The 135,032-nt window shown below is 41.3% G+C and overlaps 1 protein-coding gene across 1 annotated transcript; it reads right to left on the reverse strand.

Annotated features, from left to right (window-relative positions):
• Nucleotides 1-56,294: 56,294 nt before the first annotated feature.
• On the reverse strand, nucleotides 56,295-115,730 carry syt8 (synaptotagmin VIII). The gene is made up of 9 exons (XM_048545592.2): nucleotides 115,532-115,730; nucleotides 79,394-79,538; nucleotides 70,562-70,722; nucleotides 68,183-68,272; nucleotides 67,384-67,551; nucleotides 64,454-64,621; nucleotides 62,540-62,657; nucleotides 61,065-61,198; nucleotides 56,295-60,045 (listed from the first exon to the last, which is right to left on the reverse strand). The coding sequence occupies exons 2-9, from the start codon at nucleotides 79,503-79,505 to the stop codon at nucleotides 59,815-59,817; spliced, it is 1,182 nt and encodes a 393-aa protein (XP_048401549.1). The 5' UTR covers nucleotides 79,506-79,538; nucleotides 115,532-115,730; the 3' UTR covers nucleotides 56,295-59,814.
• Between the last annotated feature and the right edge of the window lie 19,302 nt (nucleotides 115,731-135,032).

The following is a 135,032-nucleotide window of genomic DNA, read 5'->3' on the forward strand; positions in this document are numbered from 1 at the left end:
GTTGGTATTTTGGATGCGTCAAACCACTTAATAAGAAAAGAAACCGAAATCATTAAGAATTGCAATTATATTTCACATGTTTGTACCATGAGATGAGAGCTTCTGTTTCATAAGATGATGCTTTGCACTGTGGTGATCACCTCTGTGTTCAGAGTGGCCTCAGGAGCTCCAATCTGGCATGGCAATCTCGACTGTACTTGCTGCAGAAAAAAATCAGTGGACTGAAAAGGTGCACAATTACTGACCTGTTTTCTCTGGGCCCTCTTGAAGGCCAGCTAACTTTTTTTGTTGTTTCTGCTCATCTCTCCCAGAGTTGTAGCTCCCAGAGGCCACAGTCGTCAGAGGTTGTCCCCCAGTTGTCAGTGTCACTGTCTATTATCTTCATATCACAATTGCAGGTATCCTTGTAGCAAAGGAATGGACAGTCAGGCAATTGTGACCTATGGTGTCTTCATTGTGCAGGGGTCTTTAGTATTTGGCCATCATTGATCCGATGAACTACCTATGTGCTAGCTTTATATGGATACTTTTAATTACTGAGAACAATCATAAAGAATTGATTTCATAACTGTAGGTTTCCTTTAAGTTGTTTAACTTAGGCCTTAAAATTATTCAATGTTAATGTTAATTATTTAATGTTAATGAAAATGCATTCATGTCTGCAACATTAATAAAGTTCGAAATAAGTGGTTCATCATCTCTGTTAAAAACATAAACCAAAGAGAATATATGAACATCTCAAATGGTTTTATCCTTATCTCACAAGACTGTATTGTTTTGAGATTTATGACACATACCTATGTCAGAAAATAAATAATTATGCTTGCTTTAGAGTATTGTCTATTTATCGTTTCCATTGCATAATTTAATCATTTTGATGTTTGTACTTTGTCCAGTTTTACATATATTCTGTATATTATGTATATTCTGTTCCAATAGTATTGTTGCATTATTTTAAAAAAGGCGTTTACTATGACTTGCAAGATATTAAAATGTGAGGCTGGATGAACACAGCAGGCCAAGCAGCATCTCAGGAGCATGGCCTGCTGTGTTCATCCAGCCTCACATTTTATTATCTTGGAATTCTCCAGCATCTGCAGTTCCCATTATCTCTGTTTACTATGACTTGTTGGACATTCATTTTTAAGCCAAAGTATTATAAATATAAACCTTCACTGTAAGAACCGAAGTTGGCCCAGTCTAGACTGATTGTCAGTGCTGTACTGATGGTATACCGTCAGGGGCACTGTCCTTCAGCTCAGGCATTGATGCAAAAGTTCCGACTGGTGTTTGAAAGCCAATTGATCCAATTGGAAATGCTAATGGCTTACGTGACTGTGCAATTTACAGCCAGTCTTTCAATGGTGACTGCTCATTGAAACTTCCAATAGAAAACTAGATAGGCCTTGACAAAGTACAAATGCAATGAAGTCGCATTACCTATTAAACTGAAGGAGCTGGAATGTCTTCAATGGCAGTAGCAGACAGCATATGAATTTAAACTGCAAGGTAAGAAGAACGAAGCGCCTGCAACATTTCTTAGGTATTGTATCAATTTTTAATTTTTTTCCTCATTATTTTATACATTAAATGCTTTTGCATTGATCCTGGATGGCAGTGGAGTAGGACTCCTGAGCCAGAGCTTGTCCTCTCTGTCCATCTCATGTCTTTTTCTCTCTTCTCGTGTTTCTTTTTCTTCTTTCTTCTTTCCTCTCATCCTTTGGCATTGGTGATTTCCGAGCCGGAGCCAGCACGGGCTCTCGGCCTCAGTGCGGACTCCCAGCCTCAAGGGCCTTAAGGTGAAGCCAGCGCAGATATCTAGCCTCAAAGTGAATCCATTGTGGACGTCCGGCCCTGAGGTGAAGCCCAGCAATAGACTGATGGCCAGCGTGGACACGTCTGCTCCATCTTCTCTGTTTGGAAGGACTGGTTCTGAACATTTAGATTCTTATTTTTCTAATTTATTCCTAAGAATCTGTACCTTGGTACCTTTGTACTGCAGTTGGTGCCATAAGCAGTGACTTTCTGAACTTTTCAATTTACTCATGTGAATTCATGTGACAATAAATCTAATTCTAATTCTATTGATTATCTGTAAATGTATTTTTGTTTTGTTTCTTTTAAACTTGTAATGACATTGTTGTTTAATAATCCAAGCGTAATCAGATTTCCTTATGTAATATTCAGTAATATTCATTGATTCTCAGTGAATGAGGTATGGGTCAGTGGGTCAGGTGGTGGGGTGTAATGTAAATGTCTAAGCAGGTATCTGGTGATACAGAGGTAGCTGGGCAGGTTGGCAGACAGTAGATGGGCAGACAGGCAGGCTGATAGCATGGTAGCTGTGTAGAACGATGGCTGAAGAAGAGTAGTAGATAGTAAAGTGGTAGCTGCACAAGGTGACAGCTTGGTTGAAGAACAGGGTCACAGAAGAGCAGAATAGTTATTGAGTGTGGTAGCAGGTAGGTAAAAATGTGTAGGGTGGTACAAGGCAGAAGGTATAGCAGTACATTAGGTGACAGCTGGGTAAGGGATGACATGGCTGTTAAGTGAGTGTCTGTGGTGGTTTGGGAGGGAGTCTGGGTGTTCGGAGGGGATACAGATATTTGGGTAAGATTATTTTGTTGGAGGGTATTTGTGGGAGAGGTGTACTCCAAGATACCACTGTTATTATCACATTCCTCAATTCATTACATAAATTTTACAATCGAAGAAATATCCTTTCAACAACATTACCCTAGATGACAAAATCAAACATTTTAGCAGTGACAATTCTTAAAAAAAATTGCTTAATTAGCTTGGGACATCGTGGATGTTATGAATGGTGCTGTGTAGGATCAAAATATAATTTTCCTTCTCTATGGCTCCTCTTGCGATTTTTCTTGAGAATTACTTTTTGATGTTGAAGGGTTACTTTTCATTCTGATTAACTCATTTGTTAAGTGATGATATCATGTTGTAACAACACCTTCAGTATCTGTGTTGGCATGTGGAGTACTTGAGCAGACTTGAGCACACAGAAGCAGACTTAACATCAATATCCTCAATAATGATCAACCCTTCATTAAACTGAAAACAAAAATGTTCAAGGAAAATATTAATTTCTTGGACACCATTGTATGTAAATAGGTACAACCAAACAGGCATATATTAGCAAAAGTTATTTTTAAAAATAACTTTCATACTTCTATACATGAGAAGCTATAGCCCTAAACACACCTTCCACAGACCGATCAAGTCAAAGTAATGTGTTCTGTCACACATGCACAAAGCTGACATGTTTTAACCAGGTTTAAAACATTTTAACTTATTTACTGCATCTGAAGTCCTAACCTCAGAATTAAATTTAACAATAAACAGTATTCATTCCATTTGGATTTACTACCTTTTTTACTCCCAAGTATAGTAGCTCTGGAACCTTTTCAGCCCTAACTAAACATTTTACATTCATTTTCAAGGAATTCATTGCCTCAGTTATTTGAAGTTTTCTTGATCTTGTTAGTTGAGTATTCCTCTGTTAATGGACTATAAACCATTCTCTCTGGTTTGCAGCCACAGTCTCCTACTCTTCCAACACCCCTCACTCCTCGCAGCGCTCTTTCTACTTCTTCATATGTCTGTTCTCCCACCCTAACTCTCATATACCAGGAAAAGGCTAATTTCCTGTCACTAAGTCATCCAACCTTTTACTGGAGGTGTAACTCCTTACCCTTCTCCCTCCACTCTATCTATAGAGGACAACCTATCTTTGATCACCCAGAGAATGAATCTTTCCAGGAAATGGGCAGTTTGGGATGAATCTGCTAGCCGCCCCTATGTATTTTTGAGCATTGGCATTATAAAATATAAGTTTTATAACTTTATCCATAATACAATAGCTGTTTCATTGTTGATACTGAAGTAAACATTTCTTCAGTGTTAGTATTGAGGTACAAAAACAGCCAGTGTTTTCCAAATCTCTTCTGAGATGCCTCAATTGTTATGGACATGAACAGAGCTAACTATAATCTATCTGCTGTTCCCCCAAATTCTATTATTGATTTTAAATAGTGCTTCTTTGCACAGAGTGGTCAACACTTGGATGAGGGGGAGATCAAAGTTTGAATTAACTTAAGCTGCAGACTCTTTGATGGAAAAACAATAAATTGTTCATGAATTAAAATGTCAGACTTGGCTAAAATAGGTTTTCCTAATCTATATTTAACTTGCATGTGATCTCAATATTGTTCTGGGTAGCATAGTGTTAGTCGCTAATTAAAGAGAACAAACCTGATGCTTCTATGAATTCAGGAAGCCTGTGCGTGTGAAAGGGGGAGTGGAAATGGCTTTATGTGAGCTGCATTACTTGTGTTCCAAGAACCACGAACAAAATTATATTAAAACAGTAACCAAGCAGAAATTGCTGGAAAAGCTCAGCAGGTCTGGAAGTATTATGAGTACATCTGTGTTAAAACAGTAACCAGTTAACTGACAAAGCTCTATCGTTTAGTGCTTCTATTTTTCTTACAAATTGCTTGCTAAAGCAATTATCAAACACCAGCAAAATAAACTTTTTTTGACATATATTATGTTTGCAATTTTTGTTCAGCTGCAATCTTAGATACTTAAACATATGTGAAGCAAAGATTTCTGGTAGTGCAGCGAGTGGAATATGCCCTCACCACATGAAGACAAGGTTGAATGTGTATCAAGTATGTTTATTAACACAACCAGGGAAACTGTCAGAATTCAGCACAGTCTGTTATCAGCTATAACACTAATCTTTTATGCCATAAGAAATTAAAAATACAGAAATTACAATGCAGGTTTCAGTGAAGAAATATTGCTGTAAAATGATGCAAAATGTAGTAGTATAATAACTTTGTGTTTACCATGATGTGTCACTGCAGTCTTCCCATGTGCTCCACACTCCAGCACTTGTTCTTTCTACAGTACTATTCTTAAATAATGTACGGCAGGAAAGAATGGATTTCAAACCATTTGAGATGTCTCCTATGGAGCTGCTTGTTATTCAGCTGATTGTCTCTTACAGCATATCACTGACCCAGATGGCCCCATGTGCATGTCAGGAACATTCTCTCATGCTGCTCCAACATTAAGCATCTGCTTGTCTTGGAGATCATGTACTGTCACTTATCCTGGGGCATGTATTGGGAATAAGTTGAAAGCTTGCTACCTGTTCTTGCATTTCTGCCTGAATGCCTCCTACTGGAGATTGAATCCTTTCATTTGACACCATCCTGCTCAAGTACAAGCTTTTGCTCTGCTAAAAGTCTTCACTCAAGATTCTGTGAAGTATTTTTTCCCTTGAATAATGTTGCACAATTTCCACAGTCTCCACATCGTTCCTAAAGAACTGCATACAATACTCAAAATGTAGCGTTACTAAAGTTTAATACAGCTGCAACATGACTTGCTAACTTTATACTGAATGGCCCAGACAATGAAGGCAAGTATGTCATGTACCTTCTTTACTACCTTATCGACTTTCAAAGATCTGTGGACTTGCATCCCCAAATCCCTCTGTACAGCAGTGGTCCTAAGAATTCTGCCATTTACTGTTTACTTTTCTCTTGCACTTGACTTCTCAAAATGCATCACCTCACACTTGTCCAAATTAAACTTCATCTGCTATTTCTTCACCCAGCTTTCCAGCTGATCTATATCCTGCTGTATTCTTTGACAACCTTCCTCACTATCCACAACTCCATCAATTTTCACATCATCTGTGAACTAATCAGAAAATTTTACTAATCAGACCACCTACGTCTTCAACCAAACCATATCTTACAAACAACAGAGTTCTCAGCACGGATCCTTGTGGAACACCACTGGTCACAGATATCCAGTCAGAGAAACACCCCTCCACAACTAACCTCTGTCATCAATGTCTCAGCCAATTTTGTATCTAACTTACCAGTTCACCATGGACCCTGTGACTTAATCTTCTGGACCAGCCTATCATGAGGGATCTTAACAAATACTTTAGTAATGTCCATATGGACAACATCTACTACTTTACCCTCATCAAACACCTTTGATCCTTCAAAAAAGTCACAGATTTGTGCGACAAGACCTTACCTAAACAAAGCCATGCTGACTATTCCCAATAGGTCCATTCTTTTCCAAATGTGTGTAAATACTGTCCCTAAGAATCTTCTCTACTATTTCCTCACCACTGGTGTAAGTGTCACCAGACTATCATTTCCTGGATTATCGGTGTTGCCCTTCTTAAACAAAAGAGCACTATTTGTAATTCTCTAGTCTTCTGGGACCTCACGTGTGGCTAAAGTGGAAACAAAGGTCTCTGTCAAGTCCCCAGCAATCTCCTTCATTGCCTCTCTAATTTTCTGGGACCAATCCCATCAGACCCTGGAGATTTATCTACTTTAATGTTTTTCAACACACCCAACTCCACACTTTCTTAATAATGACATACTCTAGAATATCAACAAACCCCTCCCTAACCTTAGTATCATCCATGTCCTTCTCCCTGGTCAGATGGCTGTGAAGGTCTCATTAATAACCTCACCCTTTCCTCTGGCTCCATACATAAATTCCTTCCTTTGTCTTGACTGGACTTACCGTTTCCCTAGTTAGTCTCTTGTTCCTAATATTTGTATGAAATACCTTCAGATAAAATACCTTAATCCTACTTGCCAAAGACACTCTGGGCCCCTTTTGATCCTCCTAATACCTAGTTTAAGTTCTTTCCTGGCTGCTTTATATTCTGCAAGGTCCTTGTTTACTTTCAGTTGCCTAAACCTTTACATTTGTTTCATTTTTATTTTTGAGTAAACTGTTGTGATCTGTTGTCATCCAGTTGTCCTGAATCTTGTCATCCTTATTTTTCATCCTCACAGGAACACGTTAGCCTTGAACTCAGATCAACTGGCTTTTAAAAGGCTGCCACATGTCAGATGTGGATTTTCCTCCAGTTTAATTTCTCAAGTTACTTACTAATACTGTTGCAATTAGTCTAACCCAAATTTGACATTTTCACCTGAGGATCAGTCTTATCCTGGTGCATAACTATGTTAAAACTTGGGAATTATGTTCACTGTTGCTGAAATGCTCCTCACTGAAACTTCAGATCACCTGGCCAGACTCATTCCCTAACACAGGGTCTGGTATAGCCCCTTCTCTAATTGAATTATCTTCATGTTGTTTCAAGAAATGTTCCTGGAGGCAACTAACAAATTCTGTCCTATCCAAGCACCTGGCAGTAAGGGAGTCCCAGTCAATGTTGAAGAAGTTAAAATCACCCACTGCAACAGCCCTGTTGTTTTTACATCTTTCTATGAGCTGCCTACATATTTGTTCCTCTATCTACTGCTGGCTATTGGGAGGCCTGTGGTATAACCCCATCATAGTGATTGCACCTTACTTATTCCCGAGTTCCACCCATACTGCCTTGCTGGATGCGCCTTCCAAGATGTTATGTCTTATTGCAACTATGTCAGTCTCCTTAATCAGTAATGCAACTTCCCCACTCCTTTTATGTCACTCTATCATGCCAGAAACATCTAAACCTGGAAAGCTGAGCTGCCAGTCCTACCCTTCTGTCATCCACTTTTCTGTAATAGCTACAACATCATTGTTCCATGTACTAACAACACAGTCTAAGCTCATCTGCCATATTTATTATACTCCTTGCATTAAAAGAAGTATGATTCAGACCACCAGTCCTGCGGGTTCAATAACTTGGCCCTGCGTGTTCTTTCTATCAGACTTACTTCAGTTACTCTCTACTTTCTCCTCAATTCTCCACACGCTGATTTTCTGTAATTTTCACCCACCCTGCCACATTTGTTTAAAGCATCCCAAGCGGCTTGAGCAAATCTGCCTGTCACCAAATATTAAACTGTTAATTAATTTAATTAGAAAAGCCACAGCTGGGTTTCCAGTAGTTAGAATTCAGCAGGGGCTGGAGTGCATTATTTTCCCCTTTACACACATTTTAATGTAATCCCCTCCTTCTCATCCTACCCTGCCCTATTTTTAGTTGTTTTTTTTTAAATAACCCTGGTGGATAGTGGTTGGTAATTGTTTAAATTGTCAAATGGGTGATTTGATGATGGGTTATCAGAAAAAACGTGATTAGAATTCATTGTATACCCCTTGACTCAAGATTTTTCTTTTATTAAATAATGAATGATTTAAATTCAGAACTGTTGAAGCTTAGTAAAGATTTATTCAAGCGTTGGTTGAGATAATTCCTTTGACCACCTAGAACATAGTCTGAAAGGCAATCCAAACCAATTGTTTTAAGCATCTGAACAGGGGTAAGTTCAGCCAGTCTCAACCCTTTTTGGTGTATACCTAACTGCCCATAATTAGCCAAACAGGCATGGGCTAGAAATTGTATTGAGCTTGAAGCGAAGTGGATGATGGGGAGATGGTTTTGGCTTGCATCTAGTCCTAGTAATACTGGATTTAAAGTCTTTAATGCTGACACACTGTACTAAGTGGTGAAAGGTTTCACAATGCTGTAAACCTGCAAAATGACAAACATAAATTTATCCAAATGGATAAAAAGATGATTCTTTTGAGAATGATTTAAGATGATTCATTGGAACAAATATTCTGACAGCAATGATTACTGAAATATTTGTCACTTTTTGTAAAAGAATCCAATTTTTATTTGCACTTGTTCTTTTCCTGAAGTGTTGACAAAAATGAACAAAATCTCTATCTTGCTTATGCCATGTCAACTCAGTAGCCCAGTTTATAGGTAACTATGTACCCCTCATTAAGATAAGTAACAATACCTTGCATTTACATCTTCAAAGTATCGAAATTTCTCAAGGTGCGCTGCTGTAAGGGCCACAAAATAAATATTTGACATTGAATCACATCAAAGGATGTTAGAATAAAAAGAGGTAGGTTTTGAAGGAAGACCGAGACCTTAGAGTATCAACAGCTCTTGGCACAGTCACCGCTGATGTAGAGATTAAGATTCATGAAAATAAGAGTTTTTCAATCTTACCCACTTGGTGTAAGGGGTGGATGAACAATTAATAGTTCTTGTTGGTCTCAGTTGCTGATATCCTTAGCTATGATCTTGGCCTGCTGAGATGATCAGGTGCCACAATCTGCTGGAAGCTAGCAGATGCCTTCTCTAATATGCAGGTTAGAATCTGACAACATATTTAGGATTTGTGTACTACATTAACCAAGGCTGTTGAATTGGGAAATATTTAATTGTCAGTTGCTACATCCTCAAAGAAAGAACAGGAGCCATATCTAGCCATATCTGAAGATGAGTCCCGACCTGAAACATCAGCTTTCCTGCTCCTCTGATGCTGTCTGGCCTGCTGTGTTCCTCCAGTTCCACATGGTGTTATCTCAGTCTCCAGCATCGGCAGTTCTTACTGTCTCGAGGAAAGTAATATTCTTTTTAAATTTTGACTTCTGGCATCAGCAGCAAATTGGTGCCATTCCCCCAATCATTGGTAGAGGCACAACCACATGGAAAGAACCTTACTGCTAGGTAGCTAGTTACTGCTTCCCACCTTTGGCCTTTTCTTTTGTTAGTTCATGGGAAATTGGCCAAGCCAGATTCATTGCTCAAACCTAATTTCCTTTGAAAAGGTGGTGGTGAGCAGGTTTCTTGAACTATTTTAGTCCTTGGGGTGTAGGTACACTAATGGTGCTGTTAAAGAGGGGATTCCAGTATTTTGACACAGTGACAGTAAAAGGACAGCACTATAGTTGTAAGTCAGGATGATGCATGGCTTAGAGGAAAATTTGCAGCTGATGGTGTGCCTGCTGCCCTTGTCTTTCAAGATGGCGGATGTTGTACATTTGATGTCATCATAGGAGCTTCAGTGAGTTACTGCAGTGCAGCTTATCGATGGTGCACACTGCTGCACATTGGTGGAGGAAGAGATAGTTGAAAGTAGTAAATGGACAGGCACACAGGCTGCTTTGTCCTAAATGGTGTTGAGCTTCTTGAGTGTGGATGGCGCTGCATCCAACCAGCCAAGTGGAATTTATTCCATCACATTCCTGACTTGATCCTTGGAGATAGACAGGCTCTGGGGAATCAGGAGGTCAACTACATGCTGTGAGATTCCTAGCATCTGACCTATTGTGGTAGCCACTGTCATTATAGCCTGGCCAGTTTAGTTTCTGGTCAATGAGAAACTCAAAGATGTTCAAAGTTGGAGGGCTCAGTGGTGGTGATGTCCTTGACATCCCAACGGGTGATGGTTAGATTCCCTGTAGAGTTTGAGATGGGTATTGCATGCCACCGGTGTGGTGAGAATTTTACTTGCCACGCAGACAAAACTTGAATGTTGTCAGGTCTTGCCGTATATGTGCATGAGATACATAGTATTTGAGGAGTCACAAACAATCATCAGCAAACATTCCCTATTTCAGACCTTTATAACGGAGGGAAAGGCATTAGTGAAGCAGGGCACTACTCTGAGGAGCTCCTAAAGTAATGGCCTGAGACTAAGACGATTGAACTACAACAAACACAATCATCATCCTTTGTGCCAGATATGATTGCAACCAGCAAAAAGTTTACCCACTCATTCCCATAGACTTCAGTTTTACTAGGTTTCCTGATTCCAGCCTCCAATTAAATGCTGCCTTAATATTAATCACTCCCCACCACCGACCCCCATCTTCAGAATTCAACTCTTGTTAATATGTTTGAACCAAGACTAAAATGAAGTCAGGAGCTGAATGGCCCTGGTGGAACCTAAACTGGGCAATGGTGAGCAGATTGTGGCTGCGCAAGTGCCCCTTGATAACACTGATGATGAAATATGCCATCACTTTGCTGATGATTGAGAGAGGGCTAATGAAATAGTAAGCAGCCAAGTTGGATATGTCCTGCTTTTAGTGTACAGAATATATTTGGATAACTTGTCCACGTTGCTAGGTAAATCGCAAAAAAAAATACTTTAGGTAAGGTGTGCTGCTAGCTCTGGAGAATGGGTCTTCAAGTGCTATTGCTGGAATCTTGACAGGGTCCATAGCCAGACTTGAGGCAATGTGAATCAAATCAACTGAAGCCTGGCATCTGTGTTGCTGGGAACTCCAGAAGGGGCAGCAATGGATAATCTACCTGCTACCATTGGCTGATGTTTAATTTATGATTCAGCTTTATGTTTTGTAGCGATGTGCTGGGCTCCTTAATTGGCGGGGTGGGAACTCTTGTGAAGCCTCTTCTTACTGTTTGGAGTTTAATTGCCCACACATTCACAGGTCAATTGTGCTAGGATTTCAGAGCTGGGATTTAATCCATTGGTCATGGGATTGTGTTGGTTGTCTGTCTAGCATATCTATCCTGTCGTTTGGCCTAGCAAAGTAAGAAGAGTTTTTGTCTGCTTCAGGACCTGCCTATCCAATCACCGCCAATAGAGTTCAAATCAGGGATTAACGTGCTGAAGAAAGAAAAGGGGAAGAGCATTCATTAAAGAAAATCCATGGAAATATCTGAAAAAGTTGATATCAGAAATTCCACAGCAATAATTTCAGTCCTAAAATTCTTTGGTCGAAATCTTCTGTTGCTGCTTTGTGTTTTTTGCCCCAACTCTCCTTCTAGTAAGTTAAGATCTCATAAGATTTTAAAAGTAATTGATAATTATGTGTTTAATATCTAAAATCTCTTCTATCTGAGGTTTGTCATTGGCTATTCCAAAATTTTCCATGGCAACTACCAATTGCAGTAAGCCCAGCAGTGGTTGCTATGGAAACTGTGAGCAGCCAATCAGAATGCCTTCTAATAAACACTCAATGACTTTATCTGATTGTTAATAAGCCCCTTGTTATAAGCGCACAGTAATTTTTTTAAAGCACACTAACCTTTGTCTTCATTTATGTCAACACAAACAATTATAAACATGGTTAAAAAGGCAAATTATTCATATGTATGTGTCTACTGCCTTTGAACATTTTATTTATTCATGACTATTATTCAGAACCTGCTTGAATTTGGTGCTTAAAGTGAAAATATTTGGGGATTCATTTGACTATATGTTGCCTAAATATTTATGAATCTCATTTAAAACTCAAATGGGTCGGTTATGAAACAGGTCTTTCCTGAATGCTATTGGCAAATCCACGTAGCTTACTGTATTAAATTTTTAAAAAAGCAATTTATCTGTCATGTGTCAGCTTAAGTAGCTACAGCAAAAGAAGTTTGAAAAAGCTCCTATGTTGCCATCAGGCGTTATTTAATGGCTAGTAATCAGTTGTGATTGGGTGACTTTCGCTTGTACTCTCTGATTTTATCTTTTTTTTTATTTGTTTAGTAAAACATAAGCATCGCTGGCTGGGCCAGCATTTGTTGCTCACCCCTAATTGCCCCTGCGGCGGTGATGAGCCACCCTCATGAAACACTGCAGTCAGTGTTTTGTAAGTATACCAATCAAGTAATAAGGGAGTTCCAGGATTTTGACACAAATATTATGCTGAAGGGACTCTAAAACATTACCACACTGCATTGTTGGACCTTGTTTTAATTCTGTCGTTAAGTTTTTCGAATAGGCTAAAATCAGGTTCCAATGCCTTGATTGTCATTGTTCTGAAATCTACATAAGATTTTTTGTTTGATTTTTGCATTAATACATGCTACAATAGAAGAACATTTGCATTTGACGTGCTTTCCTAGCAGATCAGGATAAGTTAATTTTGAGATTTTAAAAGTTTGTTTTTTGTTACTTGATTTTGTTTTGAGGCACTTGGGTTTTGAATTTTGCCCAAAAGCCAGGAAACCTGCACCATTGGAATGGTGGGGCAATGAAAGAGATTAAAATTAGACCAATGAAAGCTAGAATTTTAAGAAATAAATAAGGAAAAACAGAACAGAGAGAGGAAAGGAAAAAATCGACGGGAAAAGGCTAAAGGAAGAGAGAGGAGAACTGGAAAGGGAAGGAAGACTGAAAAAGAGGACTGGTACAGCTTGGGTTGAAGAGGAGGAACCTGACTGTATCTCATAAAGACATCACTGGCTCAGACTTGAGAGTAGAGGCAGCACAGTTTGCTTACTGAATTTCTAAATTAAAGCAGCCAATTCAATGTTGAGACAACAAGGTGTAGAGCTGGATGAACACAGCAGGCAAAGCAGCATCAGAGGAGCAGGAAAGCTGACGTTTCGGGCCGAGACCATTCTTCAGAAATGGGGGGGAGGGGGCTCTGAAATAAATAGGGAGAGAGGGAAAGGCGGATAGAGGAGAAGATAGGTGGACAGGAGACAGACATGTCAAAGAGGTGGGGGTGGCGCCAGTAAAGGTGAGTGTAGGTGGGGAGGTAGGGAGTTATATCAGGTTCTCCAGCATCTGCAGTTCCTACTATCTCAGTCTCCTGTTGATCCTTCTTACTTCAGTGTAATATTTCAGGGAAAGCACACAAGGTGACACTGGGAATTATCACCAATTTGGCTGTGGATGGAATTGACCTGGAGTGACATGAATAATCAAAGAGAGGCACTTTGTACCTCCTTATCTAGGAACTTAATTATTTAGGGTATCCCAGTTGAAACCAAAACAAAAAATGAAGCTCATACAGGGACTGTTGATAACAGTACTCATATAGTTCCCAAGGTATTGGAATAGATTTGTAGCTCGGGTCGTGGGTGTTGAGGTTTGTTGGCTCGCCCAGCTGGTTTGTTGTTCTGCAGATGTTTCATTACCGTGCTGGGTAACATCCCCAGTGCAGCCTCTGATCAAGCGTTGGTGTGTTTTCCCAGCTGGTTTTTAAACTCTGGGGTCCGTTGAGATGGATTGCCTCACTTCTGGGTTTCCTCTGTAGTGAAATGTAAATGGGGTCGAGCTCAATGTGTGTATTAATAGCATGCTTCATGGAGTGCCATGCTTCCAGGAATTCTCGTGCTTGTCTCTGCCTAGACTGTCCCAGGATCCTGGTGTTTTCCCAGTTGAAGTCATGGTTCTCCTTGTCCATGTGGATTGAGATGAGTGAGTATTGGTCATGTCTTTTTGTAGCCAGTGGTGTTCATGTACTCCTGTTGTTAGTTTCCTTTCCGTTTGTCTGATGTAGTGTTTCTCTATATCTGCAGGGCATCTTGTAGATGACATTGGTCCTGACCATGGTGGGGAGTGGGTCATTAGTTCGGGTGAGCACTTGTTGTAGGGTTGATGTAGGTTTGTGTGCCACTTTGATGCCCAGTGGTCATAGAAGTCTTGTGGTGAGTTCTGACGTGTTCCTGATGTAGGGTAGTGTGATGACTGTGTTGGGGCATGTAGAATCTTTCTGACGCTGTTCCTGTAAGCATCTCCTGACCCTGTTCTTTGGATATCCATTATCCTTGAACAATTATTAGAGGTATTCCTCTTCTTCTTGGCATAGTTCTGTGTTGCTGCAGTGTGTTGTTGCTGTTTCAAATACTGTTCACACGCAGCTTCGGTTGTGTGTGCTGGGATGGTTACTACTGAAGTTCAGTACCTAGTCTGTGTGGGTGCCTTTACGGTGCACTTTCATTTGCAGTTCCACATTTGAATTGCTCTCTACTATGATGTCCAGGAATGGGAGCAGTTTGTTCTTCTCCTCCTCTCTGGTGAACTTTATTCCAGTGAGGGTGTTTATGAGTTTGTGTGTCTCTTCCAATTTGGTCCCTTTAATGATGATGAAGGTGTCATCGATGTAGCATATCCATAGTTTAGGTTGGATTTGTAAAAGAGCAGTCCTTTCCAGTCTTAGCATCTCTGCTTCTGCCATGAGTCCGGAGTTAGGCGATCCCATGGGTGTCCCATGGATTTACTCGGATGTTCGGCTGTTGAAGGTGAAGTGAGTGGTCAGGCATAGGTCTAGTGGCACTCCAAAAAGCATGCTATTAACAAACACATTGAACTCAACCCCTTATACATTCCACTATGGAGGGAACCCAGAAGTGAGGCAATCCATCGCAACAGACCCCAGAGTTTAAAAGCCGGTCTGGAAAATACACTGACCCTTTATCAAAGGCTGCACTGAGGGTGTTATCCAGCACGGTAACAAAATGTCTGCAGAACAACAAACCAGCTCGGCGAGCCAACCAACCTCAACATATGTAGTCTTATCATTCCAGGATTGACCAATAGAGTTCAGTCAACTAAACTACTGTATTTTGAGATTCTAAGAACTGCCAATGCTGGAGTCAGAGATAACAGTGTGGAACCGAAGGAACACAGCAGGCCAGGGAACATCAAAGGATCAAGAAAGCTGATGTTTTGGGTTGGGATCCTTCTTCAGAAATTTCTGAGAAGTGGATTCAGTCTATGAACATTCAGTTAGTTGAACATTGTATTCCTCTCCCGCATTTTCTGAAGAAGGGTCCTGACCTGAAACATTAACTTTCCTCCTCCTCTGATGCTGACTGGTCTGCTGTGTTCCTCCAGCTCTACACTGTGTGCGGAAGTACTTTGTCTGCTTTTGGTAGCTTGTGCTAAACTGATTTACAACGTCATTCGGCTTTTTGTTCTTAAACCACAAATGCTCTGCAATATTTGCATGTGCATTAGTGATTGTAGATATTGATGCCAGTGACAAAGCCCATCTTAGGTGACCTTGAGCATTTTGAACATTGTTGCAATGGTACCGAGGCTTACTTCACACGCTTTTCCTGAGCCTTGTAAGCAGTAAGTGGTTGGCCTGAGAAAATCCTCCTTAGAAACTGCTGCAAAGGTATTGTTCAGCTGTTGATTGGCATCTAGAATTATAATATTGGAACAGTTACAATATCAATCACTCGAAGCTTTTTTCTTTGACTCTTATGAAAAGTTTTATGCGTGTTACTTCAGTTGATTAATACCTGATGTTAAAGGCAAGCTATTCTTAATTCTTATTATGACCAGCTCTTAGATCAGTGATCTGGTTATTATTCAAAGTCAGAAGTCACACAACACCAGGTTATAGTCCAACATGTCTATTTGGAATCACAAGCTTTAAGAGCGCTGCTGTTTTGTCGGCTGACTTCACCAGCAGCTCCACGCCATGGTCATAATTCAGTAGGTGTAATTGAAGGCATTGTTGAAGAATTCATCTCTCATTTTATAGAAAATAATGGAAGATTGATAACATTAGTAAAGGACCTTTAGTTTTTGTGAATGTATCAGACTTGACTTGTATCTTGTAGATGGTGAGCATGCTTCGATAAGTAAGGAAATGAGTTATTTTCTGCAGGTTTTCTGGCCTCTAACCCCATTCTCGTAGCAATAGTATTTATATGATGAGTCCGGTTTTGTTTCTGGTCATTGCCTGACGCTTGTGTAGCAGGAATGTTGCTGGCTACTTTTCAGCCCAAGCCTAAATATTGTCCAGGTCTTGCTGTATTTGGACATGGACTGCATCAGTACGTGAGGAGATTCAAATGATTCTGAACATTGTGCAATCATCTGCAAACATCCCCAGATTGATCTTATGATGGAGAGAAGGTGATTGATGAAGCATTTGAAAATAGTTGGCCCAAGGACATTACCTTAAGGTGCTCCTACAGTGATGTGCCAGCTGATGGCAAGATTTAGGATGACATCTTGGATGAACTTAAACAAGGAATTAGAAGGGCTAAAAGGGGCCATGAAATGTTCTGGTAAGTAGGATTAAGGAGAACACAAAAGTATTTTGTATGTATGCTAGGATCAAGAGGGTAACTAGGGAAAGGCTGGGTCCACTCAAGGACAAAGGAGGGAACTTATGCCAGAAGAAGTGAGTGAGGTCCTTTTTGAACATTTCACATCTGAGTTCAACAAAGAGTAGGGCACAGATAATGGTAAGATTAGGGACGGTATGTTGTTATTAAGAAGGGGAAGGTGTTGGGTGTCTTGAGAAACATTAAAGTATGTAAGTCCCAGGGTCTGATGGGATGTATCCTAGTATACTGAGAGAGGCAGTGGAGGAGATTGCTGGAGCCTTGAGAGATTTTGTTGTCTTCTTTAGCCACAGATGAGGTCCCAGAAGATTGGAAAATTACTAAAATTGTTTCTTTGTTTAAGAAGGGATAATACAGGAAATTATAGAAGGGTGCTTTTACATTAGTGCTTAGGAAATTACTGGAAAAGATTCTTAAGGATAGGATTGAATTGCATTTGGAAAAGAACGGATTATTAGGGATAGTCAGCATGGATTTGTGTAGAGGAGATCTTGGCTCACAAACTTGATAGAGTTTTTTTGAGGAAGTGACAAAGATGTTTGAGGATAAAGTAGTGGATGTTGTCTACATGGATGGAACTAAAGTATTTGTCAAGGTCCATCATGGTAGGTTGGTCCAGAAGATTAATTTATAGGATCCATGGTGATTTGGTAAGTTGAATTCAAAATTGGCTAAGTCATTGATGACAGAGGGTAGTTGTGGAGGGGTGTTTCTCTGACTGGATGCTCGTGACGAGTGCTATTTTACAAGGCTTTGTACTATGGCCTCTTTTGTTGGTAATATATATAATTTGGACAAAGACATTGGTGGTTTGATCAGTAAGTTTGTAGATGACACGTAAATTCTCGGAAATGATTAATAAAAGTTTTTTGTTTAGAGAGGAATGTTGTCAAAGGATACAACCGGATACAGATCTATTAGAAAGTTGGGCAGAGAAATAGTAGATGACATTTATTCTGGACAAGTGTGTGGTAGTGGGAGGCCAACTACAAGAGGAAAGTGTTCCGTAAATAGCAGGACCGTTAGGAGTGTTTAGGTACAGAGGAACTTGGAGTGCAAGCCTACCTCTTTGTCTTTGAAACTTGGGAAAATACTTGCCCATCTTCTCCAATCATCCTTCACAGGACAATCCTGCCCTCGCAGGAATAAGCCTGTTCAGCCTTCATTGTACTTGCTCAAAAGTAATAAGGTAACGGGAAGAAAACAGTACACAGTACTTCAGTGATAATGGGAACTGCAGATGCTGGAGAATCCAAGATAATAAAATGTGAGGCTGGATGAACACAGCAGGCCCAGCAGCATCTCAGGAGCACAAAAGCTGACGTTTCGGGCCTAGACCCTTCATCTTCATCTTCATCTTCATCTGTTGAAGGGTCTAGGCCCGAAATGTCAGCTTTTGTGCTCCTGAGATGCTGCTGGGCCTGCTGTGTTCATCCAGCTTCACATTTTATTATCACAGTACTTCAGGTTTAATCTAATTAAGGTTCAATACAATTGAAGCAAGACTTTGCTACTCTTGTCCTCAAATCTTACAATGAAGATTAACATACCATTAGCATTCCTGATAGTTTGATGCATCTGTGTGTTGGCCTTCAGCAATGTAATTGTAAGGACATCTATGTTCATTTGTGCATCTACTCTTTCTAGCCTTATACCATATAAGAAATAATGTGCACATCTGTTTCTCCTACCAATATAGATAACCTCACATCTACATTGTACATCAAAATCTTCCATGCCCACTCAATTAGTCTGCCCTAATCCTCTTGTTGCTGCTTTGTATCTCTCCCACAGCTACATTCCCACCTTGTTTAGCATAACTGCAAACTTACATTAAGGACAAAAGAGTAACAATGGAGAGAGATCAGCCAATCCACCTATGTGTGGAGCTGCAGGAGATGGGGTACATACTAAATGAGTTTTTTGCATCAGTGTTTATTGTGGAGAAAGATAATGTAAGATATAGAATGTGGGGGAAATAAATAGTGATATCCTGAAAAATGTCCATATTGCAGAGGAGGTGGTGCTGGACAGCTTAAAACTCATAAAGGTGGCTAAGTCCCCGGGACCTGATCAGGTGTACATTAGAACTCTGTAGGAATCCAGGGAAGTGATTGCTGGCCCCTTGCTGAGATATTTGTGCCATTGTTAGCCACAGGTGAGGTGCCGGACTGGAGGTTAGCTAATTTGGTGCCACTATTTAAGTAAGATGGTAAAGCAAAGTCAGGGAGCTGTAACCCCAGTGAGCCTGACGTTGATGGTGGTGAGGTTATTGGACGGAATCCTGAGGGACAGGAATTACATGTATTTGGAAAGACAAAGGCTGAATAGGGAAAGTCAACATGGCTTTGTGCGCAGGAAATCATGTCTTACTAACTTGATTGAGTTTTTTGAAGAAGTAACAACAAGGATTGATTGGGGCAGAGCAGTGGATGTGATCTATATGAACTTCAGTAAAGCATTTGAAAAGGTTCCTCATGGTAGACTGGTTAGTAAGGATAGATCACATGGAATACAGGAAGAACTAGCCATATGGATACAGAACTGACTGAAATTGTAGAAGATAAAGGATGATGGTGGAAGGTTGCTTCTCAGGCAGGAGGCCTGTGATCAGTGGTATGCCACAAGGATCAGTGCTGGGTCCACTGTTTTTTGTCACTTATATAAATGATTTGGATGTGAACATAGGAGGTATAGTTTGTAACTTTAATGTCTTCTGCCTGATGGAAGAGGGTGGAGGGCAGTATAACTGGGATAGGGGAGGTCTTTCATTATGTTGGTTGCTTCCCCGATGCCGGGCGAAGTTTAGATTAAGTCAATGGATGGGAGGATGGTTTGCTTGATGGACTGGGCAGTCTTCACAACTTGCCGTAGTTTTTTTTGATCTTGGGAAGATCACTTGCCATACCACGCTATGATGCATCCAGATAGGATTCTTTCTTTGGTGCACCTATATAAATTTGTAACAGTCTTTATGGACATGCCAAATTCTCTTAGCCTCCTGTGCAAGTAGAGGCGTTACTGTGCTTTTTTTGACCATAGTGTCAACAACGGTGGACCAGAACAGGTTGTTGGTGATTATCACTTTCAAGAATTTGATGCTGTTGACCATTTCCACCTCAACACCATTGCAGACAGGGGCATGCCCTCCACTCCATTTCCTGTAATTGATTGCAACGAGATTTGAGCATTGAATATTTGTTCTGCCTTTGTCCATAAACTTGTCATCTAACAACTGAATAAATCATATACATTTTAATTACAAACAACTCACAACAACAAATTCCAGAAAAGCCTTTGAACTCTTTGATTTATTTGGTCACAAACTCCTTTTCTGCTTTTGGTTCTATTCCTTATTTCCAGCACAAGGCAAACAGTTCTCTCACCTGCTGCAAGATGCCGAAAGTTATCAGTGCGTAGAATATTTGGTATGAAGATGACTCACATCTTTAAGCAAATTAGATTGAACAGCACTCAGTGACTCAAACAGTCCGCCTACAACAGAATGTCAGACTTCACTAAAAAAAGAAAAGAAGCAAAGCTGCAGATCCGACGCCTGTTTTTTTGCCAAGTATGCCTGATACAGTGTGATCCTGAAAAAAAACTGATGTGTTCATCTGATTGTCAACTTCTCTGGTGTGCAACTTTAAAGCACAGAGCAGAGTTTTATTGTGTCTGTTGCTTGTCATTTTCCCTTATTGCTAAAAATTTTCCTCACAGCTTGCCTCATAACGAATGCTCACTGCTTCTTCTGATGCGGCCAAGACCTTTTTAAAGACAAACTGGGAAGATTTCAGATTTCAAAATTATTCTCAGATTTAGCTGGCTGGGGTTATAAAATTGTCCTTTCCTCACAGAGGTCAGAGTTAGGACAGAATATTCTTTCATGATCCCATCAGCAATCAGCAGAAAATGTCAGAATATTTGGGTGGTGAGGGTTGTATGATTGTATAGATTCCAGACCACATAGTCACTGTACTTTTAAAAGATCATACCATGTGATGTTCCAGTATAAAGGTACCAACCTCACCTTTGGCTGTTCTTTCTGTGTCATCGATTCAATGTGTGGTATTCGGTCAGCTATGTTTTTGTAATGTACAGTAATATAACTAAGCACAGAAACCAGGCAATGTGTGTAAGTCTATGATATTGTAGCCATGTAAGAATTTAGTGTTTTTAATAAGCTTCATGCTATCTGCCTCAAAAAGAACTTGAGTTTCCATGGTACGTTACGCAGACTAACATAGAAAATCACAAAATGCATCAAGGTAGCAGTTAGTAGTTACTAAAAGCAGTCATGAAAGCTACTTAGTGCCAGTAAATTGACATTAAAGGCTGCAAAGTTGACAACAGTGTAGCAATCGTAGAGAGTCTTTATCTAACATTTATCCTTCAATCAGGCCAAGTTCAGAGCTAAAATTATAGCTACAACCAAACAAAAATGCTGTAACTAAACCTAAACGCAACAAATCTGTATTGAACACAGTGAAACAGAAATGAGAGGCTTTTGATGATTCAATTTCTGAAAAAGGAAGCTGTTAAGGGAGGCTGAAATACAGCACTTAGCTAATATTAAGTGCTATTTGAACAAAAGGAAGGCAGAAAAGGACACTGAAAATATAAATTTTCTGCAGTAAAATAGCTTACATGTTCAGTTATCAGTTGGCTGTGCATCCTGACCTTCAGAAAAGGTATGGCCAAAGAAGAAAGGCGCATGTCATAACTCACATTTTTAGGCACATATAACAAATATAGGCACAAACCTGCCATTTTTTAAAGGTGCAGCAGCTTTTAAAGTAACAGCATTGGATAATAACAGACAAAAGAGATAAGTCAGGTAAAAAATGGGAAGCACTGCAATGCGTTATAAATCTGGCATTTTCAGAAAGCATAAAACTGCAAAATAGAAAGATGGAAAGCATACCATGGGTTGGAAATCCCACTGACTTTCTGTTCGACCTTCAGTTGCTAAAAAAAATCTTTAGCTACTTCATCAATGATCTTCCCTCCATCATAAAGCCAGAATAGGTATGTTCACCGATTGCACAATGTTCAGGATCAAACGTGACTTCTCACTTACTAAGCCAGCCTGTGTCTGTATACAGGAAGACCTGAATGAATACACAGTGGGGTTGGTAAGTCGCAAATGACACTAGTGCCACATAAACACCAGACAATGACCTTCACCAACAAGAGAGAACCTGACTGTTGCCTGTCTTGATTTTCAAAAGCATTACCACTGATTCCTCCGCTATCAGCATCTCGGAGATTACCATTGCCCAGAAGTTGAACTAGACAATCCATATGAATATTATGGTCACAAGAGGAGGTTGAGGATTAGGAATACTGTGATAACTAACTCAAGCTCTGTTTCCCTAATTCCTGTTCACTATCTATAAGGCACATGTCAAGACTGTGGTGTGTTCCTCTCCACTTGCTGGGATGAAAGCAACTCCATCCGTAAGTAAGTAGCTTTATACAATCCTAGGCAAAGCAGCCCACGTGATTGTCACCGCTTCTACCACCTTCAACATTAATTCCTTCCACTGTATCATCTAAAGATGTGCAGCAGTAACAACTCAAGGCTCTTTTGAAAAATTTCAAAATTGAATTTCAAAGTTTGAATACCCTTCAAACATCGCATCCATATAGCTGATGATGTGTTCACATGGTACTTATGACATCAATATCATTCAATGTGTCAGCTTTGGCTTAATAGTAGCAACTTTGTCTTTAAGTCAGGTGCTTGTACATTAAGCACAATCCCAGAGAATGTAATTTAGACTGACAGTTTGCCATTGTACAACTGGAGCATCAAACTTTGGCATCAGAGATTAAACCTGTTCTTTCAGATACATGTAAAAGATGTTTAGCATTCAAATAGCACACATGTACATTTGCAAATATTTTAGAGATTGGTTTTAAAGGAAATCACACATTATGCACTGGAGAGAGTTGTTTCAAATGATCACCTTTTAAGTTAGTCAAAAAAAACCAATTTTGGTAAACCTTGAAATTTTGGAAGAATCAAAACAAAATAGATGTTCTTAAGCTTTTTATAAGGCGCCTGTGTCACAGTTACAGGGCATAAGAGATGTTAGGCTTGAATAAATGAATTAGAAGTCTAATCCCACTGAGGGACACTTACACAAATTTGTCATCTCATGAGTGAGTCAAGTGTGGGTTAGCTTTGCATTGTATTGTTCAGCAGTCTGGGCCAACCAAAAGTAAAACACCTCCCATTAGAGACTGGATCACAATTCTTCTTGTACTTTCAAAAAACATTGAGGTAGAGAGAAACACCAAAGTTTAAGAGGAATCATAACATCACTTCCTGCTTTTATGGCCTCTTCGCAAATGAAATCTTCAAGTAATTTCAAAAGCACCTGTACAATTCCCCGGGGAAATCTCCTTTTTAATGAGGCTGAAAATGATTCAAGACGTTGCAGATCAGCCAATGTGAAGCTAAACCAAACTTGTGCTGTGATTTATATCCTGAAATACGCTCAGGAGAATGACTGATCTTTCAACTTACTTTTCCTTCAGTATATTACTCGTTACTTCAGCAGAACTTTTAAATGAGTAAGTATTGTACCTGTACATATTAAAGTATCTTCAATGAAACATTTGTTTAATTGAATGCATAATGGGATTATTTACGAAAAGGAAGGTCTTGGGTGGTCCCATGGTTGAGTGATGACTCACTGTGTTTTCCTCAAGGTCATTCCAGCAAGCCGGGATTAGAGTAGAAGACCAGCCCTCCAGGCCAAGCAAACCTGGACAGAAATCACAGGGGTCATCACTGAGTTGCCATGCCCATACGATCATCCCTCAAACCTGACAGCAGCGCCACAAGCAGGGTAATAACCAAATAAAATCTACCCAGCTGTGTTCGCAACACATTGCTTTCCTTAGGAGCTGATACATAGCTATGGGCAAGGGTAAATTTGGTAAAAAGGACTGCCAGCTCTGTCAGTGGCAAAGGGGCTGGGCAGCATTACCTCTTATTGGCTTGGCCACCTCTCAAAACAACCCAGCCTGTCAGTGGTGACTCCAACACTGTCTCTTCTGAGCAGAGACAAGTAGGAAGCACTCCTATAGCATCTCAACAGATAATGAGGTCAAAACTGGGAGTTACATATTCAGAGGAATGTGACTTTTTCATTGGACAAGCAGGAAGGAAAAGATTGTAGGATAGCTTTGTTATTAGGTGATGGAATAAGCACAATAGTAAGAAATGATCTTGGATCAGAAACATAGAATTGATATTGGTGGATAAGAAATAATTAAATGAAAAAGACGTTATTTCAGAGATAGTAGGAACTGCAGATGCTGAAGAATCTGAGATAACAAGGTGTAGAGCTGGATGAACACAGCAGGCCAAGCAGCATCAGAAGAGCAGGAAAGCTGATGTTTCAGAAGAAGGGTCAAGGCCTGAAACATCGGCTTTCCTGCTCCTCTGATGCTGCTTGGCCTGCTGTGTTCATCCAGCTCTACATCTTGTTATCTATTGAAAAATACACTATTAGGATTAATCTTTAGACCTCTTAATTGTGGCAATACTATAAAACCGAAATTAAATCAGGACATAATTAAGGCATCTCCTTTCTAAAAAAAAAAGTAGATTACTTCTGAGTGACTTCTGGGTAGATTTAGAAATTCAAACTGGCAGTGGTAGACATGAGAAGGAATTCATAGTACATTCAGGACAGTTTCCTACCTCACAGTTAGGTCTGGTAAAGTATAATGAGACAGGTTTAATAATGATATTGGAGGAAAAGATCTTTTAGGAAACAGTAACCACTACATGGTAGAATATAGCATTTAGTTTGTGAATGAGAAATCTGGGTTAGAAATGATTGTGTTATTCTTCTACACTCCAATGGATAGCAATCCAATTTGTTCACTTTTTCCACAAGCTTAAACACCCCGATTTCAAGAATCTCTTTGAATATTCTCTGAACTGCTACAAATACAATTATATTTGTTCTGAAATAAAGAAAAGAAACTATACACAATAGTCCAAATGTAGTCTTGCCAATGCATTGTGCAACTATAACCAACTATCCTTGCTTCTATCATCTATTCCCCTTGAAATAAACATCAACCTTCCCTTTGTAACAGAAGGGGTAGCTAAATTTCATCATCTGAGTGTGTTGATGGAATGGCAGCAACTCAAGCAGAGATACAACAAAATGCAAGACATCTAAAGTTGATATGTTAGTTCTCATACTTCAAGAATACTGTGGGATTATTAGGTAAAGTCTACCAATCATCTATGTGAACAGGATCAAACCAATTAGAGAAGTAATAGCAGGACAAAAGAAGATCCAACCTTCATGTTTTGCAGATTCTATGACATTCCTGTATTGATATGCCCTTACAAAAGACGTACAAACAGAAATATTACCATCATTTACAGCTGGTCCCCCAGCTCTTGTCAATTAGTTCACTGTTTATATATTGTGTTTACTATCAGCTGCATATCCACAGGAAGTGATGTGCATGCAGGTATTTGAAAATGAGTTTTATTGTGATGACTTTCCCACATGCAGGAAGGAACAGGATTCTTGTAATGGATTCAATATTCCAAATGGAACCAAGAGGCCTGGCTTGGCATGATTTTTTTTAGTTTAAATTAACGACATAATAAACTATTAACCATTTTCAAATTATATTATAGTAAAACCACTGTAATTACACAATGCTTCCAAAGAATAGTCATGTTGGTATCTCAACACATTAATTCTGTTTATCTCTCCATAAATACAACCATACCTGCTGAGTTTTTCCAGCATTTTCTGTTTTATTTCAGATTTCCAGCATTGTGGTATTTTGCTTTTATTTTAATATGATGCTACAATTTGTTCTGACAAGAATTTAATGGCTTTATTTGAGTTGCATGTGGGACTTGACAGGTGAATGGATGGTCACTATTGGTGGTGCAATTAAAGTTGGAAACATAAGAAGAGATAAATCAGGCAGTTGTGTGACTGGAGAAGATTGGCAATGGTGGGGTCATGTAGGGATTTTAAAAGAAGGATGGGCATCTTACAATTAAAACATTGCATAATCAGGTGTCAATGTGGATCGACAAACAGAGGGGTCCTGATGAAAAGGACTTGGCATGAGCTCGGGCAGAGGCACAAAAGTTTTGGATGATCTCCAGCGTACAGAGAGTTGAATGTGGGAATCTGGAGGTAACAACGGCATGGATGAAGGTTTGAGTGGCAGTTGCACTACAGTAGGGGCAAAGTTAAATGACGTTAAGGGGATTACAATAAGCAACATAACAATATGGTTGATGCATATCTCAGGTCACCTCTATTTTAATTATCAAAGGAATGGAGACAATGGCTGGAGCAGAGTTTGTGGCATGAGCTATTGGCTTTGACCGGGATTTTGTCAATAGCATGCAATTTCCAACAGCAGAACCAGAATTATGCATCACTCCTTTTTCTGTTTCCCATGCAATTGTAGTTAAAATTTAATGTGCCTGCAGTGTGCACACAAAACTTTTTAATTTAGTGCTTGTAATTGATCAATGTGAAACCTCAAAGAAATCATGTTAATATCTATTGGTATACAATGGAATATATACATTTCTGATTTGGTCTCATGTGGGTTTGTATGGAGGTGACCACCACCTTCAATTGGTAAGAAATCTGGCACCAGATGTTTTCATGACTTGGTGCGCACTCATCTCCACACTGAACTTTCACATCACAGTGCCTGTTCCTAAATAAATTCATTTGAATATTTTGTCTATTGTCTCATTTATATTTTCTTTTAATGATCCCTCCTGCCCTCTCCAGCTTCCCACCCTTACAGTCCCTGTCCTCACCATCACAATTCCTGCAACACCTCCCACCTTCACAGTGCCTGCCCCCAGATTACAACCATTTACACCCTCACACCACCCCCAGCTCCCCTCCCTCACTGATTTGCCCACTTTTTCCCTGCATCCACAGCTCCTGCACCACCTTGTCCTCCACTCTCTCTTTCTTTAGATCTCATGGCATTAAATTCTAAATGAAAACACACCAGAGCTATATGTGCATTGTTATGTTTTTCATTTTGTTACAGAGTGAGGACTTGCAGAATTATGTACAAGTAACAAATCACGTTTCCGTGCGTGAAAATGTCAATGACCATTCACTGTGATTTCCTGAGTTGGGCTTCTTTAAAAGGTAACTGACCTGTGTTTATTAAGCATGGACATTTTAAAATAAACTGCTGTTTTAATGTGACCGCTGTTATGGCAGTCATGCCTTTTAGCTTCTTGTACTGGGCCTTATAACTGTCTGTGGACCTTCTTCGTGCCCTCAACGGACCTTGTGAAATAGCAAATGGTGCCTTTTCTATGCACTTCTCCTGTTGCTGCTGTAGAGCACTTTTGATCCTGCACACTTAAAATTGCTGACATTCTCTTGACCCTTTCCCAGCCTGTATAGGATCTTCCTCATTCCAGAAAGTTTTTGAGCGGGATAGAGCAGAATTCATCACTCACCCCACTGGGAGCGTGCGCTGACTATCCTAATTGCTGGACTGCTCTGGTAGTTTTCCCTACTGTGATTCAGTTGTTAGGTTGGCGTGGAAGTTGTTCATCCACTGTTTCCTGCTGCTGCTGGGTATTTCAGGCCATTTCTTATTGCTTACCGCTGTATTTGTGGGTCCAGTTGCTGCTTGCCATCCTGTAAGAATATTGACAGGAGTATGAGACAGACAAAGGCTGAACACAAGGCTAGTATAAACCATTAACATTTATTGCCTTTGAAGGAGTCTCCTACATATTGTACAGTAGGACTTCACCAGTGTCTTCTTCTGTCAGTTCTCAGTCCCATATGAGTTGATATATCTCCCTCTGCAGATGCTCGAAAGCTACAAGCAGTAGTTTCCTCCTAAGGACAGCAGTTCACCTCCAAGAGGAGCAGACAGTCTTTCAAAGCTGGAGGCTATGTGCAATGTGTGTTAAGCTTCTGGCCATTCTGTTGAGTATTTAGCTGCAGAGCCCCAGTTCGCTCTCAGTGAATGCTACAGTGTCGTGAAAGAGGAGAAGCACAAAGTTTGTTTATTACCTGCCTCAAGACGCTTGGGCTTGGGATAATTTTAAACTGAGCTCTGTGCCCAAAATTTGGAACTGATGCATTTTTAGCCCTAATTATTTATTTTCCACAAGTTAATCAAACAGCCTCTTCCTCTTCCTTGTTTGCTTAATTACGTGGAAGAGAAACAGTCTATCTTAAGCTCCCAGAACCTTTATGCTGACACTGTAGGTGGAGACGGGAGACAACCTCAGATACACCCCCAGCAGTGAAGTAAGCCACTGGAAATAAACCATCACCAAATGTCTGCTGCCTACAGAGTTTTAAAAGAGACCAGAAGGAAGGATTTGATTTAATAAATTGTATTAACATGTTGTTTTCTCATCAGCGAACAGGCTGTTCCTCTGCTCATAGCCCACAGAGCACAAGCTAAATGTTAAATTTTGAAAAACATATGGGAAATAATGAAATGAATACATCATATAAATGAGTTAAGGCATATCAGGTTGTTTCACATTACCAGTGCTAAATATAGCCTTCAGAATAATTCCACTCTTCAGTATTTGTGAGCTCTGTCATCCAATAACATATTTTACTAAAACACAAAATATTTTCAATTTTCAAGTAAAGTTGTTTTTGCAGTCCAGATCCTAGATTACAACAGTCCAAACGCTTCAAACTGAGTTGTGCTGAGCTGAACTTGGATCACAGTGCTGCTGCAGTAATTTGGCCTAACATTGTTAAAGGGAAAATGCCCAGGATCTGTAATTTTACAAGTAAATAATTCAAAATGTATGATTAGACTATGTACAAACAGGACAGATTTGTTGAAGGTGAATTGTGTTTTCAGCCATTATTGACCTCCTGGCATAGATCATCTAGTTTATGTTTCCCAAATAGACTATCCTGCCTTGCTTTGTGTTTCCTCTGTTGGTTGAGCACAGGCAGATTAGAAGGTGGTGTAAAAACAACTCAGCATTCACATAGCTGTCTTTTCCTCCTCCTCTTCTTCCAGTGTGCCCGCTGCTTTTCTATATCAGTACACAAGCTATTATTGGAATTTGACTCCTAATGGTGTCAGTCTGAACAAATGGGAATAGGATATTTATAGAACTGCTGAATCTCCCCTTGATATATATCCTAGATCTGTTTCTAGCCATCACAAAATCAGTTTGATCAAATCTTGACTTGTGCATCTGCCTGCCTTAGGTCTGCCTCAGGTTTCTCCTGTAGATCATGTTAAGGTTACTAAAATGGTTGTCTTGAAAAATGACAATTCTTGCTGTGTGGCATTGCCCAGCTGCATGGCAAATTCAGCCATCCATTTCAACTTGCAGTGTATTGCAAACAAGCAAAGATCTTCTCCAGTTTATGGTCATGTATATCACTTGTTTAGCGACCAAGATCTTCAATGCATGAAGCAACTTAGTTGCTCAGTGAGTCTCCATTCAGCAGCAAGAAAATCAAATTTAAATGCCATTCCTGGCTTTTACTACCCATCACTAAGCTTCCAATAATGTTGCCTCATCCACCTGCTCCCCTCTCCCTCGCACCCTTCTTTCATCGATTTTTCCCTTGTGCCTCGCCAAGATAGTCCTATGCACAAGAATTATCTCCTGCTGCCTCAACCGTAAACATATAAACCGCTGACCATCCAACATCAACTCCTGGTCTTCATGTTAGCGAATATTATTAACAATTCTGTCCCTTCAACTATTGTACTTCTTTCCTTTATATGAGCCATCATGACTCCTATCCTCAAAAAAAGACAACCTTTGAGCCTACAAACTATATCATAACCTTTCCAATCTTGCTTTTCTTAAATGTGTTGTCAACTCCCAAAGTATTTGTCCATTTTTCCTTGGTGTAGTAATAATCTGATTCTTATCAAGGCCACACCTGGTATCTTATATGACTGTAAGAAAACAAAACCACTAATCATCAGCATTCTCAATCTATTGTCAGCCTTTGATCTGATTGATCAGACCATTTTCCTCTGATGTCACTTGTCAAACTGGGTGGGATTATTCTCATCTGGTTCCAGTCTGATCTATTTAATTTTCCCAGGACATCATTTGCACTGGCTCCCTAACCTACCCCTGCTCCATTTTCTCTAATGTTCCTCAACTGTCTATATTTGGGTCCCCTCCTATTTCTCGTTTGTGTACTGCCCTCTGGAGACATCAGCAAAAAGCATTGCATTGGCTTTCACATGTATGCTGATGAACTTCAATTCTACACCACCAGTACCTTTGGAAACCTTTCATCGCAGCTAGCTTATCAGAGCAATTATCTGACATTCAATGCTGGTTGAAGTTCTGTCCAATTAAATACTAGGAAGGCAGAAGTCATTGTTTTTATTCTTTGCTCCAAAGTCTGTTCCCTAGCTACCTCTCAATCTCTCTGCCTAGCGACAGTTTGAGACAAAACCAGATTGCGTACAGCCTTAGTGTCATATTTGACACCAAGTTTCCAACCACATATCCACAACATTACTAAGGTATTCCATTTCTATCACCATGGCATCCTGACTCAGCTCATCAGCTGCTGAAACCCTCATTCATGCCTTTGATACTATAGAGTGTCCTGGCTGGTCTCCCACATCTCAGCTTCTGTCACCCTGAAGTCATCAAACTTTTGCTATGCATGCCTGTGCTTGCTGACCTACATCAGCACCCAGTCAAGTAACAGTTTAACCTTTAATATTCTCAAACCTGCTTTTAACTCCCTCCATTATCTCAACCTTCTTATCTCTAATTTCCTCCAGCCCCCTCAACCTACAAATATATCAGGTCTCATTTAATTCTGGGCATCCTCAGCTTTAATTTCCCCATCAAAGCTGGCAGTGCATTGGGTGCAATAGATGTGAACTTTACATTCCCTCTGTAGATGTCTCCCCTTCTGCACCTCACTTTCCTCCTTTAAGCCACTCTTTCTAATATACCTTTTACCCCAAGATTTGGCCATCCAACCTACTATTCCTTTGTTCTTTTTAAATACTCTTGTGAAACAACTTAAATTAAAGTATTGGAGGTGCTAAATAGATAATTTATTGATCATTGTCTTAACCTGCACTCCCTTCTCGATTGTCAGTGAGATTCATTAAAGTTTCTATTTGTGGTTTTTAACATGTTTTAGAGGCTGTGGACGATTGCCCATCCCTAATTAGATTAGATTCCCTACAGTGTGGAAACAGGCCCTTTGGCCTAACAAGCCCACACCACCCCTTGGAGCATCCCACCCAGACCCAGCCCCCTATACCCCTCACACCCCTGAACACTACGGGCAATTTAGCATGGCCAATCCACCTAGCCTGCACATCTTTGGACTGTGGGAGGAAACCCACACAGACATGGGGAGAATGTGCAAATTCCCCACAGACAGTTACCCAAGGCTGGAATCAAACCCGGGTCCCTGGCGCTGTGAGGCTGCAGTGCTAACCACTGTGACACTGTGCTGCCCCAGGGTACCACAGGGTATTCAAAAGCAACCACATTGCTATGGTTTCAGAATCACATTTAGGCCAGACTAGGTAAGAATGGCAAGGAGTTGCCCTTTTGATAAGGGAGGACATAACAACAGTGCTGAGAAAGGGTATTTTTACGGGGTCATCAAATAAGGACCTATAGTTAGAGCTTAGAAACACGGAGGGGATGGTAACCCTGTTTGGACTATATAATTGACCTCCAGATAGCCAGTTGGTACTAGAGAAGCAGGTGTGTCAAGAGATTGTGGATACCTGTAGGAGATTTTAATTTCCCTTGTATTGACTGGGCCACGCAGAGTGCAAACAAACCCAGGCAGTTTGGAATTTGTCAAAAGTGTCGAAGAAAGTTTCCTAAATCAATATGTAGAGGGTCATACATGGGAGGCTGCAACACTGGACCTCCCGTTAGGCAACGAGGCCAGGCAAGTGACTGAAATGACCATCGGAAAGCGATTTGGGTCCAGTGACCACAAATCTCTTAATTTTAACATAGTTATGGAAAAAGATAGGACAGGTCCACAGGTTAAGATGCTAAACTGGAGCAGGGTCAATTTTGGGACCATTAGGCAGGATCTAGCAGACGTCGATTGGGTGATTCTGTTTGAAGGAAAAGGGATGACTGGCAAATGAGAGGCTTTTAAAAGTGTGATATCAAGAGACCAGGGACAGTATGACCCTGTTAGGGTGAAGGGAAATGCTGGCTAGCTATATTAGGAGTAAAAGGCGCCTAGGGAGAAAATAGGTCCCCTTAAAGATCAGCATGGCTGTCTGTGTGGAACCACAGGAGATGGGTTAGATTTTTAATGAATATTTCTCTTCAGTGTTTAATGAGGAGAAAATTATGCATAAGGGAAACAAGTGGGGATGTTTTGGACCATATACGTATTACCAGAGAGGAGTGTTTGCAGATTTAAAGCGCATTGAGGTGGATAAATCCCCTGGGCCTGATCAAGTCCATCCTTGGATGTTGTGGACAGTAGGGAAGAAATTGCAGAGGCTCTTTCAGAGATTTTTGTTTCATTTTTAGTCACTGGTGTAGTTCCAGCAGACTGGATTGTAGCTAATGTTGTTCCATTGTTTAAGAAAGATTGCAAAGACAAGCCAGGGAACTACAGGCCTCATGGGTTGGTGTTTGGACCTTTGTTAGTTGCTTTTTACAGAATTGATCTGATGTGAATGCACAAGGCATGATTAGTAAGTTTGCAGATGATATAAAATTAGGAGGTATTGCTGACAATGAAGGAGGTTATCAAAAATTACACAGGGATCTTGATCAGATGTGGAAGTGGGCTGAGGATTGGCAAATACAATTTGATACAGATAAGTGTGAGGTGTTGCACTTTGGAAAGTCAAACTAAGGTATGACATATACAGTAAATGGTAAGGTCCTGAGGAGTGTTATGGAATGGAGGGACCTAGTAGCACACGTATATATTTCATTGAAAACGGTGTCACAGATAGACAGGGTGGCGAAGAAGGCATTTGGCATGCTGGTCTTCATCATTAAGGCATTGAGAACAGGAGATAGGACGTTATGTTATGGTTGCATAAGCCATTGGTCAGGCCACACTTGCAGTAATGCGTACAGTTTTGGTCACCCTGTTATAAGAAAACCATAAATAAACCGGAAAGAGAGCAAAGAAGATTTGTGAGGATTTTGCCAGGTCTAGTAGGCCGGAATTATAGGGATAGGTTGGCCAGGATACGGCTTTATTCCTTGGCATGTAGGAAAATGAGGGGTGACCTTATTGGAGAGTATAAAATCATGAGGGGCATAGATAGGATGATAGGGGCATATAGTCTGTTTGCCAGGGGTGGGGAATTGAAAACTAGAGGGCATAGGTTTAAGGTGACAGAGCATAGATTTAAGAAAGACCCGAGGGGCAACTTCTTCACACAGAGAGTGGCGCATATATGGAATGGGCTGCCAGAGAAATGAGGCAGGTACAATAGCAACATTTGAAAAACATTTAGAGGGCAAGGGTTTAGAGGGATATGGACCAAATGCAGGCAATTGGAACTCACTGAGTGGGCACCATGGTCAGCATGGACCAGTTTGGGGATCGTAGGGCCTGTTTCCATGCTGTATTGCTCTGTGACACTCTATTTCCTTCCTTAAAAGATGTTTTAGTGAAATGTAGTTTTTTGAACAGTAAATGACAATGGTGACTTGCTTAGTTATTAGATGAATTCAAATTTCACCATCCACCACACTAGGATTTGAACTCTTGTGGCCTGAACATTAGCCTGGAGTTCTGGATTATGAACACATTGAAATTACCACTGTATTGCCACCAGTGCCCCGCCACCCCCTCCCATGTTTGATGCTTGCTCACTGTGATTAGAAAGAGGTAGAATGCTACAATTACTACGTCAACTTCAGTTTATCTCATTTAATCTTATCGTATTCTTATCCTAAAAATAGCACAAGATGAGCAAATGAGCATTGCCCAGATTATGGCTGATACAGTTGTGGAAGAGGCTGTGTGTAATGATGGAGCAAAAATTATGATGCTTTAGAGAGTGGACAAGGTGGCGTTTCTTTTAGGAAATCTGGAAATCAGCAATTTCTTGCAGGCTGTGGAGTTTTAAATTGCTTTGACAGGTTTTACAGAAGTCAGTCTGATGCACAATTGGATGGAGGAGTCTTGGAGTAGGCCACAACTACAGGTAAGTCAACAGGAAAGACTCAGGAAAGACAGAAATATCATAGTCTTACCTGCGGATAAAGGATGCATGACAGTAATCCTTAATAGAACCCAATCGAGAAAGGTAGTGCACTACGAGCAGATATCGACACGTACCAACAGATGGTGATAATCCCGACACCACAATTAGAGAACTGGATTACAACAACCCTGAAGTAATTACATAACTCAGGAGATATCAGCAAGACAGACTACCAAAAAATGAAGCTAGAAGGATCCAATCCATCCTGCTTCAATACACTCCCTCAAGTACATCGGCCAGGGGTCTCGCCCAGGCCCATTGTCTCACTATCAGGCACACCAAAATATAGACTAGCCAAATAACTACAACAGAAACTGAAATGCTTTGTTTACAACACTGCCTACTCCATAAACTCTTCCCAAGAATTCCTCAACACCTTCAAGAAGAGGACAAGATAATGAAATCTTTTGACATAACTGCACTATTTATATTCATAAACATCGACCTAGCGAAAAGAGACAATTGCCACACTGCTGGATGAATCAGGTAGGCAGGCACCCCACAACACAAACAGCATCAACAAGAACAGCTCCCTGAACTGCTGGAACTGTTCCTCACATCTCACTTCACCTTCAACATCTTCATTCAAACAGATCAATGGAACACCAGTGGGATCCCCATTATCAGGATTGATTGCAGCAGCTGTAATGTAAAGGTTAGAATGAATAGCACTTCTCACTATCCAAACCAAACTCTGGGTCCGATATGTAGATGACACATTAATGGTTATCAAACACAAAAAACTAGAAGAAACCCAACATAATCAATACCCTCACCGGGATAAAATTCACAAAAGAAGAGAACAATAACTGACTACCGTTCCTAGACATAATGGTAGAATGTAAAAATAACAGGGAACTCCAGACTCGCATGTACAAAAAGACCACCCATAAGGACCAGATACTTAGTTACACCAGCAACCACCCCAACATCCAGCAACAAACACTTTGAACTCAACCCAATATATTAACTACTGATAAACAGAGCCAGAAGTGATGCCAACCATCCCAGCAAACTGAAGCATGTAAATAATAAATGGGACAGAACACAATGCTTCACTGGAAGCGCACTGATGATGTTACATAGCAGGGTAATGAAATGTCTGTAATCAAACACACCGGCTCAGCAAGCAAGTCTACAACCTCATCCCCAGCTAATGGGAATATGGGGGGAGGAACAATGTCTACCTCTGGGGAGGAGGGGTTGGGTATGACTCCGAGGGGCAAGGTTGGCATCCAAATTCAAACAGATCTCCATCATGAGTGGAAAGAGTGAAAAGAGCTGATCCTTGACTTGGGGTTGGGTGTATGTGGGGAAAGTCTGATTGGGAGAATCCTAGGGGAAGGAAAGCAGTTGCCTTAGAACATAGAACATAGAAAAATACAGCACAGTACAGGCCCTTCAGCCCACGATGTTGTGCCGTGGATTAATCCTAATCCAAAAATAAAATAACCTAACCTGCATTCCCCTCAATGCACTGCTGTCCATGTGCATGTCCAGCAGTCGCTTAAATGTCACTAATGACTCTGTTTCCACGCCTTCTTCCTGAAGTTTCTCACTCACCTCAGCTCACCCAAGGAAAGAACGTTAAATCAAATTCTGACAACCTTCTCAATAAATCTGAGTGACCAACCCATCTCCCCTAGGAAAGTGTTAGCTTTTTGCTCCTCATTTACCTTCCATTGACCTGAAGGTAGGCAGGTTGGCGGCTGGGATCAGGTTTGACATATTTTAAGCTTTGGAGTTTAAGATTGAGTCTATTGCTTTTAAGTTTGTGAGGCTCAAAAGATCATGGTTACAAGGCTATGGCTATTATTGCATAACCCAAGGGCATTACCATCCCTGCACTCTGTACTCTCCAGTGCCACAATGTATCAACTTGTAAATGGGAATTTCTTCAACAAAATTGAAAAACAGATCATCTGGGTATTATCTCATTGCTGTTTTATCAGACCTTGAAATACATTAATGAGCTGTTTTCCTACATTAAAACAGTGATTTAATTTCAAAAGCACACCACTGGCTGCACTGTACTTTGGGACATTCTAAGGTTTTGAAATACGTCATCTAAATATTAGTTCATCCTTTTCTACTCCAGCAAAAACAATGCCAATGATAAACTTTTGTTGTGTAAGGTAATGATTTTCAAAGGATTTTTATTGGAGACTGCATTATGCTCCACCTAATCTAGCAATGATGTACAGTCCTGGGTGGGGAAATCGGGACAATACCTCTGGGTCTCAAAGTGCACAGACGTGCCTCCCAATAAACTTACCATAGAACATAGAACATTACAGCACAGTACAGGCCCTTCGGCCCTCGATGTTGTGCCGACCTGTCATCTCAAGCCCATCTAAACCACACTATTCCATGTACGTCCATATGCTTATCCAATGATGACTTAAATGTACCTAAAATTGGCGATTTGGTTAAACATTGTTACTATCATGCAATAAACTACAGCTTGTTAAGACAAGAATTTATTTTGGTTAAGGCTGGCTAATGGTTGTACATCTGCCACTGTAAACCAAATACGTCCTTAGATCCAGTCAAGGAAAGAGGAGTGGTGGCAGTATCCTTCTACCCACAAATACCGTGAACTTGATGTTATTAATACGTAGGCACATCCATGCAAAAGGAATCATTAGCATGGTAGCTATAGTCCCACTTCCTCATCAGATAGAAATGTCCAGAGGTGAGTTTAACCTGAAGATCACCATGCCACAAGCAAAGAGGGTCATGGGGAAGCTGAAAAGGCAGGATCTTCATGACAAGATCAGTTGGTGTGGGAGTTGAACCCACAATATGAGCATAACTCTCCATTACTGAGTAGTCCTTCAGCCAGCTGAGCTAAATGATTCAGTAACTGTAGACTGGAACTATAAAATACCGCTTACAAAGCGACCACTTGACCTGCCATGCCTGTGTTCACCCTCTGAAGCAGCAAGTCACCTAATATCATTCCTTTGCGAGCTCCCTGTAGCCATACAATCTTTTCCTTTTCAGGGAATGCTTCAATTATTGATTGGAAGTTTAAGTTAAACCTTCCTTCACCACATGATGATGCAAGACCCTTCAGATTCGAACCATTCACTGCAGTAAAAATCGTTCCCCAATTTGCAATTGATTCTATTGTCAGTTGCTTCTGATTAGTGACTGCTGGTCTTCAACCTTTCCAACAATGGGAGCACAGTAGCCTCTCTGTAGAGTTAGGTCTAGCAGATGGGCTCTCATATACAAGAGATCAATAGGAGCTTTTCCACCTTGAGAACAACAGCAGGGCATCAAGTCAGGTGAGTGAAAGAGACAGGCCACTTCAGAATGGACGAATCCTCTATCTCACATTTTTGAAATCTAATGTATAGATTCAGCAGTCTGGCTGCCACAATGGTTATGTGTGGGGAGTGGATTGGGTGCAGTGGGGTGGGCAAGAAGGGGTTTCTAACTCTAGAGCTGTATGAGCACTGCCAAACAGCTAAACAGTAGCTAACAGGGAGCTGAAAGCCAACTGGAAAAAAAAAGTCTGCCTTAAGTAACCATTAACTATTGCCATTTGTGGGTCAGTGCCGTGTTGCTTTCCCCCATCACCCTCTGTCACCTCCCACGCCTGGCAATATGCCTGAGGGTGGGATGGAGTTGAACAGCAGTGGTTAGTGGCATAAGACTGTCTATTCACTTACTCCATTCCCGCACCTGGCACACTCTCAAATTCCTATCTGCATTTTTCTATGTCCTTGAGAAACCTAACCCAGATTAGGTCTAACTTAAACAAAGGGTGTTGTTGGCAATAATTACTTTGTAGTCCTTATGGCTGGTCTCTTTAACCCCTTCTCCCATATCCTTTTGAATTTTTCAGTCTTGATTTTTCACAGTGCTCCAGAAAAGTGTAATGTTTCTGTTCGGACCAGTCCTGAGGACTCTAGGCAGAATATTGAGTTTATTCACTTTTTGCATGAACCACATTCTCTATAATGCTTGTGACTGAAAATTCGTTTATATATCAGCAGAAATCATACAATTTAGCAATCGTTAGAAACCAGCAGCACGTCGAAGGAAGTTTTCTTTTGTTGGGGCTGTACATTGTTATAAAACAGATTTACTTTGTTACCAGGCAAAGGCCAAGAACTCCAAACCCCAGTGGGGTGGTTGTAACAAAGTCACCCAGGTTTTCCACCCCAGTCAGGGAACCCTAGGTGACAGATAAGAACAGGGGTGTCAGACATCCTAGATAACATAGTGTGGAGCTGGATGAACACAGCAGGCCAAGCAGCATCTCAGGAGCACAAAAGCTGACGTTTCAGGCCTACACCCTTCATCAGAGAGCAGGCATCCTGTGTCAGACATCCAGTTCACTTTGAAAGCTGGCTCTGAGGAAGCTAGACTTGTATCAAGGACTGTCCTCATGTAAATAAAAGGTAACTTGGTGACGGCATAGCAGCCTCACTGGAGTTATTTCACTTAGATATTTCCTCCTGGCACGCGTATACCTTGAAAGGGAAATTGTGTGTTGCAGGCATCCCAAGTCACCTACTTGGACTACAGAGTCCACAAGACCAGGTTACACCCATTGGAAGATAAAGTGAGAATGATCCAAGGTGCCCCAGCTCCCGTGCCTGTACCGGAGCTTAGGTCTTTCCTTGTGCTGATGAATTATTATGGGACATTTATACATACACTGGCACTTTTGGGTCGACTTCCAAAAAAGGGTCAGCCTTGGAGATGGTCGTGTAGCCAGGCCATAGCTTTCAGGGAAGTGAACAAACAGCTATCATCTTCTAAGATGTTGCCACATAACAATCCCTCGCAGGATCTAAATTTGACATGTGATACCTCCCTGTCCAGCATCAGGATAATATCAGCACATAGGTGGCCCAATGAAGGTGAATGGCCAATAGCATATGCAGCCAGGACTTTGGCTAATGCAGGGCATTAATGTGACCATATAGAGCAGGAAGGTTTGGTGGCCATGTTTGGAGTCAGGAACTTCCACCAATACCTGTACGAACATACATTTATAATAATAATGGATCACAAACCCCTGCGAGGCCTTCTCAGAGAGGACAAGGCAGTGTTGCCCATAGCTTCAGGCCAAATTCAGTGGTGGGCTCGAATTCTAAGTGCATACAATTACAAGTTGGAACACCATCCTGGAAGCCAAGTAACAAATGCAGATGCATTGAGCGGCCCACCACTGGCAGACACACCACTGGTAGTACCGCTGCTGGAAGATTCCGTAATGGTTTTAAATTTCCTGGATACACTTCCAGTCACAGCTGACAATTTCAGACTTTAGGTGCTGAGAGATCCAGTCCTGGCAAAACTGAAACAGATGGTGGTGATGGGGGAAACAAAAGAGCCATCACAGACAACGAGCCATTGTTTACCAGCAGGGAATTAGGGTATTTTCTAAACTTGAATGGCATTTAACATATAAGGACAGCTCTATACTTTCTATCATCCAATGGTCTGGCAGAAAGAGCAGTCCAAACATTTAAGGCAGGCTTAAAGAAATAGCCTGTAGCTTCACTCAATACCAAACTGTCCTGGTTCCAGTTTGATTTTGGACCATCCCACATGCAACAACAGGGAAAGTTCCAGCAGAGTTATTAATGGAGAGAAGACTCCGCACCAGGTTAAATCTGATTTTCCAGGACCTGGGAGGGAGGGGTGAGATGGCATCAGAATGCTAATGCCAGACACCAGACTTGGCTAAGCAAAAGAGACAGTTTATTTCAGGGAACAAAGTTTGATGTAGGAACCACAGGAATGGCCCTGCATGGGTAAGAGACATGGTCAATGTGAGGTGAGGTTCAGTGATATATAAAGTTCGGGTGGGTGGAATGGCCCTGAACAAGCACATGGACCGTATGAAACCTGCAAACTCACAAATGGTGGGGGAACAAAACATATCTGGCTCCACGCAAGCCTTTCTAACTGTTCTGGAACACATGAGCTCTCTCTTTTGAAACATTGAAGACACCTCAGAATCTGAGGTAAATGAGGCAGATCCTGCCCCATCGATGCCATTGCCAACTGAAGAAGAGAAGGAATTCCTTCTGAGATGCAAGAGGTAAGTTCCTGTGCACTATTCATAGCCAGTATCAAAGGCAGAACCAGAGGAACCTGACCTGGATCTAATCCACCCCAGCAGGGCTACAAAGGAGAAAGAACTGGTGTATCTCCTCAGACTCAGAGACAAGACGATGAAGATTGTAATGAGGTCAGCCTGGTGGACCTTTTAGAAGATGAGTTCCCTGATTGGGGCTGCAAGTCTTGTCAAATCAGGGACCCCCAGCTGACAGACATAAACAGGAGTATCAGACAACTTGTCACTCTGAGCGTTGGCTGTGACAGAGCTAGACCAGTGTTGGCGACTTTCCAAGTGTAGATAAAAGGTGGCTTGGTGATGGGATAACGACCTCTGTGGAGTTATGACATCTAGCATGACCTGATGTGTGCAACAAGACAGATCACATGTGCTCATCCAATAAACACATAAAAATGCCCAACCTTCCGGGGTAATTGGGAGTGCATTGATCTGAAGCGAAAGCCCTGAGTCAAGGGACCCAACAAGAGCCCTTTAAAAGGGGAAGTCACAGGACCCAGAAAGATGGGTCAAGATTCCAGAGCAATCATAGACTACTTCAAAAAGTGACTCATATGTAGTTGTTGAAGAGGGATCAGGTGTTTGAGAAAAGCAACTGGGTGACCAGGAGAAAGGAACAACCAAAACAACTCACAGTGCCTGTCAGTATAGAATACTTAGTATGAAAGTCCATAAAACTGTTCAGTTGATCTCACAGAAATGCTTCCTGAAGTCTTCCTTCATCTAAATCCATAAATTTGCTTTCTCTAAATAAATCCACCATTTCATATAGCTTTTTGATAAAAGTACAATACGGTGTATCTAATGTGGCATTCATAATGATAATTTGTATGCCATCCTATTTAAATCTGATACTTATCCAAGTCTGTTTATATCATAAGTTGGCAGAGAAATGAAGGATAGATGCCATACAGAGTGGATTGCTAGAATATTCTAGAATGATATATGATTAAGGGAGGAAAGAAAGGAAGGTAGGAAGCATAGCTTTAACTGTGAGTTCGTGTTAGTCTTTCCCTCATAAGCTTTTACATTCTTACTTCCTCCGAGTCACTAAAGCATACACAGAAGCTCAATGCTTTCTCACCCATTCCGCTGAAAGTTTTATTTGCAAAATTCGCTCAAAAGCACTGTTGTAATTTTCCATCTTCTTTCTCCCAGTACACAAGAGGAAGTAGGCCAGTAACTCGCAATACATAGTGCTGTCATTCCATCAAACCCCACTGAAAAATTGAACTTGAGGAGGAATCAATGGATAGTGCATCAGCACAAGTGAACAGGTGCAGACAACAAACAAGCTTGAACCTTTATTTCTGGACTCCCCTTCCCCTCTCCAATCCTGGCAAAGGGTTTTGGCCCTAAACATTGAGTTCCCTGCTCTTCAGATGCTGTCTGACCTGTTGTGCTTTTCCAGCTCCACATTTATTGACTCTAGCTTCCAACATCTGCAATCCTTACCGTTTCCTAGCTTGAACTTTCTGTCCAGTAGACTAATTCATGTCCAATTTCTACTTTGGGATCTTAGATCAAGGTTTGCCTTTCAAAGAAGCATAACATTTAGTTATTGCATTCATTGAAGACAGCTTTCAACTTACAAACAATTTTCAATGGATCACGGCCGATGTGAAAGATTCTACTATCTCCATCTATAGATAGATCAAATACAACATTGCTGTACTTTATGCAACGTGGACCCTTTTCAGAGACATTTGCAGCAATGTCTTCTGATGAAGACATCCAAGTTGAGGTTACCACCTCCAATTTGAACATTGACACGAGAAGCTTTAGGCCGGGTTTAAATACTTGATTTGCTGTGACATAGGTCACGGTGCATAATGAAGTGTAATTTAGTAACTGCTACGATTTGATAAGGATGGTGTTCTCAGCATGCGAATATATTGCACCCTCCAAGCACCTCCCTCTTAGAACGGCACAAAAGCCAGAAAGTAGTCAGGCCAGTTCATGTCTCCAACATTGCTTGCAGATTGACACCAGTTTTTATGGATAGGCTGATGATGTCTGCTTTCTGGCATTTGTACAGCCAGGCGGGAAGTGGTGAGACTGTCCCCATTGTAAAATCATTCAGAGAAATGAGATGTGAACAAATGGAAAATCATCCCCTGAATATAAAGTGTGAAGGGTAGATTCATTCTTTAAACTCTGAGATTCCTTTTTAACACAACCAGTAAAGATGTAAAATGAGAGAATAAAATACTATCTCATATTGACTAATTTCAACCCCTAGAATCTTTAGTCTAAGTGAAAGCCTGGTTGTATTTAAAAAACACACAAAAGTGGAGATATAGTCCTATTAAATATTGATTTATTAAAGGTAATAAGCAACAAGTTGAACAATCTAAACCACTGTACATTTGGTGAAGAGACACTGTGTCCATGCATTCTTAGAAGATTGCATTTCCTAGAATTTACCTTCTCAAAATTGTTATTTATGTCATAATGAGTCTGTTCAGTACATTGTGCTTTTCCTTTCTGTTGGCATAGTGCTGTTAGATTTACAGCATAAAACTCCATTATAACACATGCAGTAATCAATACTTGGGTGTGAAGGCAATTGCAGCCGTTCTAATGACTGTATCTTGTGTTGATATCCTGACGCAAAGTACCAAAATTTGTTTTTAATTTAATCAATTGGCAACAGCCTTCTTCCAATCAGATTCTATTGATCTGTTAACCTCTAAGCAACAGCTGACACCAAGGAAAGACTTCTTGAAGCATTTCACTTCAAGTGTGACTCTCCAGAGATTTACCATTTGCCTTTCTTAACAGCTCCCTAACAAAGTAGATATAACAAGGTGTGGAGCTGGATGAACACAGCAGGCCACGCAGCATCAGAGGAACAGGAAAGTCGATGTTTTGGGTCAGGAAGATGGTGGTTTTCTTTCTTGCTGCATTTCAAATGCAATTTATTCATGAGTTGTGTTACAGCCAATTCATGTTAACAAAACATGTGTTACAGCAGAAATATCTGTAAACTGTACATTTTTCTGAAGAAGGGTCCAGACTTGAAATGTCAGCTTTCCTGCACCTCTGATGCTGCTTGGCCTGTTGTCTTCGTCCAGCCCTACATTTTGTTACCTCAGATTCTCCAGCATCAGCAGTTTGTGATATCTCTGTACATCTTTTATTGTTTTCTATATTCATTCTCTGAAATTTTCCCCTTCTCGAGAAACTTTGTGATGGTGTACTTTAATATCTACAAAACTCCTCAAAATGCCCAACTGCTCCCCGTGCTGGTTGTTCATGGTGTCTGTGTTATTGCTTTGCAGTACAATGTAAACATCACTTTCCCGCAACTCATCCCTCACACCCCGTCCCCGCAGTAGCAACCAAAAGGAAATGCCCCTCGTCCTCACGTACCACCCCACCAATCTCTGGATCCAACGCATCATCTTCCGACACTCCCGCCATCTGCAATCCGACCCCACCACCAAAGACATTTTTCCCTCCTCATCCTTGTCTACTTTCCGGAGGGACCACTCGATCCATGACTCCATTGTCTGCTCCACACACCCTTCCAACCCCACCACACCCGGCACTTTCCCCTGCAACTGCAGGAAGTGGTACACCTGCCCCTACACCTCCGCCCTCACCCACATCCCAGGCCCCAAGAAGACTTCCACGTCAAGCAGATGTTCACCTGATCTGCTAATGCGGTATACTGCATCCGCTGTACCCATTGTGGCTTCCTCTACATCAGGGAAACCAAGAGGAGCCTTGGGGACTTGACGCTTTGCAGAACACCTCCGCTCGGTTTGCACTAAACAACTGTATCTCCCAGTCGCAAACCATTTTAACTCCCCCTCCCATTCATCAGACGATATGTCCATCCTGGGCCTCCTGCAATGCCATAATGATGCCACCCGAAGGTTGCAGGAACAGCAACTCATATTCCGCTTGGGAACCCTGCAGCCCAATTGTGTCAATGTAGACTTCACAAGCTTCAAAATCTCCCCTCCCCCCACTGCATCCCAAAACCAGGCAAACTTATCCCCGCCTCCTTAACCTGTCCTTCCTCTCACCTATCACCTCCTCCCACCTCAAGCCCCACACCCATTTCCTATCTATTAACCTCATCCCACCCCCTTGACCTGTCTGTCCTCCCTGGACTGACCTTTCCCCTCCCTACCTCCCCACCTACACTCACCTCTACAGGCTCCATCCCTGCCTTTTTAACTTGTCTGTCTCCTCTCCACCTATCTTCTCTTCTAACCATCTTCTATCCACCTCCCCCTCTCTCCCTATTTATTTCAGAACCCCCTTCCCCTCCCCCATTTCTGATGACGGGTCAAGGCCCGAAATGTCAAGCTTTCCTGCTCCTCTGATGCTGCTTGGCCTGCTGTGTTCATCCAACTCTACACCTTGTTATCTCAGATTCTCCAGTATCTGCAGTTTCTATGATCTCATCACAATATGCCTGTTTCACCAGTTTCTTCAGATAACCTGAAGTTTGCAGGCTTTTGGGAGCGTGATGCTGCCATCTTGTGGCCTACTCAACTGACCAACTCAGCCTTGGTATTTCCTTCCGTAATGGTCCAATGCTGAGCTCTGACCTCAACCTGTGTCATGTACATTCTGAATGGCTTTTTCAAAGTGGATTTCATAAGAGATTTACCAGGATGTTGCTGGGCTTAGAAGGCTTAATTTGTAAAGGAACGCTGGAAAGGCTGGGACGTTTTTCTCTGACGCGTAGGAGGTTGAGAGGCGACCTTTCAGAAGCTTACAAAATAATGAGAGGTATAGATAGAGTTAATGGTAGCTGCCTTTTCCCTAGAATGGGGGTTTTCAAGACTAGGGTGCACTCTTTTAAGGTGAGAGGAGAGACCTTAAAAAAAACATGAGAAACAGATTTTTTACACAGAGGGTGGTTTGCATGTGGATGAACTTCCTGAGGAAGTGATGGATGCGGCTGCAATTACAACGTTTAAAATACATTTGGATAGATACATGAGTAAGGAACGTTTGGAGGAAAATGGGCCAGGAGCAGGCAGATGGGATGAGTTTAGTTTGGGATCATGTTCGGTATGGACTGGGTTGGACTGAAGGGCCTGTTTCCATGCTGTATGACTCTGTGACTTGATATCTCATATCCCAATGGTGGATGTGTTATGATTACACTACAGCCAAAGTGCCAGGAAAAGAAACCCAATTACCTGGAGTTACAATGGATAAAAGTTGAGAAGAATACTTTAGTTCTTACATCATGAGACGTAAGACATAGGAATAGAATTAGGCCATTCAGCCCCTCAAATTTGCTCTGTCATTTAATCATGGCTAATCTGTTTCTAAACTCTATCCTCCTGCCTTCTCCCTGTAACCCTTGATCCCCTTACTAATAAAGAACTTATCTATCTCAGTCTTAAATGCGTCCAATGACTTGGCCCCATAGCTCTCCGCAGCGATGAGTTCCACAGATTCACTCCCACCTTCTGCCTGAAGAAATTTGTCCTCATCTCAGATGTAAAGGGTCATCACTTCACTCGGGGGTGTGTCCTAGGGTCCTAGTCCCTCCGACTAGCAGAAACATCTTCTCAACATCTACTCTATCTGGCCTCTCAGCATTTTGTAATTTTCAATAAGACCTCCCTTCATCCGTCTATACTCCTCAACCATTTACCACAGGATAAGCCCTTAATCTCAGGATCATTCTTTTGGCCTGCTCTGGATCACCTCCAAGACTAGCACTTCCTTCCTTAGACACAGGGCCGAAAACTGCTCTCAATGTTCCATATGCAGTCTGACCAGAAACTTATACAGCCTCAACAATACAGGTATTTCTCTTATAACATGATAGTTCTTTCTCGTGCGATCTCACATCATAAAAAAATGCGCTAGAGAAAATTGCCACAGAAAATCATGTTATAGGGAAATCGCTACAGAAAATCACAATGCTGGACTGTAGAAAGTTCACGTTATCTAAACAGCGTTAACTATTCATTAATTTTGTTACAGACAATTCACGTTAACGAAACATGCGTAATTGCAGAAATATCTGTAAATATGTTATTGTTTTCTTGCCCTCTTAAAATAAATGCTGGCATTGCATTCTTCACAGAGAGCTGAAAATATTTCAATCAATTACAACAATCTCCTTAGCAGCTTCTGAGAAATTACAGGAAATTTGAGAAGGAGAAAAGACATTCAGAACAGGAAGTTCTTTCAACAAGGCTTCTCAAAATTGAGACTAACAAATGAGCCATTATGCAAATATCATGAGCAAGGAAGCATTTAATCACAGTAGATGATCTTATGTTTTCAATTCCAAGTTTGTAATACTAACACCTAGGAGGGAAGAAATTATTTGTAGAATCCAGAGATCACTCAGGAGTAACCAAATATAGTCAATACAAAGCCTATGTGGTAACCAGGCATTTCAGTAGAGATTGAGGATTTCAGCATCTTGCAACATGTACATGATCAATCAGACACAACAGGGTGTTTATCATCTTCTGGTCTCCCAGACAGACCTTTGCAAAGATTATAACAAGCTGCATTTGGCTTTCAAGAGAAAGTATAATTGATTCCTATTCAGGGTGAATAGAAGGACTAGATTCACACTACCACAGCAGACACACTGATCAAAGCTTTGAAGAAATTGTTTTCCACACAGAGCATACGCAGATGAGTTTGTTTCAGGCAATGGTACACAATTTATGAATTAACCCACTTTAAAAAGTTCACAGCAGAATTAGGAAGCAACTGTGTCATTAGTCTCCTCTTCATTCACAGGCCAAACGGAGAAATTGAGAGAACAATTAAAAACTGTGAATTTGTTAAAATTCAGCAGTTTTAATGGAATTTTTTTTATTTGTTTGTTGTTTATGCTCTCTAAGTTTTCTTCACATACTTTTGCAATGCAAGGGGACAAATTTCAAAAACTTACTGAGGTGAAATTTATAATAACTTTTAAAAAATGATTGCACGCATAAATGACTGCATGACAGAAGTCACAGCTTCCTAATTACATACGTTCTGGGTTTTATTTTGTATTACTAATTTATTTAAGTTTGGATTTTAAAAAATAAATCACCAGTTAAACTATAAAATCAACAAAGTACCTTCATTGTGTTTGTCGGCAGGAAGAGCCATTGCAAACTGTGCACGCATGTGAGGCGAAGATCAGTCTTATAGGGTAGAAAATCATCAGGGAATGAGTGATGCGGGCTATGCTGAGATTTGTGAGAGAGTTGGATGAGAAGTCTTGATTCCAGAAGCATCTCACTTCATCTTTTATGCTTTTGCTGAGAGATAAGGTGACTTTCTCACTGGGCAGCATTAAGTTGCCAATGAAGGGGATCACAGCTTGTTAAACACATTATTAAAGCCACAATGTTCCTCATTAAATTACAACTGGCAAACGTGCCGACTAATTGTGAGAAGCCTCAACATGAATGTCGGAACGAGTACCTGGCAAATTCAACGCAGCAAACAGCAAATTAAAGCACGAACCACGGGCACAAGGTCAGAAGCTTCATGGGTGCTGTCAGTATAGTAGGCATCCACTGTAATAAAGATCTTGGTGTGGTCTGACATTAATTGTGTATTGACAGTGCTGCAATGATTGTGTTATACATGTATGAACAGAGGGCTAATAGAACCCTGCACCATCAGGAAGCTTTCTATCGTGGTGAGTACATGTATCCATGCATTCCTGCCTTAGGGAGAAAAGGATGAAATCGCATCTCCTTGCATACAATGCTCCTAGGACTTCCCCAAGGCACTACTGTGAGCTGCATTAGATCACTGATATTGCCCGCCCTGACCTGGAGGGATCCAGTGGCATAGAATGTAAAGGTGATGGTGATCATTACAATCATAGAAGGCCCATCCTTAACTTGCAATGAGGTTCCAGATTGGTTTTGAGGAAGTGGAGCCAGTTTCATGATAATCTCCTTTGTGAATCATAGACTCCTTAGTTACCCCTCTTAGCTTATTGCGATGGGCAGCTGTCCTTCTTCTCTTGTCCTTCTTGCAGAGGGTAGTGAAAGTCATGGGATCAGCCTGGTCAAACTCAGAATGAGTTGCCTGATTGGGGCTGTTAATCTGGCTGGCAGATCTAAACAGGAGTGTCAGACTCTGAAAACTGGCTCTGTGGGGGTTGGATCAGTGTCGAGGACTCTCTGCATTTAAATAAAGGCTGACTTGGTGATAGCATACCAGCCTTAGGGAGTTCTTTCACAAAGGTTCTTCTCTTTCCTTCTCATCTACATGTCCTGACCAAGTTGCAGCCCAGAAGGGGTAGAAAAGACAGTAAACCATGCAAATGACCACATACCATTTCAACTGATCTTGAATGCTTCAAAAAAGCATTTTAATTTTAATTGATTTTTCCTTCGGACAGAGAAAGTGATACCTCAATAACTGCTGTCTAGTATCAGAGTAGTATACTTTTCCATTTCTATGGTTAGCAAAACAAACCAAAACTTCCCCAACACCCACTACAGTGCTATCAGTAACTTCTCCTCAGCAAAAGTGAAAAGCATTTCAGTAGTGCCTGTGTGAGTGGCCCTTTAAATAGTCCCAGAATAACATCATTTTGCTTCACCACACTTCTTTTTCTATAAGTGAGTTAAGAAGTGGGCTGTGCACAAATAGGTTAACCAAATTTGCTATCCTAATGTTGCATCAGCCTGTTTGCATCATTGATTTTGTTCAACATCTTTCAACACACAGACTGAGTGCACCTGAGATGATACTTCACTCATTATAGCTGTGTGGGCTGCACTGGAAATGGCCATTTGGTGCATCATGCAGTACTACACAACTCAGTTTTCTTCCTGATATGGTTCCCTGATTCACACCCACTACTGAACTGTTTCTGTTAACAATGCTTTGTTTGCTATCAAAATTCAAGTTGTATGTTTAAACCTAGAGGAGAAAAAAACAAGCTACAGGCTGGATCTAACTTTCTTTTGCATGCTGTGTGTTTTTTTTTGGAGCTATTATCATCACAAGACCCAGTGAGATTTCTCACTGTACTTTACTGAACATGCCTCATTAACTAGTTGTTCCGTCCCAAGGCATGGCCTCTCATCTGATTCTAGCCCCATCTTACCACACACGATTCCCAGAACACCTTGCCACTAATTTTATATCCACCAAAAGACTGGCATCTGTTGTGTCTGCCATCTTTGAATGGCCACCATGCACCCAGACAATTTGGCCTTGCCCCTCACCGGCAATGTAATGGGAAATTAGCCTCAAACTTGGCATGGCTGACACTCCCTTGCACACACAACCTCAATCTCTCACCTAAGTCACTACCTAACCACGAAGCTATCCTTTCCCCAGTGTCCACTGATCACCCTCATCATGGTTCGGTAGAATAATATCACATGCAGACAAGCATTCGATAATCCCAAACAAGAACTTTTATTGGCAGCCAGCAAAATGGGTCATAAACAAGGTAAAGGAATGTCACAATTCACACCCATACTGCAAACCAATGTTGGCATTTTGGCCTTGACAGTCCATGATGGTCTGCTGCACCCAGTTACCCTGGAAGTGGGTGTCAATCAGATCCTGTTGGTCATGTAGTTTTCGATGCACTGTGTTCTGTAACCTGCAAGAATTTCATCTTCATCCAACTGACTGCTTTAATCCTTCTCTCAATGATTGCTTCTGTTCTTCAGTGTCTCAACATTGATCACATTGATATCTGCCTTAGTTATGCAGAACACAGCGCAACAGGGTGATTGGCATATTTTGCCTAGATTATGCCAGATAGACCCCTCTCCCAGATTTTTCCAACTTGTGGAACTGCATCTTTAGCAGTCCTACCAGCAAATCCACTTTGGCTCTGGTAACAGCCAATGCACCAACCTGGTGGGGGTGCTCTGTTGACTGAGTGAGCAACACATTACTTTAAAAAGGGAGCGACTGCTGCACTCTATCCTCATCCCATCCCACATCAAATCATTCATGTTTTCATTGCAAACATAGTGACTATCATCATAATTATATGACTTACAGTGTTCACCTCATCAGACAGCCCCCTTTGGCATGTGAGGTGGTGCTTTGGTCAACGTTCACATCCTTTTAACATATGCTTGCTAAATTCTGCACCACTGAGATGACAATGTTAGATTTGTAAGCATCAAGGGCAGAATACATTCCACCTTTTATCAACACTTGACACGGAATCATGTTCACTCTCCACGTATTACATATATGCAAAGAAACGTTTGCAAATGAAAGGTAGCTGAAGTTTGCCAGCACATGCATCATGTGCCTGTTCCTTGAATGTTCTAACATGCAGCAACATGGTCGTTGCACTTCTGCCCATGGAACTGATACTGAAACTGTCCACCCTGGACATGGCCTCAGCCTTTGTCCAGTTGGATTTTAAATTGAGAGAATGGCAGGTAATGGTAGGGAACACAGCTCCTGGTACGCTCCTATCAGTATCTGCATCCACCTGGTCACCGGGTACCACAAGGTCATCAATATCCACTGTTATCTCGCTGTATCTCTACAGCACATTTCCATCCACTTGGAGACATACCACCTGAAAGTTTGTCTCCCTGCCAGCTGAACCCTGACAGGACATCTTAAATGCTCACCCTGTTCCTTTACACTCCCTCCTGTGGACCACAGAGATGGCCATTGCTAATAACTCTCTCCCCATAGCCTACCATTCGCATACCTCCCCCTTCCACCAGCCCAGTACACCTTGAATTTACCCTCATCTTCTTAGATGTCTCTGTTTACTCACATTCAGACCTTGACTCTCCCACTCCTTTTAGCAGTGATGGCCCCACTACCCTACAGGATCTCCTTTCTTGCAAATCAGCATTCCTCATGCAGGTTAAGCAAAAGTTAGCCTCTTTACAGTGTGGCCACCAAAAAAACTTTGTGTCGCCTGCATTGTCCAAATCAGTTTAAGGGACAATGGTTCCAAGTTCCACACGCTGCCATGTGTCAAGGTGGATCCTAACTCCTCCATGTTCGGAGAAAATGGCATCAGGATGCCAAGCATGCCATTCAATAAACCAATCATGCTCTGTAGACATTGTTGGCAACATTCTCCTGTGCTCTACTTCCAACAATGCTCTCAGCTAGTATCCTACAACAGATCTGCTCTGTGACCTCACCCTTCTTAGGAACGTGAACATGAGCTGAACTATCCCCTACCCTGGATGCAGCCCATTTATGCCAAGTGACTCACCACGTGCAGATCCTGGCCCTTGAACCAGTGGCTGTTAGTGTAAGGTCAAGTGATGCTGTCACCTCTTCACTCTCATGCATTTGTTCTTCTTCCTCTTGCCTCTTTCGAGTCTAATTGGCTCTTGGTTCTTGACTATCTGAAAACATGCTAGTACCTTGAAAAAGGAGAGGCAAGGGTGGGCACGGTGAGGAAAGCAGGAGTCCCACCATCGCTATACCTGTGGTCTCCATTTCATGGCACCTTTCAGGAAAAGGAGCGACTGAGTAGAGATGGTGCATAAGACAGCAACTTTCCATCATTCCTGATGGCCTCAGCAGCATCAGGTGCCAACGGTTCTTTAGTATTGGGCTATTTACTTTATTAGACTATCTTGTCCAAGGAACTGAGGGAATACCGGCATTCTGGTCCCCAGCTAGTCTCCTAATATTCATATCTGTTAGCTCCATTTTTCCATCAAGAGAGAGGACAGAATGTCAGTGATATGCCTGCCGTTGTTAAACAGCTGTAGGTTTACAGAGGCGTGTAGAGATATACATGCGGCTGGCATGATTATGAGGTGTCTCTGGGTGAGTTGCATTTTAAAGATATTATGGATGAGTCTTGAGTATTACGGTATGCTGCTGGGTGTGGGGTGGAGTACTGAAGGTGTGGTGTATTGAGCAGTGTCATGGGCGTGCAATGTTTTGATGCATTCATGCATTTTCAATATCCAAGTGAGGTCTTACCCTTCTTCAAGGTCATGCTGGTGTTGGCACTCTAACCATTCACCGTCCAGATCGCCCTGATCCCATTTCTTCCCGAGACATATTCATGAAGACAACCACAGCAGAAAATAGGCTCAGTTATAGCCTCTTTCCTCGCTAACCATCTACAGGATGGTATCAATGAAACACGGATCCTCTTTGCTAGACTGATGTGACATCTTTCTTGTCTGTCCGTGTGGTTATCCAGCAACCTGCAGTGCAGCAATCCAGTTTCACCTTTCTGGGACTGTGTTCTCAATAAGGGAGGATGGCCTGAGTACTTTGCTCAACCTGTTGTGATGCTCAGGGCCCCCCAGCAGTGCTGAACAGAAGAGTGCAGCACATACAATGTTGAAATGTGTTGGGCGTGCCAATTTTATATGCTGCCCATCTGGCTTGAAACTGGCACTGATAGGTTGGCAATTGAGGCTCAAACACCTAATGCATGGATTATCTGATACTCAGGGTAAGAGAGGCAATGCTTGGTATCAAACCTTGGAAATGGGGAAGGAAAGCATCTGAGAACATACAAGAATGAATTGACTGCTAAGTGTGGGATTGGTCACTGCGGAGAAATATGCAGTGTAAGATGAAGAAGAATCACTAGTTAAACAAAATACCAATAGGTTACCTATGTATTGAACTCAATTGTGATGATTGTCTTTCAAAGATGAAACCATTTTCTTTCCCGGGCTTGCCACCTTATAGTCATTTCTCAAGCTTTCACTGAATAGGCCTTCCGGACTAAATGTTAATTTGATTTGATTTGATTTACTTATCGTCATGTGTACCTAAATACAGTGAACAGCTTTGTTTGGGAGCAGTATGGGCAGATCATAGTAAGCAAGAACATATAGGTCATAGGGTGAAAAAAACTTGAACAGAGTGAGACTTACAGGTTAGAGTGCACAGTATGTCTGCAAAGCAAAGTCAGCGTTAACAAGATCAACATTATTTGATGTTTTAGAGTCCATTCATCAATCTAGTAAAGGCAGGGAAGAAGTTGTTCTTGAACCTGCTGGTGCAACCTGACGGAATATGTAGGAGAGCACCGGCGTGGGAAAGGCCTTTGATGACAATGATAGACTTCGTGTTGCAACGAGAGGTGTAAATGGAGTTCATGGTTGAAAGGTTTGCTTCTGTGATTGTGTGGCCTATGCACACCACCTTCTGTAGTTTCTTACAGCCCCGGACAGCACAGTTGCCATACCAGGCCATTATACACCCAGACAGGATGCTTTCAATGGTGCTTCTATAGAAGTTGGTGAGAGACGTTATGGACACATCAAATTTCCTGAGCCACCTGAGGAAGAAGAGGCATTATTGTGCACTCTTGACTGTTGCATCTGCGTGTGAAGTCCAGGACAGGTCATCGGTTATTGTCACTCCAAGGAACTTGATGCTCTTCACTCTCTCAAACTCTGCTCAGTTGAGGTAGATGGGGGTGTGTTTTCCTCCTTTCGTCCTGAAGTCAATGATCAGTTCTTTAGTTTTGCTGTCATTGAGAGAGAGTTTGTTATCATTGCACCCCATCACCAAGCCCTCCGTCTCCTTCCTGTGTTCTGGCACATTGTTTTTTTGATAACCATCCTACCACAGCGGTGTCATCAGCAAATGTGTAGACAGCGTCCTTTTGGAATTTGGCTATATTTTTGTGTGAGTACAGTAGGGGGCTAAGAACGCATCCTTGGGTGGCTCCAGAGTTGAATGCTGTTGTGGAGGAGGTGCAGTTACCTATCCTTGCTGATTGTGACCTGTGGATCAGAAAGCTGGAAAGGTCCTAGTGCCCCAGCTCAATGTTGTGCTGGAAGTGTAGCCCATCATGGCCTCCAGACTGAAGACTGATTCTGACCTGAAAGAATCCGGAGTTGCTTGTGTTACTTTGTTATTTGATCATCTCTTTCTTACAATGGGAAGGATCTCAATAACTTTGGGCTGCCTTGGCTGAAGTTCTCACATTTGTCCATCCAGAAAACGTTCCCTTCCTTTCCTGAACCTCAAGGTCAAAATTTTCCTATTCAAAATTCATTATGCTGCCTTTTCCAGAAATATGTAGAATAGCCAAACTTTATAACGAATCTTGGAAGAAGTGGATAACAAATAGATTCAAATGAAGGCTTTTGTTAAGGGAAAGGAACTTAACAATGACAGTGATTGGCCTGATTTAATGATAGAATGCCACCATAATTATTAAATAGTAATAGCGAAAGTGCGTCACTCTTGTATTTGCTTGTATTTAATGATCCTGCAGCAGGTGTTTGGAACATATTTGGGAAATGAGTCATGCAGTCCCTCGTTTCATAGACCTTCTAGCTTTCACCTAAGGAATGAAATGACGTTAAAACTACATTGCTATTTTAGTCTGCAGTGCATCATAAAGATGCAAAACAAAAGATTCATTTGACAGGGAAATCCTGATAGAAAGAAATAGGCCAGTTCCCACAATGAAACAAATGCAGAGAAACTTTCTTCTGGCACCTGAAAATTGTACTGATTGTTTCATTTTTAATGCTGTTTCAAAAATTGCAAAGTATTTTTCCCCTTAATTTTCTGATTTTTACCAAGTAGCAGTTAATCCTATCTCTCAATACTGATTCCAGTAGGGTTCCCACCACTGAGCTCAGACTGACCGATCTATTACTTATTTGGCCAGTTCCGAACACTTTTTTTGAATATTGGCAGATCTTCAATCCTTGTATCATGCCTTAATCCAGTCAGGATTCAAAAATGAGCCTCAGAGCATTTGTTTTTTCCAATCTGGCTTCCTTGGACAACAGATGACATACTTTATTCATCTTGAAGAACGTCAATATTCCCCTCTCATTTTGCTTATTTTATGTGCTATGTCACACTCATGCTGTCTGACTAGAATGCCTGCACTATCCCTCTCCTTCATGGAGATAAAATACACATCTAGAAACCTTCTCATGTGTTTTGCGTTTATAGCAAAGTTCCCTGTTATTCTCTGACGAACACAACCCTTTCTTTAGTCATTCTGTTGCTTTTAATATATGTTAATGACTTCTATGGATCTTCCTTCATTTTACTAGTCAATATCTATTCATATGCTCTCTTTGCTCTCCTAAATTCCATTTAACTTCACCCCTGTACTATCTATGTTCTTCTAAATTTCCTAAAGTTTTGAGATTGTCATGCATTCTATTTTCTTATTTTAGCTATTGTATTTTACCTGTATCCCTCTGGAAAACCAGGACCTCTCTATCTGGTTGTGCTACCTTTTCTTTGTGGTTACTTATCTTCACTATGACCACAGAACCTCACTTTCGAACGCCTTCAACTGATTTGTTGCTCACTTTCTTTCAAGTAGCTGTAACAAGTCAACTATTTTCATACCATGACTCAGCTTTATAAAGTTTGCTTTCTTCCAAGATAGAAATGTTACTCCTGCTTGAACTTTGTCCTTTCCTAATGTATACCCAATATTTTCAGATTTTATTTCAAACAAGTGTAATTTTAGCTTCTTCTTTAATTACATTATAGTTGAAGAGAAAGCCCAGTGCATAATGTGATTACTAGTATACACAATATTTGTTGTATAAAATAGTGCACTTAATGTAAAATGTATGGAATGATGCAGTCAGCATATATTCTAAAACACCAACATTTTATTCAACCAAGGGCTTTCAATTGGTCTTGCTTAAAACAAAAATAACTGGTCAAATGAGCTAAATGGTTAATATCTGATACACATTCAACTGAGGATCTGTCTATCTCTTAAGGTGTATTCTAAATATTTCATGGTCCTATGACAAGTCAGTTCTCCCTGATCCCTACTTTTGTTTATCCTTCATCAATATCACCATCAACAAATTACTGGTCAATTATTTAATTGGAATTACGGTAATTTACTGGAAAATGAAAACTCTGGGATTATTTAAGCATGATAAATGCACTACATATGTGCAAATTAGAATATGTTGTTTAAATAGACAACTCATCATGCACTCAATGCAGTACCATAGTAGCCATTGATTATTTATCTTAAAATGCATATCTATGAAATTATCATTTAAAAATACAAAGCAGATAACTGGAAATTTTTAGGAAGCATGGTTTGCATTTATATTGCATAATTTATGACCACCAGACATCCCAAAATATGTTACAGTCATTGAGTTTTATTTTGTAGTGTTGTGACTGTTCTAATTTGAAAGGTAAGTATGCTAGTTTGCCCCCTTGAAAAGCAGAGAAGTTGCGTCCTGTTGATTGAGCAATTAGAATTTGTGAAAATTTCACAGATAACTTCCCTGCTCTTCTTCAAAATTGTACTCTTAACTGTTTGTGCATTTATAAAACAAGCAGGACATGAGGAAAACAAAAATATTTAAATAGTTTTATTCATAACAAAGCAGGTATGTATACACAATACTTCTGATTCATAACTACCAATATCATCCTGGCTTCGGGTGTGGTCCTTCATTCCCATATAATCAGATATTTTCACCACTATAAAGTCCATATTTCCTGGTTAGTTCGTAAGTACTAAGTCAAACGTATGTTAGTTTTGAATGAAATTAATCAAAACAAATCCAGAAAAAATGTTTTTGACTTAAATAATTAACAGTGTATGCAGTAAACTGCCCCTTGAGGGCCACAGGTAAATCATCAACTCTGTCTGTTAAAATAGGGTTAATTATATGGGAGGAAATGAAACAAATTGAGGTTAAGTTGATAAAAATCAAATGGTGAAACAGGGTCAACAAGGAGAAGATATTCTTTTTTCGTTGTATTCTTTCACTCCATGTTCATACAGCACTACATTTACAAATTTGTTGCTTTAACATTTAATACGCCCATTTATTACACCAGTATCAATGCGAATAGAACCCTTACTTCATATTTGTCTTCCTTGGTCCTAGATACTTAAGCTATGCTCAACATGAGAACCTTCTGGTTAGTATTTAACTTATGCACTAATCACTTTATTTTAGAATGATGCCTCTGTTGGAATTTATTTTTAAAACTATTAAAAGTCTTTCATGTGTGAATCATGTTCACAATAAAGGAATAGCAAAATGTTTCAAGTCAGATGAGGGGCTTGCAGAGGAACTTACAGATGTTGGCATCAATCTTTTTGAGTGTTGTTGGAGTTGGACTCAACCAGGAAAGTGGAGAATATTCCATCACACTCCTGACTTGTAATTTGTTGATGGAAAAGGCAAGTTACTTGCTGCAGGATATTAGCCACAGTACTTATATATTTAGTCCAATTTAATTTCTCATTAACAGTAACCCTAAGGCTGGTAATAGTAGACACCCATCACTTTGGCCATTCAGCGGTGGTAATACTTTCAAATGTCAAGGAGTGATGGCTAGACTCTCTTTCCTTGTAGAAGTTCATTGTCTAATATTTGTATAGCCTTGATAGAACTTGCTACTCATCAGCACAAAGCTAAACATTGTCCAGGTCTCGTTGCATTTGAACATGGTTAGCTTTGGCACCTGAGGAGGTGTGAATCATGCTGAACATTGTGGAATCATCAAAGAGCTTGCCCATTTCTGACTTTATGATGGAAAGAAGGCTAATTGATGAAGCAACAGAACAAGGTTGAATGTAGAACTCTACCCTGAGGAGCCCCTGCAGTAATGTCCTCGAGCGGAGATGACTGACCTCTAGCAACCACAACCATCTTCCTACGTGCTGCGTGTGACTCCAAACAGTGGAGAGTGTTCTACTAATTTCTATTGAGTTTAGTTTCACCAGGACTCCTTGGTATGTCATTCAATCAAATATAGTCTTAATAGCAAGGGAAATCACACTTGTTTCATCAAAAGAGTTCAGCTCACATTTACAGGGAATAGTCCATCGTAGGAAAGGGCAATTTTCAATTTTCAATTATTATTGAAAAAGTTAGGTCTAAAGTCAAGGTAAATGTGCAAGGCATTGCCACTAATAAGAGGACGTTTTTTTGTCTGAAAATAAGGCTGGGCTTTAAAAACACTTGTATGTCATGGGAAACTTAAGAGGTGAAGTGAAGAGGTAAATGAGTTAAAATAGGAGGCAGTATGAGAGTATTTAGTTCAGGATACGTGATAATGCAGCAAAGCAGAAGTCCATGTTAAATAGCTTATTCAATATTTCAGAAGAAAGTATTAACCAGCATTGAATAAAATGAGTAAAGAATTGTGCAGTTAAAAGAAAACATCTAAACTAAAGGAAATTGTATCAGAGATAATGGGAACTGCAGATACTGGAGAATCTGAGATAACAAAGTGTGGAGCTAGATGAACACAGCAGCCAAGCAGCATCTAAGGAGCATAAAAGCTGATGTTTCAGGCCTAGACCCTTCATCAGAAAAGGGGGAGGGGGAGAGGGTTCTGAAATAAATAGGGAGAGGGGGGAGGCGGATGGAAGATTGATTGAGAAGAAGATAGGTAGAGAAGAGACACACAAGTTAAAGGGGCGGGGGTGGAGCCAGTAGAGGTGAATGTAGGTGGGGAGGTAGGGAGGGGATAGGTCAGTCCGGGGAGGACGGACAGGTCAAGGGGGCGGGATGAAGTTCGTAGGTAGGAAATTGAGGTGCGGCTTGAGGTTGGAGAAGGGGATAGGCAAGAGGAAGAACAGGTTAGGGAGGCGGGGACGAGCTGGGCTGGTTTTGGGATGCAGTGGGGGGAGGAGAGATTTTAAGTAACATTGGATTGCTATGTGGTAGATTATGTAAAATGTAATCACTTACATTTATACATGGAAAATAAAGAATTGTAAGTTAAATCAATTATTTTCAAAACTCTGTTCTTCTATTTGATGTCCAGGCTGCTTTTCTTTGGCCATCTGGAACTTGATATTCCAGTTCACAATCACTTCTCTCAGTTGCAGAGATCAGCCACATACTGATTGAACCAATCTGCAAGGCAGAGGAAGTCCCAGCACCCAATTCCTTTCTCAGTCTTCACACCTGCCCCATTCTCATCCCAAAACCTGTGCACAACATTTACCTTGTTAAGGGCATGTAGAGGTAGATTAAAACTCTTCAAAAATTGTTACGAATCTATGGAACTAGGTTCTGGCTTTTTCTCAGAGTCTTTGTTGATCTCCTGATGACAAGAGACTTCTGCAATATCTCATCGAGTTTTGGAGTTTCCATCAATTCATCATCATTTTCAACAATGCATAAAGCTTTCAATACCTTGCTTAATTAACTAAACAGTGTTTAAGAAGCTTTTAGAAATTATCACGTGTGAAATACATTAAGGCAGAGCCTAACTATACTCTTGACATCCATCTATGCATTTTCCAGCAAGGGTCCATGGATAATAACCAAAACTAAAGCTCTGGATAGTTTTTTACACCCTCCCTAACACTGTTCCAATTGCTGTCCTGCAGGAGACCAGCTGGTTCATCTGTATAAAAGACCAGATTCAAATTGGTTCCTTTTAGTATACTACTATGAGGGAGGCCTGCTAGTATCATTTTTTTATGTACTATCAAGCTGAAACCATGGAAATAATGATCCATTGCAGTAATTTGATCTAAGGAATGAAAGGATAAATATAAATTAACCTTAACATATAAAATTCTTCAATTAAAGTGTGCATACCAAACAATCCACTGACTTCTATTTATTTCAATTTAGTAGCATATTCCAGGACAGTGAAAATATGCCAAATATTCAGGATTTCTGAATGCACTGCACCTCGTAATGGAATCAGTTTTACAAGTGTAATAAGGATTATAAAGTTGTAAATGTAATATGTTTGTATTGCATTTTCAGTTGTGTATTCAGTTAGTTTGAGATCGTAGTGTAATACATTTCACCTTTTCCACTTTGGTTCAATTCTTAGAACATAGCTTGAACAAGAGAGTTTCTCAGCGAAGGTGAACAGGTTTATCTGAAACAGCTAGGCTTATAATTTATGACAGGTTAGAAATTGTTTTGGTTTCAATGTAGTCAAAACTCTAGAAGATTTGGAAACGAGATTTAATCCCAAGTTCTTTGAGTGTTTTGTCCACTTCCTCCCTGGGCTGGAGAGTGTGCCATTGTGCAATTGGTCGTCTCGGGTTGGCCAGCATGTCAGACCAGTGGCGCAGCTGGTTTCCTGTAGCATCACAACCAAGAAATAATTTTCCAATGGCGTCGTTCTTTGACAGTTTGTCATGGTCCCACACAGAGATCACTAACTGCACTTTCTGTTGGTGAAAGAGGAAACAAAAACAGCGAACGCTAAAGACATTTGAAATTTATTTCTCATCTTACATTTTTACATTTCTTCAGGGATTTCATGTTAATCAAGATGTTAATGGTGTGAAATGGAGACTTTCCTGCAACTAATGTCAACGCACTGAGATAAGCCAGAATATATCATTTTCTGCTCTGCCTCACTAATGTGCCCCAGTTAGAATATTGAAAAAAGTCTCATTTGCAGCAACTGCACTGCAGTAGTAGCCTTAACGTTTCTACAGTGTGAAGCAAAATACTTGAGACCTCGTCCTAGCATCTACAGCCATTCAGCTTTCACCAGAATCATTGCAAAACAATATTTTCAAAACCAGCCATCATGTGCGATTGGGTGAGATTGCAAAGTACTTTGAGTTTATTGTACTGTGTGGTATTGGACCTGCATTCAGACACTCAAAGTCCACATACTTCACTAAGGCACAACATAAAGAAGATATTACTGGGAGTTAGTGTGGTCTTGGATGAAAGTGAAGATCCAGAGGTGAAAAATAATAGTTAACTTATGACGGCATTTAATATATTCCCCTAAATTAGAAGCACTGCCTATCTGAGGCACATTTTTGCAAGTGCCTTCTTCCGTCCCAGGGCTGAAGTGGGAAGACATTAGAATGGAATTCACTCAGTATTATGATTCAAATACTTTCCAGTCAGAACTTTGAATAGCAATCAGTAACAGGTATCCAGGTTATGTTTTGTCCCTACTCCCTAGATCAGGATGACTGAAGCAAACAGTTCCAACTGTCCCCTCACTTGAGATCATTATAACGGGGCACAGATTTGGAAATTTACATTCCAACTTGCCTCTTCCAGTTAGAATATTTATTTGATGCAATAGTCCTGTATTCTATAATTGCACATTTTATGTGGTGATCTTTTTGCCCTTATGTCAAAGCTGTTCAAATCATTTTCATGCAAGAGAGAATGTAACCTATTGCAAAGTACATTTAATTATTCCATATATTCCTCTCACCTGTATTTCTTCAAAGGTCACGTCAAAGGTAAAGGACTCATTGAAATATGGATTCAAAGTGTTCTTTTTTACTGTTGTCTTCTTCTTCTTAAACTTTTTCTTATTCAGCATCAGACGTATCTTCACATAGGGGTCTATTAAAAAGATAAAGAATACCTCAAAATCTGGTGAACTGGTGAAAACTTGGTTCTGTATTCAGCCTTTGCCTGTCAACAGTATGAAGTAACATTTATTTTGAAGATACTTGTTTGAAAATTAATCTCAAATCCTTGATATGAGAAATTAGTGTATGCGAGAGGTACAGTGAATACATTTGACTCTGTTTCTTGACAGGTATAGGACTTGTACTGTTTACTTTGAAGTGATATGCGATTATTGTTCTATTTTTCATATCATCTGGAGTAATATCAACTCAGGCATTCCTCTAAAATTACTCTGCCAATTTTCTTTTCCTCTAACTTCAATGGAAATAAAAAATAGAGGAGATGTGTAACAAGTGGTCAACCTGATATTCATATGAGTTACACTGTCATCTGAAGTAAAAATTACCTTCATTTTGTGGGTGTCTCTACTAGAAGCTATGTAAATATAGGGAACCCTGAGTGCAATTGATCTTGGAATATAACACAAGAAGATAACAGTCTTGGTGTGTTATATCCAGAATTATACCACTGGGGTTTAGTTTTCAATAAGTGTTGTAAGGTGCAGAATGACAGACTGCTAGAATGTTTTAGAGAGGGAAGAGTTAAATGGACAAAGTTGCAGTAATCTGTCTAACATTAGAGACAAGACAACAAAGATCAGGGCAAGCATTATAGACAGTGGCAATTATTTGTGAATGCATTACAAACAGAATGAAAATTATCTAGGAGCAATTTGTAGAAACAGATAGAACACCTGCAATCTTTCTCCCCTATTTCTCCAACTCTTCCTCTTCTCTCTCTCTCTCTCTCTCTCCCTCTCTCTCTCTCTCTCTCTCTCTGTCTCCCTTTCTTGCTATCTCTCTCTGATTCCTCTTTTCTTCCTCCATCTCTCTTCCCTGCTTTCTTTCTGTCCTGCTGTTCTCCCCTCCCCCACTTTAGTCTTCCAATCCTCCACAGCTCAGCATTTTCTTCTCCTGATCTCTCCAATGACCCATTTCTGCACTTCCTTTCTCTCTTCTGCCCGCTTTTTGCCCCTCTCTCTACAAAAGTTTCTGATGGCCCAGGTTACCAACTCACTATCACCTTTCTTAAGCTACCACCCACGACCAATTACAATACCAGTATCTAAGAGCAAAATATTGTGGACTTGTATTTGGCCTATTCCAATTTTATTTTGAAAGATTGATGCTTGAATGACATTCCACGAGTAGATATTTACAATCGGCATGGAAACAGAAAGGATGCAAGCTGGCTGATTGTTCAAAACAAATGTTTTGTTAGAGGCACCGTCAGTGAAAGTTGCAACCACAAGTGTTCAGTAGGAAATCTCACCAGATAAACCATCTTTATCCATAATCCTCAGGTTCTTGGCTTCTAAAATTACAACCGTCAACTTGTTTGAAGTAGGAACATAACGGAGCGAGAAGCAGATATCACCAAGTTTCACTTGCTAATAAAGAAACCAAACAAAATAAAGTCATCAATATTCAAGCAAAGCATAGCAGGGAAAGAAAATACAGGAGTCAATGTTACCAATACAGCTTAGCAGCCAAAACATTTTGGTAATTATAATTTGACATAAAATGTCATGTCTTGTTGTTGTAAACATTTGTATGGTTTAAGATGTGTAACTTCTTCTTTAGGATATCATCCTTCTTTCTTAAGCAGAAAATAAATCACAACCAATTAAGGATTTTAACTTGACGTAAACCTGCCATTCTCATTTAAGATGCTGTCAATAGCTTCTTTAAATTTGTGGCATTTGCTTGGTTTTATTTTAGGTCCTCAACAATCCCAGTTTCCTCCAGCTGCTCCTAATGCTGTGCTGCTTTTTATGACTGTGGAATAATGTTCCAGGATACTGGCAGCTAAAGGAAAGCAAGTTCTTCTAGACGCAGGAGGAAATAATTTTATCTGTTAGATCTAATGTTTGGTAAACTCTACATGTCCTCCCTTTGACTTCCCTCACAGAGCCTCTGCCCCACCTGAGGCCTCCAACTTCATTCCAAGGCCATCGAATCCCTCCCTTAAGGCCTGCTAACCAACTTCAGCCTCTGATTTCACAGATTTCTGATCTCAAATCTTACAGCTCCAAAGTTTGGCTCCCTCAGGCCTCTGATCACTCACCATGCCCACAGCCCAACAATCAGAAACTCATCACCACCATCACCCTGACCCCATTAGAACCACTACCCTGACTTTTTGGTTTAGACTTAAACTGATGCTGTAACTTCTTCTCTAGCATCCACCAAGCCCTCCTGAATGAAAACCAGATCTGTCAATCAGGCTGACATTCAAGCAAGGAGGCCATCGGTAATGTTGCAGGAGATATGTGGATGAAAGATTCTGCAGCTTGAGAGTAAACTTGACTTCCATGCTTCCAATGCACTCATAACCCCCAGTCCAAGTGACCCAACATTTAATTTTTCCCCATTATTTCAAAGCTTTATTTAGTGTCAACTTCTGTTGGAAGACCGGTGAGTGGTTTATGTAGTGATTATTTTAAGAAGGAAGATAAGTTTAATCGTTAAATTGACAAGTTTATCAGTTTAATATCTGTGGTAGATACAATAATAACAGCTTTAAAAATGAAATTACCGTGTCTCTACAAAAAGGAAATATGGTTAAAAGTAATTTGTGTGAATTATGGAGTGATAGTCATGCTTGAGAAACATCGGAACTTTTTTGTTAAGAAGACACAGACACAGTAAATACCACGCAAGAAATGCAATGCATTTGGAAAATTACAAAAAAAAAGACAAAAAGCAGTGGAATTAAGGACAAAGTAAACTCTGAAAATTGGCAGTGAAGGAGAAAACAAACTCGGATTTAAGTGCAATTTTTTCAGCACTCAGAAATGGGGAGTAGTGTCTTCTTGTGTTCTTGTTTTGAAGAACTTCTCTTCACGGTTCATAGCAATACTTTAGACTTTGATTTTAATTTGTATGCATTTTGCACATTTCACAAGCTCAGGACATCCTAAATTGCTTTAAAGTATCGTCACTGTTGAAATACAGCAACTTGTATAAGGCAAGGCCTCACAAATAACTAGGTGATATTGGCCAGAATATCTATTTCAGAGGTGTTAACTGAGGGGCAGGATACCAGGAAAACCTTGTCAAGACACAAAAGGAGATCTGTGCATGTCACGTCTGGGATACATATCATCATGAGACCCAACAGGTTCAGAAAATTTGCCTAACAATAGACACTGTTGAGCTCCATTAGCTTTTGATGAAATCTTACCTCATCCTTTATTGCACAGGTTAGATCTTGCCACTCTTCAACAACGTGGTTCAGATTAACAGTGTTAAGCGGGATTCTCACTTCGCCAATTACGTCATGCTTGGAAAATCTGTTGAAGTCATATACCTGCATCACCACGGTCTTGTCAGCTATTTCAGCCTGGCTAGCCTATAAGGTTAAAAAGAAGGAATTCAAGTAAATTTTAAAGATTGCTAGATAATGGGAATTCCAATGCAATCAATCATACCTAATCCTACTTTCAGATGATCGTTCTTGTGCACACTTAGCTTGTAATTGTCTGGCTGAAGCTTGCTCTAAATAAGATTGCAACATATTTGTTTGGCAGCTCATCTATGTGAACCTGGGAAATGTCCAGAGCACAAACATTCACCTTCCTAGACTCCTAAAAGGCAAAGAAGCACAGAGTCTGTGATATAATGAGAGCCATTAGAAAGTGACACTTGCAAAGGGAAAGTTCTCCCCAACCTTAATGCTCATTAGCTCCAAATGAAATTACATATAATTTTCTAACAAAGACAGTATTTGAAATGTATGTATATCACCAAAATATGGGCTGAATCAGGTATCCACTCTATTTGATTTGTACCTTTAAATTCCAGTTGAAGGCAGCGGATGGATCTCCCACAGTTTCTCCAAAATTGAAGAGTTAAATTCTGGAGAATTTCTGAAGATCCCTTGGAATTTCCACCCTTCAAGTTCTTGAGAGGTCTGGGCAAAAGCTAAGGCTGTTAAAAGCTGGCATCAAACCCTACTGATACCTTCTGATGAATCCAAACCTTCATTGGAGTAAGGTTATCTAACTCTGATATTTGCGAATCCCTTTAAAAGGAAATCTTTATCCCATCTGAGCAACATGGCCTTGAGGTCAGCTGCTAATGTAACCTTCACACTCCTTGAGCACCCCCATCAGTTCAAATGACCTAATCTCCAAAATCTGGGCAAAGACTAATGGCAGCTGATTGCTGGAACTAATGCCCGGAAATTTACAAACCTGTGTTCCCTAGCCAGATCAATGATCAGGCCAGTTAACATAGCATCTTTACTCACTGATGGCTTGTACCCATTTTTGCCTGCTGGACTCCTGAGAGAAGGTGAACAGAATCATCCATCCATTGGCTACAGATGTGCTAGAACAGATATCTAATATCAAGTTTTTAGGTCAGCGTGGTAGCCATGGGTACCTGCATGTTCCCCTCCCCTCCATTGTTAGCCTTCTGCAGGGATCATTCCCTCCAGCATACCCTGGCCTGCTTTTCCTTCCCAACACCCACCACACAGCCTCAAGGCACCTTCCCCTGCAACTGCAGAATGTGTGACACCAGACCATTTACTTCCTCCCTCCTCAGTACTCAAGGGCCCAAGTACATTGTCCAGGTGAAGCAGTGCTTTACCCGCATGTCCTTCAATCCAGTCTACTGCATTCGCTGCTCACAATGTGGTCTCCTCTACTTCGGGGAAACGAAATGTAGGCTGTGTGACCATTTTGCGGAATACCTATGTTCTGTCTGCAAAAAAAGACCCTGTGCTTCCAGTTGCCTGCCACTTCAACACACCATCCCGTTCCCTGGCTAACATCTCTGTCTCAGGCTTCCTGCAGTGCTCTCGTGAAATTCAGCACAAGCTGGATGAACAACATTTTCTGCTTGGGAATTCTGCGAACGCCTGGACTTAATATCAAGTTCAACACTTTTAGGGCTTGAGGCTATGTCCTACCCCAATCTCCACACATTAGGCTTTGTCGTCAGCTGGAATGATGCCACACAGTACCCATTGGCAGCTACTAATGGTCCACATTCACTCTCCCAGCCTGATCTTTAACTACAAGGGCTACGGGGAGAGTGCAGGGAAGTGGAGTTGAAATGCCCATCAGCCATGATAAAATGGCGGAGTGGACTAGATGGGCCGAATGGCCTTACTTCCACTCCTATGACTTATGGTCTTACTCCTTTGTCGTCCAACTGATATTTTTTTTCCTGCTGTGTGGGTTCTATCTCCATGATCTCTATAAATATCAATACTCTCCTAGCTACGATCAATTCTGAAGAAGTGTCACTGGATCAGAAATGTTAACCCTGATTTCTCTCCACAGATGCTGCCAGGCCTGCTGAGTTTTTCCAGCAATTTCTGTTTTTGTGTCTGATTTCCAGCAGCTGCAGTACTTTTTGTTCTTTTTGTATTTATTTTGAAATTTCATTGTAGTCAGAAAAACTTGTCAAAACTGACATTTGAAAAGAAACAACGCGTGATCAATTTTAAATTCATTGCACAGGTTTAAAACAAATGTTGCAGATCAGCCATCTGTAAGCGAGGGTGCCCAGTTTTCATTTCCTCTTCTCAGATGAGCTGCCAATCTTTCCATTTCATCACCTTACCACACCAGAATTTTAAGTCCTTCACATGGATGCTCTCAATTCAAGCAATGTTTGAAATCAAAATACGTTAATAAAAATCATAATTCCATACACTGCCATACTACTTTCTGCCATAGCTGTCACAACAGAAATTTATTCAACCTGCCTAAAATCTTGCCTCTGCATGATGCATGAGCAAGATAATAAACTTACCTTCTATTGAAACCAACATACCACGGTGATATATAATATCATTTTTAATACTATTCTTTAATATGAAAAGAAATGTGTTAAAGATGGAATTAATTACCACTATGTTGTGCTGCAGTGAATCATCTGACTGATTAGAAGATGAGCTTCACTTTAGAGGAGGACTAGTAATTGATTTGCTTACTCTGTCAAAATGTTTCCTTACATAAATAGCTTAACTGCAGTTGTCGTAAGGAGACTAAATTTCTTGTCAAGCAAAATGTGAATGCTTTTTTCTGACTTTAGCTTCTCCAGCCTATTTCAGTGAAAAATACATCAATCTGACAATTAGTTAAGTAGTTACGATACCTTGAAAGTGAAGCGTTCTTTGAAGGTAGGATTTAAGGTTCGCCTGTAGACTTTAGTTTCAAATTTATGCGTCTTTTCTGGGAGAAGATACACAGTAACATAAGGATCAGATGTACCTCCAAGATCCATGGCCATTAAGTCCATTGCCTGTATAATTCCAACTGTAATCTGCAAGAGATCATAAATGCATGAAATATAATTGGGTGATTTCCCAGTCTATGACATAAGTGTTCCATGCCCAAAGCTTACATACAAATAATGGAAGAACCAGAGGGAATTTGGACTGCTGGCCTTATCTTGTCAATCTATCTAAGAGGCACAAAAATCAAACTCATTGATGGCAAAAAAAATTAGAGACAGACCTAGCCCTAATGATCACACCTAAAATTGGAGGAATTTCAGCATATCCTTCAGTTACCATGAGAAAGCTGTTGGAATTTTTGTGTAATTTGCACTGATTGGAATTTTTCTCTCAAACGTTTCGTTCTTTCCGTCCTCCGTTGTTGTGGTTTAATTCCAAACACTCTTAACTTCCTCAACTAAGTGGCAATTTTATACGTGCAAACCATGCAAATAACTGTGCAGTAGCATAATTCACCATAGAAAGTATTAGTGCTGTTCATGATCTTGCCTATTTCTAATTTTTGCACAATATTTCTCAATTAGAGGGAATTGAATGATGTTCAAGAACATAAATCTTAATTCAATTTGTTCCTACTTTTCTACTTCAGATGCACAATAATATTTATAGCTTTACAGATATTGATTTAGATGGATTTAGGTAAAACTTTCTATTTACCTCTTCTTTCTTAAAATCATAATCTAAGGAATATTGCAACTTTCCACGGTTTTCCTCAGCTCCATTCAAATCATACATATCTGGCTGAACCTGTAAAACACAATACAAGAAGCTGACCAACACATTGAGGATCTGTATATTTGAACAAGAAATGGGTTGCTCATTGTCAGCAATTTTTTTAGGATTCACACATTTGTAGTAAGATGCAAATATGTTGCTGCTCCTCCAAAGAGTGAACTGTTGAATAACAATCTTTAGAAATCATGCATCTGGTGAGAATCTCCCTTTTAATGTGTAATAGCATTGCAAATGAAGTGTAACTTGGACTGGAAATTTTTTTTTACCTCTACTCTCCCCCAGGAGCAGGCTGGCAGTTATCTAAATATTCTCACTGATATTTTACCAGCAGTGGGATAAGTGTTTCAGTCCACCTGTGTTTGTTCCATTTGTGGCCCTTTAGTGTTATGCTTGGCACTTTAGGGCTTGTTCTGGGCCATAGCTGGTACTTCATCACCTGCGAGAGGAGGAAAGCCCATGTCACATGGGTCTGCCTGATTGATCCCAACAAAGCTTTTCTACTTCCTCAACGTGGGAGGATTGTTACCTGATTGGCTAACAACTCCTGTTAGCAGAAAATCCTCTTACACAGGGCAGAAACCCCTACCTCAGGCAGGTAACTGTCTGGCAACAATTAATTCTATCCCAGTATAGCAGAGGTGGCCTTGACTATCATTTCTTAGATGGTAGGAAGAGCTACAGCTTCAATGGGAAGTTTCAGCCTGAGGGTTTAATGGTGAGCTGCCATATCTATTGCTGATAAACCCCAGTGAGCTGAGCACACCAAATTTATGTTTCACACCTCAAATTTTTCTACGATAAAACAATCCCGATATTAGTACAATAAAAGCCTAAAACAATGGGAACATGACCTTGTGCAATATACAGCAACTATGTCATTGTATGCTATTATTTCTGTATTCGTGTAGTTGTAGGAATATTGCCTAGTGTTTGATGTGGTGATAAATGCCATTCAGTAGCACTTTTTTTCCATCTTTCAGAAGAATAGTACGTTAAAATATATCAATGTATTGCATAGCTAAATTTAAAGAAGTGCTGGATTCTATAACTTACTTTAGGATGTTTAAGTAATTCAGTGTTCTTATACCTTAAGAATTCTACATTTAAATGAAACATACTCATGTCATATTAAAGACATTGCTGTGCTAAAAGTTGGGATAAAATAGACATGGTTTTTCATCTTTGGAGGAAGTTTAAATATTAAAATGTATACTTATAGATTGATTTCAATATGAATTTTTCAAGTGAATAATGCTCTCAGACAGATATTATTAATGCTGAATAGCCTATTCCCTACATCAGATATTAAGACACATGGGGCTGGCCTCTGTATGTGCTATCAAGAAATCTGGTGAGGAGGAGGTGGGTGAGGAATGGAGAGCTTTCATTCCCTGTGATTACTCAATTCCATACGTCACAGTGGTATTCTGATAAGTCATGTTGTTTTCAACAGATGGGTGTATGCAAAGTGTTCACAAATAAGAGTTATCCTGTTCCCTTGTATATCACTTTAATAATGGCTAGTTAATGGAATTCAAGAGAGATTGAGATTACATTTAAACAAATTCCTAATCTATTGTTGAATGCATAAAGGAAGTATGTTACTGTAGACTTCTTCACTTTCTAACCTAAAGGCAGTAACATACACTGGAACGTGGTTTCATTGACACCAGTGTATTTCATTGACACCAATCCCAATACCTCAAATTTGAAACATTCATTGCCACTACTTTTTATGTCCCTCCATTTTTGTCTCATTATGTCTCCATGGACAACTTTTCATTTCTTGATGATAATTGCTCTTGGTTAATATAAATTATTGTTCATAGAATCCCTACAGTGTAGAAACAGGCCATTTGGCCCATCAAATCCACACAGATCCTCCAAAGAACAGCCCACCAACCTACCCTATCACACTGCACTTAAACTGAACATTCCTGGACAATTTAGCATGAAGAGTCCACCAAAGCTGCACACTTCCGACAGCAGGAGGAAACCCACACAGACACAGGGAAAATGTGCAAACTTCACATAGACAGTGCCCAAGGTTGGAATCAAACCTGGGTCACTGGCACTGTAAGGTAGGAGTGCTAACCACTGAGCTGCTGTGCCACTTTAATGTTAATGATTTGATAGCACAGACTTGTCAATCAGATAAGTTTTTTTGTATAAAAGGAAAATCACTCAATATTTGCTTCAAGAACATTTATGAATTGCTACAGTGGAATTGTTCCATTGATGGTGGAATTGCTCACAGTACTGTCCTGCCAATGGAATGGGTTGTTGTTTTAGAGTACTCACCAGGCTTGTAGTGGTGGAGCCATTTAGACTTTTCAAATTAACTTGCTCCTTCTTTTTCTTCCTCTTCTTTTTGCAGCAACATTTTACACAGATGCAGATGACACAGAGCAGGATGACAAGGCCCACTCCTGCAGCAATAGCAATCAAGGCCCATTTTGGTACTAAGTGACAAACGAGAGAATGTGTATGAATAGTGAGATAACACAATCAGAAAAAAAAAACGAATATCAGTTGGAACAGATATGTGGACAGATTATGGAAAAATGTAAAAACAAAGGTTTGTTATAGTCTCTGACTTTAACTTCTCCTTTTTTGATTGGGACTCATTTAGTGTCAAAGGCTTGGATGGAAGGGAATGTGTTAAGTTTGTCCACAAAGGCTTCTTGAAGTAATATGTAAATAGCCCAATTAGGGAAGGAGCAATTCTAGACCTAATATTGGGAATGAACCTGACAAGTGATTAAAATTCAAGTGGGGAAGCATTTCAGAAACATTGACCTTAACTCTGCAAGTTTTAAGTTACTTAAGAACAAAGATAAATGTAGTACTTAGGTGAAATTACTAAACTGGGGGAAGACTAACTACAACAATATTAGGCAGGGATGGAGAATGTAAATATGGAATATCTGTTTGGGGGTAAATCCACACCTGGCCTGTGGGAATCTTTGAAGGCCCATTGATTATAGTTCAAGACCAACATGTTAAGGACAAAGGTGGCAAGATTTGGGAACTTCTGATGGCAAGAGAAATTGTGAGCTTAGTCAAAAAGAAAAAAGGTATACATTAGGAATCTGAAGACAAACCCTCAAAGAATATCTTTTTTAAAAAAGCAGGAAATAACTTAAACAAGGAATTAAGAGGGCTCAAAGGGGTCATGAAATGTTCTTGGCAAACAGGATTAAGCAAATTCCCAAGACATTTTATATGCATATAAGGAGCAAGAGGGTAACCAGGGAAAATGTAAGTCCATTCAATGCCAAAAGAGGGCATTTATGCATGGAGACAGGAAAAGAGTGAGGTCTTTAGTGAATATTTTCATTAGTGTTCACAAATGAGAAGAACATGGTGAATGGTAAGTCTAGGGAGGCATATATTGATATTCTAGGGTGGAGGTGTTAACTGTTTTGAAAAGCATTAAGATTGACAAGTCCCCAGGACCTGATGGGATCTATACCAGAATTCTGAGGGAGGTGAGAGAGGAAATTGTTGTGGCCCTATATGAAATCTTCTTATTGTCTAGTGCTACAGGAGAGGTCCTAGAGGACTGGAGAATAGTCGATGTTGTTCCTTCATTTTGGAAGAGCAACAGGGATAATCCGTGAAATTACAAGCCTGTGAGCCTTATATAAGTGAGAGGGAAATTATTGGAGAAGGTTCTTAGGGATTAGATTTACTCACAATTTGGAAAATATGGACTTATTAGTGATAAGCAGCATGACTTTGTGTGGAGGAGGTCCTGTTTCATATATTAGAGAGAGCGTTTTCCAGACAAAGATGATTGATGAGGCAAGGCTGGTGGATGTTGTCTACATGGATATTAGCAAACCCTTTCATAAGGTTCTTCATGGCAGGTTGATACAGAAGGTGAAGTCACATGGGGTCTGCAGTGAGCTGGTAAGATGGATACAGACCTGACTTGATCATAGACAGAGAAGCAGTGGAAGCGTGTTTTTCTGAGTGGAGATCTGTGGCCATTGGAGTTCTGCAGGGATCACTTCCGGGACACCTGTAGTTTGTAATATATGTCAATAATTTGGAACAGAATGCAGGTGGTCTGCTTAGTAATTTTGTTTGTGGACAACAGTGAGGATAGATGGCGAGGAGGATTGCCAGAGAATACAGCAGGATATAGGTAGGCTGGAGACTTGGGCGGAGAAATGGTGAATGGGATTTAATCTGGATTCATGCAGGGTGATACATTTTGGAAGGTCTAATGCAGGAGGGAAATATACAGTAAATGGCAGAACACTAAGATGGTTTACATATAAAGGGATTGGGGCATACGGGCCAATAATTCCCAGAAAGTGGTAACACAAGTAGATAAAGTTGTCAAAAAGCATAGGCTTGCCTTCATCAGTCAGGGCAGAGTGTAAAAATTGGCAAGTCATGTTACAACTGTATAGAATTTTAGTTATGCCACAACTGAAATATTGCATATAGTTCTGGTCACTACAATAGCAGAAGGATGTGGAGGCTTTGGTGTGGATACAGATATTGTTTACCAGGATGTTGCTTGGTTTGGAGGCTATTAATAAAGAGAAGCAATCAAATAACTTGGCTGTTTTTACTTGAATGTCAGAGGCTAAGGGGCTACCTGAAAGAAGTTTACAAAATTATGAGAGGCGTGGATTAGATGAATGGCTGAAGTATTTTCCCCAGGTTAGAAGTGTCAATTACAATGGGATATAGTTTTGAGGCAAAATGGGGAAAGTTTAAAGGAGATGTGCTTTTTAGACAGAGGATAGTAAGTGCCTGGAATGTGCTACCAGAGGAAATGGTAGAAGCATATACAATAGCTTAAGAGGCAGATACATGAATAGACAAGGAAGAGACGGATATGGGCTATATAGAGGCAAAAGGTTTTTAGTTTAGAAAGGTGTCATGTGTAATTGCAGGTTTGAAGGCGAGTGTTCCTGTGCTGTACTGTTCTTTGTTCCTTTTTCTTCGGTTGTTCCTGTGAGCGGATGTTTGTTTCTAGTGAGGTTCTTCAGCCTCAGTGCTGGTGTCATTAATATTTGAGGAATGGACTGAAACATAGGGTTACGATCAAGAAGTTTGTAAATTGAAAATTGTTATGCTGGTAATTAGTGGGGAGGATAGCCATAAACTACAGGATGTTATCAACAGACTGGTCTCGTGAGCAAAACAGTGGCAAATGAAATTCAACTTGGTAAAAGTATGAGGTTATGCTCTTGGAGAGGTCAAACAGGCAAGGGATTATTCAATGAATGGCAGGACCCCAGAAAGTATTGACACCAGACACTGGTGTCAATATCCACATATTGCTGAAAGTAGCAGGGCAGGTAGACATGATGGTCAAGATGACATACTGCATTCTCACAGAAGAAGACAAGGAAGAATACTGGGGAGCAACAGTTCACTGGAAATTTATAGTTTACACCTTCACAAAGACCTTAATAGAAAAATAGAAAGGCAGTACACTATTTAAATGGAGATAAATTGCAAAACTTGGGGCTATAGAGAGATCTGGATGTGCCAGTGTTCAAGTCACAAAACCTTAGCTTAAAAGTGACTAGGAAGGCTAATGGCATGTTGGCACCTTATGCCTCGGAGATAGAATTTTAGAATAGGCAAGTTCTACTGTAGCTGTACACAGCCTTGCTGAGGCAACATCTGAGGTGCGATTTGCAATTTTGGTCAGCATGTTTGAAAAAAACAGTTCTGTTAAAAGCAACTCATTAGAAGTTTGCTTAACTTCTGGAATGAAGAAAGGCTGAACAGTTTTGGTCTTTGCCCATTGGAGTTCAGATGGATGCAAACTGATCTTATTGAAACACATTAGATCCTGAGGGACTTCTTGGGGTGGATTCAAAGTGAATGATTGCCCCTGAAGGAGCGATGACATTTAAGGGACAGAGATTAAGAACAAGAAGTCTTGCTTTAAAGTTGGAGATGAGGAGAATTGTTTTCTCTCAGAGGATCATTTGAGGGTGCAATTGTCTTCCCTATTAAACAGTGGAGAATGTGTCATTGAATTCATTCAATGTGAAATGGGGAAGATTTTTGATAGACAAAGGAATCAAAGTTTACAAGAGGCAGACAGGAAAGTGGAGCTAAGACCACAAACTGATCATCCATGATCTCATCAGATGGTGGTGAAGGCTTGAACAGTCAAATAGCACACTCCTGCTCCTAATTTCTAGTTCACTCTTAAATCTGATTCAGTATACTAGAAGAAAATAAATAGCAGTGTAATAACAAATTGACCAGTTTGACATAATTTTACAGGTCCACAAGAAGCAAGGGCAGGTGTGTTGTGCCTAGTTTTGAGGCACCAGGTAAATTTGCAGCCAGTCTGAGAGGCAACCCAAGAAATTTTACTCCTGTCTGAAGACCTGCCAATATGAGAATGATAGAATTCATTTTTTCCCCTCCTTTGTGTGTAGGCTAGCTCCAGTAATGAAATTCTTAAACTTATTATACTTAATTAATAGTAAAATGCATATCTGTAATTTAGGACAGCTGATTTAATTTTCATAGTTAGATTGAAAATTTATGCATAGACATTTAAAGCAAGAATGTCACCCCAACGCATTAAACAGTTTGCAGCAGGAGGCAGCAAATATTCTAAACTACTGCGTCTATTAACTCCCTATGTGCATCACCCTGGAGATCAATTAGCAATCAACATAATGTTAGCACATAAACTTTCTGCATTCTCAGTTGCTTAACATAATGCTCAAAGCCCGAAGGAAATCATGAATCAGTGCTGGGAGAATGATTCATAAGAAATTAAGTGAAAATTGAATTAATTGCATACTGAAGCAAGCAAGTTTTATCTTCTTTTTCACAAGCATTGCCCTTTGAGTTTAATTTAGTATTGCTTATCAAGCACTATAATTCATAAACATAGTAAGCACTCCAGTTTCCTGATCCTACTCTCTGCCACAGCAATAAGCTCCTGGTGATCCTCGGCCTCATCCAACTTCCTGGGTAATCAGGAATTTGAGATATATGTATCATTGGTGACACTGTTGGTGTACCTGTGAAGCAAATGGGTGGAATCTTGTTGCGGTACTGTACCATTATCAGAACAATACATGCTGAAGAAGAATGTCCCCATAATGTTTAAGATTATCCTATTGCTAAAATGACTAGTCCAATTATGGCACACTATCATTTCCCAATGCTTTCAGATAAACAACGTGTCAAAATCTTGTGGACCCACATTTCCCAGGTTAGACACTAGAACATCTGTTTTGTCACAGTCATATACAGCATCAAGTGTAGTGAAGGATAAAGATGTGGGAAATGCGCAGTAGGATATCTGTATTTGACTTTCCTGTCAGATCCTTTCCATATGCCGGATCTCTCAAGTCCTCCACACACTGCTCCACCAGGTGCTTGTGGAAGGAAGAGACCATTTTCCAGCTCCTTGCAAAATATGCCATTGCAATATTAGATGCAATTATTTTCATTCAGCTTCATTCTGAGAAACTGCATGATGCAGCTTTCTTGCTTTATGTACACCAAACATCAGCTACAGCTGGAAGGTCATCAACTTGATCAAAGATGGCCTTACATCTGCCGGAAACCTGCTTAACTTTCAGTACATACAATTATCCTTGAATGAGTTTTGCAGACAGCATGTTCCAACGACCAGAACTACATGCTAAGGAATGCACTAAAGCTTGGGGCAGCTGTCATGGAGGAGTAATAGGGAAAAGTTGTTATCTAAAGCACTTCAGTCATGATACTCAGAGGGGCAGGAATCTATGGAACTCTTCACAAGGTATGTGTGTTGTGAACATCAAGAGTATTGAACTTGTTTTGATACACCTCAGAGTGGAACATGGCGTATGGAAAAAGTTTTATTTGTTTTCTACTTTGTGTAATTTTCACTTTGAAATGTTTTACCCCCAGTTTCAATGTCTGACATGTATTGCATATTGTAAATATTAAGATATCAATAATTTTATTGAGATGACTTGGAATGGAATATGCTGATGGATGAAACTGAATTTTGTTGCAATTTCTGTAGTTTTCTAATTGAAATACTTTGTTATGTATCTTGGTAAATTTTATAAATAAAGCATATTATTTGAAAAAAAAATGAATCCATGGCCTTACTTTCAAGAGATATACCACAACATATTAAATGGGGTGGTTGAACAGAAGATCGTCAGTCCATTTGTATTTCAATTACAGAATCAGCAGGTCAAAATGGATGTGTACTGACAGGGTCTAAGTTTTGATGTAACTATTAGGGGTAGTACAGTGGCTCAATGGTTAGCACTGCAGCCTCACAGCACCAGGGACCTAGGTTCAATTCCAGCCTCAGGCGTCTGTCTATATGGAGTTTGCACATTCTCCCCATGTCTGCATGGGTTTCCTCCCACAGTCCAAAGATGTGCAGGTGAGGTAGATCAGCAATGCTAAATTGCCTGTAGTGTTCAGGGATGTGTGGGTTATAGGGGGATGGGTCTGGGTGGGATGCTTCAAGGGGCAGTGTGGACTTGTTGGGCCAAAGGGCCTGTTTCCACACTGTAGGGAGTCTAATCTATTTCATTGTTCTACAGAAAGTAATTTAGGTCTTCAATGAACAGCATACATAATGAGCAAAAATCAAATCCTTCGAAAAGCATTGTCCTCAAAATAGATCATCTGAAAAAATGCAAAAGGAGAGTTTGATGAATGTTTATTGGAAAGGAAAATAAAGACTACAGGGATATTCAACAAACTGGTTTGGTGGAAGTGAGGTAACTAAAAGATAAATTCTCCAAACTTCACCAATCTGATAACAATGTATGAAAGAACCTATCATCTAATTAAGCATTTGCTAAGAACCAAACAACATTTTAATGGTTAGATTAAGAATTAAAATCATTAAAACCTGAAACAAACACATATTGTGAATACCTAACATCAATAATTTTGAAGAAGGAAGGCATAATAACTCTTGTCATTAATTTTTACTTTAGCCCTACCCCACCCTGTGGGTTCAGATGCAGTGCCCACCCTACATCACTCTACATTGGTTTTAAGTAAGTTTTGATGAAACAGTATTTCACCTAATCTCATCATGTTTCAGAATGGATAGGTTAAGTTAAAATTATCTCCTTTAGCTCAACTTTTGATCATAGCTCCCAGTAGTACACTAAAATTGACAGCATTAATAACACAAAAGGTTTATGTTCATGCATTTCATTGGTGGTTAGATGCTACTTCATTCATTTAAAGACATAACTAATGGTTTTGTTACAGCAGCACCAGCCAATTCAAACTTTTCATTAGTAGGGAAATTAAAGAACAAAGGGTTTACTGTAGATGACACATATTTATGATCAATAAGAAACCAAGTTTGTTTAAAACCGAAAAAGACATATTTGTTTAGGCAATAAAATGTGAGGCTGGATGAACACAGCAGGCCAAGCAGCATCTCAGGAGCACAAAAGCTGACGTTTCGGGCCTAGACCCTTCATCAGAGAGGGGAATGGGGAGAGGGAACTGGAATAAATAGGGAGAGAGGGGGAGGCGGACCGAAGATGGAGAGTAAAGAAGATAGGTGGAGAGAGTGTAGGTGGGGAGGTAGGGAGGGGATAGGTCAGTCCAGGGAAGACGGACAGGTCAAGGAGGTGGGATGAGGTTAGTAGGTAGCTGGGGGTGCGGCTTGGGGTGGGAGGAAGGGATGGGTGAGAGGAAGAACCGGTTAGGGAGGCAGAGACAGGTTGGACTGGTTTTGGGATGCAGTGGGTGGGGGGGAAGAGCTGGGCTGGTTTTGTGGCACAGTGGGGGGAGGGGACGAACTGGGCTGGTTTAGGGATGCAGTAGGGGAAGGGGAGATTTTGAAACTTGTGAAGTCCACATTGATACCATTGGGCTGCAGGGTTCCCAGGCGGAATATGAGTTGCTGTTCCTGCAACCTTCGGGTGGCATCATTGTGGCACTGCAGGAGGCCCATGATGGACATGTCATCTAGAGAATGGGAGGGGGAGTGGAAATGGTTTGCGACTGGGAGGTGCAGTTGTTTGTTGCGAACTGATGTTGTTGCCGCACCCCCAGCTACCTACTAACCTCATCCCACCTCCTTGACCTGTCCATCTTCCCTGGACTGACCTATCCCCACCCTGCCTCCCCACCTACACTCTCTCCACCTATCTTCTTTACTCTCCATCTTCGGTCCGCCTCCCCCTCTCTCCCTATTTATTCCAGTTCCCTCTCCCCATCCCCCTCTCTGATGAAGGGTCTAAGCCCGAAACGTCAGCTTTTGTGCTCCTGAGATGCTGCTTGGCCTGCTGTGTTCATCCAGCCTCACATTTTATTATCTTGGAATTCTCCAGCATCTGCAGTTCCCATTATCTCTGATACTATTTGTTTAGGCATCTTGGTAACTTGAAGAAGTATTTCTATTTTCTTCTTGGACTCATGGAATATTGCACTGATATCCTGCTCCAGCCTAGCCTCAGTTGTAATACTGGCTTTTAAGAGAAGTAGTCACAATTCTGAGGAACAGGCTGAACATGGTGAAACAAGTTAAAGTTGGTTTCGCTGCGTTCTTTATCATTTATCTGCTCATTAACTGCCACTCATCTGGCCAGACTGATCGCACCTGCACTGAGTTAACATGAAGTTGGAGAGCACTTGTTAAAAGTGCATTTGTGGTGCATTGGTGGTATCCCTAATGCAAGACTATGAGTCCCACCTCCTCAAGAGGTGTGTAATAACAGCTTGGAACAGGATGGTTAGAAAATATTGACAGCATGCTCATTCTGCTATTTGAAGAGGACCATTAGTCAAATGCAACAAAAACAAAACTGCTGGAAAAGCTCAGCAAGTCTGGCCGCATCTGTGAAGGAGAAAACAGAGCTAAAGTTTTGGGGCTGGTGACCCTTCCTCAGAAGTTCTAAGGAAGGATCACCAGACCCAAAATGTTAATTCTGTTTTCTCCTCGACAGATGCTGCCAGGCCTGCTGATCTTTTACAGCAACTTTGTTTATGTTCCCGATTTACGGCATCCGCAGTTCTTTTGGTTTTTATTCCAATTAGTCAAATGTTTGTATTCATTTTGTCTCTGTTTACAATCGAAGGAAATCATTTTCATGATTGTGGTTCTTTGAATATAAATTTACTATGTCACATTTATGTACTTACATGGAATTTTATTAATCAAATTGGAAATGAAGCCTCCACTTCCAGTTGTGCTTATTTGTGTGGTATTAGTAACCGGTGGATTTACAGTAGTGGTAACATTTGATGAGCTCATTTTTCTTTTGTTCTCAGATGACTGCTAGATGGCCTAAAGGATAAAGGAAAACAAACTTTCAGTATGGATAAAAAAGTCAATTCCACATTTTGAGCATTTAGTAAAAACAAATCAGAGGAAATCATTCTTCCCTGCCATAGTCACTCACCAGTGGAAGAACACATATTCCAGAAATGAGATATTAAAAAATAGTGCAATCTGCCATGTGTTCCAATCAAGCCACTTGTTGCCTGTTGATGATTAAGTTATTGCTGCCCACTGTTCTTCCAATGGTCCAAGCTGATCTAATCAGTGTGAGATCTTTGTAAATGTTAAAGGCAGGTCATTTGTTTGCTTTGTTATGGATCACTTGAGTCTGGAGCTAATACCAAGATCTACTCACGAGCATTCCTTTGACATCATCTCCCAAATCCAAGGCCTCTCAATTTAGGTATTATTGGACATAATATTGGACATATTGGACATAATGAGATCTCCAGGTGACCTGCAAAAAAATGCCCATTTTCTCCCTCCTACTTCATTGATCCCACTCCAATACAATAAATTCTAACTATCACTCATCTCTCTGTTACTTGTAGGATGGTGTTGCAAAGATTGACTGTGTGTATGACTACCATTATTACACTTCATAGAAATTTATAGTGTGAAACTCTTTGAAATATTGTAACATACAGTATTATGTTATTGCAAATATCATGACTCATTGAATTCCAGGCAATTCTTCTGTCATGTTGTCATATTGCCTCAATCCATGAAATTGAAATGTCAAAGAAAATAAGATCCTGTAGCTATTGATTTAAAGGTGATATCACAATCGTGAAGCCTCCCTTACCTATTCTGTCTAGTCAATATCACTGGTACACAGAGACATCAGAAGATAAGAAACAGGAACAAGTCAATGGCCCAATATCTACTGCTCTCTAAATGGAAGGTTATCAACTCTCTGAGAAAAGACATTCCTTCTCGTTTCCATCTTGTGGCCCGTACCACAATAAGATTCAGGTGTTTATTCTTGTTCCATGGTATCTAAACAGACAATAGCATTGTCAAGAAGTGTGCAATTAAAATCTTCTTGTTGCCTAAGCTAGAGATTATGATCGTCACACATGCCCTCACATTCACTTCATCAAACTGCCAAAAATAGATCGATAATTCTTTGATGATACAAAGCCAGATGTAAGCCTTCTTTTTTCCCATTATTGCAGGTTATGGGCATCAGTGACGAAGCCAGTATTTGTTACTCATCCTTTATTGCTGTAAGAGGTGGTGATGAGGCAAATTCTTGAATTTCTGCAGTTCATGTAGTGTAGTTATATTTGCAGTGTTGTTAATTATGGCAGTCAATGAGTCCATGGGATTACAATCTGTCATGTTTTGGTCCACAACTTTAATATTGCTGAAAGTAAACAGATGCCATCATCTATTATTGCCAACCTGCGAAGATAGAGGCATCCTTCTTTCAATGTTTCAACTGAAAATGACACGTCTTACAGCATGGCACTCACTCAGACACAGCGCTTGGGCTAGATTATGTATTCAGGTTTCTAGCACCCACAACTATCTGACTCTGAGCAGAGTGTGTTGGCTGTGAACCATGTCTGACACATTAATTGAAGAATATGGTAAGAAAGGTGGCCGAGTGAAAAGGAACTCTGGCTACAAGAGCAGATCTGAGGCTACGAAATCTGTGCAGAGTACTGTATTTCACCTCATGACTACCTAAAGCCTGTCCAGCATCTGCAAGTCCCAAACCAAGAACATAGAGATAATGGATGCTGGAGAGTCCGAGATAACAAAGTGTGGAGCTGGACAAACACAGCTGGCCAAGCAGCATCTTAGGAGCACAAAAGCTGACGTTTCAGGCCTAGACCCTTCATCAGAGAGGGGGATGAGGAGAGGATTCTGAAATAAATAGGGAGAGAGGGGGAGGCCGACCGAAGATGGATGGAGGGGAAGATAGGTGGAGAGGAGAGTAAGGGTGGGGAGGTAGGGAGGGGATAAGTCAGTCCAGGGAGGACGGACAGGTCAAGGGGGCGGAATGAGATTAATAGGTATGAAATGGAGGTGCGGCTTGAAGTGGGAGGCGGGGTTACGTGAGAGGAAGAACAGGCTAGGGAGGCGGGGACGAGCTGGGATGGTTTTGATGTGCAGTGGGGGGAGGGGAGATTTTGAAGCTGGTGAAATCCTCATTGATACCTTTGGGCTGCAGGGCTCCCAAGCGGAATATGTGTTGCTGTTCCTGCAACCTTCGGATGGCATCATTATGGCACTGCAGGAGGCCCAGGATGGACATGTCGTCTGAGGAATGGGAAGGGTAGTTGAAATGGTTTGCAACTGGGAGGTGAAGTTGTTTGTTGCGAACCAAGCGGAGGTGTTCTGCAAAGCGGTCCCCAAGCCTCGCTTGGTTTCCCCAATGTAGAGGAAGCCACACCGTGTACAGCAGATGCAGTATACCACATTGGCGGATGTGCAGGTGAACATCTGCTTGATGTGGAACGTCATCTTGGGGCCTGGGTTGGGGGTGAGGGAGGTGGTATGGGGACAGGTGTAGCACTACCTGCGGTTGCAGGGGAAAGTGCCGGGTGTGGTGGGGTTGGAGGGGAGTGTGGAGTGGACAAGGGAGTCGCGGATAGAGTGGTCTCTCTGGAAGGCTGACAAGGGTGGGGTGGGAAAAATGTCTTTGGTGCTGGGATTGGATTGTAGGTGGCGGAAGTATCAGAGGATGATGCATTGTATCCGGAGGTTCGTGGAGGGGATGTGAGGACTCGGGGGGTTCTCTTTTGGCAGTTGTTGCAGGGCGGGGTGTGAGGGATGAGTTGCTGGAAATGTGGGAGACATGGTCGAGTCCATTCTCTACAATCGCAGGGGGAAGCTTGCGGTCCTTGAAGAACGAGGACATTTGAGATGTACGGGAGTGGAATGCCTCATCCTGGGAGCAGATGTGGCGGAGGTGAAGGATTTGGGAATAGGGGATGGAATTTTTGCAGGAAGGTGGGTGGAAGGAGGTGTATTCCAGGTAGCTGTGGGAGCTGGTGGGCTTGAATTGGACATCGGTTTCCAGGTGGTTGCTTGAGATGGAGACAGAGAGGTCCAGGAAGGTGAGGGATGTGTTGGAGATGGCCCAGGTGAACTTAAGATTGAGATGGAAGGTGTTGGTGAAGTGGATGAACTGTTCAAGCTCCTCCTGGGATTCTGCATCTGCTGCACCCGTTGTGGCTTCCTCTACATTGGGGAAACAAAGCGGAGGCTTGGGGACCACTTTGTAGAACACCTACACTCGGTTCTTAATAAACAACTGCGCCTCCCAGTCACAAACCATTCTAACTTCCCCTCCCATTCCTCAGATGACATGTCCATCCTGGGCCTCCTGCAGTGCCATAATGATGCCACCCGTAGGTTGCAGGAGCAGCAACTCATATTCCTCTTGGGAACCCTGCAGCCCAATGGTATCAATGAGGATTTCACCAGCTTCAAAATCACCCGTCCCCCAATGCATCCCAAAACCATCCCAGTTCGTCCCTGCCTCCCTAACCTGTTCTTCCTCTCACCTATCCCCTCGTCCTACCTCAAGCCACACCTCCATTTCATACCTACTATCTTAACCCGACCCCTTGACCTGTCCGTCCTTCCCAGACTGACCTACCCCCTCTCTACCTCCCCACCTATACTCTCCTCTCCACCTATCTTCTCCTCAGTCTATCTTCGGTCCACGTCCCCCTCTCTCCTTTTTTATTTCAGAATCCTCTCCCCATCCCCCTTTTCTGATGAAAGGTCTAGGCCCAAAAAGGCAGCTTTTGTGCTCCTAAAATGCTTACTTGGCCTTCTGTGTTCATCGAGCTCCACGCTTTTTTATCTTAAACCAAGAACATGTTGGAATGCTGCCCTCTTACCTGAATGGGCACAGCTTCGACAACACTCAAGAAGCCACCTACATGATGTACTGCAACAACTCACTAGCATTCCTTTGACATCATCTCCCAAACCCATGACCCCTGATATCTAGAAAGGCAAGAACAGCAGACGCTTGAAAGCACTACTGTTTTGAGCACACCATGCAACAGTGTGTTTAACACAAGTCTTTACTGAAGTGAACTTAAAAATGTCCACCTACAGCATGTGCCTTTATGGTATTGGTCACATGACTGCAGCTGATTTGAAAAGACATTTGTAAATGACTGTACTTCAATCCAAATAGCCACTAACTGGAAGCTCCTCTTCAAGCCACGCTTCATCCCAACTTGCAACTGTCAATGTTCCAATCCTGGAGCTCCCTTCCGAACAGCACTAGAAGTACATATAATACATAGACTGCAACAAGTGAAAAAGGCAGCACACAACTACTCTCTCAATGTCAGTTAAGGATAGGTAATAAGTATTGACCTAACAACTGAAACTTGTATTCTGCAAATGAATAAATAAAAACAATTTTCAAATTAAACAACAAAGGGTTGGTTTGATTTGTCCTATCGCCTTGTTCAATTGCTGAAAATTGTGTCCTAGTGATCTAACTGTGAAGGAATTGAAGACGTAGTACAGATCATAGGGATGCGAATTAGGTTGTCAGAATCTCTGGAAAATCAACACACAGCATTTAAAATGCACCTGCAGTGATGTACAAATCTCCTTCAGTGTATTTCTGCAATGATCAATTCTCACGACTACTGTAACTATCACAGTGGGGGTTACATTCTGTGAGTGAGGATCCCAGAGCTGCTGAGCTTTCAAAGAAAAATTAATCACCCTAGTTGGGCATGTTATGACACTGCTTTGAGCCAGTGGGACGTGAACCGAGATATTTCAGCCCAGAAATGGAGACTCTACCATTGCATAAATGAGTCACAACTGCTAAGTTTGCATTACAGCACTTTAGAGCAATTATAAAGCATTAGGGAAATGCAGTATAATATGGAGGAGTCTGATGGGGTTTTCAATCATACTTCCAGTTAATAATAAACAACTGTCTCATCATTGATGCCGAGCAGTGAGATGCTTGAGGTGTCATATAGCTGCAGGCTTTTTACTGGTATAAGCATGGTTAGTGCTAATTTTCTTAGCTCGTAACACCATTGCTTATAATTCAGACAGTGGGTTTGGATTCAAAGCCCCACTGCAAGACATTAGCTCATCATCTAACACAGCACTGTAGTTTGACATTAAGTGTGGTGAAGTATTATCCTTAATAAGAACTTAAAATAACGTTGTTTCCTTGGGGCAGATGCACAATGGAAATGGGCAGTGTAAATTGCATTATAAATTACATTAGAAAAGTAATAATTTAGATTAAATTTTTTGACTTATTAACATTGTTATTTTGTGCATCCTTGCTATGTACAAATTTGTTTCTACGTTTCCTCAGCGCAACAGTGGCTATGCAACAAAAATATTTAACTGATCATAAAAAACTTTGCGATGTGCTGAGGCCACTAAAGGCGATAGATAAAAACATTTTTTTCTTTCTTTGCTTTTTCAATTTGATCTCAAGATGAGGCCAACACTTATGAGGTTGTATTTAATATCAAGCCTTATCTCCCTGAGAGATTGGTGGTAGTTTATTCCTTAAATTATGCAGTTTTTGTAATGGTGCAAACGAGACTATCATACCGACTACAAAGACATCACATACTGAACTTTCATATTTAAGGTGAGAGGAGAAAGATTTAAAAAGGTTAGGGAGGTGCAAGTTTTTTACACAAAGAATGGTTAGTGTGTAGAATGAACTGCCAGAGAAAGTAATGGATGCAGGTACAATTACAACATTAGAAAGCCATTTGGATAAGTACGTGAATAGAAAGGTTTGGAGCGATATGGGCAGGTGGGACTAGTTTAATTTGGGAAAATGGTCGGTGTAAACCAATTAGACCAAAGGATCTGTTCTAATACTGTATGATTCTACAATTCTGTAAACAAGGTCTCAAAATGATTGCTGCAAATCATGTGAATGTTGCATTTGACCTACAGAGAGTACCATATCTCAATTAAATAACTAATTACATATTGGCATTCATTGCCAACCAGAAATATATACATTTTTTAAGGCTAGGCCAATACGAAAGGATTCTAAACTAATGATATAGGAACATGATTAAGTTATTCAACCATTGAACCTGCCCACCATTCAATCTGATCATGGATGGTCATCCAATTCACAGCTTTTCTTCCACCCCATTCTTGATTCTGTTTGCTACTGGTCATCAGAAAGTTATCAATCTCTACCTTAAAAATACATAACCCTCTTACTAAAAGACAATCTCCTCATCTCAGATCTAAGTGGTAGACCCTTAATTTTTAAATTTGTGCCCCTTGGTTCCTAACCAAGCAAAAAATCTTACCTGAACTATCCTACCTATCCCTTTATTTTGTAAGTTTTAATAAGATCACCTCGTTCTTACAAAATCTAAAGTATCCCCAGTCTCCCTTCATAAGATAGTCTTGCCATCATGGGAATAGGTCTGTTGAACTTTCAGGACATGCCCTCAATGGCAATAACATCTTTTCTGAGAAAAGGAGACCAAAACTGCACACAATACTTCAGGTGCTCTCCACTCAAGCTCCTATGAATTTGAAAGAAGACTTCACGACTTGTGTACTCAAATCATCTTATAATAAAGGCTAACATTCTATTAACCATTCCATTAACCTTCCTGGCAGTTTGCTTCATTTGCCTGTTAGAGAGGTGATGGCCAAGTAGTGTTATTGCTAGCCTGTTAATCCAGAGATCTAGGTAACGTTTTGGGGATCCGTGATCGAATCCCGCCACTGCAGGTGGTAGAATTTGAATTCAATAAATATCTGGAATTAAGAATCTAATGATGACCATAAATCTATTGCTGATTGTCAGGGAAAGCCCATCTGGTTCACTAATGTCATTTAGGGAAGGAAACTACCATCCTTCCCTGGTCTGGCTTATATGTGACTCTAGACCCACAGCATTGTAGTTGACGCTTATTTGCCCTCTGGGCAATTAGGGATGGGCAATAAATGCTGCGTGCTCAGCAACACTCTCATTCAGTAAAAGAATTAAGAAATTGATACAATTCAGAAGAGGGCCTTCAACCCATTAATCCTCTACTGGGAAATAAAGGGGAGACAGAGATAGTAGGAACTGCAGATACTGGAAAATCTGAGATAATAAGGTGTAGAGCTGCATGAACACAGTCGGCCAAGCAGCATCAGGAAAGCAGGAAGGCTGACGTTTCAGGCCTAGACTCTTCTTCAGAAAATTGATAGATGACAGAGATAGTTGGGATCCTGGCATGGATATCAAAGGTCACAGGGAGAAGGCACAAAAATGGGGTTGAGAAACACATCAACCATGATCGAATGATTGGGCAGACTCAGTCAGTTGAATGGTCTAATTATGCTCCTGTATCTTATCTTATGGTCTTATGACAAGACATTTGTGCTGTTTCTGCTATTACAATTTTGACCGAGGCTTTAATTGGAATCTACTGTAAACCAGTTCCTGGAATTGCAAATAAACTTTCTTATTATGACTGATTTCATAATTTTCCTGATAGCCTAGTTGGCATATGCCCACAAGTAGAAGTCAGTGCAAACAATCAGGGCCTAAGAGAAGTCTGCAATAAACATCATAATACTTCTTTAAGTCATTCTTCACCTTCCATGATGTAATTTAAAGCTTGAAACAATCAACCAGCAATTGTACACATCAAAAAATTTCAAATTTAAATAAATACAATCTGTTCTAGTATAACTGATTCCGAGGTCATAAAAATGCAGACAGAGATAGAAAATGCAGAGTAGGTTCCAGAAAGAAAGAAGATTTATTTTTAAACTCTGAACTGAAAGAAAATAGAATAGCAGGGCCTGAATTCTCACTCCTGGAGTTCAGAGGTGGCTGCAGGGTTGCTTTGAGCAGAGGTACATTATTTAAAAGAACTGCCGTGGCTCTGCAAGACTTTGGTTACAAGCAGTAAACTGTTAGGAAAGACCTGCCTCATCCCTCAACTCACCTCAAACTCCACCCTCACACAGACCCCAACTCAATCAATGACATCCCCTAACACACACTCATCCATCCACCTTCAGGATCATGATGGAGCCAGGATTAAGTGAAGTGCATTGTGGGATGGGTGTTGCTCTCAAATTGTGCTGGGAGAGCGACAGAGGGCTCAGAAACAAGAGTTAGAGGATGCTCTCAGTGGAACTCATGTCCAGGCCCTCTAACAGGCAATGATTTCTTTTGATCAAGTGACTCACATCCCTACTTAAAGTGGCAAGATGCTCACAGATTTTGACCTGTCAGGCATGTTGGACGGTGACAAGCCTGTGTGCAGCCAGATTCATCCAATATGGGGCCTTCTCACCTTGTGATGCAGTGGGAAATTTGGTCGTGGATCTTACCAGTGGAATGTAACTCTAGTGGAGGCAGGAAACTGACATGCTTATGGTATGTTGCATCACCTAATTTTGTGTCCTTCCCATCTTCAAGCTCACCAGCCATGGGATATCTTACTAACACCTTTACCAGGGTGTTGCTCAATATATATCTACCAACCACACCTTATCAAACAAATAATCACTTTAACAAATCTCTCAGTGGTTAAATACAATGGCTAAAATCAGGGCTTTACACAACAGTAAATTGGATACTTAAAGTAAACTGAAAGAAAGAGAGATATTAGCATAAATCTAGGTAAGACAACAAATCAGTTTCAAGTGGGAAAGGATTTAACTAACTAAAACTAAGACAAGCTAACATGTTGGGATTGCATGGACATGGTCTGCATGTTTAGCATGTTACCATGGTTTCAGTGAGATAAAATTTGTCTTGCCCTGTACATTTCACAAATAGTTTCAATATTTCCTCAACTGTTTATTCAATTCTTTGTACTCTCAGCTTCTAAGATCTCTTTCAAGTCTGTGAGACATTTTTGAATTACTGCTCCTATTCTCTCAAATTTTCCGAAGGCTACTGGCACAAGAGCATACACAGGAATTAGATGACCAATTTCAACCGAGTATATTTTAAGTTGAGATCAGCTCAACCAAGTAGTAAGAAATTCAGTTCCACAGGTCTGTTTAGTATAAACATGCTGCTGAGGGTGGAATTGTACTACAAAAATTTAGAAGGACTCAGATTAAAGTTTCGTTCCACTATTTATTGGTGACCTAATCAATATAGTCACATTGTTGTAGCATAAAGGGTTAATGCTAAATATGCAAATTGTCAGTCTACCTCAGTGGCGATCACATGTCAGCTGTCTCCAGAGTGAAATGGTTCTGTATTAAGCCTGGTCTTAAGACTTAACAATGTCAATAAGTCAAAAAGAATGTTAAAAAAAAGGTAATAGTTTAATAATTTAGGATCTAGCAGTCACTATTCCATCACCATCAAGGATATAACCTCCCCTAAGACTCACAATGCTGATAAATGAAATATTAGCAAGCTAGTGAAAGGGAAGATCCACACATTGAGCAAAGTTCTGGAAATTCTCGGAATCTGAAACTGAAACAGAAAATGCTTCAAGCATTTAATAGGGGGAACAAAGTTTGATATTTTGATACCACTCTCAAAATGGGTGCAAGGTTCACAATGCAGAACTAGCCTGTGCCTGTTGTCATCAATGCAGCAAGCTTGACAGGGGGCCATCTTCTTTCCTGGGCAGATCTGGTTTCCTTCTGGGAGGCTTACCTCCATTCCCCTTCTACCCCTTTTGCAGCTTATCTTGCTCTGTGTTCACATTTGCTTCTTTGTGCTAAGGTGCTGTAATCCAAGGAGAATGCAAATTATCACATCCTTGCTTTGCAGCAATTGGTTTGTGCAGAAACCTTGAAACCAGGACAAAGATCTTCAGACAATTCCACACCATCATTGATTTTAAGAGCATTAAAGAATCCAAGACACCATCAAACACTTCTACAGTTGCAGTAATAGCTCTTAGAATTCAATCAGAAACAACCCAAATCTTACTGTTTTTGTAAAAATGTCATTTTCATCAAGTCTCATGGAGGGCTTCCATCTGCAAGGATAATAAGTTTTCTCAAGCTGCTGTCTCAAATTTGCCTCTTTAACTACTTATCATTATCCCTATGGTACCCCTCACATCTGAATCCAGCTTAATTCTCCCACTCTACATGAACTCAAGCATTTGTCACTGCTAGGCCATCCCAGGAGCCCTGGCATTAGCTCCACCTTTAAAAGGCCATTTTATACCCTGTCAAACACCATCAGCCTAAGGTGTTCTGCGGAGTTTATAACATTTGGCTCAACATGGTTTTGAAAGGGAAATTGGTGCCCAGTTTTCTGACAAAGAACTAGAGGTCTGGTGGATGGGGGTAGCGCAGAAGAGGGCCACCTTCTTCCGTGGAACCAGCAGTGGAAGCCACAAAACCAGAAGCTCCCAATCTGATCAAAGTTGCTCCCCAGGTCTGTGTAGTCACATCCACCTGAGAATTGCCCTGCCATTGTGCGCACCTTCCTCCAAGGCTCCTGCTCCACCGCTCTCATCAATGTATGCAACAAGTTCCCTCTGTCATTGTCACCTACCCTGACCCTCCCATACCACTAACCTTATCTGCCTTTGCTCCACCTATTCACTCATTCGGGACACCCCATCACCTTGTCCCCACCTGCACCAGTGCTATCAGATCTGCCAGTCACTTAGATCTCACTCAGTCCCTCCCTTTCTCTCATTCAATGAGAAAATAACCCAAAGTAGGAAAAAAAAGCCAAGATGGGAGATGGCATACCTGACATGACACTCCTCACCCCCAGAAGCAAAAGGATTCACAATGTGACTGTCCCCAGTGGCTGATTGATTGTGCCCAAGTCTTTGGACTGAAATTAGAGGCTATCCTTGACTTACTGTGCCTGGACACTCTGACCAATGGCTGTCTCCCTGCACTTCACTGAGGACTATTCCCCTTAGACTTTGAGACATGGGAGCTTTGCCTAAAGAACCTGCAGTGCGTTTGCCCCATAATCTGCTGGCACATGACACAAATATGAGATTGTGTTCAAATCAGAAAATATCAATACCTATCAACCGGTCTGTTATCAAAAATAACATATGGCTCTGCACTCTCCAAATGGTTGAAAAAGGGTTTGTTAAACATTAATGGTCATGCAATAGAGACTCTTTAAAAATATATTATTTTACCCAAACTCACAGTACTTGTAAGATTCTAACCATTTTTCAACTAGCGTTCATTACAGACATAGACAATTTGCTATATTTAGATATCAAAGCACGTTTGTTTAATTGAAGTGTTGCTGGTCAGACAAAATTAAAAACAGAACAGGTATAAGAGCTCATTCCTTTAATACTATGATCATCTCATAATGGCAGTTTTTTTTATCCATTCTTTCACGGGATGTAGTTGTCAATGGTTAATTAAGATTTTATTGCCCGTCACTAACTATTCTTTAAATAAATGGTGGTGAGCTACTTTCTTTAACACTACATGCCACAAAGTCTAGGTACACCCACCATGCAGTTGGAAGGAGTACCATAATTTTGATCAGAATTGTGAAGACCTCTACAAATCAGAATCCACTTGCTAACCAATTAGTGCTCTTTTCTCATTGAGTATAAACTGTTGTTTCTCCTTCACATTGGTGTTTCTTGCAAATTTTTGGATGAGTGTGAAATGAAAAGCTTTGACAAATACGCTTTTATCAAGCAGTATTCAATTTAATTGTATTTGAACTCAGAAAATCTTAAGTCAGCCTCACCTTCATCACTCACCATTTCCAAATCGTTCATGAAGTGCAGATGTCCCGACTGCATCATACCCATTTCTAGCATTTTACACCTTGCTGCAATGAATTTCTTCTACTGTTATTCAGCCCATTAGGTATTTTCTCCAACACATTCTGTTTCCTCCAGTTTTACTTTTTCTCTTAGTTTGGTACCATAGTCAAATAGGATCACTTCTACACTGTCTCAAAATTCGAGAGATTCATCTAAATTAGAAAGAATGATTTTTCCAACACTGGCCGCAGGTGCCTGCACTTTGACTCCTTTAATGGGTTACCATTGTTATAAATCAGTTTCAGGACTAATCCTGAGCTTCTAAATACTTTATTTTAATTAATAACCTCCTGTGTGAAACATTTTCAAAAACATTTTGGAAGTTGACTTGCTTTACTTTAATTATTCTGATGGCTGTTAAGTTAGCTCAGTAGTAATTAGTTCTCAGTTTTAGGCCTGACAATAACTTCATTATCTTATATGAAGGAGAAATATGGCAAATGGGCTTTTGGTTGCCTGATCTACAGAACAGGTATACCTGCTTGAAAGCTGTTGAAAGATGTGAATTTCTATTCAAGGAGGTTCAATACTTGCATCAGTAGCTATAATCCAAATGTCAGGAAGAAGGTCAGGGATTAGAGTATATTATGTTGAATTTAATAGCTAACTATAGCTAAATCCAGCATAAAATTCCAGAGCAGTTTAGTCTTATCATCCAAGATGAGCACATTGAACAACCAAGCCAGGCAGCCACAACAAGAGGCCAGCTCCAGCTGGGGGTACTCACACTCTTAGCTACAATTTAAGGCAACAACATCTAAGTGAAACTGAGGTGATATAATTCCCCATGGACTTGTTATTAACAGTCCAGGTTGTATTATGTTTACAATATAAATAAACGCTGTACTGATCATAACAAGTTCTAAAAATATCAGTGTTCCAATATGATGTTTTGAATAAGTGATCAAAGTTATATTTTGTTGATTGTTGTTAATGATTCATTTTGAGAATTTTATCAATCTTTTACCGTAATATCATTTTTTTCTTACAGTTCCTCTAAGAGCAAAGAGCCCAACAATTTATTTTTATCTCTAGAATTGACAAAGTTAACAATCTCCTGTTTTGCCTCCCTTCTTCCATTCACATAAATGTGAGCTCATCCAGGAGCGTGTCCAGTGGAGATTCACACGGATGATCCCTGGAATGGTAGGTTTAATGTATGATGAACAGCTAAGGATCCTGGGATTGTACTCATTAGAGTTTAGAAGGTTGAGGGGAGCTCTAATAGAAACTTACAAGATAATATATGGCTTAGAAGGGGTGGACGCTAGGAAGTTGTTTCCGTTAGGCGGGGAGACTAGGACCCATGGGCACAGCCTTAAAATTAGAGGGGGTAAATTTAAAACTGAAATGAGAAGACATTTCATCAGCCAGAGAGTGGTAGGCTTGTGAAATTCATTGCCACAGAGTGCAGTGGAGGCCGGGACGTTGGATGCCTTCAAAGCAGAGATCGGCAAATTCATGATCTCACAAGGAATCAAGGGCTACGGGGAGAGTGCAGGGAAGTGGAGTTGAAATGCCTATCAGCCATGATTTAAATGGCGGAGTGGACTTGATGGGCTAATGGCCTTACTTCCACTCCTATGTCTTATGGTCTTATGGTCAAACCTGGTTGCTATCTCTTAACTCTCATCAAGTGCCTTTTATCCATTGCTCCTGTATTTGTTGATCTACATTAACTCAAAGTTTGACAAAGCCTCAATCTTAAACTTCTCATTTTTGTTTTCAAATTCCACCATGATATTACCCCTCCCTCTGTATGGAAATCATTAAAACATCCTTCTTTGGTAACATTTTTTGTAATCTGTCCTAATATCTTCAAATGTAGCTCAAAGGCATTTTTTTGTCTTATTTCACTCCTGTGAACTGTTATAAATTACACAATATTTTACTATGTTAAAGGTGCTTTGCAAATTCAAATTGTTTTTGGCTGCAGGGTAAATGAAAGGTTTGAACATGGGTATGAAATTTAAAATGTTAGGCATTGAGAAACCAGGAGTTCAGTCAACCTCAGTGTAGAAACACAATGGTTGAATAGGACTAGGCGTAGGCTAACACACAAGCAGCAACATTTTCAATAAGCTGAAGTTTATGGAGGGTGGAGAATGGAAACATTACAATAGCCAAGCCTTTAGTTAGTAAAAGGCATCAATGATGATTTCAGGAGCAGACAGTTGAGGAATGAACAGAGGCAAAGAATAATCTGTGGTAAAATTATGTGGTCTTTCCTTAGAGAGGATTTGGGGCTAGAAACAAAGTTAAGTCTAATAGGATGTTGAGATTGCATTTGGTCATTTGAACGTGAAATAGTAACTGTGCAAAAGGACATAATCAATTACAAGACTCATAGAAGATTTTCTTCGACTTTCATGAGTCACAAAAAATTTACATGGACGAATGGCAAGGAACTAGAATGCGAACAAAATGTTGGCCTTTACTGCTCTGCATATGGAATATAAAAGTAGTGATCTCAAGCTCCACCCATACATAGCATTAATGTGACCACACCTAAAGTACCCTGTTCATATTTGGTCTCTTCTCTTTAGGAGGAATGTATATAAGACTGGTTCCTGGGAAATTGAATTTTCTGAGGGGAATAAGTTGAACAAGTTGAACGAAAGATTTCAAAATAATAAGATAATCTTATTGAAACATGCAAGATTTTGAGGTGGTTTGATAGGTTAGATGCTAAGCAATTGTTACGCCTCCATTGGGACTAACTAGAATGAAGAGTGAATAATGAAATCTGAGAGATCTCCCATTAAAAATGGAGACGGGGAGGAACTTCTTCAGGCTGTTTAGTCTTTAGAATTATCTACCCCCGAGAGCAATGGGAGTTTGGTCATTGAATGTATCAAAGGTTTGTTAGACAGATCTTTGATTTACAATTGAGTCAAGGGAAGGAAGTATAGAAGTGGAGTTTAGATCTTAATTGGATCAACCATGATCTTATTCGATGCCTCAGCTGGCCCAAGGAGCTGACTGATCTATTCCTATTTCTAATGATTACTTGATTGGATGTGTGATGGTATTTTACATGGTCAGAGGTATCAAGGATGGGTATTTTCAGAGTAGTAATGACAGCAATTTCGAAATGAATATCATTACTGGGACAAACCATCTGCAGAGTTAGTATGCCAGGGGGCCAGGAAATGGGACATAGGAAAAATTCAGGAGTTAAGTGGAATGGAATCAAGAGTACATGAGGAAGGCCAAGATGATTGCGAGAGGCTGTTGGAGAAAAGGTTAAAGTGACATAGATTGCAGACTGTGTTCAGGGAATTCAAGGCTGGTTTGGTTTGGTGGACAAGAGAGAGGTAGGCATAGAAGATGCAGTGGAAGTAAGTTGGGCTCAGGCTGGATTTTATGGCCCAAAGTGGGAAGTCTACTCCCCCCTACATAGAAATAAACTCTGTGCGCTGATGTGGTCCAGCAATCCGACATCATACTGCTAGTTCCCAATAATATGGAAGGTGAGTGGGTGCTGAAATCAGACATCTGCTCCCAGTTTGAGAAAAACAAACAGGGAGTTCAATTGTGAAATACTGAATTGACTGCATTTTGTTTGTGCACTCTATATTTTGGTAGTCACATTGGAAAAATGGCTGCAAATGAGTTAGGCCAGATGTGAGGAAGTGAGAAAATGGCGAATGAAAAGATCTGCAGGTGGGACTATGGCTGCCAATTGTAGCACAGTCAGCTGCTGAAGGTGGCAGCTTTTAAAGGGCAGTAAACTTAATTTCTTCTCACTTTTTAGGTTGATATTTCAAAGAAGGAGAGAGTGAGGTAGTTAAGAGCCTTTAAATTTTCTAGTTCATGCTTGACATTCTTCCAAATGATGTACTGCCCTAATTTCCCAAATGTGGTTGTTTATCCTCCATTCTCAATGTTAATTTGTGTCTTCCCACCATGCAGACACTATTTGGCTCTCTAACACTTGCTTTGCTACAGGCAGCCGCCCATTCCACTTCCTTCTCACACCAGCTACCTTAAAATCCAGCCCCTTGACCTGCCCAGTCTCTAAACACTAACGGAGCAGATTACCCTCCATATTGTGGTAACTATAGCTCTGACAACAGGCATATTAGTTATAGAAAAAGAACAGGGAACAATCAAATGTAAAAATATTCAACTGGAGGAGAGTCAGCGACTTTTTTTAAAGGGATTCAGCACAGGCCAGATTCTTGGTGAGTAGGTGGTGCAAGGTTACAGTGGTTGGCTGGGATATGGAGTTGGGATTAGGTCAGATGTGATCTACCTAAAGAGCAGAGCAGGCCAAAGCGACTAAATACCTTTGAAATATTTTGAATGGCTCAGGGAAAGGAGCAGTGGAGTAGGTCTAATCGCGTAACTCTTTCAGAAAGCTAATATTGGAACAATGAGCTGAATGCCTTCCTGTTCCATTGCATTCCTCAATGAAATACTAAAGTTGACAGAGGCAATCTAGTAGTTAGGTATAAATAGATAGAAGCCAATGTTGAGCTAAATCCATGTTATAAAAAGAATACTTGTACAACAATAAGATATAACACAGTGCAGAGCTAGAGAAACACAGCAGACCAGGCAGCATCAAAGGAGTAGAAAAGTTGGTGTTTTGGGTCGGTACTCCTGATGAAGGGTCTAGGCTTGAAACGTTGCCTCTCGTCTGATGCTGCCTGAACTGCGGTATTCCTCCAGCCTCACACTGTATCAAATATGCCTGGTATGAAGCCTGAACAAAGCCTGGTAGTTAAATCAAAGTAAAGTACTCCAGATGCTGGAGATCTGGGAAAAAAAGGTGTTGAAGAAATTCAACAGTTCTGGCTGCAACTATGGAAAGAGAAACGGAGTTTTATGTTTTGAGTTTTGAGAACTAAAAGGAGTTGGAAAGGTGGTTTTCATGCTTTTGGCAGAAAGACTATAGGATCCAGTGGAGATAGAGAGGTTAACATAGCCCAGTGGTTAAAAAGTGAGTAGGGTGAGTGAAAGGGGTTATGTGTGCGACAGCAGTGTCAGGCCTACTGGCCATGGGCTCATGAGCAGCATGGTTTTATGGTTGCTGCACCATTATGTTGCTGGTGTGGGGCAAAGGCAGATCGCAAACCCTTATCCAAGCACGCAGCAGCCTTTTAAAAATTGTGTTAGTATCAGAGATGCTGGTCTTTTGGCAGATATCCTCTGAGTGGCGAGTTGTTCTGGGAACAGCATATGCTGAGATGGAGCTGGAATTTGACAAGAGGGGTGCCATGGGGCCGGCTAGGTTGTTATTTTTGACAAGATATGCTTAGAAAATGCAATGGGACTCAGCGAAAAAAAACCCTTCCAAAAACTCTACACACCAGGCCCTGAGCCAACAAATAAAACATTCAGCCTAGAGTGTCAGAGATAATGGGAACTGCAGATGCTGGAGAATCCAAGATAACAAAGTGTGGAGCTGGATGAACACAGCAGGTCAAGCAGCATCTCAGGAGCACAAAAGCTGTCGTTTCGGGCCTAGACCCTTCATCAGCCTGGAGTGTGTACTTGTTATTGTCAGAGAGGATGTCATTTGTGACTTTGACATGATCTGTGCCAGTACTGTATCAGGAAATGAAACCTAACTGGAGGAATTCAAGCATAGAATTATTGTTATTGTACAAACTCTCTTTATTCATTACCTTTTCCTCTGCCCGACTGCTTTCTCCCACATCTTTCAACTTTCCTGCTATGTAACATTGACTCTCTGGGCAGTACAACTCCATGGGTGTCTTTCAGTGCCTTGACCAAGATGCCAGTAATTACATGCGTGTCAGGAGCAAGGTGGTGAAATCACAACCAATCCTGATCCTAATCTCAGCCACATCCAGATGTATTTTTTCCAGCATGGTCACTGAATGGGAAGAGAAAATCCTCACCGATCTAGCTTCATTTTAACCAAGGAAGGCTGGAGCAATCTTCCATGGAATCAGGTAATTTAATACATAGTAAAAACCAAAAGAACTGTGGATGCTGTAAATCAGGAACAAAAACAAATTTCCTGGAAAAGCTCGGCAAGTTTGGCAGTATCCTTATACGAAAAAACAGAGTTAACGTTTCGGGTCCAGTGACCCTTCTTCAGAACTAATGGTGGCTGGGAAAACGTCAGTTTATATGCAGAAAAACAGGGAGGTGGGTGGGGTAGGCAGTAAACGATAGGATAGAACCCAAAGAGAGAGAAAGACAGTTGGAGGGACAAAGGAGTTGCTAAAGATCTGGCTGCGAGGGTGAATAGTGTTAATGGGTACTGTTAGTGACTAACAACAGGGGGTGTGTAGTGGCAGGCTATGTGGTAACACAGGCTGTTGTGTGGGGTGGGGGGCTGGGACAGGGGAGAGTTTAGGCTCTAAAATTATTGTACTCAGTATGGAGTCCGGAGGGCTGTGGAGTCCCCAAGTGGAAAATGAGGTCTTGTTTCTCCAGCTTGCGTTGGGCTTTACTGGAACACTGTAGCAAACTGGAGACAGAGATGTTGGCCAGGGAGCAGGGTGGTGCTTTGAAGTGGCAACTTTCGCAAGCTGGAGGAACAACACCTCATTTTCCACTTGGGGACCCTACAGCCCTCTGGACTCAATATTGAGTCCAATAATTTTAGGGCTAAAACTCTTCCCTGTCCCAGTCCCCCACCCCACACATAGCCTGCCACTACAAACCCCCTGATGTTAGTCACTAACAGCCCCCATTAACAACTATCCCCCCTCCCAGCCTGATCGTTAGCAACTCCTTTGTCCATCCAACTGTCTTTCTCTCTCTTTGAGCTCTATCCTATTGTTTACTCCCTACCCCACCCAAGTCCCTATTTTCTGCATATAAACTGACACTTTCCCAGCCACCATCAGTTCTGAAGGAGGGTCACCAGACCCAAAATGTTAACTCTGAATTTAATCCATAGGGACAGTTCCAAGACCTGTCTGGTCTAAATAGGTCATCTAATTACTTTTTTGTTGACCAATTGAGCTATTCTTCAATCAGGCTGTATATGGATAATTTTATTTTTAAACTGCCAGTGGCTTTCTAATTGCCTACGAATTAAAATAACCAAAAGGAGAAACGCCTCCTACTTGACGGCCCCCAAACAGTTACAGAAACGTAAACATTAATTCTGCAGATCTTCCTGCCTACATCACATCACTCAGGCAATCAGATAATGATCTGGCACCATTCCCCTGACAGGGTGTAACCTTCTGATTATTGCTTGACCTGTTTCTAGGTGTCTCCTACTGCATTCTTTTTAAATTACTCATGTCACCAATCTAAAATCTTCGGGAGGAAATATTTCATCAACCAACTACTAAACAAACCAAAGTCATCTGCAATACCCAGTGCTATGCAAGGTGTGGTGTGCATTATGAAAGTAAGCTACGGTAAACACAGAGACATAATATGATGTTATTAAAAGACATTTGAGACAACAGATAAAATGATAAAACTTTTCAGAGATTTGGGGGCTGCTTTAGCCCCTGAGCAATTTGGATTGTCACTTGCCCTACATTTATTCTGGTTGTGAACTAAACAATGAGCTAATAGTATAAAAATTGAATATATATGGGTGTCTTTAAAAATTGAAATAAAATACGCTGGAAGAATGCTATAGTCTCAGATATTGCTGTTGTTGGATACACATACAACAATACTGTAAATTAGTATGTTTAGAATGTGACTGATATTAACCTAACTACTTGTGATCTTTTGGGATATTCTGAACATAAAAAAAATATATTCTACTGACAGTGACATTCAGGTACAAATGGTCAGATTGCTTAGTTACAATCCATTGCATATTATTTTTAGATAGGTATTGTCCCAGTTAAAAGAATATTATGATGCATCTACTGAGATTAGTACTAAGCTAACAAGGTGTAGAGCAAGCCAAGCAGCATTAGAGGAGCAGGAAGGCTGATGTTACAGGTCTAGACACTTCTTCAGAAAAAGGGTCTAGGCCCAAAACATCAGCCTTTCTGCTCCTCTGATGCTGCTTGGTCTGCTGTGTTCATCCAGTTATACGCCTTGTTATCTCAGATTTTCCAACATCTGCAGTTTCTACTATCTTAGTACTAAGGTATGCAGGTTTGAAAGTGGTATTATCTGGGATTAAACTTTCTGATTTATTTTTAAAGTCTGGAACAAAATAGGAATATTTACATGTACAAAACTATAGAATTGTTGTTATAATAGCAGATTATGAATGGCACAGTATTTACAATATTATATAATGTAGGAATTGTGATTGTTTTGTGAGAGTTTTCTGTCATCCAGTTTAGGGACAAAAGTGGATGAATTGATGGCTATCACTACACATTGCAAAATTTATGGTGATTGATCTGGGTTAAGAGGGAATTCTTTCATACACCTACACTCATTCAATTTTGAATAAATTGCAGAATTTCCCATTTTCTTCCCACTGCATTGCTTTACACCAGCTGGATGGGCATCTTCCAGTTCCTTGACAGTCACCTCTGTGGGATCCAAAATTGATAGTGCCTCATTGTATGGTGGCAGTCTCCGACATGCATAGGGGGCATTTGGCAATTCCCATATCTATGTCATTTGCGTTCTTGAGGAGTTGGCAGCATGGTGGTAATGTCTGTGAAGTAGTAACTCAGAGGCAAGGCTATTGCTGTAGGGACATGGGATTCAATCTCCACTACAGCAGCTAGTGGAAATTGAATTTTGTTTATAAATCTGGAACAGAAAACAGGTCTCTGTAATGGTGTCCATGACGACTATCAACCTTTTTCAGAAAGTCCCATCTAGTTCACTAATACTTTTCAGGAAAAGAAATTTGCCACCTTTACTTCATTGGCCTATGTGACTCCAGATCCACATCAATATGGTTGACTCTTACATGGTCTATGAATTGGCCTAGCAAGTCATTCAGTTCAAGGGCATTTAGGGTTGTACAACCAATGCTGACTCACCCACATCCCAGGTCCCAAGATGACTTTCCACATCAAACACATGTTCACCTGCACATCTGCCAATGTGGTATACTGCGTCCGCTGTACCCATTGTGGTTTCCTCTACTTTGGGGAAAACAAGCGGAGGCTTGGGGACCACTTTGCAGAACACTTACGCACGGATCGCAATAAACAACTGCACCTCCCAGTTGCGAACGATTTCAACTCCCCCTCCCATTCCTTAGATGGCAAGTCCATCCTGGGCCTCCTGCAGTGCCACAACGAGTCAACCGAAGGCTGCAGGAACAGCAACTCATATTCCGCTTGGGAACCCTGCAGCCCAATGGTATCAATGTAGACTTCACAAGCTTCAAAATCTCCCCCTCCCCACCGCATCCTAAAACCAGCCCAGCCATTCCCTGCCTCCCTAACCTGTTCTTCCTCTCACCTATCCCCTCCTCTCACTTCAAGCTGCACCTCCATTTCCTACCTACTAACCTCATCCTGCCCCCTTGACCTGTCCATCCTCCCTGGACTGACCTAACCCGTCCCTACCTCCCCACCTATACTGACCTCTGCAGGCTCCATCCCCGCCCCTTTAACTTGTCTGTCTCTTCTCCACTTATCTTCTCCTCTATCCATCTATGATCCGCCTCCCCCTCTCTCCCTATTTATTTCAAAACCTTCTCCCATCCCCCTTTTCTGATGAAGGGTCTAGGCCTGAAACGTCAGCTTTTGTGCTCCTAAGATGCTGCTTGGCCTGCTGTGTTCATCCAGCTCCACACTTTGTTAAACTGGGACTGGTCTGTGTTTTATTGAAGATATGTTACAGGATTGATTGGTAGAGGTTTGTTAGAGAAGCTCAGCACTTAGAGTTGCAAGAAAACATAGCTGCACCCCCCCCCACATTACATGCTACAACCTATCTAGAGACTGCTAGTTGCACATTATACATCTTGGTTATTTTGTTCATTGAATGTCGCTCTTGAAGTGATAATGACAACAGTATGCAGCCTCAACAAGGGAAAATAAGGTGGAAACATGACAGTAAAAACTGTTTTGAAGTTTGTGTTCTCAATATTCAAGGTTTGATTGACATCTCAGCAAGCTAATCCACAACTCAGACAGCTAAGAAGAAGAGTGTTAACCACTTGTTTGTCTTTCTCTGAAAAGTTGACTTCCCATGAGGTTTGAGTTTAAGATGGTCTGTATGGTATTGTAATGTCCATTATAAGTATAGTGTCAATTCATTCCTATATTTCTGATGAATTCGCTGATTCATTATTACCCTTTATAATCTATTACACAAAGTCAGAGTTAACAACTGTGGGATTGGCACTACAGAGGATGAAGTTCACCTTTGTACAATATCCTTTTATTGTCATGTGTACTGCATTGCAGGAGTACAGTGAAAAACTTCTGCAACAACTGCCTTCTTATGGCAACATCTGAGGTACAAGTATTTAGGTACAATTCTTAGATACAGCAGAGGAATAAAAGTAGTTGCATGACTTACAGACTTGAAAAATAAGATAAAAATAGGAAAATATTAAAGGTTTAATATTACAGCAAGGTAGGAAATTTTAAATAGACGTTACAATGTGAAATGGTTTTTGAGGGTCTCACTGATGTGGTACTTGTTAAGATTTAACCAGAGGGAAAAAAAAGTATATTGAGCAGAAAAATAGTGTATTGTTTTGTGGAGTGGAAGATGCTTGTGGGGATAGGCATCCCGTTTTATACCTGCTGCATCTTGTTGAGATCCTGGACACATTAATACTTACTTCTCATTTACCAGTAGAGCTGATCTGCCTTAAAAATTAATTATTTCATGGTAATAAGCCAACGTGGTTGAAAAAATTTTAAAATATCTGCCAAAATGTTGTTAATGCAATTTCAACCTATTTGTTCAGATTGTATTTAAATTATATTTGAAAATCATTGGCAATTGTTTGAAACAAACAATCAATATGGGAGGGCAGAGGGACAAATTTTGGTCGGGATCAGCTGAGCTAAAAAAAAGCCACCATGGACAAGTCCAGAGGGGAAAGTTGAACAAGGAGGAATAGACACTTCTCATTGATCCCATTTATTTCTCATTCCATGCATTCAAGTGGAAGGAAAATTAAGCAGGTTCTGTTAATGGTGTGTATTCTACATGGGAGGTTTTGTGCTGAGAACTTTGATCTTTTGTATGTTACCAGCCACCAATATTCAAGACAAAGGGTATGATTGCACCCCTTTAACTCCACCAGAATCCTGACCATTTTCATTAAAGATGTCAGGAAGAACTTTACTGTAGGTACAAGACTGAGTATGGGTGAGAAAATAAATCAGGAAAAATTATTAACTTGAGGAAGCTTGCTCCAACTTGTTTACTTCAGGGTTTAACGGAGGCAGATAGACCTGGGAGGGGGTGTTGGCATTTTAAATAGATTAATAAAGCAGTAGCTTGTAGTTTAACTGGCTTTGCAGATTCTACTCAGGATTTCTCAAGCAGCTGAAGTAAGGTGAGACACAGAAGGGCAGCACAGAAGGTGGTTTATTGGTTAGCGCTACTGCCCCACAGTACCAGCAACCTGAGTTCGATTCCAGCCTCAGGTGACCGTCTGTGTGGAATTTGCACATTCTCTCTGTGTTTACGTAGGTTTCCGCTGGGTGGTCCAGTTTCCTCCCACAGTCCAAAGATGTGCAGACCAGGTGGTTTGGCCATGCTAAATTGCCCCTGATGCTAAGGGATGTTTAGGTTAGGTGGTTTAGGTAAGGGAATAGGTTTGGGTGGGACGCTGTTTAGAGGGGCAGTGTGGACTTGTTAGGCTGAATGGCCTGTTTCCATACTGTAGGGATTTTATGATTCTACTTCTATGAAAAGAAACAGTAGTTGCTGGAAAAGCTCAACAGGCCTGGCAGCATCTGTGAGGAGAAATCAGAGTTAACATTCCAGGCCTGGTGACTCTTCCTCAGAACAGGCACTGGACGCGAAACAATAACTCTGATCCAAAATCCTTTTGGTTTTTATGAAGCAAGGTGAGGACAGTTTCAGGGAGAAGGTAACTGTTGTTCAGTGCTGTGGACCAGGAGAAACAGCAGAGTTTCCCCTTAATCCCACAAACTCATCCTGTTCCCTTGCCTAGCAGATCGCACCCCCATCCAAAGACAGGCAAGATTCTCAGGATTGGACATTCCCTGTGCTAATGTTTCACTTGCCTACATAACCATGCATACTCTATTTGTGATTAAGAGTAGCCAATAGTAATTAGGGAAGGTTTAGGGCATAAGGCAGTTCTGCCTTTTGGGGACTGGCCTCCCAACGGGAATAGTAATCTGCACTTACACCATACTGAGTATTTGTTAAAAAAAACCTCTGTGAAAAAGAGACAAGCTCCTGCTTCTTCCTCTGCCAGGTGAATGTTTACCATGTTAGCAAATTGGACCCTGAATTAGACTCCCACTATCAGATCCACCTTCTCACATCAGTGTTTGGGATTATATCCCCTTTTCTATCCTGCACTAGGACTATCGGTGAAACTACAGAAGTAATGGAACACACTGTCAGGGACCACTGAAATGCTCAGCTAAAATTGAAGCAATTAGCATGGCTAAATGTTGGTAGAAAATAAATGGATGTGAAACCACCTTAAGGCCTCTGCTTCCACGTAGGCAACTTAAGTCATTATTGCTGTTAGACTCAGGACTGTTGTCACTTTGTGTATTGTAATTCTGGAGCAACAGAGAGAGATAGAACAATAATTTAAGAGGGATACAGATGCCCACTCCCTATATCCAGGTGGTACATAAAGCAGCAAGGGTGAGGAAACAGAAATGCAGATCAAATTTCAAGCAAGTTTTATAACATAGTGCTCACATTTTGCTTCATCCTCTAACACCATTCCAGTTCCTTTAGTGTAGAATTATGAAGGCAATCTAGCCCAGTAACTCAAACAAGAACCACAATTAAACAGGAGTGGCTCTGACTCTACCTGCACAGTAATGAGAAATTAATGCACAAACTGGTTAAGGCTAATACTTCCGATACAAACTGCTTGTTCTGATCAGATAAAAGCAATTTATTACTTCTAAATTGAAAGTATTTTTAAGAAAATTACAGGAAATTTAAAATTACTTTGCAAATATCCGAACTTAATAAAATTCCAGAATCATTGGATTGTCATCTGCCCCAATTCATTCTTTTCAAGGGCCATACATAATGAAACCCATTACCTCTTACAGCCGTCTCCACATCCTACAATTCTTTAATAATCTGAACTTTCCCATAGATCCTATCTCTTTCCCATACATTCCATGCCTATTTACTTTCACTGGGTCCCTCCCCTGAATTCTTCAAGCTCAAAATTCAAAAATAATTGCGATAACATTACACAAATAATTTATTAAAGATTTACAAGATGGTGCTTGGAATCTCATGGTCTCAAGATCTTCCTATGAATTGTATCTCATTAAAAGAATAGAAAATGGTTATCAAGAATTATTATGTCTTAAATATGTCATTACGTTCCTCGAGTCTCTGATCTCAAAAAAACACAAAATTAATATCAATCTGGCACTGTTTCACAGACTCTTGGGAAACCATAGGAAAGGTGACATGTGAAAGGCTAAAATATATGCAACAATGCTGTGGGTGTTACTGTTCTGAGACTGAAAGTTCAGATTGTTACCTGGGAGAACTGTGCTAAGCTCTACATATTTACACATCCTGACTCACACAATCCTTGGTCTTTCCTGCTGAAGTTTGTTTTACTGATGTCTACAAACTAATGCCATGATTCAGTTATTGCTGTTTAGAAAGGGCAGGTATTTATTTCATTGAGAAACCATGTAAAGGTCCAAGATTCATAATTCAAAGATGGAAATGAGTGAAAATGTACTAACTCCACACATTATTGGGCTTGAACTGAGTGATTTTTAGCCTCCATCTCACTGAGAAAATTCAGGACTGAAAATGCTATGTTGTTTGTTTAAAATATTCAGAAAATGTAGAAAGGAAAAAAGGGGAGTTGAAGTGACTGTATTTATTGGAGTTAAAATAATGGGCATGAAACAGATTGTCAAAACTGGCAGTGCAAAGTAGAATTCTGTTGGATAGACACAAAATGATAAAGGATGAATTCTACAAAAAAGGTAGTTTAAAATAATGTTAGAGAAGCAGAGGAAGAAATACGTAAAATAATCATAGAGACAAATATCAAAGTTACAATAATAACCAAGGGCAAGATCAAACAACATGACATTTGGATGAAAAGAGGCTTGAAACCGGCCAATAATTGATAAAGAGGAAGAAAACAGAATACAAAGTACATGAATTGTGAAAACAGAATGTAAGACCTTGTGCAACTAAAAGAAAAAGAAAATTGTAAAAGTAAACACGTATCCTTTAGAGCTAAGACAGAAAGACAATTCAAAAATGGTAAAGAAGTTCAGCAGATATTTTGTGCCCATCAACATAATAAAATATACAAAAAAAACCCAGAAATATTTGTAAGCCAAGGTGAACCAAAGTAATTCGGTTTACACAAAAAGTATTGAAAAAAATTAAAAATACTAACAGCCAACAAATCACATCTCCTAATGGCCTATATGTTGTTCATAGTTCATAGAATCCCTACAGCATGGAAACAGGCCCTTTGGCCTGACAAGTTCACATTGACCTTCAAAGCATCCCACCCAGACCCATCTCCCTTTGACCCACCTAATCTACACATCCCTGAAACACTACAGGCCAATGCAGCTAGTTTATACATCTTTGGACTGTGGGAGGAAACTGGAGCACCTCAAGGAAACCCACGCAGACGTGGGGAAAATCTACAAACCCCACACAGATAGTCACCCAAGGGTGGAATTGAACCCAGATCCCTAGCACTGTGAAGCAGAAGTGCTAACTACTGAGCCACCATGCCAACCCAGATCAAAAGATATGGCGGCAGAGGTAGATAAAATGGATGCATTGGTTTGAACCTTTCAAAACTCAGTATGCTTTCGAATGATCCCAATGGATTGAAATTTAGCAAATGTAACTATTCAGGAAGGGAGATAAAGTGAAAACAGGCAATTGCAGGCCAGTTAGGCTAATATCAGTCATTGGGAAAGTGCTGGAATCTATTACTAAGAGACTACTAACAGGGTACATAGTGAAGTATAGACAGAATCAGTATAGAATTTTTTAGTAGAATCCCTACAATATGAAAACAAGCCATTCCGCCCAATGCACCCACACTAAAACGCTGCAGAGCATCCCACCCAGGGCCTCATTTCCCTACCCTGTAACTCTGCAATTCTCATGGTTAATGCACCTAACCTAGACATCCATGAACACTGTGGGCATCTTAGCGTGGCCAATATAGCTAACCTTCACATCTTTGGACTGTGGGAGGAAACCAGAGCACCCAGCAGAAATTGGGAGAACATGCAAACTCCACATATTCACCCAAGAGTGGAATTGAACCCAAGTCCCTGATGCTGTGAGGTAGCTGTGCTAACCACCGAACAACCAAGCCACCCCTCAATGGGTCTAAATTTTATCAGTTTACCAATTTTACCTTTTTCCGAAGAAGGGCCCTGACCCGAAACGTCAAGCTTTCCTGCTCCTCTGATGCTGTTTGGCCTACTGTGTTCATCCAGCTTCACACCGTGTTATTTCTGAATTTTACCAGTGTTGGGAAGAAGCTGGAAGGAGTGCGGGTGGCTGACAAAATCATGGGAAATCATTTTTGGATTCTCCCCACAACATTGTCCACTGCCAGGGCATTTTACCAAGGATGGGATTGGAAACAGACAGGTTTACTGCCCCAAAGAGGCAAGGCAGGCATTCTCAAAGTTGAAGGCTGAACTAGGACACATTTTACAATTCCACCAGCAATTTGACAACAGCAGGTCAACCCTCTCACCATGTGAGTTTGCATCCCAGTGGTGGAGTGACAGGAAGGCTGACAGGGAAGGCAGAAAGCACAGACCTAATGATATCAGCAGTGGGACATACCTCCCCAGCATTTAAACCTTTTGTAATTTTAAATCTTGCCTTTGCCCGTGCTGTAGGTCCCTGATTTCCACCCTACATTAACAGCAATGGCTGAACTTGGTTATGGTGTTGAGGCCGCGAAGCTGTTAGCCCACTGAGTGAGCTTGTGGCTCTCGGGGCGGGCTGTATTTTTTAATAGAACAGCAGCCCCAGCAGCAGCCATTCAATATGCATATCTCCTTCAGACATCAAGGCTTCCACACAAATGGTAAAACCCTAACCGCGCTTTTTGTTTGACAGATCTACTCGAGTTTCTTTTGTGAATGTGATGAGCAGATTAGATAAAGAGAAACCAATGGCTGTGGTGCTATTGGATTTTTCAAAAGGTTTTTGATACGGTCACATATAAACGATTGCTGTATAAGGTAGGGCTCATGGGATTGGGACAATGCATTAGAATTGGTTAATGAACGACATGTGCAAATGAGGAATGAACTGGCCATTTCCAGGTTGGTTTGGAAATGAATAAATTGAAGTACATAACAATGTCGTTAGTCTGCTGTTAACTTATCGTCAAACAAAAAAAGTGTACTTAAAAGTATTTAGATTATTCATCTCCACCATTCCCTTTGGTCGTGAGTTTCTCATTTCAACACCTTTTGATTATGCTGGTTAGTTTTGAACTCAGTGTATGATGTTTATTGCTGACTATCTTATACCATTTGAAAATTAATTTATTACAGATTACCTGCATCGTCACTTACTTCAATTTACTTTTTCCCCAGGATCACAAATGACAGAATTTACTTCCCTTAATCTTTCCTTCCTGACAAGCTGCAGCATTTAACAGTCAAAGTTGACATTAATTAAACATTAATTAAATGTATTGATTTACTTAATCTTCTTCCTATTCTTTACAATCTTAGCAATATGACTCATAGGCCTTTGTCTAGCTTTCCCAATTTAAAAAAAACTCCTACATTTCTAAATAGTAATACTTACTGAATTCAGTTACTTTAAAGTGTTTAAATAGGAACCTTGCAGATTCCCCTCCAAGTTACACATCATCCTGACTTGGAACTATATTCCTGTTCCTTCTCTGCCACTAGTTCAGGAAGCTGAATACCCGTTCCTAATAGCACTGTGGGTGTCCCTACACCCACATGGTTTGTAGCAGTTTAAGAAAATAGATCACCTCCACCTCCTCAAGGCAATTAGAAATGAGCCAGGAACATTGTGGCCAGGAACACCCGCATCTTGTGAAAGAATAAAAGAAAATCCATGCCTCCTGACAAACAGTATCTTGTTTCCAAGACTTTTCCTGAATCATTTCTCATCACCATTCTGTTTACCAGTTTTAGTTATATTCCTACTTGTCTCCAATTTTCCAATGAAATTGCAGGGATTCCTCTGAATCTCAGGCTTCAGAAAATTGCACTACTGCTCAAAAATATAAGGTAAAGGAACCCTGTCTTTCTGATCAAGTCACTGTCATACATTAAAGGACTGATCAGCTGGGTGCTAGTTGTGCTGCGATGACCATCAATGATGATTTTTTTTGCTGATGTTTAAATATTTAAATTTAAGCGATATTTTCTGAGAGCTAATTTTTTCACTTATATTTTACTGATAAAATCACCTTATGAAACAACATGGTGTGACTTCTGAGTTAGTAAGAATTGCTGATGCTGGAGTCAGAAATGACACAGCGAGGAGCTGGAGGAACACAGCAGGCCAAGGCAGCATCAGAGGAGCGGGGAAGTTGATGTTACAGGTTGGGAAGGGGCCCAGCCCGAAACAACAACTTTCCTACTCCTCTGATGCTGCGTGACTTCTGAGTTTCCAGGTTTTCAACTGGCTTCAAAGGGTGCAGAGAAACGAGTAATGGAAAATATTGTTTTGCCTTATCTTTGAACTTTCTGTGCTCCAGAAAGTAGACCCTGACTACTGGGCAAAATATGGGCCTACACACTCACTACAGCACTGAAACAGACCGTTTGGTCCCACCAGTCCATGCTGACCATAAACCCAAACTAATTTAGTTCCACTTGCTTGCATTTGCTCCATTTCCCTACAAACATTTCTAATTGATGTGCTTATCTAAATGTTTTTTAAACATTGTAACTGTACCCACATCCATCACTTCTTCTGGAAGTTCATTTCGCACACGGACCACTTTCTGTGTAAATAAAGTCGCCCCTCATTTTTTCTTTTAATCTTTCTCTTCTCACTTTAAAATATGTCCCCCCAGTCTAAATAAAGATAAAAATAGGTAATAACAAGATATTAATGCATGTAAATGGGTCTCATCTGGGCTGCCGTATCCACTAGATCCCTGTCAGTCAATGAGGATAGCAGCCATCTCCAGGGTAATACTTCAAACACAGAGGCTGTGAAAGGTATTTCCTGGCTTGCAATGTTTGACCTTGTGCGCATCTGGTTATAAGGATGTGAATCCCAGACTGTTCCTGCTGCAGCAAATACATCTGCTGCCATTCTTAATTCCAAAGAGCACAAGGGTGGTGCCATAGAGGTATGGTGCATACATAATAAGGTCAACAGTGGAGAAACTCCCCGAAATCTTCAGTATTGGAAGAGTTGTGAATGGTGGTGAACAATGTGCAACAATCAGTGAACATCCCCACTTCTGAACTTATGTTGGAGGGAAGGTACAGAAGAAGCTGACGACGGTTGGGCTTGGGGCACTACCCTGAGAATCTCCTGCAGAGATGTCCTGGATTTAAGATGGCTGACCTCCAACAACACAACCATCTTCTTTTGTGCTAAATATGGCTCCAAACAGTGAAGATCTTTTCACATCGACTCATACTGATTCCAGCTTTGCTCGGGCTTCTTTATGCCATATTTAGTTAAATGCTAGCTCAATGTTGAGGGCAGTCACCTTCACCCCAACTGTGGAATTCAGCTGTTGTCCATTTTTGAGGTCAAGAGATGTACGGCTTTGGAGGAACCTGAACTGAGCATCGGTGAGCAGGTGCAGCAAGAACTGCCAATGCTAGAGTCAGAGATAACACAGTATGGAGCTGGAGGAGCACAGCAGGCCATGCAGCATCAGAGGAGTAGGAAAATTGATGTTTCAGGTCAGGATCCTTCTTCAGAAAATTTTTTTCTAGTTATGAGTTAGGTGTTGTAGTTGAATGCAATTCTGCTGTCCTGGCCCACAGCGCCTAATGATAAGTTTTGAGTTGCTACATCTGCTCCCATCTGTCCGATCTAGCATTGTGCTCACATTTAGCATTCACAATCTAAAGATAGGATTTCATGTCCACAATATCTGTGGTAGTCACTGTTAGCACAACAGCCATGAACAGTCATAACTGTAAATAGGGGTGGATGAGAACAAATATATATTTCTCTCTTGTTAGTTCCCTCACCACTTGTTGTTAACCCAGTCTAGCAACTATATCCTTAAGGATTTGGGCAGCTTGGTCATGAGTGGAGCTACCAAGCCACTCTAGTGATGGGCATCAAAGCCCCTCCCTGACATAAATTCTGTGTCCTTCGGTGCTTCTTCAAAGAGATGTTCAACATGAAGGAGAAATAATTTATCAATGGCAATGCAGTAGATAGACCTGATGCCATTAGACCTCATGGGGTGACACATCAATATTGAGCCTTCGCAGTATAACTCCAGCTTGACTGTATACTACTGGGCTGCCATGCGGGGCCGGTGATGGTGATATTTGGAACAAAGTATGCCAAGTATGATGCATAGATATGTCTATGCCAGGCTGATTCTGGAAAGAACTTTTGGCTGACAGACTTAACCCATCATTATTCCTCTCAAATAACCTCCAACTAGAGGCAATCTAATGATTTCACCATTTGAAATAACGTGAATTAGGACTTTTTCAAAATGAGTAAATCTGCAGGCAATCAGGTCACCAATCAAGTCATGTTGAGAGCTGTGCTGGGTGAATTCCTATTGATGATCTTGAGCAATGATTTCTATGACACTTTAACAGAATCATTCACAAACTCGTCAATTATAATGAACTGCACAGCAAGTGAAACTTTATATGAAATAAATAAGCTGATTCAGGAGGTTTAGGACTGTATAGAGTTCACAGCACAAAAACAGGCCCAGACAGGCCTATGTCACTCCACACGCTACCATTCACCCTCTGTCTTGGCTGGCCCCATTGTAGGGTGTTACTTGTACTGTCAGCTGATTTGAGTTCAAGCCGCACTTCAGTAGCTTACTGTAGTGATTGTAACAAGGTCAGCCAGCTGGACCTCGTAGAATATGAATAAAAACCAAAAGAACTGCAGATGCTGTAATTCATGAACAAAAACAGAAGTTGCTGGAAAAGCTCAGCAAGTCTGGCAGCATCTGTGAAGAAATAAAAGAGTTAACTTTTCAAGTCCAATGGCCTTTCCTTAGAACATCTGAGGAAGAGTCATTGGGCCTGAAAAGATACCAGTGGTTTTTGCTTCACGGATGCTGTCAGAGCTGCTGAGCTTTTACAGCAACTTCTGTTTTTGCTCATAGAATATGAGTTCCCTGATTGGGCTATTAATTTGGGAATACTTGCTGACATAATAAACTGAGTGTCGGAAGTTCTGTTCACTTTGAAACCTGGATCAGCGTTAAGGACTTTCCACGAGTAAATAAAGGGTGACTTGATGACAGGATACAGGCCTCCATGCAGTTATCTCAGTAACAATGTGGTTGGGATTAATGTTGAAACCATTCAATAGTGCCTACCAGCTGAAGCCCATCTGGATTTCAAACAGGCACTACAACTAGCTTTATCATTGGAAAGCATGGAAAGTGGACCATATGAATTATAGGGTATTCCGATGGAAGTGGACACTTTTACCAGTGTGATCGAGTTTGGGGTACATCGCTTGAGTGAAGGCAATTGCATAGCTTCATTCAGGACATAGCCTGATCAGAGGGACTCCAGGTCAGTCCACAGCAAAACTCCAAAACATATCAAGTCTTTAACATTTTCTTCAGGATCCGGGCAAGCAAGCCATTGTAGTTGCTGCTGAGCCATGAACTCAAGACACCAAAAGAATCCCAACTAGATCTAAATGGAGTAAAAGATCTCACAGGCCACTGTCCAGGAAAGCACACATCCTGGCAAGTCTACTTATTTCTAGTTTGGAACAGTTAAATTGCTAAGTAATCTTCAAATCACAACCAATGGAAATAAACTTCTGGTCAAATGGTCACCTGATTCTATTGGACGTCGATATTGGTGTGGTAGTTTCTGTGGACACAGAGGCAGTCTTGCATAAATTCACTCTGGAATCCAATCCTTGAGTTTGCACAGGACATTGACTGAGAACCTATATCATAGAACACCTACAGATTAAGGGTACAATTTCAGTTCCAGTCTCCAATGAGAAGCACCTGATTCAGTTACAACTGATTGTAGTAAAAGGTTCAGGCTCAAGCTTGATGGTGCAAAATTGGTTGAAAAAGATTCAACTGATTGGCTCAACATTTTGCAATTAGAAAATAAATGTTTGAGTAGCATCTTAATTGAAGTTTTCATTGCTCATTCCTTTGAGTATAGGAATTCGTAAATCATGTTGAGGTTGTACAGGATATTGGTGAGGCCTTTACTGGAGTACAGTTTCCAGTTTTGGTCACCTGATTGTAGAAACGATATCAAGTGGTAGAGGGTTCAGCAGAGATTTTGCACAATGTTGCCAGGTACGGACGATTTGAGTTTTCAGGAAGGGCTAGATAGGCCGGGACTTCTTTCACTGGAGCGTAGGAGGTTGAGAGGTGACCTAATAGAAATTTATAAAAATATGAGGTGTACAGAGAGGGTTAATGGTAGGCGTTTTCTCCCCTTGGATAGGAGATTTCAAGACCGGGGACACATTTTTAAGGTGAAAGAAAAGTGATTTTAAAAAATCATATGGGCCAAATTTTTACACAGAGAGTCATTTGTGTGTGGAATGAATTCCAGAAGATGTTAGCATAGTGTGGGTGGCACAGTGGCTCAGTGGTTAGCAGTGCTGCCTCACAGCACCAGAGACCCAGGTTTGATCCCAGCCTCGGCCAACTATCTGTGTGGAGTTTGCAAGTACTCCCTGTGTCTGCGTAGGTTTCCTCTGGGTGCTCTGGTTTCCTTCCACAGTTCAAAGATGCGCAGGTTAGGTGGATTGGCCATGCTAAATTGCCCATAGTGTCCAGGCACGTGTAAGTTAGGTGGATTTGCCATGGGGAATGCAAGGTTACAGGGACGGGTTGGGTCAGAGTGGGATGATCTTCAGAGAGTCAGTGAGGACTCACTGGGCTGAATGGCCTGCTTCCACACTGAGGGGATTCTATTGTATTCTATTCAAATTACAATGTTTAAAATAAATTTAGATAAGTATATGAATAGGTTTGGAGTGATATGGGCCAGGCACAGGCAGGTGGGTCTAGTTTAGTTTGGGATTATATTCGGCAGGTTGGGCCGAAGGGTCTGTTTCTTTACTGTATGTCTCTATAACTCCATAAATACCCAAACAGTAATCAGAAAAGTCTAGGGACAATTAACTGAGCCAAAGTCACCTTGCATGTTGACCAGGAAGCAATTCCAGTATTCTGCAAGGCCACCCAGTGCCATGTGCCTTATGGGCATAAGTAGAAGCAGAAATCAGAAGGCTGGAGAGTGAAGAAGTTATCAAATGGGTTTACGGAATGAGTACAATGGTCATGCCAATTGTGAAACCTGACGAGTAGGTTTGCCTTTGTGGGGATTTTAATGAAATAGTAAGCCACTTATCGCAGTTGGACTGATACCCAATCCCTCACACAGAGGATTTATAGATAAAGCTGGCTGGAGGCAGCTGTTCATGAAGCTAGACTTGAACCACGAACCCTTTCATTTAGAACAGAGTTGAGGAAAAACTTCTTCACACAGAGAGTGGTGGATACATGGAATGCTCTGCTCCAGAAGGCAGTGGAGGCCAACTCTCTGGATACATTCAAGAAAGAGATGGATAGAGCCGTAAAAGATCGTGGAATCAAGGGTTATGGGGATAAGGCAGGAACAGGATACTGATTGTGGATGATCAGCCATGATTATAATGAATGGTGGTGCTGGCTCGAAGGCCTATATGGCCTACTCCAGCAACTAGTGCCTATTGTCTATTGGCTATAGGTTCTGTTCACTCTGAGAGCTCTGACGGAGCTGGATCAGTGTCAAGGACTTTCCATGTGTAAATAAAGGGTGACTTGTTGACAGATTACTGGCCTCTGTGGAGTTATTTCACCTATGATCCTCTGATTCCCACCAGCCACTAACTCTCCTCTACCCATTCTTTCTTTCCTTTGGACTTTAACCTAACTCTATAATAGCTTTTGAGATTACAAAATATTTCCTGTTCAGACGATGTAGGTGCTAATTTCATACGATAAAAGTTTTTCTAATATTAGGTAAGTGTACTTATGAGGCATATTTATCTGTTATAGTGTGTAATTTATGCAGCAAATGAGTCGACTAACGATGTCTGTGGTAAGGTGGAGGCTGTTTGCTTGTGTTCTTTGTGAAAGGTGCATTGATTACCCTAAAATGAAGCAGTTCTAGGGCATTACAATGGACCTTATTTTTTTCACTCCGTTGGTGAGGCATGAAAAGAATTGATCAAAATTTCCAATTCTAATTGCAACATCTTGACCTCTACTGGAGAATGATTGGATGTGAATGTGTAATCATCTGTATGTATGTGCGGGTGTGCATATGACTGTATGTGTGAATTTGCATTTGTAAGTATGTGTGAGGTTTTCTTGTGTGTATGTACGTGTATGTTTGTGTGCGTGTGTGTACATATATATGTACATATTTATGTGTGAATATGTAGTCGTGTGTATAAATGTGCAAGTGTGTTGGTGACATTCAGGCTCAGCTGTAATTCTTTACAGCTTCTCCTGTCTAGGCTCAAACATATCAGTTTCTGCTCTACTACACTATCTAAAGCAAATAAAGGTGACAGTTTACAATCGACTTAGGCTGCATTTGGTTTCAATGTTCCTTATTTGTAGAGCAGAATCTCACCAGGTTTTTCATCTGCAATTATCACCACAATTTTGCTAGAAAGAGTATTTCTTGGTCTTTGAGAAAGTCTGCAGTGATTCCCTCCAATGTCAAGCAGCACAAACACTATTAAAGCTCACCATTATGGAATGGTTAGATGGCAAAATACTAGAGGCAGTTAGTCCTATGTTATGGCATCCTAGTGAAATAGATGCAAGAAAATCAATAAGTTAAGACAGAGAACATATCAAAGCATAGAGAACTTCTGGTTTGTAATGTAACGTCGCCCTTAACTACCTTGAAACCACAGTCACGTTTCAATTGTTTGGTTACTCAATTTTTAAGTAAAGAGCTAAACAAAGTTTGCAGTAACTCTCACCTCCTGTCCCGGGAAAATCTCAAACAGTCGGGGCCTCTCCAGGTTAATCCAAATATGATTCTTGCCCTTCTAGCTCACTGCTGCTTTCTCCTTCATTGTCGTTCATAGTTTCATAAGAGTTCACTTTATGAAAATCATTGGCTGTAAATGATGCCAGACTGGCTTTTCTTCTTGTGGTATGAAGAAATCTGATGCTTACTGTTGGCCACACCCAAGTGACGAAAATGCACCTGCACCACAGAGGGAACACCCACAACCACTGAGCATACTGCTGTGTTGGAATTCCTCTCCCTGCGCCCATAGCAGGTCAGTGGAAAAATCCCATTGTATCTTTTACTCTACTTGGAAGAGAAGCTATGACATCTTGCCTGGATGCAAATATACTTCAAACAACATTCATAAGGGAATGATAACCAAGTTACATATGTATGCAATACTACAGAGTGTGATTTACAAGTTTGTTTCATGGTGATTTTTATTTCAGCTTTGTGGCTTAGTGGATATAGTGACGGCCTGTAGCAGGTAGCACATCAGATCTGAGATTGCTAATGGTTACGGAAATGAAGTTGTGTTCATTGCTGATACAGTTTTATAAATTGACTATTGCTTATCTATGACAATGTGGGAAGGGGTGAATTGGTTCAGCTCTTTACAACCTGGTGTCTACAACAATGATTTATGTTGTTTTTAATACAAGGTTGAACCTCTCTCCGATTAAATATAGTTAATCAACTTCTACTATAGCAGTCAGGAGCCAAACGCAAGTTGAGTATAAAAAAATTCTTATTACTTGCTAAATCCAAGAAAAATAGTAGACATAATGTCAAACTTACAGCCGTTGGACAATCTCACTCACACACACTTAATCCACAGACACCCACATACTCATACAAAGTTAAAAAGTAGAAGGTATTATGTATAAAAATGATGACTCAAAGATATAATTTAGAATCTTGTTGATGCTCTTGTGACGTCAGATTTTAGCAGTTATTTAGTTGATGCCTTAAACCATGAGCAGTAGCAAAGCTTGCAGATATTCTTTACATTCATGGTATTCTGATATTTCCTTGCAATCTTCTATATTGCCACTAGGCACTTTTTATCTCCAGAGACATAGAGAGAAAGTTACCAGCCTGTGTAACATTTTGCATCCTTTGTTTCATCCCTTCTGCTTCTGCAAAAAATGAATATCTTGAAATATAGCCTTGTCAGTTCATTTCTACATCTAAATTTCTTGATACTTGCAGGTCATATATTTATCAACAACATATGAACATTCTCATAACGATGTAAATCAAAATAGAAGATGAGTGTCTGTTTACACATCCATGGGAGGGGTTAATGTCATTCATTGCCTTCGGATAAAGTGTTAATTTCAGTTCAGACAGTCTTTTGTTTATTCCCTGTTATTATTATGAAACTTAGTCAACTTGTATAGCAGGATGATTGTTGTCACCATGGTAAGTCAATGTTTTGGTGGCTTTTAAATACTATTTCACTACGCGGAGGTTCAATGTATTGATCACATAATAGAATTTGAAAATCAGTGGAAGCTTCTATAGGTATGTGAAAAGAAAAAGGCTGGTGAAGACAAATGCAGGGCCCCTAGAGTCAATATCAGGTGGATTCATAATGGACTTCAAAAAGATGGCAGATCAGTTTTCTAAAATACTTTTATTTGTCTTCACTAAGGAGGACACAAATAATCTTCAGGAAATTCTGGGGACAGAGGATGAAGCATGAAGGAGAAACTGAAGGAAATCCTTAATAGTCAGGAAATAGTTTTAAGGAAATAGTTTTAAGGAAATTGATGGGATTAAAACCCAATAAGTCCCCAGGGCCTGATGCTCTGCATCCCATGTTACCGAACAAAGCCGCCCTAGAAATATTGAATGCATTGGTTATCATTTTCCAGCATTCTGTAGGCCCTAGAGGTTAGCTAATATAATCCCACTCTGTAAAAAAAGGAGGGAGAGAAAAAATCTGGAATTATAGGCCATTTAGCCTGACATCAATGGTGGGGAAAATGCAGGTCAGTTGTTAAGAATGTAATGAATGAGTATTTTGAAATCAGTGACAGAATTAGTCCTTGTAGGCGTGGATTCACTAAAGGGAAATTGTGTTTGACAAAACATCTGGAATTTTTTGAAGATGCAACCATTAAGTGGACAAGAATGAATCAGTAGACATTGTGTATCTGGACTTTCAAAAGAGTTTTAATGAATTTCCACACCAGAGATTAGTAAGGAAAATTAAAGCTCATGGTATCGGGGTAATGGATTGACATGTAGAGAGAACTGTTTAACAGATAGTGAGTTAGAATAAATGAGATAACACCATATGGAGCTGGAGAAACACAGTAGGCCAGGCATCATCAGAGGAGCAGAAAAGTTGACGTTTCAGGCCGGGATCCTTCTTCAGAATCTTGGAATAAATGGGTCCTTTTCAGAATGGGAGGCAGTGACGTGTGGGGTACCTCAGGGCTCTGTGCTGGGATCCCAGCAGTTCATAATATACATTAATGATTTGGATGAAAGAATTTGAATGCCACATCTCCAAATTTGCTGATGACACTAAACTGGGTGGCAGTGTGTGCTGTGAGAAGGATGCCAAGAGGCTGCAGGGTGACTTAGACAGATTGGCTAAGTGGGCAAATAGTGACATTGTCCACTTTGGCCCCAAAAACAGAAAGGCAGTTTGTTATCTGAATGGTGGCAGTTTAGGAAATGGTGAGGTGCAACGAGACCTGGGTGTCATGGTGGAACAGTCGCTAAAGGTCGGCATGCTGGTATAGCAGGCAGTGAGGAAAGCTAATGGCATGCTGGCCTTCATGGCAAGATGATTTGAGTATTGGAGTAATAATGTCTTGCTGAAGTTGTACAGGGCCAGGGTGGGGCCACATCTTGAGTATTGTGTGCAATTTTGGTCTCCAAGTTGGAAGAAGAACATTCTTCCTATTGAGACAGTCCAACAAAGGTTCACTAGATTGATTCCCAAGAAGGCAGGTCTGACACATGAGGAAAGATTGGATCAACTGGGCTTGTGTTTACTGGAATTTAGAAGAAAGCAGGGAGGGTCTCATAGAAACATGTAAAATCTTGATGGGACCGGACAGGCTAGATGTGGAAAGATTGTTCCAAATGTTGGGGGAAGTCTATAACTTGGGGTCACAGTCTAAGAATAAGGGGTAAGTCATTCAGAACTCATATGAGGAAGAATTTCTTCACTCAGAGAGTTGAGAATCTGTGAAATTCTCTGCCAAAGGAAGCTGTTGGGGCCAGTTCATTAGATATATTCAAGAGGGAGCTGGGTGTGAACCTTGCGGCTAAAGGAATCAGGGAGAGAGCAGGAATGGGATACTGAGATTGCATGCTCAGCCATGATCGTACTGAATGGTGGTGCAGGCTCAAAGGGCTGAACGGCCTACTCCTGCACCTATTTCCTATGTTTCTATGTACAAATTTTACATCATCATGATACTTGCCAGAAAGGCCTATATTGATTTCTTCCTTTTTTTATTATTTTGCTTTCTCTTCCTCCTCCTCCTATTCTTCAGTCATCACATATTTGGCGACAAGGGCTGTTGACCCTTACGATGCCAAAGTTACTCAGTATGCAGAAACATGCCACAAGCTTGACTGAGTAATGCAGAGGGTACATTGGGCCTATGCTCAATGGACTCTTCCCTTGCTGGAGAATCTTGGACCTGGCAGCATAGCCGTAAAAAAAATTATTTTCTCTGAGTCTCTTGAGTCTTTGAAATTTTCCGTGACAGAGATCTGCGGATACTCCATAACTGGGCATAGCTAAGGATGAGATGCTGAAATTATTGGTCTCTGAGGGAACGTAGAGATTTGAAGAAAAGACGGGCATGTGGAGCCATGATTGTATTTGAATGGCTGAGAAGCCTTTTGGGTCTGTACGGTCAACTCCTGCTTTTAATTCTTTTGTTATTCTACAGCATTGCAGACACTGGAAGCATTGTGTAAGCACCCTAAATGCTTGGCTCAATCATGTGTTGCATGTCGGTGCGATTGTGATTACCTGGAACTCCCTAGCAGCATTGTTGGTGTCAAAAAAGGCAGCTCTCTGTATTCTTTCAAGAGCAATTAGTCTTTAGAATAAATCCTGACTGTTGCTCATATGCTTCCCATGTGTGAGTGAATTGTACACTGGTATCATTGTTGTGCGGTTAACAAATATCTCTTTTCAGTAAATAGCAATGTTTTTTGTTCTTTGTGGTAGCTCAAATGCAGATAACAGAGCAGTCAGTGCAGAATGAAGACATCATAAGTGCTGCCAGGATAGCACCCAGCCACCTCTGTGTTATGCTGTGTGTGGTCACACACCAGCCAGTCACTGAAGGAGTGGCACATCATTTGATTCCACTGTATCACAGCATTTACACAACATTGCTCAGTCAGTGAAAGTCTGCCCCATAGAGGAAACTGCAATTTTCTTGAAGCCATGAGCCCACTCCACCTGTTGACGTATACTCAGATGCCTTGGAATACTGAGACTCAAGATTTCCCTTGGGCAACAGTAGGTGGTGGCCCCAGAAATGTTGCAAAGATCGCCAGCTCCAGCCTGGAAGGATGCCAGCTATTTTTAAAGTTTATGACCACAGTCACCTTCACAACCACACTGGCAGTGCTGTCACCAACTTGCATATGAGGTTGTGACTGAGACTGTAGCAGGTGGCATATTTTGGTGAGAACCTTCTTCATGAAGCAGAAATATCTGGCAACACTGATCCTCACTGAGGTTCAGGGAGGAGAATCAGCTAATTCGAAAGCCTTCAAAATGTAGTCCAGTACTGGAAATGTGCACACAGATCAATCTAATTTTGGAGATATATGGTAATCCATGGAATTGAAAAAAGGAAGCATTCTAGAGACAAAGTTCACAGCCTCCATGTTTAATATCAGTCATTCACTTAAATTGCGATTTGTATGTCTGACCAGCTAAATTTAATAATATATCCGGCCATCAAAGACTGGTGTCATTTTGATTAACTTGTTTTTAAATTTCTAAAGCAAATAGAAATACATGTAAATTAGGTTTTGGAAACCTTGCTTGCATTTTTCCAATTCTTCTTTGAATAAGAAAATGTTGCATAAAATTTATTGGTGCAGCTTTTTACAAAGAAATCCTCCTACTCCTCTTTCAAGCACACTCTGCTATTTACCTACATCAGTTCAATAAGGTGGATAAACAGTTCAGCAATTCATTTTATCCCTATCGACTATTGAGCTTATCTCAGGCTTTTTTTCTCCTCTTCAGGCGGCACGGTGGCTCAGTGGTTAGCACTGCAGCCTCACAGCGCCAGGGACCCGAGTTCGATTCCCGCCTCGGGCGACTGTCTGTGTGGAGTTTGCACATTCTCCCCGTGTTTGCGTGGGTTTCCTCCGGGTGCTCCGGTTTCCTCCCACAGTCTAAAGATGTGCAGATTAGGTGGACTGGCCATGCTAAATTGCCCGTAGTGTTCAGGGGTGTGTGGGTTATAGGGGGATAGGTCTGGGTGGGATGCTTCAAGGGGCGGTGTGGACTTGTTGGGCCTAAGGGCCTGTTTCCACACTGTAGGGAATCTAATCTAATCTTAATTCACTGTGAATAAGAGACATAGGTAATGGAGGAAAACCACCTTACATAATTCAGTTCCTCTGTTCAGAAAGATTTAGCAGCCTGTCTTGACCACACCGCCTTTTTAAAAATAATTTCCTACTTTTTATATTCTTTTACAAAATTAGGAGTTCATTCTGTATGCCATTACTCAGTCTTCCTTTTGTCAATTTACTTTGGTTTTCCCTGTTCCTTGATTACCCAGTTTAAATGGAATGCTTCTCATAGGTCAGAATGATGGAATTGACTGAATCTTGCTACACTACAATAGCAGCTACTTACATTCATTACTAGAGTCTCCCTTACAGCTATTTTGATAGCTATAGCTGCTGTTGCATTAGTCTATAAGATGTTAATCATTTAATAAAATTGAACATCCTACACATATTTCTGATATTTTGGTTTTCTAATGGATTATGAGTTGTACTTTACAAGGTAATGGTTCTGAAGGTTGGAGATTACATTAAGCTCCAACCAACCTGTTGATGTCATATGCACTTGAGTTCAGAAAAGGTTGAACATCTTCAGATCTTACGGGAGACATTGGTTATCCTATGTCTCCAAACCATCAATTTCTGAATAATGTAGGCAGCATTTTTTGTTAAGACTTCTATGGTTTTTCTGTGCTGCTGTAAGTCAAATAGGCCCTCAGAGCCAGTCAAGAAACAAGGATGATGGCATCAAATGATTTCATTGACAAGTTGGTAGCAGTTCGCACCACAGTACTTCCCACATTTTGTATTATTCCTGCACTGAAGGGTAAATTGTACTTTCTTCCATTTTTGCAGCTGCCTTATACTACTGTGAGGGTGGAGAAAACAGGGTTCCAGCCACAGTATACCCACATGCCCAAAGATTATTGTTATCAGTTTCCTGCTGAGTGATGATTGTGTGTAACCAGCAAGACAGTCAGTATCTCAGATCACTGCAAGTGAAGATACAGATTTTGCATTTTGAGTATACACTACATAGAATTCATTGAGATAATAAGAATCCAGAAGTAGTACATTCTGTTCGGGTGAAGAACAAGGCTGGCAGGTGTAGGCAATGCTAGATGGCTAGACAAATTGAGGGTCCAGTCAAGAAAAAGAAGGTTTATGGTAGGTATAGAGAATTGGGATTGAGTGAAATCCTTGAGGAATACAAAGGCATTAGGAATATACTCAAGAGGGGAATCAGAAGGGCAAAAAAGGGACATAAGATAGCCTTGGCATTTGTGTTAAAGAGAATCCAAAGAGATTCTACAAATACATTAATGGCAAAACAGTAGAGAATAGGGCCCTTAAAAATCAATAAGGCCACCTGTGCGTGGAACTCAGGAGATGGGCAAGATACTAAATGAGAATTTTATGTCAGTATTTACTGTGAAGAAAGGCATGAAAATTAGAGAACTTGGAGAAATGAATAGTGATATCATGAAAAGTGTCTATATTAAAGGGAAGAGGTACTGAACATCTTAAAATGCATATAAGTGGATATTTCACGACCGTATCAAGCATTTCCTTAAACTATGTGGGAAGCTAGGTAAATGATTGCTGGGCCCCTTGCTGAGATATTTGTATCATTGATAGCCATGAGTGAGGTGCCAGAAGACTGCAGAGTGGCTAATGTGGTGCCATTATTTAAGAAAGGTGGCAAGGATAAGCCAGGGAATTATAGACCAGTGAGCAGGATGTCAGTGGACAGGATACTAATAGACAGAAATTACATGTATTTGGAAAGACAAGAACAGATCAGAGATAGTCAAAATTGGTTTTGTATGTGGAAATTGTGTCTCACTAACTAGATTGAGTTTTTCAAGAAGTGACAAAGCAAATTGATGAAGGCACAGCAGACAGTTTTGCCTACATGGATTTCAGTGAGGTTTTCAACAAGGGTCCACAAGGTAGACTGGTTACCAAGGTTAGATCACACAGAACCCAGGGAAAGCTAGCCACCTGGAGACAAAATTGGCTTGAAGGTGGTGGTGGACAGTTGTTTTTGGGACAGGAGGCCCGTGGCCAGCGGTCTGCACAAGGATTAATGCTGGATCCACTGCTTTTCATCATTTACATAAATGGTTTGGATGTGAATATTGAAGGAATGGTTAACAGGTATGCAGATGACACCAAAATTGGGAGGGATGGAGAATTTGAGCTGTAGGGAGAGGCTTAATAGGTTGGAGCATTGGAGGCTGAGGTGTGACCTTATAGATGCTTATGAAATCATGAGGGGCATAAATATCCCAGGCCTTTTTCCAGGGTAGTCGTGTTGAAAACTAGAGACCATAGGTTTAAGGTGAAAGGGGAAAGATTTATAAGGGACCTATGGGGCAGCTTTTTCAGAAAAACAGTGATGCAAATATTGAATGAGCTGCCAGAGGAAGTGGTAGCAGTTGGTACAATTACAACATTTAAAAGGCATCTGGATGGGCATGTGAACAGGAAGGGTTTAGAGGGATGTGGGCCAAATGCTCACAAATGGGACTAGATTAATTTGGGCCATCAGGTTAGCGTGGACAAGTTGGAGCAAAGGGTCTGTGTCCATGCTGTACAACTTTATGACTCAAAGGCACCTTCCATTGTGTTGTCTAGTACTGCCACTCTGCTGGATGGAACAGACTTTGAACAGGCCTAGCAACTCAAAACTGGGCATCCATGAAGTGCCAGAGATAGTAGAAACTGCAGATGCTGGAGAATCAAAGTCTCGCCCCGCCCCACCACATCCCAAAACCAGACCAGCTCATCCCTGCCTCCCTAACCTGTCCTTCCTTCCATCTATCCCCTCCTCCCACCTCAAGCCCCACCCCTATCTCCTACCTACTAACCTCATCCCGCCCCCTTGACTTGTCCGTCCTCCCTAGACTGACCGATCTCCTCCATACCTTCCCACCTACACTCACTTTTACTGGCTCTATCCCCACCTCTTTGACCTGTCCGCCTCCTCTCCACCAACCTTCTCTTCTACCCTTCTTCTATTAGCCTCTCCCTCTCTCCCTATTTGTTTCAAAACACCCTTCCCCTCCCTCATTTCTGAAGAAAGGTCTAAGCCCAAAACATCAACCTTCCTGCTCCACTGATGATGCTTGGCCTGCTGTGTTCATCCAGCTGTTACACTTTGTTATCCATGAAGTGCCAGTGTGTTTTCATCATTTTGGGTGTGGCCAACTCTGAACATCAGATTTCTTCCTTCCACAAGAGGAAAAACCAGTCTGATATTGTTTACAGCCAGTGATTTTCATAAAGTGAACGATGGTGTAACTATTGGCAACAATGAAGAAGAAAGCAGCAGTGAGCTAAAAGGGCAAGAATCATATTTGGATTAACCTGGTAAGGCCCCAACTGTTTGATATTCTTCCAGGAAAGGAGTTGAGAGTCACATGCAAATTTTGCTTAGCACTTCACTCAACAATGGAGTAACCATACAATTGTGTTTTCAAGGTAGTTAAGAGCAGTGTTACATTATGAACCTATATATGCTCTATGTTTTGACATGTTCTCTGCCTTAATCCACTGATTTCCTTTTATCTGTTTCACTGGTATACCATAACACAAGTCCCAACTGCCTCCAGTATTTTCCCATTCCATAATGGTGAGCTTTAATAGTGTTGCTGTGCTATTTGACTATGAAGAAGACTATGGAGAAAATCATTGCAATCCTTTTGCAATGGCTAAGTAATGCACTCTCCAGCAAAATTGTGTGCATCAATCAGAGGTGAAAGTACCCCCTGATTTTTCTACTTCCTAACTAATTAATATTGAGCCAATTGCAGCTTAGCTCTATTGCAGTTTCAGGGCAATCCCCAGTTTTAAAAGAAAGACCGAAAGAAAATGGCCTTTTGTGAAGAACTGGTCAACCTGGCATCTGTGCAGGCATCTGGGGACAGAGATCTCCAGAGGTATGAGACAACTCCACCAACAAAACTGACACCCACCAGACATTGTATCAAGGGACAGGCATAGAAATGGTAATAAACCCGAAACTGTGAACAATGGAGCCCATCTAGTTAATGGGATAACGATTTACTCTAATCTGAAAACAGTTTGGGAGGCTCCATGAAGTCACCAAAATTTCAGTTAAGTAAATTTGAGACAGTATTGACCTTTTTGTTTCCACGAATGATGAGATTAAACCGGCCCCAGCAATCACTGGAGATTCTTGTGAAATGGAATTACCTGAGGGGCGGCGCTGCCTGGCCCTTTGGAAACATAAGGGTAAAAGGGGCAGCAGGGCCAGGTATCATTGATAATGGGAACTGCAGATGCTGGAGAATCCAAGGTCAGTATCAGGCTGCTCTTCTTCTTTTTCACTCTCCTCACTCTGAGCTCGCTGCTCTGCTGGACACCAATCCCTTGGGGCTGAAGACGTCGACCCTGTCTGTGACCTCAGACTTCAGAAGTCCATAACAACACCCAAGGCAGAGAGGGAGCGCCACCAGACAAGCAACAAGTCCCTCTGAGACCGTAAGAACCCTTTTCAGGTCTGGGACACTTGCATTCTGGAGTAGTTGGTTAGGCATAGGGGGGAGGGTGGCTGTGTGATTCTTAATGTATAAGTACCCTGTAAATTGTGTAAAGTTAAAGATTTACTTTGTGTCTGCTCCAGTTTTCTTATATTTTATATCGTTGTATAGAGTATAAGTTTTATCAAGGTATTGTGCGTATTGGGCAAGTTGAATTTTTCTGTAATAAAGTTCACTGGTAATTTTGAACTCATATTTGAGTCCGTCTGTGCTCCTTCTGGGTGCACCAATTTTGGCTGAGTTCACAGCAGATCCCAGATTATAATTGCAGTGTCAAGGACCAAAGGGTGATCCAGGCGATTCAAACTGCCCACTCAAGGGGGATTGCTGGTCAGGATAAGCAGTTTGATCTCTCTTTTTCTCTCTCGGGGGTACTGCCCGAGTGGGTAGGTACCAGGTGGCCGTTGTTCCACCAACAAGGGAGGGAATCGCCCAGGCATTGGTGGTGGTCGCAATTAACGTGTGGAGATAAGTTCCGACTTGCTGGTCAGGCTATAAACAGTGAGTTCGGTTCAGTGGTCTCTCCAGCAGAGTTGCCCTAGTGCGGCATTCCGGGTCTTTGAAGTTTCGGAGCCTGCTGGAGAGAGACCCACCACAGTAATCGGGGAACCCCAGCCACCAGCCTGAGTACAGAGTAAAGGATAGGGGCCCCTCCACATCTCAATTGTAGATATCGTCTTTTGTTGGTCTTGAGCACAGCAGGTAAAATGGAGTGAATAACCGCGAGAGACTGGAGACAACAGGCTGAGAGGTATTACAGAGGGGCCTGAATTTCACCAATGTCTACACACATGCACATACATACATACAATTGAAAATATGCAGTCACAAACACTCGCAAACTTACATGTGTACAAAGGTATTCACATTCACATAAACACGTACAAATACACGTATTAAATGCACACATTCACTCACTCAGTCTCCAGTAGAGGCCACTGTGCTGTAATTAGAAATGCGAACCCTGATCAATCATTACCCCCCTCTTTAGCCCAGGAAGAAGCGGGAAGAAAGTAAAGGCTCATTGTAATACCCAAGAACCTGCTTCAGTATAGACTACTCAATGAAGCCCTGACAAAGAACACAAGCGAAAACTGTGAGTTTAAGTGGCACTTCAAAGCAGTATTGTCTAATTGCAATATCTAACTATTCCCAGGAGTGGCCAACTACTCTTTTGCTGCATGAATTACACAATACAGATAATTATGCTTCACACTTAAACATTAGCATTCACCAGAAGAAGTTGGCAGGATATGACTGCACAAGTGTCTCTTGATAGAACAGTCAATGACCCTTTCAAACATGTTGCTGATGGTCAAAAGTGGACAAAATTGGCCTGGTTGGATTTGTCCTGCCTTTTATGGACAGATCACACCTGAGCTGTTTTTCACATAACTGGGCAGATGCCAGTTTGTTGTAGGTGTATTGGAACTGCGCTGCTAGAGGCATAACTAAATCTGGGGAACAAGTCTTCAGTACTATTGCTGGAATATTATCACACTCCATTGCTTTTGCAGTATCCAGTGCCTTCAGCCATTATTCATTAGCATTGATGTCAGGGCCTCAATAGGACACTAAGATGTACCATCTCCTTGGACTTTCTGGCTGAAGACAGGTGCCAAATCTCAGTCTTGTCTTTTGGGCTGTTGTGCAGGACTCTTCCATTATGAGGGCATTTGTGGAGTCCTCTCTTCTTTATAACTATTTATTTGTCCACCATCACTCATGGCCAAATGTGATGAGACTGCTTTGTTTAAATCTGATAACTGGTTGTAGAAGCATTTAGCATTGTCTAATCCAGCTTCTGCTATTTTGTATGCAAGTAGTCCTGTGTAGTATCTTCACTGGGTTGATGCCTCATATTTATTTGTGCCTGGTGCTGCTTCTAGAATGCCCTCCTGCATTCTTCTTTGGACTAGTGTTCATATCCAGCTTGATGTTATGTGTGGTCTTTTCATTTAATTCATGACTTATTGTGTAGTTCTAATGAATTACCATCAGATGGCAATCATAGTACAAGACTTGAATGGGATGTACAAACCTAACAAAAGATTACATTTGCAAGATTTTCCACGATTGAAACAAAGCAAACAGACAGAAGTCTAATTTTTAAAGACTACAGGACTGTGCTCTTTGTACATTTAATAAATACAGTAAGAAAAGATGGACATTGTCTGTCTTTGTAGCCAGTTCCAATCTTGTATGCTCAACACGAGGCCCAATAGCCTAGAAGTGAGTGAATTTGCAAAGTCATCCAATTTTTGTTCAGGGTTTAGACTGATATTGTTAGCTGTTACAAGCAATCGAGGGAATGTCAGCAAAATGTGCACAATAAGTTTCTTGCAATTGTTACAACATTGATGATTTTTCACATGAACATAGAAACATAGCAAATAGGAACAGGAGTAGACCATTTGGCCCTTTGAGTTGCTGAATCATTCAGTATGATGATGAACGATTATTCAACTCATCACCCCATTCTCACTTTTTCCCAATTCCCTTTGATCCCTTTAGCCCTAAGGACTCTATCTAATACCTTCTTGAAAACATTGACTATTTTAATCTCAACTGTTTTCTGTGGCAGAGAATTCCAAGGGCTCACCAGTCTCTGGTAAAGAAATATTTCCTCATCTCAGTCCTAAACAGACTTCCCAATATGCTCAGATTGTAACTTCTGTTTCTGGGCTCTTTGGTCAACAGCAACGTCCTTCCTGCATTTACCTACCTAACTCTGTTAGAATTCTATGGGTTTCTATGAGATTCATACTTCTAAACGCCAGTGAATATAGTCCTATCCAAGCTAGTCTTTTCATGCATCAGTCCAGCCATCTCCAAAATCAGTCTGGGTACAGAATAGTTGTACACCCTCCAAAGCCAGAACAACCTTCCTCAGATGAGGAGGTTAAAACTGCACACAATATTGCAGGTGTGGTTTCAAGAAGTCCATGCACAATTGCAGCAAGAATTTCCTTGGCTCAGTATAAAGTGGCAACATTTTCTAAATGCAACACAGGGTAGCTAGGACAGAAATATTGGCTGATCAGCATAGTGAAGTTAACTTTTTCAGTGCTGGCAGTGCAAGCAATAATCTGGCTATTGGTGCATTTAAAGCAAGAAATGCATGCATTACAAGCAAGAAATGCATGCATTATCTGCTCATCATATTGAGATACGAATTTGGGCCTGAAAAACACAGGCTGAGTAACCAAATTTAGAGTCCACTATGTATATAATGGCTCCAAGTCACTGACCTCTGGATTGGTAAAAGTTACACAATGGAACAAGTCTTTAGGTCGGGTAGGGATATTACATGTTGAGTCTGCACTCTGGTTCCAGTAGTGATTGTAATGAGGTCAGCCAGGTGGACCTCATAGAATATGAAATAAAAATTGAAAGAACTGTGGATGCTGTAAATCAGGAACAAAAACAAGGCTGCTAGAAAAGATAACAAAGTGTGGAGCTGGATGAACACAGCAGGCCAAGCAGCATGTTAGGAGCACAAAAGTTCAGCAGGTTTCGGCTGCCCTGTTATTCTGCATTATTTTAAGGGCTGGCTGTCTTTACTGTGTCAATCACCTGTCTGACCCCTTTCAGCCAATGACCACAGGCATGATATTAGGATGACTTTAGTCCCGTTGCCCACCTCCATCTGAAGGTTTGTTTTCCATTCTTTGTAAGAATGAAACTTCCTGCTTTCCTAAACAATACATTGATAATAGGGAACATGCAACACCAGATGAACCTTTAATGTCAACATCATGACTTTGGTGATCTTGGTGATTCTTGTTTTTTTGATTTTATTTGCTGGAAATTTGAAAAGCTTGTTACTGTTGTAACAGCAGTTAAATGTGATTGCATACTATAAGTAAATACTAGAAAAATTCAGTTTTTAAGAGATCCCAATCTCCATCATTTCCTTATTTTCCCATTATGAATTCTCAGACTCATTTTCTATAGGACAATATCGAAGTGACAAGCAAAAATCATGTCACACAAGTGCCAAGCAATGGCCATCTCCAACAAGAGAGAAACTCACTGTTGTCTCTAGGTGTTCAATGGCATTACCACTGAATTACCGCTATCAATCACCATTGACCAGAAAATGAACTGAATCATCCATACAAGTGTTGCAGCGACAGGGCAAATTAGAGCCTAGCAAATTCTGCATTAACTCATCATCTGTTTCACTATTTGATGTATACAATCGAAAAAAAAACTCGTCAGGAATGTGACAGAAGACTCCTCATTTGCTTGGGTGGGTGCAGCTCCAAGAGAACTCAAGCAGCTCGACTCTGCACAAGACAAAGAATTTGCTTGACTAGCACACGATATGCTGCCTTCAATATTCACTCCCTTCACCATCAAGGCACAATGCCAGCAGTTGCATCACCGTTGCAGCAACTCACCTAGACTTCTTCACAGCTCCTTCCGGAGCCACAAATGCTACCATCTAGAACAACAGGGGTAGCAGTTCCATGGGACACCGCCACTTGTATGTAAGTTCTCCTCCAAGAAACATCATCTGGACTCGGAAATATACATTGTTCCTTCACTGTTTTGGGTAAGTGTCGTGGAACCACCTTCCCCACATCCCAAAGACTGCAGTGATTCAAGTATACACCATCGCGTTTGCCTGGGAAATCAGAGATGGGCAATAAATTCTGGCTTAACTAGTGATGCCTACAATGCCTTGAATGAATGTAAAAAGGATTAAAATTCCTAATGCCAAGATTTGGAAACATCTAAAACCTCTGCCCAGTTTCAGCTGCTCTGGATGTTAACCAGCTTTGTGCAATTTCCCACAACTGTTCTTAGTTGCTGCCAGGAAACCTTCTACGATAAGGCCAAGGACCCCGTTGAACCTGCTTAAGTGATGTTGATTCCAGAGATTTTGCTAAGGTCAAGAATGCAAGCTTGTAGCAAGTAACGTTTCTGCACTTTGGAAAGATCTAAGCTGAAAAGCCAAAAGAGGAATTACCTGAATTTTGTCAAATGCAGTGGGTGTTGCAGAAATCACTCCCGTAGTAATAATTGGCTCATAAATCAAGCCTGCTAAGTTATCAATGGTGCTTGGTTATACCTCACCCAGTATCAAAATTCAGGATGCAACGTGCCTTAAATGTGACAATATCTGGTTAGCCAACTGTCATTTTAACAAGTGAATTGCTTCATATTTTGACAAAAATATATCAAGCTCCTGTTTACAGAACATTTTAGAAATTAGTCAGAAATAATTTGTTCTCCTGTTCCTTGTCACACTGTGCTTGCTTGCTCATCTTTACAACAGTAGCATTTTGTTGCTGCAGCCTTCCTTTTGCTGCTGATTATGGTCCTCTTCTTTCTCCCTCTTGCCACTATGTCTCTTATTGTTTTTTTTCCTCTGTATCTGACACCAATTTTGTGTTGTTGCTCTCTTGTCGTTCTCTCTCTTGCTTGCTGCTTAGAATGCTGTCTCGCTCCTTTTACTTTCTTTCACATTGCTGTCCGTTGTGCTATGTGCCTCTGCTGCTTTCCAAACACTGCCCTCTCTGTTCTAAAGCAGTGCCTGTTGTCATTAATCTCTTCTTCTCATTCTTTTAACTTAATGGCAAAAACTAAACAAATGTTGCATTATGGCAGCTTTGAAACTCAGTTCAATTGCCAATCACGAATTGAAAACTAATTAAACTGGTTGACAACAAAGCATTTTGCAATACACAAATTGCATGGAAACTGAAATAACTCCACAGATGCCAATATCCCGTCACCAAGTCACCCTTCATTTACATGTAGTCCTGGACACTGATCCAGCTTTTTCACAGCCAGCTCTCACAGTGAACATGATGTCTGACACTCCAATTTTTTTCTGTGAGCCAGGGCTCCCTGACTGTACCAGACTAACAGGCCCAATTGGGAAACTCATATTCTACAGGAACAAAACCAAAGTTACTGGAAAAGCTCAGCAAATCTGGCAACATCTGTGCAGATAAGAACAGAGTTAATGTTTCAGGTCCACTGACCCTTCTGAGGAACCCTTCACTGGACCCAAAATGTTAAGTCTTTTTTTTTTCTCCTTAACAGATGCTGCCAGGCCTGCTGAACTTTTGTGCTCCTAACATGCTGCTTGGCCTGCTGTGTTCATCCAGCTCCACACTTTGTTATCGAGGTGGGAAGTAGGTCATCACCTTCTTGAGAGAAGGCTGGGAGGTTGGGGAAAGAACAATGACTGTTATCACTAAAGACAGTGAAACATCATGGGTGAATACTTCACTGTGCCAGACCATGTGGCGCCACTTCCTCTGTTTTTTCCATTCTGCAGAACAGCTTTGGGGATCAATAAAGCATGCTTACTTATTAGGGGTCATATATTTCCTTCATTGTTTAATTAAATAGTGCTTCTTACTAACCTCAATAAACTAACTGAAAATTGCTTCTAAATTGTCAATTACTTATATTAGGTAACTCTGATTGCTAACCCCCAAACTCCAAGACAGGCAGGTACATAGTAAATGATCAGAATTGCAGGGTGACATGCTCCACAGGTCCTGGTGACTTTTAATCTAGACTCTTGAAAGAAGCGGCTAGTTAGATAGTGGGCGAGTCATTTTACTCTTTTCAAACTCTGCTAGATTCAGAGATTCGATCCAAAAGTTCACAACAGCTGCACTGAGGGCCCCAGACACAACATGTTCAGAGCAACCATCCCACCAACCTTGCCCATCACTTCCCTCTTCCTTCATTCATCCTTCTTCCTCACTCCCGCCTCTTCATCTCCCATTCTCCTCCCACTCGTCATTCCCCTCCCCTCTCTCGCCACACTGCTCATTCTCCTCCCCTCTCTCCCCCATTCTCCTCTGTCCAGGTCTCTGCCCGCCCATCATTCCCCTCCCTGTTCTCCTCACCCCTCTGCGATTTTCTTCACCCCCATCTCCATTCAACCTCGCCCTCACCACCATTCGCCTCCCCTCTCCCCCAGTTCTCCTTCCCTTCACCCTGATTCTCTTGCTCTTCAACCCCATTGTCCTACACCCTGCACATTCTTCCACACCTCTACCCTGCTTACCTTCCCTCCACCCTCACTCCCATTCCCCTCCCCCTCTCCATCCCAATTCTCCAACTCCCGTCCCCCATTTCTGCTCCCCCCTCCCCCACTTCTACTCCCCCCTCCCCCACTTCTACTCCCCCCTCCCCCACTTCTACTCCCCCCTCCCCCACTTCTACTCCCCCTCCCCAACTTCTACCCCACTAGCCCCTCCCCCACTTCTACCCCACTAGCCCCTCCCCCACTTCTACACCCCCTCCCCCACTTCTACTCCACTTGCCCCTCCCCCACTTCTACCCCACTTGCCCCGTCCCGAATTCTACTCCCCCTCCCCCACTTCTACTCCACTTGCCCCTCCCCCACTTCTACTCCACCTCCCCACTTGCCCCTCCCCCACTTCTACTCCACCACCCCACTTGCCCCTCCCCGACTTCTGATCCACCACCCCACATGCCGCTCCCCGACTTCTGCTCCACCTCCCCACTTGCCCCTCCCCCACTTCTGCTTCACCTCCCCACTTTCCCCTCCCCCATTTCTCCTCCACCTCCCCACTTTCCCCTCCCCCACTTCTCCTCCACCTCCCCACTTTCTCCTCCACCTCCCCACTTTCCCTTCCCCCACTTTCTACTCCACCTGCCCACTTTCTACTCCCCCACTCACGTACCCACTTTCTCCTCCCCCACTTCAACTCCACCTGCCCACTTTCCCCTCCCCCATTTCTAGTCCACCTCCCCACTTTCCCTTCCCCCATTTCTAGTCCACCTCCCCACTTTCCCTTCCCCCATTTCTACTCCCCCACTCACGTACCCACTATCCCCTCCCCCATTTCTACTCCACCTGCCCACTTTCTACTCCACCTGCCCACTTTCTCCTCCCCGACATCTACTCCACGTACCCATTTTCTCCTCCCCGACTTCTACTCCGCGTACCCACTTTCTCCTCCCCGACTTCTACTCCACGTACCCACTTTCTCCTCCGCCACTTTCTCCTCCCCCACTTCTACTCCACCTCCCCGACTTGGTCCTCCCCGACTTCTACTCCACATCCCCACTTTCTCCTCCCCCTCCCCCTCCCCCTCCCCCCTCCCCCTCCCCCTCCCCACTTTCCCCTCCCCCTCCCCACTTTCCCCTCCCCCTCCCCCTCCCCCTCCCCACTTTTCCCTCCCCTTCCCCTCCCCCTCCCCACTTTCCCCTCCCCCTCCCCACTTCTACTCCACCTCCCCACTTTCTCCTCCCCCTCCCCACTTCTACTCCACCTCCCCCACTTGGTCCACCCCAACTTCTACTCCACCTCCCCACTTTCTCCTCCCCCACTTCTACTCCACCTCCCCACTTTCTCCTCCCCCTCCCCACTTTCTCATCCCCCTCCCCACTTCTACTCCACCTCCCCACTTTCACCACCCCCAATTTCTCCTCCCCCTCCCCACTTTCTCCCCCGCCTCGCCTCTCCTCCCCCCCCTCGCCTCTCCTCCGCCCCTCCTCCCCCCCTCCCCCCCCTCCCCCTCCCCCCTCCTCTCCCTCCCCCTCCCCCCTCCTCTCCCCCCCCTCCTCCCCCCCCTCCTCCCCCCCCCTCCTCCCCCCCCTCCTCCCCCCCCTCCTCCCCCCCCCCCTCCTCCCCCCCCTCCTCCCCCTCCTCTCCCCCACTCCTCCCCCCCTCCTCCTCCCCCCCCTCCTCCTCCCCCCCTCCTCCTCCCCCCCCTCCCCCTCCCCCTCCCCCTCCCCACTTTCCCCTCCCCCTCCCCACTTTCCCCCTCCCCCTCCCCACCTCCCCCCCCACCTCCCCCCACCCCCCTCTTTCTCCTCCTCCCTCCTCCCCCCCTCCCCACTTTCTCATCCCCCCCCTCCCCACTTTCTCATCCCCCCCCTCCCCACTTTCTCATCCCCCCCCTCCCCACTTTCTCATCACCCCCCCCCTCCCCACTTTCTCATCCCCCCCCCTCCCCACTTTCTCCTCCCCCCCCTCCCCACTTTCTCCTCCCCCCCCTCCCCACTTTCTCCTCCCCCCCCCTCCCCACTTTCTCCTCCCCCCCCCTCCCCACTTTCTCCTCCCCCCCCTCCCCACTTTCTCCTCCCCCCCCTCCCCACTTTCTCCTCCCCCCCCTCCCCACTTTCTCCTCCCCCCCCCTCCCCACTTTCTCCTCCCCCCCCTCCCCACTTTCTCCTCCCCCCTCCTCCCCACTTTCTCCTCCCCCCCCCTCCCCACTTTCTCCTCCCCCCCCTCCCCACTTTCTCCTCCCCCCGCCTCCCCACTTTCTCCTCCCCCCCCCACTTTCTCCCCCCCCCCCACTTTCTCCTCCCCCCCCTCCCCACTTTCTCCTCCCCCCCCCCCCACTTTCTCCTCCCCCTCCCCACTTTCTC

The sequence above is a fragment of the Stegostoma tigrinum genome, chromosome 17, assembly GCF_030684315.1.
Source record: "Stegostoma tigrinum isolate sSteTig4 chromosome 17, sSteTig4.hap1, whole genome shotgun sequence".
NCBI classification, from domain to species: Eukaryota; Metazoa; Chordata; class Chondrichthyes; order Orectolobiformes; family Stegostomatidae; genus Stegostoma; species Stegostoma tigrinum.

Bases quoted from the DNA above. Each gene is read 5' to 3' on its own strand.
- syt8 (XM_048545592.2), bottom strand. From the start codon at position 79,505: ATGAGCTCATCAAATGTTACCACTACTGTAAATCCACCGGTTACTAAT. The intron at 67,552-68,182 runs GTAAATAGAAAG...GATCTCTTGCAG, and splicing joins ATGATTTTAAGAAAGAAGAG to ATTACAGTTGGAATTATACA. The intron at 61,199-62,539 runs GTGAGATTTCCT...TCTTTTTAATAG, and splicing joins GGATAAAGATGGTTTATCTG to ACCCCTATGTGAAGATACGT.